The 144,179-nt window shown below is 40.4% G+C and overlaps 1 protein-coding gene across 2 annotated transcripts; it reads right to left on the bottom strand.

Annotated features, from left to right (window-relative positions):
- Positions 1–27,200: 27,200 nt before the first annotated feature.
- On the bottom strand, positions 27,201–118,109 carry FGF10 (fibroblast growth factor 10). Of its 2 annotated transcripts, XM_054031284.1 has the most exons (4): positions 117,923–118,109; positions 116,821–117,527; positions 33,765–33,868; positions 27,201–30,365 (listed from the first exon to the last, which is right to left on the bottom strand). In XM_054031284.1, the coding sequence occupies exons 2-4, from the start codon at positions 117,152–117,154 to the stop codon at positions 30,168–30,170; spliced, it is 636 nt and encodes a 211-aa protein (XP_053887259.1). In that variant the 5' UTR covers positions 117,155–117,527; positions 117,923–118,109; the 3' UTR covers positions 27,201–30,167. The 2 variants fall into 2 exon arrangements, with proteins under 2 accessions (XP_053887259.1, XP_053887258.1); XM_054031283.1 differs by lacking the exon at positions 117,923–118,109 and having other exon boundaries at positions 116,821–117,763.
- Between the last annotated feature and the right edge of the window lie 26,070 nt (positions 118,110–144,179).

The raw sequence follows: 144,179 nt of genomic DNA, 5'->3' as shown, positions 1-144,179 counted from the left end.
CAAAAAGCTTTCCCGATGCTGAACTGAGTTAACAAGCTGCTTATAACTTTAACAGATGTTCCTGCTCTTTTAGACTGTATAATGTTTGAAGGTAATTATCAGAAAATGGCCTATTACTGAAGACATCTAAACTAGTTATTTCCATCTATTTAAAATACAATGTTTGGGATATGTGGGATTGTTGTAAATTACTAGAGCTGCAGTGAGCTGCTTGTTAGAGACTCAGCCTCTCGTGAACCAATTCTGGTAGGAATACATGAAAAATATCAGTTTACCCTAACATCTTGCCTATTAGACTCATGTCCAACTCAGAAGAGACCACTGGCGTCGGAAGTGAATGCCTTGGTCTGGTGTGGCTCTGCAACCACAAGTTAAAACTGGAGAAACTATGTCTCTGCATCTATAGTTGATATCCTCTCAAGGGTCTGTATGAAAACCAGTCAAGCTGGCCAGTTTAGGTTCACCCTGACCTATTGGTTCATGAGGAACAATCCTATTAAATCTTTGCTCAAAGTGGAAATGGGAAGAGGGCAAAGAGAAAGGATTTTTAGTTTAAATGTGTTCTGGCTCTGAACAAGGATTAAGGGAACTTGGGAAAACATTTAGGTTTCTTAGAAAAAGATAAATAGCTAGAAAGTTATAGAAAAGTAACAAATAGTAGAAAAGTAGAAAATAGAAAGTTAATTGGTTTGTACACTTTTCCTGAAATTCATAAAATTCATCATTTGGCAGATTTTCTGGACATCCTGCAAAATTTTATATAAAGTTTTATTATTAATGATTTATGAACAAGGAAAACAGAATGGATGCTCTTTTTTAATAGTAAATTTGGGATATGTGAAACTGTTGTGACTAATTGCTTGGCCACCATACACAGGACCATTAAAAGCTAACTAATAGTTAGATCATCCAGGAACCATACATTAATATGTGACTAGGATGACCAGTCACACACATCAAATATGAAATTCTAAGTATAAGAGAGGAAAGTGGAATGACTGAGGTAATTTAACTGTAGGTTGGTTAGCCTGATATCTTTTCTGAGATGGGGTGACCACATCTGCACGCACTATTAAAAATGTGGGTGTACCATGGATTTATATAGAGGAAATATGATATTTTCTGTCTTATTATCTATCCCTTTCTTAATGAGTCCCAATATTCTGTTCGCTTTTTTGACTGCTGCTGCACATTGAGTGGATGTTTTCAGAGAACTATCCAAAATGACTCCAAGGTTGCTTCCTTGAGTGGTAACAGATAATTTAGACACCATCATTTTATATGTATAGTTGGGATTATGTTTTCCAATGTGCATTACTTTGCATTTATCAACATTGAATTTAAGCTGCCATTTTGTTGTCCAGTCACCCAGTTTTGTGAGAACCTTTTGTAGCTCTTCGCAGTCTGTTTGGGACTTAACTATCTTGAGTAGTTTTGTATCATCTGCAAATTTTGCCACTTCACTGTTTACCCCTTTTTCCAGATCATTTATGAATATGTTGAATAGGACTGGTCCCAGTACAGACCCTTGGAGGACACACTATTTACCTCTCTCCATTCTGAAAACTGATAATTTATTCTTACCCTTTGTTCCCTATCTTTTAACCAGTTACCAATCCATGAGAGGACCTTCTCTCTTAATCCTGACCTGCTTACTTTACTTAAGAGCCTTTGGTGAGGGACCTTGTCAAAGGCTTTCTGAAAAGCAATCCCCTTGTTCACATGCTTGTTCACACCCCCAAAGAATTTTTGTAGATTGGTGAGGCATGATTTCCCTTTACAAAAACCAGGTTGACTCTTCCCCAAGAAATTATGTTCATCTATGTGTCTGACAATTTTATTTTTTACTATAGTTTCAACCGTTTTGCCCAGTACTGAAGTCAGGTTTATTGGCCTGTAATTGCCGGGATCACCTCTGGAGCCTATTTTAAAAATTGGCGTTACATTAGCTATCCTCCAGTCATTTGGTACAGAGGATGATTTAAATGATAGGTTACAAACTACAGTTAGTAGTTCTGCAGTTTCACATTTGAGTTCCTTCAGAACTCTTGAGTGAATACCATCTAGTCCTGGTGACTTATTACTGTTTAGTTTATCAATTTGTTCTAAAACCTCCTCTAATGACACCTTAATCTGAGACAGTTCCTCAGATTTGTCACCTAAAAAGAATGGCTCAGGTTTGGGAATCTCCCTCACATCCTCAGCCATGAAGACCAATGCAAAGAATTAATTTAGTTTCTCTGCAGTGGCCTTATTGTCCTTGTGTGCTCCATTAGTGGTCCCCTGGTTATTTAGCAGGTTTCCTTAAAAATGTTTCTGCTATTACTTTTTGAGTCTTTGGCTTTTTTGGCCTTCTGAAAAGGCAACAGAAAAGGGCAACAAAAATGATTAGAGGTATGGAACTGCTGCCATATGAGGAGAGATTAATGAGACTCGGACTTTTCAGCTTGGAAAAGAGACGACTAAAGGGGGATATGATAGAGGCCTATAAAAGCATGACGTGTGGAGAAAGTAAATAAGGAAGTGTTATTTATTCCTTCTCATAACACAAGAACTAGGGGTTACCAAATGAAATTGGAAGGCAGTAGATTTAAAACAAACAAAAGGAAGTATTTTTTCACACAACACACAGTCAACCTGTAGAACTCCCTGCCAGAGGATGTTATGAAGGCCAAGATTATAACAGGGTTCAAAAAAGAACTAGATAAGTTCATGAAGGATAGGTCCATCAATAGCTATTAGCCACGATGGGCAGGGATGGTGTCCCTAGCCTCTGTTTGCCAGAAGCTGGGAATGGGTGACAGGGGATGGACCACTTGATGATTACCTGTTCTGTTCATTCCCTCTGGGGCACCTGGCATTGGCCACTGTCGGAAGACAGGATACTGGGCTAGATGGACCTTTGGTCTGACTCAGTATAGCTGTTCTTATGGTTTTATGATATCAGTCCCAGGCAAAGTAATGTAAAAGCTGATACAGGATTTAATTAATGAAGAATTAAAGTATAGAATTATAATTAATGCCAATTGACATAATTTTATGGAAAATTGTCAAATAAATCTGAGTTTATTCTTTGATGAGATAACAGTTTTGGTTGATAAGGTAATGGCACAGATGTAATACATTCAGACTTTTGTAAGGTGTTTGACTTTGTAGTGCATGATCTTGCTGTGAATAATAAAACCTTGAGCCCAAATTTTTCAAGCACTATTAATCAAATAATTACAAATGAACAAAGACCTACCAATCATGACTGGTGTGAGGATAATACTCGAGAAAGAAGTTGTTTGCAATGAAGAATTCAACCAAGTCTAGTGCTGATACAATTTTCTTGGACAGTATAGACAGTATCTTCAGTACTGAATAATCTAAAATTATATTATGATAGAGCTGCCTGGCCACTGTGCAACCTCCTTCCACCAATTCCAACCTTTGCCATTTCTCCTAGTCTGTCTCACCTGCCTTCATTAGTTTGTTCCTTCACTCTCCTTTTTTCTGATAATGAATATGAAGGAAATAGCATTCATACTATGAATTCTTGCTGAAACATGTCTCATAAGGCACATAAGATATCCCTGACCCTAATGTGCCATGCAAAATACCTTTATTCTATCTTGATGTGATCATTCTTCCAAAATAGCTATCATAATGTTAGCTTAGAAAAGGGAAAAGCTTTTTCCATGTGGATTTTCCAAAGTGTGCACAGCTATACGAATGAGAAGGAAAGGAGGAGGGTGAGAATTGTATCTCATTCAATTCTACCTAGGTGGCAAGAAATCTGTTATGTATTTCATGCTCAATAATAAAAAAACAGGAAACCTCACAAGATTTCTATGTATTGCAAGAGGACTGCCATCTGTGCTCTATTTAATTAGGGCAGCCCTAGTTATTCAGTGCAGTATTAAACATGATCTGGCTCAAGTTAAGAAAATTCTCCTTATTTACATAGAGTGCAACAATGTTACCAGTGAAATGTTAACAACATGGAGAATCTGGGAGGGACTGAAACAAAGACAACATAAATAATTGAAACCAAATAGGCACTTGCTTCTAGGGATGGGAGAAATGGTTTGGATAAAATAAGAACTCCTTCCCAACCTAAGGCTTTGCCCAAAACTTGAAAGAAATCGTCTTGTGTTTTTTGTTTTGTTTTTTGGGTGATTCAGCTAGGGTGATTTAACTCCTTCTCCACATGCTTCTGCACTTCTGCATTCTAGTCCAGGGTTAAGACAGGTATACTGTTATACTTCAAGAAAGGCTATTTTTGTGATATAAGTTATGTAATTATTATGCAAAGTTCCATGCAGAGACCATGGTGCATCAATGCACTGGTTCCTTAGTAGCTTCTTGGTGAAGTTTAGGTTCTGGTTTAGATCTATTAAACTAATTTAGGTCCTGGTTAGTTAGAAACTACCTCTTTCTCCCAGTGATATTCTAGCAATCAGGTCTCTGATCTCCAATATATTCTTGGAATGTGTTGGGGAGAAGTCTTATTTTAGAAAGTGGAGAAAGGTAACTGTGAGTGGTGTTGGGGGAAGGTATTTTAGACTTGATTCTAATTGGTTGTGACTCTGAAGATGGAAGGTAATACGGGTGAAAGTGATCATGAAATGATATATTTCATTATTCTAAGGAACAGGAGTGAGAACAGCAGAATAAGGAATAATACCAAAGGAGACTTTAACAAATTTAGAGAACTATTAGGTAAGGTAAGGTCCTGTGGAAAGAAAAATCAGGAAAAAAAAGAGCTCAGGAATGGTGGGCATTTCTCAAAAGCCCAACTGCAAACTATCTTAATGTGAAGGAAAGATAGGAAGAATGGTAAGAGACCAATATAACTGCATCAGGAGCTCTTTAATGACCTGAAAATCAAAAAGGAATCCTGTAATAAAAAGTGGGAACATGGACAACTAATTTATGAGAACAAAGGAATAATGCAAGTATACAAGGAAAAATTCAGAAAGGCTAAGGCACAAAATGAGTTACACCTAGCAAAGGACATAAAAGGTAATAATAATAAGTTCTGTAAATACATGAGGAGCAAAAGAAAGACAAAGGAAAGTGTAGGTCCACTACTTAGCCGGGCAGGAGAGCTAAGGAGGATACCAAGAAGGTTGAGTGTTTAATGTCTATTTTGTGTCAGTCATCACTAAAAAGGTTAATAGTGACAAGATGTTTAACCCAATTAATATTAACAAGTAGGGTGAAGGAACACACGCCAAAATAGGGAAACAACTGGCTAAAGAATATTTAGATAAATTAGATATGTTCAAGTCAGCAGTGCCTGATGAAAAAAATCTTAGGGTACTTGAGGAACCATTTGAAGCAATCTTGGCAACGGTTAGTGATTAACTTCAAGAATCCATGGAGATGGATGAGATCCCAGAGGACAGGAGAAGAGCAACATAATCCTTATCATTACAAAGGGGAACAAAGAGGACCTGGGGAATTACAGAACATTAAGTCTAACTTTGATACCTGGATAGATACTGGAACAAATCATTAAACTATCAATTTGTAAGCACCTAAAGGATAATAGGATAATAAGAAATAGTCAACATGGATTTGTCAAGAGCATATCATGTCAAACTAACCTTATTTCTTCTTGACACGGTTACTCTCCTAGTGGATGGGGAAAACATAGACATGATATATCTTCACTTTAGTTAGGCTTTTGGGATAGTCTGACACCACATTCTCATAAGTAAACTAGGGAAATATGGTCTAATATTTCCAAAGGGGTCCAAACCTCCATTTGATATTTTTATGGGTTCACAAATGAAAAAAGTTTGAAAACCTTTGGTCTAAATTAAATTACTATAAGGTAGGTGCACAACTAGTTGAAAAAACTGTATGCAGAGAGCAGTAATCAATGGTTTGCTGTCAAACTTGGAGCCTGTACCTAGTGGGGTGTTTCTGAGGTCTGTTCTGGATCTGGTACTATTCAATATTTTCCTTAATGACTTGGATAATGGAGTGGAGAGTGCTTATAGAAGTTGCAGATGACACCAAATTGGGAGAGGTTGCAAGCATTTTGGAAGATAGGATTGAAATTTAAAATGACCTTGATACATTGGAGAATTCATCTGAAATCAACAAGATGAAATTCAATAAAGTGTAAAGAACTACACATAGGGAAGAAAAATCAAATGCACACGTACAAAATTGGGAATAATTAACTAGGCAGTAGTACTGCTGAAAAATATCTGAGGGTTATAGTAGATCAATAGGATGATGCATTTGCAAAAAAAAAAGACAAATATCACTGGTCTACAATTTTTGAGAAGTCGTCTGTTTCAGAGATAAAATGTGCTATTTATTATGTATTTTGAGGTGCTGAATTCAAATATGACAATTAAAACAACTGGCTACTATTTCTAAGATATTTAAGTTTTTACATTTTATGTCTATGTATATTGTGTAGATAGTAGAGTTTTAATCATAAATTGTAAACCTAGGTCTTTTCATGAGTTTATGGTTGCTTTACACGATAATATTTCACCTGTCCTGTTTATGTAACACTTTAAAAATCAGCAAAAGGTTTATATATATATTTATCTTAGCTTCACTTAACCTTGGAAATTTTCCACGGAGGTACTTGAAAGTTGCTTGTGTTTTGTCAATGGCCTTGACAAAGTTCTTCATCAGACCCAGCTTGATGTGTAAGGGTGGTAACAAAATCTTCCTTGATTCAACAAGTAGTGGATGCTGAACACTTTTCCTCCTAGGCTCCAATGACTGTCGGAGTGGCCAATCTTTCTTGATGTAGTGGGAATCCCTTGCACGACTATCCCATTCGCAGAGAAAACAGCAGTACTTTGTGTATCCAGTCTGCAGACCAAGCAAGAGAGCAACAACCTTCAAATCGCCACAAAGCTGCCACTGATGTTGGTCATTGTTTATGCACCTCAAAAGTTGTTTCATGTTGTCATAGGTTTCCTTCATATGGACTGCATGACCAACTGGAATTGATGGCAAAACATTGCCATTATGCAGTAAAACAGCTTTAAGACTCGTCTTCGATGAATCAATGAACAGTCTCTACTCATCTGGATCGTGAACGATGTTGAGGGCTGCCATCACACCATCGATGTTGTTGCAGGCTACAAGATCACCTTCCATGAAGAAGAATGGGACAAGATCCTTTTGACGGTCAAGGAACATGGAAACCCTAACATCACCTGCCAGGAGATTCCACTGCTGTAGTCTGGAGCCCAACAGCTCTGCCTTACGCTTGGGTAGTTCCAAATCCCTGACAAGGTCATTCAGTTCACCTTGTGTTATGAGGTGTGATTCAGAAGAGGAGGATGGGAGAAAATGTGGGTCCTGTGACATTCATGGTTCAGGACCAGAAGTTTCATCCTCTTCCTCGTCTGACTCAAGTGAGAATGATTCTGGTGCATCAGGAACCGGCAGCCCTTCTCCGTGGGGTACTGGGCGTATAGCTGATGGAATGTTTGGATAATGCACAGTCCACTTTTTCTTCTTTGACACACCTTTCCCAACTGGAGGCACCATGCAGAAGTAACAATTGCTGGTATGATCTGTTGGCTCGCTCCAAATTATTGGCACTGCAAAAGGCATAGATTTCCTTTTCCTGTTCAATCACTGGCGAAGATTTGTTGCACAAGTGTTGCAGCATACGTGTGGGGCCCACCTGTTGTCCTGATCTCCAATTTTGCAGCCAAAATAAAGGTGATAGGCTTTCTTAACCATAGTGGTTATACTACGCTGTTGTGATGCAAAAGTCACTTCAGCACAAACATAGCAGAAGTTATCTGCACTGTTCACACAAGTAGGAGGCATCTCTGCTTACTTTGGCTAAACAGAAATGTGTCCCTTTGCAAAATCAAACACTGACAAATAAGAGAGCATGACACTGTATGATTTCTAGAGCTGATATAGGGCAATTTGTTCAGCAGAGTGATGTAAGCTTCGTTATGATTGCATCATCCATGACTTCTAGGAATAACATGATGTAATTCATATCATGTATGACGCAATACCAGCTTCAGATTGCATCATTCATTGTTTTGCCTAAAAAGCAAGTACTGTCCAAACCCAGTCATAGATTTATTCATAGATCCAGTCAAAGATGTATTTTAGTCATTTCTGGTTTAAATTGAGATCCCTTCCCTTTATAACTTACTTATCCTCCCCTATTCCCAAGTCAAGGGTCGTATATACTGACCCAATAGCATATCTTGAAAACTAGAGCCAACCAACAATTTTAAGCATCATTTTCATTCTCAGTGACTCAGAATTAGTAAAGTTTGACTACATTTATTTCAGAAGCATTTTGGCTGTAGAGCAGTGTATTCTGTGTGGTATTAATAGGTTGTCCTGTGTAAGACACAGAAGTGTTGTATATAAGACATTGTCCCGCTCTGCTTGGCTCTGGTAAGTCCATGACAGGAGAACTGTATCCCATTCTGGGTGTCACACATTAGGAAAAATGTGGACAAATTGGAAAGAGTCCAGAGGAGAGCAACAGAAATAATAAAAGGTTTAGAAAACCCAACCTGTGAGGAAGATTTAAAAAACTGGGCATGTTTAGTCCTGAGGAAAAAACCCAAGGGGGGACCTGATAACAGGCTTCAAATATGTTAACGGCTGTTATAAAGGGAATCAAGATCAATTGTTCTTCATGTGCACTGAAGTAATGGGCTTAATCTGCAGCTAGGAATATTTAGGGTAGATATTAGGAAAAAACTTTTTATCTGTAAAAATAGGTTAGTTAAGTATTGAAATTGGTTACCAAGAGAGGTTGTGGAATCCCTGTCACAGGAGGTTTTAAAGAACAGGTTAAACAAATACTTGTTAGGCATGGTCTAAATAGACTTGATTCTGCCTTAGTGTGAGGGGCTGGACTAGATGAACACTTAAAATCCATTCTAGCCCTACCTTTCTATGAGTCCATGGTCAATAGTATCTTCTTGTTTAAAAGGGAGAGAACTGGTGGCAGTGCATTTTCCAGGAAAGGTCCTTGACTCTGGAACTCACTTTCTCCCCCTCTATTTTGGTCTGAGAGAGCATAGATTTATTGTTCATTGGCACATTGCAAGGTTCATCTTATGCTTTTCTGGGAGGAGTAGCTTGAGGATTTGGTCTGACCAATTACTGGGTATTGTGATGAGTTTGTTCTTTATTGCTAAATGGTATATTCATGATATTGATTATTTATGTTATGCTTTGTTATATTTTTAAACATTTGTACAGACACCTAGGATTTGAATAATACTTTTGGAATAAATCAGAATAAATGCATACATCTTTCAACTATTCCAAAATCTTGTGAGTTCACTTTTGAAGAAAATGTTAAACATATTTCAGAAACACTACAACAATTGTGAAATATTGCTGAAATCCCTTAGGCTTGTATAATTAGTCTTTAGGAAGTCTGGACTGAACAAGATTTCAGCAATATTACCAATACTATGTTATCTGTGGTCATACATAAGTTTGGTGTTATTTCCCTACAAGCTAAGAAAAGGTCATTTTTGGACTGAACTGAATGATGTTTCTTGGAGAATGATAGGTTCCAAGTCATTAAGGAGTCATCAGAAATTAAAAGATTTTTCATCTTCCTCTTGATGATAAAGAGTCTTGGTTATTATATATTGGCTGCTTTAAGAATACTTGCCTGTGTCATGTCTGGACATGCCTATCTTCTAAGAGGGTGAACTCTGTTAGCAAGCATATTATTTGTAAAGTGAAAAAGAATAAAACAATGGACTCAGCTCTCTATTTAGACCTACACATCCAGGCTGTGTAAAAGCTTTTCCTACATAACATTTCAAAGACTCAGCCTTTCCTGTCTGTCCAGACTGCCAGTGCCTTCATAATTTTGTGCTTTGACCTACTGTAACCTTTTCCTCTCTTGCCTTGAGACCAGCCACATTGAGCCCCTCCTTAAAACTATCCAGAACACTGAGGTTAGGATTACACTTGTGGCTCAGATCCTATTACCCCATCTTTGCATCCCTCCACTGGCTCTCCCTCCTCAACCGCACCTGTATGTTGTTAAAGCTTTTTACCATGTTGCTCTATCCTATCTATCTGTCCTATATATCTAAGATACTAGCTTACTCCAATTATGCCAGCTCTGATTATCAGCTGCTCATTTAAGCACCTCCATGCTTTTCCCCATACAGCCCAGTCTGCGTGGGAAAAAAATTCCCAATCAAAAATGTTTAAGTCGCCACTTTATCCTCTTTTAAATCCCTCCATAAAACCTTCCTCTGCTATGATGCCACAGATCACCACTATCTGGCACTGATTGGGCAAGCAGAGACATTTTCTTTTATGCTAAACTCTGTTCATTTCATTTATAACCTTATCCCTCACTCCTCATTCTGTTGACTGTCTTGTCCACCCGTTGCATCCTGTCTGACATATATATTGTAATCTCAATGGGGCAAGGGCTTTTCTCACTTGTAACTTGTCTGTATGGTGCCTAACACGATGGAACCCTTATCCTTGATAGTGCCATTATCTGAGACTAAGCACTATCTTCTGCTACTACAACTACTAAGTAATAGAAGACCAGAGTAAAAGGAAATGTAATGTACTTTAAGGCACAAGTAGGAGTAATAGAAATGTATAAGAACTGTTAGCTTTAGAGTTGGCAATATCTTTCATGTGAGACAATGCTAGCTTTTCCTATCTAAGTCATATAAAAAGAAACAGCAGGATGTGACATTTATGCTTCCATTCTGTGATAAAACCCTGGAAATAATGTAACAAGTTTGATAGGAAATTTCAAGTAGGAGTTGTGTGTGTAAATTTATATATATATATATGCAAAATGTTAAAGTTGACTTCATTTAAGAAAGTGGGTTGTTAAAATATTCAGGGTAACATTTGTAGCCAACATACCGATGCATTGTATGGATAGACAATAATTAATCAGCAGAATAAAATGTGGTATCCATGGGGTCCTGGTATTGTGTCTCCATTTAAACCTCTCTCCTGAACCTTTGGCTTGTTGAGAATCTCAGCAATAATTGAATGGGCATAAAAATAAACTGCCCTTTCTCCTCTGTTAGTGGGTCTTTCAGGTCAGGGTTGATACATGTTGACAGTGTGGTATAGGGCAAACTTGTGTTGCCTCTGTTTTGTGGATCAATAGAAGACTTTACTATCCAAGGTCACTTTATCACCCTTACCAAGCATTGCACTCACTTTTAAAATGAACAAAACAAAAATAAGACATAAGCACAAGAGCTTATTAAACTGCCATCAGATCAAAGACTAGCTTTAATTGGAGTAAACTGATTTACTGGATAATTCATAATGTTGTTAGTAATAGTAGTTGAAATGAGTAAAGATTCTTGGATTGAATCCACTAGTCATCAGACACTAGGGGATAACACATTTTTGAGGGGGAGTAGGTTACTTGAGAAGTTTATTTGTTGTGACATTATCCATTTGAGGTCTCCTGAAGAAGATAACTATCCACGGAAATTATCTGTTGTTTTTCGTGCAAGCTACTAAATGTCACAAGGAGGTGGATATTGACCTTTCCATGTCATAACTGACTGGGTCATTCTTGTTTCCTGCAATCAGTGTGCAATAGCAGCTTGAATCAGATACAGATTTCATCTCTCTTATGTAGTTCACTGAAGTTTCCCAGCAGGGAATGTATTGTGCTGAAAAATCTGCACTTAGGCAGTGTCTTCTGTTTTAAGTTGCTTCAACTTCTTTTGGTTACTGAATTTTTAACCACTTATGTTTCCTTTCTGTCCTGCATGAATTTGTATACCTAATTCTTGGGGACTGGAGGGATTAGGGGATTTGTAATAGGATATGGGTGCACTGCCTCTATAGGTTCCTGGTTTGAATTTGACCCCAGTTGGTACTGATTAAAACTTATTAGTACAATTGACTGTATAGTATTCTATATAGAATAAGTTGGTGGTCTCAATCTAGTTCCCAGTGGGCAGGTATCCAAATCACCACCATCAGCCTTGACTGGCAGTCTCAACAGATGCCCAAGACTAAATGGGACTGGAAACTGAACTAGCCTCTCACGCCTAATGTTTGTACCTCTAGGTCAGCTGAGGTAGGTGAGCCAGGAAGAGTACAGAAAAGCTGCTACCTGCAATTTACATGTTCTGTGGCAAATGGGTACATTTCAGTTTCCAGGATTGTCATTCCAGGTTCATGTTTCAAGAATTCATTTAATGATTTACAAAAACGGACCTAATTCTTTTGAAGTTCAACTTGGTGAATTCATATAAATGTTTTCAGTCAAAAAGAATGTTATTGTTTGCAAAAAGATTTATAACATGTTGGATTAGTGTGTCATATCCCCCTGTAGAGTCTGGTGCAAATAAAGAATAAGAGGCTATTAGTGTGAGCTAATACATTTACGCCTTTAGCTCAAATGAGAGGCCTAAGCTTCTGATACAGATGGTCCCAGGTTCTATTTCCTGGGAGTTGGAGAGCTGATAGAGAAAAAATGTCACTTTTATTGAACTTTGCTTGACATTTTGTTTTTGTTTATTAAAGGGTCATACATGTATACTATGTTGTTGCAACCATGTTGGTCTCGGGATATTAGAGGACAAGGTGGGTGAGGTAATAACAATCTTGAAAGCTTTTCTCTTTCACCTACAGAAAACGGTCCTATAAAAGCTATTACTTTACTCTCTCTCATTGTTGTATATGGCATATAGGGCCCATAGATACGCCCTGTGGTTATGAGTCCAGGGGTAATAATGCTTTTTCCTTTCTTGAAGGAAACATATATTGTCCCTTCAGTTCTCTAGAAGATTGCTCTTTTAAAAAGTGAGATGCTATGCCAGAAACAACATTTTTATATTTGTGGCAACTAATGAGAGCCAAAGCTGGAATTTTCATGAAAGACTATGAGAGTTAGGGGCTCAGCTACCAAAGAAATTCCCCAAGACTCTTTGAAAATTCCAGCCTGAGATAGGAAAGAAGAGCAGGCTGCCCGATTCTGAACTGATTGTGAGGGCTAATGTGGAAGTATTTGAAAGCAGGAAGACAGAATATAATGAAAGAAACAGACACATTACTGCAGTGCTGGAGAAAGAAGGAACAATGTGGTTAACAAGGATCATGGAAGTACTTGAAGAATTGCATGCAGACTGTGCAATTGGCTATAAGAGGGTGCTTTTTTGTCAAACAACGTGAACTCAAGATGGAGAAAGATGAATGGGGCTCAAGAGCATGAAAAATGTCAGGACAGCAGGGAGAGCTGGAGAGATTTCCCTTAGATAGCAGAAACTCTGAGAACTGGAATGGTTCAATGGGATACTCTGTGTGGCAGATGTCAGAGAGTCAGGTTTTGAAGAAAACTGGCAAATATGAGTCACACTGCATAGGCATGGAAAAATTTTGTTTCAGTGGCAACAAAAAAGAGCACAAATTCTTTCATGGTCCACCTTCCAAAGCATGAGATTTTTCAGCGACATATGATTGCAGGCTTTGTAGCATCCAATCTCATTGCATACTCTTTTTACATGTGAAATTTAATCGGCATTACTAAAAGTGGGACCTGGAGTTAGTAATCTAAACATATATTCCATTTCAAATGTAATAATAGAAGAATGTGCTAGATAATGCTGTTTGAGCTTCCACACAAGAAGTTCAGGGGAAAATATAACAAGAGTAATGGAAAGAAACACACAGACGAGTGTCAATAGCTACTTTCAAAGGCCAATTGCTATTTGTTTTCAGCTCTGAATAAAGAGTTTACTTCATTCCCCTTCACTCTCTGAACCCTCTCTCACACAATAAATCATAAATAGTGATAATTATACGTTGTACTTTACACTTCACCTTTCATCTGAGAATGTCAAAGCATTTAAGGAACAATTAGTTAACTAGATGAGTTCATTAAGTTTCACACATCCTTGCCAGATAGAGGATATTGTACCCAGGGTGAAGGGAGGCATCTCTCTATCTCTTCACATCTACACCTGGATTCTTTTATGAACGCTCAGTCCATGCTTACTGAACACTCTATTCAGTACATTTTAATAAGCTACATCAACTGACCCTGAGGGAGAGGCTGCCACCTCTGCTGTTGTGATGGCGGGTCTCTAATGTCACTAGAACATTCACTAGCAAAAGAAAACTTCCTTAGAACAACATAATTCCAGTACTGGCTACCAGTTGAGAAAAGCAGTCAGGATCTTGCACAACAGCAAAAGCCTCATGTCCTTCCCTCCATCTGCCTTATATGAACCACTAAAAGGAGAAGCTGAGGTGTAACATGGGTGTCTGATGCTAAATAACCCCTAGCAAATCTTGTGGTTGTAACAACAGTATAATTGTCATTACAATCCAAATGTAGGCTTTGATCCTGCAAACACTTCTGCACATGTTTAACTTTAAGCATGTGAGTAGTCCCACTGGAACCCATGGGTTCTAAAGACTTTGGTTCATATAAACCATGTTTTGCTCGTCAATAGCATCCTATATGGAACTATAATGCTGACATTTGTATGTTAGTGGCACCATGCTGCCACTTGATGCAGCCATCACCAAACAAAAAGCACAAGCTAGGAAAGGCATGTCGTAAATAAATTCAGAGTTGTCATTAATCTCAATACACCCTTTTATTTCCCCATTCTGGTCTAAATTGTTCCATCAGGAAAATTTACATGTGATTCCCTCAAATATTAGCAAACCACTTGACTACAGCAAGACTACAGAGTTGATTCCAAATCCTCCTCTGCCTGGCAGGTGGGACAGACCATTATGGATCTAACTGTGGGTGGGCTTTGTTCAGGTCTACATTGTCTCAATACAAGTTAAGATAGCAATATTCAATCAGTAGCTAGTGTCATGCAATAATAGTAATACATAGTACTTTTCAAGTATAGAAATCACAGTGCTATTAAAGTTGGATAAGCATAGAATCATAGGACTGGAAGGGATCTCGAGAGGTCTTCTAGTCCAGTCCCTGCACTCAGGCAGGACTAAGTATTGTCTAGACCATCCCTGACAAGTGTTTGTCTAACCTGCTCTTAAAAACCTTCAATGATGAAGATTCCACAGTCTCTCTAGGCAATTTATTCCAGTGCTTAACCACCCTGACAGTTAGGAAGTTTTTCCTAAGGAACAACCTCAACCACCCTTGCTGCAATTTAAGCCCATTGCTTCTTGTCCTAGCCTCAGAGGTTAAGGAGAACAATTTTTCTCCCCCCTCCTTGTAACAACCTTTTAAATACTTGAAAACTGTTATCATGTCCTTTCTCAGTCTTCTCTTCTCCAGACTAAACAAACCCATTTTTTTCAATTTTCCCTCATAGATCATGTTTTCTAGACCTGTTGTTGCTCTTCTCTGAACTTTCTCAAATTTGTCCACATCTTTCCTGAAATGTGTCACCCAGAACTGGATACAATACTGCAGTTGAGGCCTAGTTGGAAGAATTACTTCTTGTGTCTTGCTTACAAAACTCCAGCTAATGCATACCAGAATGATGTTTGCTTTTTTTGCAACAATGTTACATTGTTGACTCATATTTAGCTTGTGATCCACTATGACCCCCAGATACCTTTCCACAGTGGAGTACTTTGTATTTGTCCTTATTGAATTTCATCCTACTTACTTCAGACCATTTCTCCATTTTGTCCAGATCATTTTGAGTTTTAATCCTATCCTCCAAAGCACTTGTAACCCCTTCTAACTTGCTATCGTCTGCAAACTTCATAAGTGAACTCCCTATGCCATGGTCTAAATTGTTGATGAAGATATTGAACAGAACCGGACCCAAACCTGATCCCTGCAGGACCCCTCTTGATATGTCCTTCCAGCATGACTGTGAACCACTGATAACTACTCTCTGGGAACGGTTTTCTAACCAGATATACACCCAGTTATTCACTTATACTAGCTCCATCTAGGTTGGATTTCCCTAGTTTGTTTATGAGGTCATGTAAGACCATATCAAAAGCCTTACTAAAGATATACCACAGATATACCACATCTACCACTTCCCTCCACTCCACAAGGCTTGATGCCTTGTCAAAAAAAGCTATCAGGTTGGCTTGACATGATTTGTTCTTGACTAATCCGTGCTACCTGTTACTTATCACCTTATTATCTTCTAGGTGTCTGCAAATTGATTGCTTAATTATTTGCTCCATTATCTTTCTGGATACTGAAGTTAAGCTGTCTGGTCTGTAATTCCCCAGGTTGTCCTTATTTCCCTTTTTATAGATGGGCACTATATTTGCACTTTTCCAGATCTCTGGAATCTCATCTGTCTTCCATGACTTTTTGAAGATAATCGCTAGGGGTCAGATAACTCTTTAGTCAGTTCCTTGAGAATTCTAGGATATATTTCATCTGGCCCTGGTGACTAAACGATAGCTAACTTGTCTAAATAATTTTTAACTTATTCTTTCCCTACTTTTGCATCTGATCCTACCTCATTTTCACTGACATTCACTATGTTAGATATCCAAGTGCAACTAAACTTTTTGGAGAAAACTGAAGCAAAAAAGTCATTTAGCACTTCTGCCACTTTCACATTTTCTGTTATTGTTTCCCCCCCTCATTGAGTAACAGGCCTACCCTGTCCTTGGTCTTCCTCTTGCTTGTAATGTACTTATACAATGTTTTTTTGTTACCCTTTATGTTTCTAGCTAGTTTAATCTGGTTTTGTGCCTTGGCCTTTCTAATTTTGTCCCTACATATTTGTGTTATTTGTTTATATTCATCCTTTGTAATTTGACCTAGTTTCCACTTTTTGTAGGACTCTTTTTTGAGTTTCAGATAATTGAAGATCTCCTGGTTAAACCAGGGTGGACAACACTATCTCTGTTTTACAAATAGGAGGAAACTGAAGTTCCAAGATGTTAAGATCCAAATTTTCAAAACTGGCCACTAATTTGGGGTACCTCTGCCTCTCATATATCTTGACTTTAGTAAGGCTCATTGAAGTCAAGTATGTCTACACTACGAAATTAGGTCGAATTAATAGAAGCCTGTTTTATAGAAATCGGTTGTATACAGCCGATTGTGCGTGTCCCCACATAAAATGCTCTAAGTGCTCTAGTCAACGGATCGCGTCCACAGTACCGAGGCTAGCGTCGACTTCCGGAGCATTGCACTATGGGTAGCTATCCCACAGTTCCCGCAGTCTCCGCCGCCCATTGGAATTCTGGGTTGAGATCCCAATCCCCGAATGATGCAAAACAGTGTCGCGGGAGGTTCTGGGTACATGTCGTCAGGCCCCTCCCCTTCCGTCAGAGCAACAGCAGACAATAGATTCACGCCTTTTTACCTGGGTTACCTGTGCAGACAACATACCACGGCAAGCATGGAGCCCGCTCAGCTCATTGTCACCATATGTCATCTGGGTGCCGGCAGACGTGGGACTACATTGCTATACAGCAGCAGCAGCTAACTGCCTTTTGGTGGTAGATGGTGCAGCATGACTGGTAGCCTTCATTGGCAATCTGGGTGCTGGCAGCCATGGGACTGGCAGCCGTAGGGCTGCATTGCACCAGCCCCTTGCCTTTTGGCAGTAGATGGTGTATTACGACCGGTAACCGTCCTATTACAAGTTGGATCATCGCACATTAGCAGAGTCTTCCCTGAGCAGCAGATCGTGCAATAGGCCCGAAGGCCATCGTCATCATACAGGAAAAATGTGGCTATCAGTCTTAGTACACTAACTGCCAAGCACCCAGAAGATGCCGAGGGCTATCAGTCATGCTGCACTGTCGTCTTAAGATGTAAAAAATAGATTTGTTCTGTATTCATTTGCTTCCCCTCCCTCCGTGAAATCAACGGCCTGCTAAACCCAGGGTTTTCAGTTTAATCTTTGGGGGGACCATTCTGTGTGACAGTTGTTTGTGTTTCTCCCTGATGCACAGCCACCTTTCTTGATTTTAATTCCCTGTACCTGTATGCCATGTCGTCACTCGGCCCACCCTCCCTCCTTCCCCTGGTCCGTCAGATACTAGTTTTGTGCCTTTTTTCAGATCAGGCGCAATAGCTAGCACTGGGATCATGGAGCCCGCTCAGATCACCACGGCAATTATGAGCACTATGAACACCACACGCATTGTCCAGGAGTATATGCAGAGCCAGGACATGCCAAGGCGAAACCCGGACCAGCCGAGGAGGCGATTGCAGCGCGGCGTCGAGAGTGATGAGGAAATTGACACGGACATAGACCTCTTAAAAGGCACAGGCCCCAGCAATGTGGAAATCATGGTGTTACTGGGGCAGGTTCATGCCATGGAACGCCGATTCTGGGCCCGGGAAACAAGCACAGATTGGTGGGACCGCATCGTGCTGCAGGTGTGGGACGATTCCCAGTGGCTGCGAAACTTTCGCATGCGTAAGGGCACTTTCATGGAACTTTGTGACTTGCTTTCCCCTACCCTGAAGCGCCAGAATACCAAGATGAGAGCAGCCCTCACAGTTGAGAAGCGAGTGGCGATAGCCCTGTGGAAGCTTGCAACGCCAGACAGCTACCGGTCAGTCGGGAATCAATTTGGAGTGGGCAAATCTACTGTGGGGGCTGCTGTGATCCAAGTTGCCAGGGCAATGAAAGACCTGGTGATATCAAGGGTAGTGACTCTGGGCAACGTGCAGGCAATAGTGGATGGTTTTGCTGAAATGGGATTCCCAAACTGTGGTGGAGCCATAGACGGAACCCATATCCCTATCTTGGCACCGGAGCACCAAGCCACCGAGTACATAAACCGCAAGGGGTACTTTTCAATGCTGCTGCAAGCCCTGGTGGATCACAAGGGACGTTTCACCAACATCAACGTGGGATGGCTAGGAAAGGTACATGGTGCTCGCGTCTTCAGGCACTCTGCTCTGTTTCGAAAGCTGGAGGAAGGGACTTTCTTCCCGGACCAGAAAGTAACCGTTGGGGATGTTGAAATGCCTATCGTGATCCTTGGGGACCCAGCCTACCCCTTAATGCCATGGCTCATGAAGCCGTACACAGGCAGCCTGGACAGGAGTCAGGACCTGTTCAACTACAGGCTGAGCAAGTGCTGAATGGTGGTGGAATGTGCATTTGAACGTTTAAAAGCGCGCTGGCGCAGCTTACTGACTCGCTCAGACCTCAGCGAAAAGAATATCCCCATTGTTATTGCTGCTTGCTGTGCGCTCCACAATATCTGTGAGAGTAAGGGGGAGACATTTATGGCGGGGTGGGAGGTTGAGGCAACTCACCTGGCCGCTGATTACGTGCAGCCAGACACCAGGGCAGTTAGAGGAGCACAGCAGGGCGCGGTGCGCATCAGAGAAGCTTTGAAAACGAGTTTTGTGACTGGCCAGGCTACGGTGTGAAACTTCTGTTTGTTTCTCCTTGATGAACCCTCCGCCCCCCCCCACCCGGTTCACTCTACTTCCCTGTAAACCAACCACCCCACCCCACCCTCCCCCCTTCGAGCACCGCTTGCAGAGGCAATATAGTCATTGTTATTTCACATTCATGCATTCTTTATTAATTCCTCACACAAGTAGGGGGATAATTGCCAAGGTAGCCTGGGATGGGTGGGGGAGGAGGGATGGAAAAGGACACACTGCATTTTAAAACTTTAACTCTTATTGAAGGCCAGCCTTCTGATGCTTGGGCAATCATCTGGGGTGGAGTGACTGGGTGGCCGGAGGCCCCCCCACCGTGTTCTTGGGCGTCTGGGTGAGGAGGCTATGGAACTTGGGGAGGAGGGCTGTTGGTTACACAGGGGCTGTAGTGGCGGTCTCTGCTCCTGCTGCCTTTCCTGCAGCTCAACCATACGCTGGAGCATATCAGTTTGATGCTCCAGCAGACGGAGCATTGACTCTTGCCTTCTGTCTGCAAGCTGACGCCACCTATCATCTTCAGCCCGCCACTTGCTCTGTTCATCCCGCGATTCAGCCCGCCACCTCTCCTCTCGTTCATATTGTGCTTTTCTCATGTCTGACATTGACTGCCTCCACGCATTCTGCTGTGCTCTATCAGCGTGGGAGGACATCTGGAGCTCCGTGAACATATCATCCCGCGTCCTCCGTTTTCTCTTTCTAATGTTCATTAGCCTCTGTGAAGGAGAAACATTTGCAGCTGGTGGAGGAGAAGGGAGAGGTGGTTAAAAAAGACACATTTTAGAGAACAATGGGTACACTCTTTCTTTACAAGGTCGCATTTTTCCTCTTATAGTGAGGGCCTGCCGGTTTGGTATGAGAGATCACTCACGCAGTGCCAGGCAACAGATTTCGGCTTGCAGGCAGCCATGGTAAGCCACAGTCTTTTGGCTTTTTTAACCTTCTTAACATGTGGGAATGGTTTCAAACAGCAGCGCCCTCATTTCCCATATCAAGGATGAATTGGGTTGGCCATTTAAAATGGGTTTTCAATGTAAAAGGAGAGGCTGCGGTTTCAGGGTTAACATGCAGCACAAACCCAACTAAACCACCCCCCACACACACCCCCAATTCTCTGGGATGATCACTTCATCCCTCCCCCCACCGCATGGCTAACAGCGGGGAACATTTCTGTTCAGAAGATCAGGAACGGGCACCTCTGAATGTCCCCTTAATAAAATCACCCCATTTCAACCAGGTGACCGTGAATGATATCACTCTCCTGAGGATAACAAAGAGAGATAAGGAATGGATGTTGTCTCCATGCCAGCAAACACTGGGACCATACGCTGCCATGCTTTGTTATGCAATGATTCCAGACTACGTGCTACTGGCCTGGCGTGGTAAAGTGTCCTACCATGGCGGACGGGATAAGGCAGCCCTCCCCAGAAACCTTTTGCAAAGGCTTTGGGAGTACATGAAGGAGAGCTTTCTGGAGATGTCCCTGGAGGATTTCCGCTCCATCCCCATACACGTTAACAGACTTTTCCAGTAGCTGTACTGGCTGTGATTGCCAGGGCAAATTAATCATTAATCATTAAACACGCTTGCTTTTAAACCATGTGTAATAAATATTTACAAAGGTACACTCACCAGAGGTCCCCTGTGTGCCCTCAGGGTCTTGGGTGAGTTCGGGGGTTACTGATTCCAGGTCCAGGGTGACAAACATATCCTGGTTGTTGGGGAAACCGGTTTCTCCGCTTCCTTGCTGCTGTGAGCTACCTCCATCCTGATTTTCCTCGTTCCCCGAACCCTCTTCCCTGTGTGTTTCTCCAGTGAGGGAGTCATAGCACACGGTTGGGGTAGTGGTGGCTGCACCCCCTAGAATGGCATGCAGCTCCACGTAGAAGCGGCAAGTTTGCGGCTCTGCCCCGGACCTTCCATTTGCTTCTCTGGCTTTGTGGTAGGCTTGCCGTAGCTCCTTAATTTTCACGTGGCACTGCTGTGTGTCCCTGTTATGGCCTCGGTCCTTCATGGCTTTGGAGACCTTTTCTAATACTTTGCCATTTCTTTTACTGCTACGGAGTTCAGCTAACACTGATTCATCTCCCCAGATGGCGAGCAGATCCCGTAACTCCCGTTCGGTCCATGCTGGAGCTCTTTTGCGATCCTGGGACTCCATCACGGTTACCTGTGCTGATGAGCTCTGCGTGGTTACCTGTGCTCTCCACGCTGGGCAAACAGGAAATGAAATTCAAACATTCGCGGGTCTTTTCCTGTCTACCTGGTCAGTGCATCTGAGTTGAGAGTGCTGTCCAGAGCGGTCACAATGAAGCACTGTGGGATAGCTCCCGGAGGCCAATAACGTCAAATTCCGTCCACACTACCCCAATTCCGACCCGCAAAGGCCGATTTTATCGCTAATCCCCTTGTCGAAGGTGGTGTAAAGAAACCGGTTTAAAGGGCCCTTTAAGTCGAAAGAAAGGGCTTCGTCGTGTGAACGTGTCCAAGCTTAATTCGATTTAACGCTGCTAAAGTCGACCTAAACTCGTAGTGTAGACCAGGCCTAAGAGAGTTTCCATTGACTTCAGTGAGCATTGGATGAGGTCTATGGATGATTGATGTTCAGACATGCTGGAATCGATAGAGCTGTGGGTGATCAGCAACTTTAAAAATCAGGCCACAATTGTCTAAACTTGAACACCAAAAATACAGGACCAAATTTTCAAAAGTAGCCTAAATGATGTCCAAGGTCACATGACTTGTGCCATTGGCAGAGCTGACAAAAATATACAGGACTCTCAACTCCCATTCTGGTGCCTTGTCCCCTGGACCAACCTTTATATATTTTGTATATTTACATCTACAAAAGAAAAAAAAAATAAAAATACCAGGCAACCAACACAAAAGAAATTTTTGAATATAAAGACTAGTGTAAAGGTAAATTGAAAACTACATTTTCAAAGTAGTGCTGAAGAATAATGTGCTTGGTAGAGTGGTCCAAAAATTATAAAATATTTTCATATTTTTTCCTCTCATAAATTCAAAATTTTCACTGAAATTTCCACACTGGCTGCTCTAAAAACTGCACAGAAAAACTTGTCAATTTTCCAGGGGTTTTTTAATTAAAATTTGAAATGTTGACAACTTTTTATAGCAATGTTGAATTTCCAAAAACTTTCAACAAGCCACAATGGCTAGATTTATGTGTGTGTTCTTGTTTCAAGATTCCACTGCTCTTACTCCATCCTTTCCTCTAACTGAGCATATGCAGATTAGTATTCTCAAGAGGCTAATAATATTTGTACACATTTATGTGTGTGCGGGAAGACCAAGGTCACAGCATTTAATTTGATTATCTGGAATGTATTATTCCGGTTGCAATTTGAAAAAAATGTCAAATTTTATGCAAAGGTCAACAATTATGTAACTTTTTCTGAACTCTGTCAAAGCTTATTTAAGAAATAAGGTTTAAAAAAAAAGCTGCAAGATTGCAGCAGTTTGTAGTTTGTAACATACACGTCAGCAAAGTGGAAATAATATGACACATCAAATATATGTTTGTAATAGATCAGTGTGCAAATTAGCTGGATATTGTTAAGCGAGTGGCTAGATGGATCAAAGAGAACATGTTTTGGGATTTGTATTTCTTTCCATTCACTGATATACATGCCTCTTAATACTATAGAATTCAGATCCAGATTTGGATCTGAATTTTGCCTTTGCTCCAAATTTGGGGATGTTCAGTGCTGGGGTTTTGGTTTGTCCGGTTATAAAGAAAAGTGTCAGCTGTAAAATTCATATCAAGTTCTAATTCCCCCTTCCTCCTAAAAGTTCAAAGTGTTTTGGGTCTGGGACTTTGGTTCAATCCCATATCTATTCACAGAGTTAGTCACATCAGGAGTAAGTGTGCAGGTCTATTCCATAATTTAGGTTTAATGCTTTTTAATGTGGTCTAGTAGTTCACAGAGCAGGTGTGAATATTTCAGTGATTTTTGATAGGTCTTTTCATCTTTGTTTTTAAGTACCTCCATGCTGAGAGGTGAGTTGTAGAACACATCTTAGGTCTCATGTGAGCAACTCCTATTACTTTTCCTTCTAATTAGTATGTAACATAAAGGTACAGGAATGCTTTCTCGGCAAACTATTATACACTCTCTTAGGATAGACCTTCCAAGGATTTTAATCAACTTGATACTCTTATAATAGCTAATACTTATTTTGTGACATTAACATTATTTAAGCAATATAGTTTTATAGATTCATGTGTGATGTTGCACTCCATATTCTTTTTGGAAATATGCTTATAATATGGATATGACATAACTGAGATATACTTTGTGCAAGATGGGTCTTGTAAGGTATCATTGGAAAGGATATAATTTACTGAATGTGATTATCCAATTGGTATGCATGTACCATTTCTGTATCTAAAGTTAGGAATATGGACTATGTAACAATTATAACTGGGTGTATATTGGGAAGATACCCGCCAGACGACAGGACATCAGATTTGATGGGCCACAAGGAAGGAACAACAAGACCATGAAGATACTAATCTCTCTCCCTCCTGGGAGGCATCAGTCTGGGGATGTAACTGTGACATAGTAGGTCAGGTGGTCTTGGCACCTGATACTGAACATTACCTGGGACTTCTTGTAACTTTCCACTGGAAGGAAAGGGTGTGTGTGGGTCAAGTTTTGAAAACAAAGGATTCCCGCCTTATGTAAATCCCTATTTAAGGGTGGGGAGGAAGGCAAACGGGACTCCTCCACTCCATGCCCTGTCTACCCAAGAAGAAAGACTACAAAAGCCACCTGAAGGGGAAGGGGGGGAGGGAGGAGGAGTCCAGACTGAGACAGGGGTCCAGTCTGAAAAGAAATATAATTAGAACTCTGAACCACAGAAACTTTGCAACCTGCCTAAAATAACATTTAGGATGAAAAATTACATTTTGAAACCTGTTTCTTAAGTATATTGAGCTTTACTTGCGTATTTTGTTTTATTTGCTCAGTAATCTGCTTTGTTCCGTCTATCTCTTATATTCACTGAAAATTCAGTAGTTAATAAACTTATTTCTTATTTATAATATAACCCAGTTTATGCAGTTTCTAACTGGGGGGCAAGAAGTGTGCACATCTCTCTTCACATTGAGGAAGAGGGTGGATTTTTATGAGCTTGTGCTGTGCCGATTTTTCTTTACAGCACAAGACAGTATTATTTTGGGTTTAAGCTCCCAAAAAGAGGTGTGCTCATGAGCACTGGGGGAGTCCTCTCACACAGAGCTGACTTCAGTCTATGTTTGCAGTGGGGTGTGGCCCTACCTAAGTGTGTGTGCGCTGCAAGAGACCAGAGAGCCTAATTCATCAAAGCAGGGAGAGGAAACCCAGGCTGATTGAGCAGTGGAGGCTCAGTGAAACACCAGTATATCAGATGGCATCCCAGAAGGTGGTCCAACCCGTCACAGCATGATCACTTAACTGCATAGTATCTCGACATCACTGGAAGGTGTTGAAGTCCAGTTAATCCACCTGAAGGCCTTCTCACATTGCTTTTCACCATTATGAGACAGTAGAATCTGTGTTAGTAGTTTGGTGAGATAAAAATATATCTTTTTGGCCAAACCACATCCCCTTTTGAAGATAGGTCAAAGCCAGTTTAGGCACTTTGTGCAGGCTGTGGAAATTTGTGGTATGGAAGTATCTTGAAAATCTGCATTTCTGCATTGTCGTGGATATAAATTGTCTTATCAGCAGTTTATCTTACATCCACCGCATGGATCTCATGGAAGAATATATAGTCCATTCAGAGTTTATTCTTCTTCCTCCTTTCATGTAATACTAGTTATGGCGATTACTGATAAATATGGTTGTTCATTTGGCCTTACTTCAGACCATCTTTGGGAGGGGTGAAAAATGAATCTGAATACTAAACATTCAACTCCCATGTTTGAGGAGCATGGTTAGTAACCTGGTAATCCTTGAGCATTTTTGTGATACTTGCCGATATTCTCCAGCCACTAGCTGTATGTTTAACTTTGGCTTCTCCTAAACTTAAAAGTTACAAATATTTGATGGAGAATATCTAAAATGGTAATAAATTAAGTCTGAGTGGAAATTAACAGACTGATTGCTCAACTTGCACTGGAAATGTTCCTCTTTCCTGAAAAAATCATTTTGTATAAAAGTTGAATAGTTTTTAAAAGGTTTCTCTTCCATACAAATGTATAGTATGTTGGATCTACTTCATGTAATGTGTAATGCTGGCATTAATTTTGTCTTCAGAGAAAGACCCTCTGTGCAGATTGCCAACAGGCAAAAGGACTACTGAAGTGATGGCTAAATGACTTCGAAATTAATAAAATGGTGAATTAGCCATCTAAAATTTATATAAGATAATTAAAACCAAGTAGAATGATTCAGACCATAAAATAGTATGTCTGCGGCTGAGGTCATGGGCTATGCTGCACAAATTCATATGTTCAGTTTACAACAGTAATGAAGAACATAGAATGTTTTGATTCTTCATGTATTAGTTTATCCCAAGAGAATCCTAGATTCTAAGATCTAATATGAACATAAGCTCTTCTATTTCCTTGCAACATGTTGTCTATGGTAATACATGCCATGTACCTTATACATTTAGGTATCTGATGTACTTTCCTTTAGGTAGTGCGATATTGATATCCTAGTAGTTTCACACTGAACCAAATGGCCAAACCTGTGCATTTTTATTTCACCAGCATATCAGTTTATTCATCACATGCAATATATTTCTCATGTGAAAGCAATGTGCAATTTCCATAAAAATACTGATGAGGAACTTCTGTAGTCCCATTTCCTTCTTATTAGTTATATTATAGTAGCCTGTAGAAGCCCCAATCAGGGATCTGGGCACCAATGTACTAAGTGCTGTAGTAACAAGTAGCAAATGATAGTCCCTGACCCCCAAAAGACAGTCCCAAAGAGCTTCCATGATGTTAAATACTAGGTTCAAACATCTCTTGGGTGGATATATGCAAATATAAAACCATAATTTCCTGGAATAAAAAACAATGCATTTTTCGTGTTGAACCTCTTGGCCATAATGTGGTACGAAACAGGTAGCTTCTTGTATATATTTAATGTTGTCATTGTCAACTGCTTTGAAATGGTTTCCACGAAGCAGTCTCCTTGACCACATTACAATTCCAGCGGGAAAATGTTTGTGCATGCGTGTGTGTGTGCTCTGCGTTGCTCTTTTCCTTCTAAAATTTAATAAAAAATTAGCAGTGGGGGAATAATCCCAGACAGTTAATTTAAGAAAGCTAAATAATGACACCTCGTACTTTAAGATATGGGGTACCCTCACCTCTGATTGACTTCAGAAACAGGTCCTAAATTTGCTGTGATTCATTTAATATAGACTTTTGCCTACATAACTGACATGAAGTTGGAGTCTACTTCCACGTACAAATGTTTTTGCACTACTGCATCTTACTAACCTTACTTGAACTTTAAAAGCTTTAGAGTCTTGGATGAAGACTACAAAATGTAGGGTATTTTTCTTTATCTAACATTTACTTATAAATGTGAGTTCATGCTCTTTCTCCTAAAGCCCTTCATTCTTTCATCAAACATGCTTGTTTTAAATTCATTGCTTTTTTCCACTGTATAAACTAGGTGGACCTAGACACTTACAGCAAGAATCTAAAGCATTTGGTTGTTATTAGAGTGATGATAGCTGACTCACACATGCAAAAAATTAAAGAAACCTTACAAATGTTCAAGTGATTTTTGTTTTGTTTTGTTTTGGGGCTATGGAGCACCAAACCACATCCTGTAGCATACATGGACCTTTTCCATTTTTTGTTTTTATTATGCAGTATCATTTAAGGCTAATAAAACAATCAAGGACAATATTTTTATTCTCTATTCCCAGCATTTTATTATTTTTTATTTAAATATAACATACTGTACATTGTTGATCAGCCTTTAAAAAAACAAAAACAAAAAACCCACCCTCTTTAACTTGATCAGGAGATCCCTCTTATGATAAAAGGAACTATAATACTCTGGGAAGACTGTCTGCAGCACAATTCTACCACAGTAAATACCAGAGCATGCCTATAGTGCAGGCCATCATTTTCCTTCAAGAATTTTTTATTTTTGTTAACCATCAGGAACCAACCATTCGTTCCACAGAATGGCTCCTGTCCCCATCTCTTCTCACTTCAGAAAAGTGATATTTTCTTTTCTTGGCCTCTGTGAGCAGCGATATGTTTTGCTAGAAGCTGTTTTAGTGTTTTGAAATCCTGTAATTATGAATGTTTACATATACACTCCCCTAAGTCATGTAAATGGCTCTGTGAAATGAGAACCTAGTTTGTACCATAGATGTTGTTAAAGTGGTTATCCAATACTATATTTGCTCAACCAAACATTTAATTTTTGTTGTGGGTGGTCCATTATACATTGTCATATGCAATTATTACTTTAAAAATTTAAATAAGAAAACCTCCCTCTTAATATGACAAGTTTTGCTATTCAGTCTCAATTACAAATTTAATTTTAACATCTGAAATTCTACTGTAGGTCGATTTTTTTTTAAATCTCATTCATCAACAAATAGGTTGGAAACCAAATACCATGAAATGCAATGTTAGCTACAAGCCAAAATGCTGTGCCTCAAATGCACTTTTTTTGTTATAAAACAGCCAACTTTTTTTGAGGAACAGGAAATACAATCTGACCGTTCTCTATGTTTTACATGTTATGGGAAAACTGCTGCTTTTTTTTTTTTTTTTTTTTAATACACAGCTAATACTTAAATAACGATTAACATTGGAAGTGCTGGTTAAGCATTGACTCAAATAAGTTATAGAAGATCACAATAACACCAGCCTTTCTACAGGTAAAACTTTAGTTAAAAAAAAAAAAAGACACATGTAGCAAAACTCTCCTTTGTATCAAAATACAGTTTCCAAACAATAAAAATAAAACCAACTTTTCCCCAACAATACTGAAGATAGAACTGCACATCAATATAATCTCATAGTTATCACTTAAAGTATTTAGAAAAAATATTATTATACTACTTCTTTTTCTCACTACGGACACTGCAGAGAGGTTTATGCATTTATTTAGTGGAATACAATGTGAAGACAGTGGTACATGTTGGCTGATGTACTGTTTTCTATTCATCTGCTCTAACAAAATGAATCTCAATACGGTTATATTGATGAGCTATCCATAGCTCTCTAAATTTACAGAAATAAGTAAAGCAAAAAACAAACCTTATATTCTTTTAGGTTGACCAGACTTCATAATAGGCTTAAACTCATTTGCTCAAATTAAGCCGTGGAAATAGTAACATTTCATAAAAAGTGCCTGATATTGTGTTTTTTGAGCATTCATTTATTGTGATGGATATGAAAGATATTCTAACTAGGGACACGGATGCTGTTCTTTAGCTGGCTCTCATAATGTTATATGCATTTGAACGTAGTCTCTGATAAATGCATGATCATGAATATCCTATTGTCTTTATTCAGGAAATGATCCCAATATATGTCTGCGACTCTTCAAGCTGTTAATGAGGACAATTTGGTTGAATTATGCAGGTTAACTGAATAAGGACTGCAGGACTATGCTCTTTTTGGACTCACTTTTCGGGAGCCAAATTCTGCTCTCAGGTGCTTCCAGCTCCACAGGATAATTCTGCTTGTATTTAAATGCATGCAATATTGCAATCTCATTAAAATCAATGGGCATGAGCCACATTTAGGAATTTTTCCAAAGACCACTAAAGGCAATGAAAAGATTCCCATTAACTGCAATGAATTTTGGATCAGACCCCTAAGTAAGACTATACATTAGTCCCAAATACAAATCAATGGGATCTGAATTACATACACATACACATCCCAAACACGAATACACCTGAGTACAGATGTGGCCCTCTCCATCCATTTCATACAAGCAACAAAACCCTCCTGACAATGTCTTTCTTGAAGTTTGTTCTTGAGTGATGGCAGGTAGGATTCACAAACATAAACATATCCAATGTGTGTGATAAATCTGAGCACTGCTCCAGGTCCTTTTGCTTCAGTGCAAAACAGTTTAGAAGAAAACAGATTGGACATATTCACTGCAATGCTGACTTGTCAGTTTCCTGTTCTCAGGCAGTCAGTAAGGTTTTGAAAGTTTACTCTATCAACCCCTGTGAGAAAAGCTGAAAAAAGGGGGAAAAATAAGGAAGCAACTGAGGAAATCATTTAAACCCAAAAAAGATATTTAACATCCTATTAAATAAATAACTTAGAGAGAAATAAAAAGGAATGAAGTTAGAATACACAGGCAAACCATACTATTCATTTTGTTAGAACAGTTTAACTCTAATATGCTTATATTTCTTAATCCTATCCATTCTTCCACGAGGCTACTCCAGAAACTTCTTTATTTGTGCATATGACCCAAGTGCTTCCAGTAAATGCTTGCGTGTTTAACTGTTCATTGGATCATTAGGCTTGAATGAGCAATGAAGGTCTTTGATATGAGTTAGTATTCCATAAATAACTTTCCCCGAAGATCATTCAACAGATTGTCTCACGTCCTGCAAGTTCTATCACAGAGATAAAAAAACATTATTCACACTGGGAATAGTTCCCATCCCATTTGATCCAGCTTGTATCTTGATTATAAGATATGACACAGAACTAATTAAAAGTCCTTCGTGTGCCAGCAATGAGCACAAAACCTTCAAAGGCTTCCCCCCCTTTTCAAACAAGCAGAGGTCTGCACTGTTTCTTTGCCTTTACTCTTCAAGAGGATTACCAAGTATACTTGACAAAAGAGCCTTTGGTTCAACTGCATCAATAAAACAGTTCCTTCATCTATGACATTACTACCATTGGAAGAAAGTGAGCTGAGGTGTTTTTCCTCCTTGTTTTCTGTCCTCTCTTTGTAGCTCCTCTTCCATTCAAGGCCACAAACATTTGTCTTCCATTGTGCTTCCAATTTAAGGATGCGTATGTGTTGTATCCATTTTCTTCTATTCTTTCCTTCAATTTACAATCGCTGTTAAACTCTTTCTGTAAAAAGAGAAAAATGAACTGGCCAGTTCAGAATGTAAAGACTTTTTAACAGTGTTGAGGATAAAATAATATCGTATACAATAATATCCTGAAGAATTTCAAAGTGCTTTACAAGTTTTCAACATAATCTAGATGATTATTATAAAATTATACAGTTTGCTTGTGGAAATATTTAACTGCATGCACATTATAACATGTCAGTTATGCTACAAAATAAAAATCTAACCGATTGGGCAATAAATAATTATATATAGTAATAAGAGTATATAATTCACCCACTAGTGACATGCAGCCACCTCTGGGACGGAACATGGCAGCAATACTACATCAGTTTCTTAGTTATAAGGTTTCTCTGTGTAGCAGTCATGGACTCATTCACCAAGTTGCACTTCTAAGCAAATGCAATCTTTGAAGTGTCTTGATCCAAGTTATTGGTAGCACATGTTAAATGAATCTATAAACTGTAAATTTTAAACAGTAAAGGCTCATTTAAACTAAAGTCCATTCATACCATTGTGGCATTGAAAAGGAGACTTTAAGTGGGTGCAAATCACTCTGGCAGTGTAAATGGATCTTAAAGTGGGTGTGAGGCCCCTTTAACATGCCAGAATGGTATAAAGGGCCTTACCATAAATAAGGATCAGGACCTGAAAGACTTCAGTGCCTGGCCCAATATCCATATTGTAAGAATGTTCACAGTGAACCTAACAAATTCTGCATACACACTTCCAAGGATGAATGGTTTCCATTTTTCAAGAAAATTGGTATCAGTTTGCTAGGAGAGGATGTAAAACATAAAAGGCAAGTATGTTGTCATGGGAGGCTAATTGTTTCTGTAATATTTACCATACACAGATCTGCTTTTCAGGAGTGATGACAAGAATGTCTTTAATAAACAAATAGCTTCCATATTGAAAAAAGGAAGCCATTTCAATAAAGCCACTTAAATACAAATTGGAAGTCTTTTGCAAGTAGGTCATTTGAAACCCTGCACATTGAAATGTGCAGTAAGACACAAAGCAGTATGTATTTCTGTAATTCCTACACTGCAGAAAGGAAGTTCTTATTTACAGGGAAGCCCACAAGAACCCTACAATGGAACATGTAAACATTGACAACCTGCCTACCTACCTACATATGGTAATTCTAAGGCACCTAGTCAAATGGCAAGACTAAAATTAAGAAGAAAGAATATGCTGAAATAATAAAGTGTTATTTATGGTACAAATAAGATTATTTTGAGATGCTTTAGACATTTTATTTCTGATTAATGTTGTTAGATACTTTGAGCATTTACAATGTAAAAACCAGCCCTGAATAAGCAGGAACATTTATATAGCAGATAGTTTAAGTGAGTCTTTAAAATAATTACATGGTTTCCAAGACATTTGAAGATACATAGAGGCAATATACGACAACTACTTTTTATACAATTCATATAAATCTTCATGACTTATTCCTGTAGATTTCCATTTTAAAAACTGATCAAGAGTTCATTATACTTAGATACAACTAAGAACTTTCAAACCCTGGCTTAATCTTTCACCTCTCCTCAGGTCTTTTCTACCCTTGAAGGGCTACAGCTGCATCGCTGCAGTACTTTAATGTACACACTACCTATGGGGACAGGAAGGGTTGTTCCACTAGTGTAGGTCATCCATCTTTCTGAGAGGTGGTAGCTAGGTTGATGGAAGAACTCTTCTGTAGACCTAGCGCTGTCTACACCAGGGGTTAGGTAGGCTTTACTACACTGCTCAAGGATATGGATTCTTCAGAGCCGTGAACGATGTAAGGATGATGGGTCAACCTAACCTTTTAGTGAAGACCAGGCCTCAGTTATAAACTACAGAAAACATACTTTTGTTTTCTTTGCACAGTTGACTGAATCAGTCACACTCAATTTGACTTTCAAAATGCTCTGAGTCGCAGTAGTAGTCCATTAGCAGAGTTATGTAAGCTTGGAAAAACATCTCCAGGGGATATACTCTCTCTTTCCCAAAATAGCTCTTTATATTCACCACATTTAGAAACCTAAAGACTGCTTGGATTTGCTTTAATATTCCATCATTTGCTTCAGTGGAGAAAAAAAGGCAAGTGGCCATTAACTTAAGCAACAGCTCTAAGCCACACTAATTCTCCTTCTGTCTGGTCAGTCCTGAATCCGATAAATAAATCAAATTAAAGAGCCCCGCCCCTTTGCCTGCTCATACTAGCTGTAAAAGACCAATCAAAAAGGCTGGCAAATATTTCTGATAAAAATAAAAATAACTCATTTGACTCCTTTTTCCCAGATGCAGAATTCTATTCTGATCCAAATTTTCATCCTAATTCACAGATGATAAAAAAGTTTTACTGGCATAAATTTGGCCATCAGACCCATTAGTGAATTATGCAGGCCATTCTAAACAAATGCCAGTGTCATGCTCTACCTGCAAGTTTATATATGGTCACTAGCCAATCAGGTCAAGATCATGTGGCCACTCAGGGAGCCACTCAGGCTGAGGAATCCTAGAAGATAGCCTACCCAAGTCTGAATTCCAAAGTAAGTCAAAGAGTTGGTGCAGTCGGATGCCCAGTGCTGCTTCCTGAGGACCCACCGGGCCTGGGTTCAAAACTGGAATTTGAGACCAGGGTCCTGACATGTACACTATAGATATATGTAGTATGTGTGTAAACTAGAGTTTAGTTCACCCATGGGGTTATATTACGTGTATCTGTGAAAATGATTGGTGATAATTCATATATTACCTATAAAAGATAGAATATGTGTTTGTAAGTACAGGTTTATCCAACTCTGATTAACCAAAGTTTGATTATGTTCCTGAGGATGTGATTATCCCCCTCTCTACTGTATTCTTGTGCGATAATTAGTGTTGCCCCTTTAAAGCTGGTGAATCTGAAAAGCTGACCAGTATGCTGTCCAGTGCACTCTAGAGTAGGGAACCTAGTGTACAGCCTTTAAATACCTTCCACGCTGCTGCTCCATCATCTGAAACCCCTGTTTATGAGGTTTCAGATGCTTCCCCCAAAATTATTGACAAACAGGATTGTACTGTAGACAGGAAAGAATAAAATACCTTTAAATTTTTAATTTTTTTTAGATTCTCCCCAAAGTGTCTGCAGTTTTCATGCTGTGTTGGCTGCTACTTAGTGGGAGACCTGACCGGACCAGACACCAGAATAGGCCATTTCAATGACGAATGCCAGCAGCCACTGCCAAACTTTAGCCTAATGAACAAACCATGGTGAGCTGGTTTATGAGAGCCTGAAATTTTGATGAAGAACTCCTTGAAGCTCTAATTACTAGAAAATTACAGATAACTGAGCTAGTCAGTAGGGGGGAACTATGGTTATGACTCCTGCAGTCCATTTTGAAAACAAACGCAACATACTTACAGAGCCATAGACTTTTCCTTTCTTGTTCATGGCTAAATAATAGTTGCTGTTAATCGATTTAACAGCCACAACTCCAATTTCCACAGATGTTATCTCCAATATGCCTAAAATACAAAAATGAAATAAAATAAATCAATAAATGAGAGGCTCAGCTCAAAGACTTTTAATCATTTCATTAAAGAAAGTGATCTGCCTATTATAGAAAAAAGAGATCAAATTTAAAATGAATCCCTTCAAATCCTGCTAAAATCCAGTTAATATTCAGAACCAACCAACAAGCTTTAGTAACATTCCTCTCCAAATCACTACAAGAGAATATACAAACATTGTTTCAATTATCATGTTTCCTTTGCTAACCCCGCATTTAAAACCCCCATAAAATACTTAAACAGTTCCACTCTTAGCATAGATTTCACTAAAAGTTATCAGAAGAGACATCTGAACCACAGCATTAAATTAAATCTATAGCATATGTCAATAGAATGTCAGATTTGCCCCAATCTTCAAAAACAGTGGTAAACTATTTATTCCTTGTAGGACATTTAGATAAACTAAATCTCTCAGCTGCATTGAGCTGATAAATTCATTTTTGGCAAGTGTGTTGACATTCTGGGATATAGTAAGACTAACCTTGACGTCCACATTATCTTGGGATGGCAGAGAAACACTCTGCTCTGTTTGTAATAAATGTGATTAGCATTTTTTTTGTTCAAGAAGAAAGCTTTCTGGGATACTGAATGGCTCAAAGGACCAGTAATGGGATACAGAGTCTTTTATCTTTAGGTTATTTTAATCCATATTGGGTTGTGAGTGTGACAAGTCACTGCCCCATGTGTGATGTTGGTGGTTCCTGTTAATATTAGGCAAGTCTCAATATCAACAAAACCACTACAAAAATGTCATTCTGCAGTGTCAGTAGCAGGCCAGAGGGGATGAAGATGGAGCTAAAACTGACCGTGTCCACATTGGGATTAATATCTTGTTTAGGAGCCATATTTAAATTCAGGTTAAATATAGCTCATGTTAAACTGGTTTTAACATGCTAAAATAGTGGCCTGCCTATACTAGTGCTCATCAAGTTGATACAACCAGAAAAACTGCATGAGTGGAGCAATGGTTGGAAATTTTAGGAATAACAAATCCTAGGCCTTCTACACTGGCCAAGCAACCTTAGGAACAAATTTAGTTGGAACCAGGTTTCAGCAAGTTTTCTACAGTGATGAGCTGCCAACATTTGAAGCAACGGGAACCCACAACAATTTCCCTCCAAGCTTGTGATAAACCTTGTGTGCAAGGGGTGCAAGTGCTCTCAGAAATAAGGGGTGGGGTGCTGGGGAATCCATTTGTTTTCCCAATCCCCTAAAAATTCCGTATTATAATCACAACTAGGGAAGAAAACATAACTAGGCATTCACTGCATTAGCTGGAAATGTTTATTTTTTTGTCCTTAAAAAACATATTGAGAACATTAAGACTATAGAACCTAATTTATCTCAGTCTGAAGTGGGGCTTGGCATGGAGACCTTATGTGAAGAGCATCCTTTCCTGGGCCTTTCTTTGATAATTGTGCTACATACAGGGAAAAGCCCATTGTGAGTGGGGTACATTGGTGGGGTGATACTAGGAAGCTTGCAGTAATGCTATTTGGTCTGTAGTAAAGGAATTCTGCCTCTAGCATGGAGGAAATCTGTTGTTTGGGCCATGCATATTAAAAGCATTATGAATCTATGTATGAGAGAACTATCAGGTAATTTTTAATGTTGAACAAGCTGGTGTTAATATTTATCAAAAATAAAGAAAAACAACAAATGGACCCAGTCAATATTATGGAATATTTTTTCTCACTGAAGGATAAGTGGCTTCACCGGTGTATCCAGCAGCCACAGAAGTGAGTGAGGGCTTTCCATTGACCTGTTAGGAGTTGGATTTTGTACTAACAACCTGCCACAACTAGCCTGATCCTGCTGTTCCTGAATGCACAAAAGTCTAATTGACTTTAATAATAGCCACAAGCAGGAAATAATGGTGGAATCAGGCCCTTCCAAATTTCCTTTCTGAAAATGAAAGGCCATTTTTGAAGCAGAAAGAAGAATTAGAAATTTTCCAGTTTCTCTGTCTTGTCCACGTTGAGAGTTACAAACTATCCTTTGGTCTCTGTTTTTTGTTTATTTAAATTACTCTGTTTATCAAATCTCTTATTACAAATTTGGGGTGATAACAGATATGTGTGACTCAAATCTATAACTATAATAAAATATAAACCCTGACAGGCATGAACAATTGAAGCGGTCCATATTATTGGAAACTTTGAAATAGCCCTCTTCCTTCTGCCATAAGTCTTGTGAGTTCACATTTTCCCCTGCAATAAGATAAATCATCGTGGTGCGGGATAATGTAGATTACAGAATTCTGTAATCTAAAAGAACTCCATTATGGTGAAATGAGCCTGATTATCTACTGAAGTCTACATTAATCTCCCCTGAGAACCTAAACACTTATAGTGTGAGTAAACACTGAATGAAGATGCAATGAATAGTGGTGCAGATCCACTGCCAGTGAGGAGCAGGGAAAGAGGTTTACAATAATATCCAGATCTCAACTCTCTCATCTCCAAAGGCAGGAAAAATAGTAAAAGTAGGGACCCATTGGGAATCTGGAGCTTCCTGACTAGTTCCAGTCAGGAAAAGACATGGGCAGTCAGATCAGTGAAAGCTTATGATATCTCAGTCAACATTAACATACACATGCTTTAGGGGATCCCTTGACTGTAAAGTCAGCTTGAGGTATAACTTGAGTGTTGCCCCCAACTGATTCCCATTCACATAGACAAATCTCTAGCTTGAATTAGGTGGTACTTTAAACTCAAACTAGCTGGCCTATCGGGGATGCTGCTGATGTTTGAGCTAGTGATGGCTACTCTGTGCTGGCAACCCAATCACTGAGTGTTGTTTTTGATGTGGCCACTCTCCCTCGAGCCAGGCTAATGAGAGGTGTTAAACCAAGGTCTGTTCTATACTTAAAACTTAGATTGACATGGCTGCAGCACTCACAGGTGTGAAAAATCCGCACCCCTAAATGCTATAGCTATGCAAACCTAACCCCAACTATAGATTCAGCTAAGTCAATGGAAGAATGCTTCCATCAGCCTAGCTACCATCGCTCGGGGAGGTGGAGTTCCTACAGCAATGGAAGAAACTCCTTCCACTGCTCTAGTCTGTGTCTTAACTACAGGATTGCCCTATGCCACTCTAGTGCCCATAGTGTAAACATGGCTTAACTCTATAGTGAAGATGTACCTTTTGGTAGCATAGCGAAAGGGAAATAAGGACAGGACAGGAGTGAGGAGCTCCCAAGTTCTAATTCTAACTCTGCTACTAAGTTACAGTGGAGGCTACATTGTGTCATTTCACCTTTCCATACCCTGGATTCCTCACCTGTAAAATGGGGCAATAATACTTATTTACTAACCACAGAGGAGAGTTTGAGAATTAATTAATTAGGGCCAGATCCTCAGATGACCTAACCCAGTGTAGCTCCATTGACTTAAGTGGAGTTAAAGCAATTTACACCAGCTGAGGATCTGGTCTTTAATGTTTACGCAGCTCTTTTGAGATTTATTGACATGTTCACCTGTCACACTCATATAGCTTCAGAGTTTCTCTTTGGCTTTCCTACAAGAGCATTCTACGAAGAACAGCAGCTTTCTAGTTTCACTCCCCTGTTGGCCATTCACCTCCCTGAAAGTACTCCAGCTCAGAAACAAGCATCACTAAATGGAGGGACTGTAGATGACAACCCTTGGGTGGGGTGAATATGTGGTGGGAGTACTCCCTTTGCCAGCTGCTCCCTTTTTCTGTGTGAAAGTTATGTTTTTGCTCTTTCCATGCCAGACAGTGATGGGGAGAACACAGACCATTATTTATAAGGAAATTTTAAACTGCTGTAATTCCTAGTGTGGTTCAAATAAAACCAGGTTGGATCCATTTCTAACAAAAAAAGAATCTACATTAGCATTTCAAGGGACTTTATTAATAAAGATATGTCAATATTGATTAAACTGAATTATATTTTGTCATATTATACTTGTAAGACTTGCAACATGTTAAAATAAAATGTCATTCTATTGACCAATATAGTATCACTTTTCAATATAACATATTTGTGAAATTTTCAAGTGCAGTTTGAAACTGGATAGTATATTGCTCAAGTACAAAATTGGAATTGAATTAGCCAGTCCTGTTTTGCACTTGAATGATGCACAATATATTGTACGTTGATACGGTGCTTTGATGCATACAGTGCAATAAACCATACTCAGTATAACATCAAATACAACAGATTTTTCTGGTAAACTGTGGTCATAATCTCACACTCCATTTTATCCTCATTGATAGAGCAGAAACTAACTCATCAGGATGAATGTTATTGCACTGGAATTAGTTTGACTGTACCCAGTAATGCTTGCCTAAAATGTGGCTGGGTACTTCTGAACTATTATCAGTTTCTTCTCATCACCATTGATACAGGATTTATTCTCACTGAGACAGTATGTTTGAAAAACTTGGAAGCATGGATAGAAAACATGATTTATGTCCCAAATGATAACTTCATAAATTCTCATCTGCACAGTCTTTCTGGAGATTTCAGCGGCGATTCATGTTTGAAATTAATCCTATGTTCTTAATTTACTCCCAGGTGGGTAACATCAACCAAATTCTGTGCTTACTTCCCGCCCCCCATTGCCAATACAACCCTGGAAACTACAATAGAGCTGCACACTAGGTCTGTTCAGAATTTGACTCTACTAGATCACACTGCCTCTTTCCCTATGCAATTTGGCCTAATTTATAGTCTCTTCTTTAGAGAAGTTATGTTTCAGGGCCCTGATTGAAAGTCCATATAAGGCAATGGAATCTTCCCATTTATTCTGTGATACAGCCATAGGCATAATAAAATTTAGATGAGACCACCAATTCGTTTGACATAGGTCACAAAACAGCCACATATTGACTTTCAGAAATGATGAGCCTGGAATGGATTCAAACCAATGGCCTTTGCTAAAAAGATGAAAATATCTACATACAAGTACTAGTCACTTAAGTCATTGTGTCATAAGCTGGCCTGGGTAAGAAAGAAACAGATTCTTACAGTAGAACATCCCAATTTAAAGTTCTTTTCACCATCTAATGAAAATAACTCTTTGTTTTGAGACTGAAAAGGGAAATATTTGTGGCAAAATACATTATGGATCAACTTCCCATTTGGGTCAACCATTATTCCATGCATTTATACAATGCCCAGCACAATGTCTGGGGCTTGTAGGCACTACTGCGATATAAATAATGATACTACATCCAGGGCTTGCAGGATTAGACCCTATATGGTGCAGAAGTTTCATATTCCACAAGTACAATAAGCTTCATCATGGCAGATAAACAGACTGTGGCATTTTCATGGCTTAGTCTTTTAATTTCTACAAAACATGTAAAGTGGAAATTATTTTGTGTATAATTTGCCTTCATAATAACCACTATGAAAAACTAATGAAGCTATTTTGGGGAATCTCAGTAGTAGTTGCTCAATTCAATTTTATGTCTTGTAGGAATTTGGAAAGAAAAAGAAAAAAATCTTTGTGGCCTCCATTATGGTTTTAAAACAGATATCAGACTATTATTTTACAGTCATAACTCTATAAACTGCAACAATTACAACTAATCCCATTTGACCACATCCACTGTAACAGCGTGGTTTTCAATACCCAAATCATTTCCAACTCGTTATAATTAGAAACATTCACAATATCAACTTGAGATGTGCCCTGTAGCCATGCATGTGCTCACTTTACAGTTCCCAAAGGCTAGAAACCTATTCTCCATAGGAACCAAATATATTTACCTTAAATAAACTGTATTTTTATAGTTTATACAAGTGTTCATTATACAAATGACAAGGCAAGAGAAGAATGGCTGGCCATCTCACACTACACAGAGGAATTGTAAAAAATAGCACTTATATGGTTTTGTATTGCTATTTGCAAACTTCTTGCATCTTATAAAAGTGCTGGGCATCTGAACTGAAAATATTTACAGAAAATCTTTGGGCGAGTGTGGAATTTAATCACACGATTCCTTAGGAAATAGTTCAGTATTTTTTGTGATTAATAAAGTATCTGATACTTTATCAAGACACTACTGCACTAATAATTGAATGCAGCTAAGAGAGTTCTGGATGTATCAGTCAAAAAGGATTATAAGACTCCAGGACGTCTTTCTTTGAGGTGTAGGATGCCAATCATTCTTCTGTTGCCTTGTCATTTGTATAATAAGCACCTGTAAAATCTCTAAAACTGCAGTTTGTGTGTCTGTAAACCTAGACTTCCAGAATAATTCCACCTTCCATTGCCTGCCCCCCAATTCTGAGCCCTCCACCTACTCTTTTGATGGTGATCTCTTATGTTTCCTATCTGTTCTCTCCCCATAGGTATTGCCTCCCTGTTCCTGTAATGATCTTGGGGTTCATTACACAACAGACCAGTGAATGAGACAGGAATAAAACTTCTATTCCCCCACTTCCAGGATGCATCTCAAAATTCCTGTATTCATAATACTGTCCCTTATGAGGGAGCCTCTATAAATTATAGTCTTGCACAAACAATCCTTACATCTTTCATCCTAAAAATCCAACTAGCTCACTATAAACAACTAACAACTGTTTAATAACACATACATTAAATTCTCAACCTGACTAGTACATTTCCGTAAACTACAATTCATATACCTAACGTGTCAACTATCTAGAGAGGAGAGGTTTACCAGCACAACTCTCTGGAGTGAGTCTTTACCACTCTCTTTCTTCAAATACCCCATTCTCCAGGCCGGTTAGAAAGTCCCTGAGTCTTTCAGGATACTTGATCTCCCTCTCTGATCTTCTCAGCATCAGCCTTTCATCAGAGTCTGAGTTGTTGTCTTGCTCCTTGCCAGTTTCTCCTTTGTCCATTGATAAATGATCAGTTGGTTAGTAAATGACAGAGTCCACATCTACTGTCAGTGTTTTGGAACTTTCTGGGATTACTCTTAGATATCTTCAATTACAGCTAAATGTATCCCCTTGGTCTGTCTGAACTCCATAAGACCTTGGATTCAGCTGTTCTTTAATGGTACCCCTTTGGCGCCAAGTTTTACAGGCATGATTCCTCAGGGACACTCTATCACCTGGGTTAAGAGATGGGAGATCACAGGCCCTTTTGTCAAAATAATATTTCTGCATCTATTTCTGATTTTTTTTCATCTTCCATATGGTTTTGTTGTCATTAGATTTCAGTAAATTATAGGGATTGATAAATTAGATCAGATCCTTCTTTCCATTAACAACTGAGCTGGAGAAAAGCCAATGCAGCTTTATAGAAATCACTTCTGCTGTCGAATGTCTTTTTCATAAGGTCCTTCACCACCAGGAAACTCCTTTCCACAAATCCATTTGATTGGGGGTAATTTGGACTTGATGTTTTGTGATGAAAACCAATCAATGGCAAAGTGCCTAAAATCTGTGCTGGAAAATTGTGGCCCATTATTGTTAAAGATTGCATCTGGAATTCCATGTCTGAAAAGTATTCCCTTCATGCTGGCTATTACTGACTTAGTACTAGTACTGTGTAGTGAGCAAATTGCTGGATACAGAGACTAATTTTCTGGGACTATTAAATAATCCTTTGATTGCCAGATAAATAAGTCGGTGCCTACCTTCTCATAAGCTTTTGTGGAACTGCATGAGGTCTCAGAGGCTCTGCCTGTTGACATGGCTTGTATTTCAAGCATTAAAAGCAGTTTCCTATCACAATAGCAATGTCATGATTGATCCGCAGCCAATATATCACTTCTCGTGTCCATTGTTTGCATTTCTCAATTCCTAAATGACACTTTTGAATATTCCACAGCATTTCTTTCCAGCGGCTTATTTGTATTACAACCTTGCTGAACCTGAAAATCATCCCATCTATCATAGTAAGTTCATGTTGCAGTTTCAATAGTCTCTTATTTTTGGATAGCAATTGCTTATTTCTTCAGGTCACCCTTGAATTATCTCTTCTTTAAGGATCCCCAGTGATTCATCTTTCTCTGTTTCTCCTCTTATTTGTTGCAGTTTTTCATTAGCTACAGGAATTGACTTACAATCAGATCTACGTAGGCTTGCATCTCTATCTCTACAGTCTTCTCTGGTTTTGTAGTGGAATCATTGCTCTGGAAAGTGCATCTGCAGGTGAATTTACCAGGCGTATAGGTTATAATCAAATCATACTTTTGCAGTTTTATCATCATTCTTCGAATCCTTAAGGTACAGTCATTTAGCAGTTTGCCAAATAATTCTAACAGGGGCTTGTGGTCCATTTCAATATCTACAGTCTAGCCATAAATACATTGATTAAATCTCTCATAGGCAAACAATATTCCTAAAAGCTCCTTCTCAACGTGTGCATATCTGGTTTCCTCATCAGTCAGTGATTTTGATGCATACTCCACTGGTTGCCAACAATCATTGTGTTTCTGTAAAATTACTGCACCTAACCCAGACTGTGAAGCATCTGCTAAAATTCCAATAGGCCTGCTTGGAGTGTAGAACTTCAACATGGGCTCTTGTATCAGTTGTTGTCTCAAAACTTCCCATGATTCCTCCTGTTCTGAATCCTAGTACTATTCATTTTTATTTTCTAGGAGTTTCCTCAAAGTTGCTGCTTTTGTAGATAGATTAGGTATGAATTTTCCAAGATAATTAACCATTCTCAGGAACTGCTGGACATCTTTGACTGGGATGTGGCTTCACATCTGTGATCCCCCCCTTCCACATGACCGTATGTACCCAGTCTCTTCACTAACAGTAATTTTCACAGTGGGTTCCACTTTTTGAGTTGACCTTTAGTGGCTATATTCTTTTGTACTTGTATGAGGATAACCCCTTCTAGTGAATTCAGCTCTTTGGCTTGTGCTTCCACTGTTTCTGCTGCCCTGCACATCTGGAATGCTTTTTCTAAAGTTAAATCTCCTTCACAGAGCAGTCTCTCTCTCTCTCTTGTTGTCTTTACAGCCACAACTGATTCTATCTCTGACCAGAGGCTCTGTCAGCTCAAAAGTCATGGGTTTCACTGAGTCTCCTTAATTCTGTGGCAACCTTTTTGATACCAGGGAGCAGCTTGCTGCCTTCCTAAACTGTGTCAGGGAGATCTCAAGAACCGGCACCAGCCCACAGACTGGTCGTTGAGAATTTTTTTGCATATATGTAAAAATTTGTCTCTTTCAAAGGCTTCATTCCTTTTTGGCATGCAACATTCCTCAAATTTAATTAGTATTTTACTTAACATCATGCTTTCATCTTCTTCAACTTAAAGTTGTTAAAATATCCAATGCTTTCTCCCCAACAACATGAAAAAAAGACTGATGATTTTACTTCATCATTTTTCTCCTCTGCCCCCATTGCTGCTAAATACAATTCAAATCTCTGTCAGAATTTTTTTCCAGTTTTCTGCAACATTGCCTGGCAATTGCAGACTGGGTGGAGGTTGCCGCACATCCATTTTTGGCTTTCTTCCCTTCTGAAGGTAGCCAAGCTGCCACTGTGTTCATAAAATACATACAAAAGCCTTTGTACCTCTCTGTTTGCTGCCCCACATGCTCCCCTTTCCTCTGCTTTCAGTTTTAAACAGGAGTTAACCTCAGAACAAATTCAGTCTTTCGCATTCAGCATTTCTGACACCATCTAAAGATCTGGGGGTTCGCAAAACAGCAAACCAGCAAATGAGAAAGGAATAAAACTTTTATTTCAAAAAGCCATAGAGGGCATCTGTGGTAAACTTCTGTACACTGCTACACTGTATTCTCCACACCCCCTGCTTCCACAGCACATCTCAAAATTCCTGTATTCATAATACTGCCCTTTGTGAGGGAGCCTCTCTAAACTATAATCTTGCACAAACATATCTCTGCAGTTCCCTCTTCTCTCCCGCAGAAGAATGAGCCCAACTGGATGGAATGTGATGATGTCAGATGGCTGTTGAAACAGTTGGTCAGCTGCCTGATGACAACAGCTTCGATGGTGGCAGCAGCTGCTGCTGTTGTTGGCTGGATGATGGGAGCCTTTCAGTAGGATTCTACCAGACTATGTTGTTGGAATTTTTGTTCCATGTTTATTATTCGCCGCTGGTGTCTGTTGCCCTGAAGGGTTCCCCTATAGGTCCAGGTTGCCTGGTTCTGGGTCTATAGGGGTGGTGGTGGGGAGCAGATTAAGCAATGACATGAGGCATTTGTCAGTTCAAGAGCGGGACCAATTCATGTTTGAGGGGTGGAGGTGTTATTATTGATGGGTCCCTCAGGGAAAGGGTGGTTTCAAGAGAGGTTGGACAATCAGTTATAAGTGTTTGGTTGGTGGATAATTAATTATCCACTTGCCCTGTTTGGTGGAGGAAGCCGGATTGATGGAAAGAAAAGGGGGAGGGAGTGAGGAAGATGAGGACACTGTGCCTGCTTCTCCACTTCCTTACAACTTGTGCAGTTGTTCACACCTGTGCAAAGTGAGTATACAATGACACCATATCAGAATGTGTGTAATTTATTTTCACTTTTGCATAAGTACAGATTACTGCACAAGGTGTACGGTGATGGAGAATTAGGTGCAATAAATGTAGGAAACAGAGTGAGTTGAGGAAGACATGCCTTTCAGAAGTGTTTTCATTAAAACAAACCTGTTTAACTGACTGTAATCATAATGATTTCAATGTAGTTGTCAGATGGCAAATTATGATACAAGGATCACAGCAAAAATATTTCCCTACAAATCCAGCAAAGACCACCATGTTATAATTAGGGGTAAAAGTCTCATCCTAAACCATATCCCAAATCTTGACCCAAGAACGAACCTTTGAGTTTGGAAAAAAATCAGAAGCTTTTTAAATTATTTTTAATATTCTCAAAGAACTTCCCTACTTTCCGCTCTAAATCATAAGTGGAAATACTGAAATACCACAAGGAAAGCTATTGATGAATCATGCCTAGCCCAACTCAAGCCAGAACATGCGGGATATCTTGTTAGAATCCTGATCATGTGAGATTTCCAATCCAATTTCCAGTTGCATGCATTTGGATAACTTGAGACTAGCATCCAAACTTTTGGAAGGTTATGGGAACAGAATCTCTGAACCTTTTATGTTATTACAATGTCAACATAGAGTTCAACAGTGTAAGAGCATAGAAAACTCATGAAGGGCTATCACAGCCCTTACTCAGACATGCAGAGGGATAAGGAGAAGTAAGTCCCTTCTCCCTTTAATTCTCAAGTGGTTTGGAAAGTGGGAGTCAGAGGAGCTTTGGCTCTACCCCCCTACTTACCAACCAGAGTAGTTGGCTAAAGTCCAGACATAGGGGAAAGTAAGCTCACTCACAAAAGGATAGTGGTAATGGAGGAACCATGGGAGGAATGGTGACTGTCAGTCACAATTTATCCTCTGTCCTGCTCCTGGGATGGCGAAGCTACACACCACCCCTTACTCAGGGCAGTATGTAGCTAGCCCAAGCATAACAGCAATGCAAGTTAGCATGCTACTGAAATAAACAACGGTACTGAGACACAAAAACAGTATTTTAAATTAGTCACAGACAAGCAAATTCTAATTTGTCTAGATGCTACAGCCCACATAGCCCTCTGTCTGAAAGCCCTGCTGCAATGATTCGGTTTAGAATTCAGGTACATTCGATTCAGATATATTACTTAGAAAATATTCAATATTTAAACATTTAGCCAAAATAGGCCACACACGAGAGTGGATGAACACCACATGCAACAATACTTACAAGGATTTTTAAAGTTGCTGTATCTACACAGTCACTAAAAAGATGATGTAATATGCTGTGTGCTTGTTTCTAAAAATGTCTCTGCACGTTTTTAAATGTCACTCATGTTTTCTTAGGCCCAGATGTGCATTACTATAAACTGCAGCATTACAATCTACCTGTAGCCAATAGAGCAGATTCATATTTCAATTTAAAATGTTTTCAAGCTTAAAAATAAAACCTTCAAATTTTTTTCAATGAAAATTCACCTAGGGGCTGATCCAAAGTCCCAATGACTTCAAAGGGATTTGGTTAAGGCCCATAGATTTCACTGATCTGGTGATAATTTTATAAGTTTCCCATCACTTAGCAGTTTTTTGATTTGTGAACCAAATCCTGATTTTGAATGTACATGCACCAGTCCCATTCCAGGCAACAGGAGTCAGAAATATGCACCAAAGGGAATAACACAACTATTTACAAACTAGCTAAGAGAAAGAAATGTTGTCAATCTTCTGGTGTTACACAAATGATAATCACAAGGATTCTTATTCTTGGATGTTCAGTAGTGGACCAGAGTATATATGGGCAAATGGCAGTGGAAAAAAACACCAGGAACATCAACTACAGGCAAAGACTAGTCAGGGATTTTGTGCACGTGCATCCCAAAGGATCATGATAGAGGCACTCTCTTAGGATACCACCTCAACAAAATTACATAGGAACAAATATGGAGGGCCTTTTCTACTGTATATGACCACATGTAATATCTCCAAATCCACAGAGCAAATGTGGCAACCTCTAATTTAGATTCAATGCTTTGGAAACGCTTTACAAATTAACATTAAAATGTTTGTACCAATATGTGCTAGCAAATGAAAATTCTAAAAGAATGATCTAAAATTAAGTCAAATAAAATATCAGAAGACAATTTGGTCACAAAGTAAAAATCTCACTGGTGAATCACAGTTCATCAGCCTGTGTCCGAGTGCTGAGGGCCAATAGCTGATCCAGTGCTCTGATCACTTAAGCATTAATTCGCGAGCTCTCCCTTCCCCAAAAAGGCCTGATGGAGGAGTTGAGTACTCAATTACTTAATCAGACTGGGTGAGGGAGTGATATGCTAAGGAGCTAATTAGTCCATTAGCTTCGAGAGGAAGTAAGAGCTCAGGGTGGTGAGACCTCTTTCTCTTCCTGGAAGAAGGACTGAGGACTAGAGAAAACTGCAGCAACAGTTGCTGCATGGGATTGTGATGGTGGTTTGGTGGCAGGAATACAACTAAAACTCATGGAGATGCTAGCAAACAGAAAGTGTCCAAGGCTGTTTGTGTGGGATCTCAGGACAGGAGGGGAGCCTGCCCTCTTATATCGTCCAAATTGAAGTGAACCCCCAAAATCCATTCAGCATGAATTTCACCTTTCTGCTAATGTGCAAGGTAAGTATCTAAAAAAATTCTTCTTCCTTTGCCTTATAATTTATACAGCCCCCTTGATGTATCCATGCTATATGGAATTGGGATCTCGAACAAGCTGAAGTTTGGAGGTTAAAGGAGGTTATTATTATGAGCATACATTTCTCCACTGAAGACATAATAGTGGAAGAAAAGATCATTATTTCATTTGAAACAAGACTGCTTCTACTGGATATAAAACAGGGCCCAATCCAACTCCCACTGAATTCAATTAAATGACTCTCACTAATTTCAGTGGGAGTTGGATCAGGCCCCGGATGAATAACTTTTTCTAGGGTTGTGATGAAGACTTTCTGAAGTTATTGGGAATCTCATAACATTTGGCTTAGAGTCTCTGTTTTTCAAAGATTTCAAGGCCAGAAAGGAACTTTGAGAGTATCTAGGCTTACTTTCTGAATAATTTATAATTTTTTAATTTATAATTTATAATAATTTATACTACAGCCCATCAATTTTCACCTAGTAATGCCTAATTGAGCAGTAGATTATACTCAAGAATAGGGTAGCATGAGTTTTGTAGGACTAATAAATCTTGGCATGCACTGCAAATGGTTTCCTTTGTGTGGGTCTTTACATCAGCTTTTTATAGCCTTTATCGAGTTGGGCCTGCAATCTTTTCCTGGCTTCTCTGACAGCACTTGATGTGGCTACTTGCCTTGGGCTGCTCTGCCCCACATTAAAATGAGAGAACAATTTTGTTTAGTTTTGGGCCAAGACTTTCAAAAATATGCACCTAAGGATGTAGAAATGAATTTGAAGCTTTTTTTTTTTTTTAGATTGGAAAATAGGGTCACTTACATTTGCAGCTCTCAAATACATACAAAGATTCAGCTAAATACAATTGTTATGTACTGAAATGAAACAAAGAAAAAACAATTAAAATTAGATGTGAAAAGTAGAGAGTTCTGAAATGATGGCTGGTTTATTTTTTGTGTTGTTTCTCTACTGGGCAGTACGGGGAGAAGAGCTTCATTGCAAAAATGTCAAAGATAACTGGATTCTGCTGCATTTCAAAATGGACTGATTTTTCATATTTTGAAGCTTTCAGCATGATATTTTATCTTTTTATCCATTTGTCAAACTGGAACTTCTGAAAATGTTTTTAAAATTTCATATTAGAAAAACTAATGACAATTGGCAATAGAAAACCTTCTGAAAACTCAAAATCAGAAACTGAAAAGGCAACTGAAAGGCAAGAAATAAAAACTGAAAATGATAAACAAAAAGCAGAAAAGTTTTCATAGAAAAACTGTTTGCAAAATTTTCCACTTTTGAAAAATGGCCAGATTTCATAGGAAAAAAACCCACAATTAAAATGTAGATTGGCTCTAATAGTTGTCTCCCTCAGGATCACAACTTACTGAAGTCAAATGGTGTCCAAGAAAAAGGCAGCATGTGTTCTCTCTGAAAATAAGACAATCACTGGCAGGCTTTCACCAATGAGCACATTAAGAAGTTGAAATTATTATTAGTCAGAGAGTTCCTTCATGTTACCTCCCTCTTCTAGCTGCATGCCTGGTGCTACTAGTCAGTTGCTCTCATGTGGGTGCCTATTCACTATAATGAAGGCCAACCTCTTCATATTATCTGCAGACAGGCACGTGGGTTATTCAGTGAATAGAGCACCTGTCATACCAAACAGCCACTCAGTAATGACTAGAGGGGGTACAGCTTACATATTGTGCAGCTACATGAAAAAGGCCCAGTTGCCGATACCTCTTGAGCTACAAATAGAGTCTGTACTAGCAGTCAAAACAGTGCTATTTCACCAGATAGCCATCAGCCATATATGTGGCCTTAGCTTCAGCTGAGTAGTTCAGCAGCTCAGGGCAGCACAGACAATTCCAATGCACTACAGGCTATCCTCAAAGGATCGTGGCCACTCAACTCCCACTGTTGCCCTGCTACTGCTGTGCTTTTCTCCAAGAGCCGTGACACAACTTAGCATGTGGATCGGGGCCCAGCCAAATGCACGAAGCCACTACATTAATTAGTTGTTGCTTCTAATAGTCTGTCTGTCTCTGCCTCATAATGGAAGAAGGAACCCATGGCATTTTAAAATCTGGGGGCCACATGTTCACAACACTTTCTACCACTGCACAACCACAGTAACTCTTGTTCATGTAATTATCTCAGGTAGCAGTTCCCATCAGCATACTCAGCCTTTTTTTCTGATAATGCTACACCTTCTTCAGCATTTTCCTGGTACAGCCAGGTACTTAGTGGTTATATGTTCCAATATTGGGAACTTCATAATGGATACAAGGGGCAGAATTAATTTTGCACCTCAGAGCCAGATGTAGTGTAGCGCTGCAGTAAGACAATCCGTGGAATGTTCTGTTTGGTCAAGAGGTACTACAAGGAAAACGACAAAAATGGCTGTTTAAATATACCCTAAAATTCCCTCTTCCTGCTTATCTTCTGGCTGCTCTCTTTCCTTAAAATGCTCCCTTTCTCTACCCACCCAGTCCCTGGCAGATTCAAAGCCACGTGTTTTTATTGAGAAACTCCTGCTTATGAAGGCTGGGTTATACAGCAAGGGAACAACAACAAAAAACAACTTGGGGACTAAGATTCAGGGGACTAATCATACAGTGAGAACAGCTACTACTCATAGTGGGCACTTCTCAAACAATCTATAGGATAACATCTGTTGACGCAAGTTGGCCAGCAATCATGCATAGCAAATGAATATTGTGACTTGTTATTGAATAAACTGAAAGCAGAGAAAGAGGCAAAATTAGGTGAACAAACTATTTAATTGCAAATTGTTCAACCAGCTTTTATGTTGTCTGGCTGGGATATCTCCAGTTATCAGCTCAAATCTGCCTCTCTCTATTCCTAACTCTCTCTTATACAAATTATTCTGTGTACTTATTGTGATGGGTTTGATCCCTTGGGAAGCCACTTGATGTGCTGAGATACCATAGAGTCTACCTGTTCTGCCAGCATGGGTCCCCTTTAGCCTGTCTTGCTGAGCCAGGCTCTTAAAACCTCCTCAAACACAGTGGTTCTCAAAGCCAGTCCGCTGCTTGTTCAGAGAAAGTCCCTGGCAGGCCGGGCTGGTTTGTTTACCTGCTGCGTCCACAGATTCAGCCGATCGTGGTTTCCACTGGCCGCGGTTCGCTGCTCCAGGCCAATGGGGGCTGTGGGAAGCGGCGTGGGCCAAGGGACGTGCTGGCCACCCTTCCCACAGTCCCCATTGGCCTGGAGTGGAGAACCATGGCCAGTGGGAGCCACGATCGGCTGAACCTGCGGATGCGGCAGGTAAACAAACCGGCCCGCCCCGCCAGGGGCTTTCCCTGAACAAGCAGCAGACTAGCTTTGAGAACCACTGCTCTAACACACACACACACAGGCAGGGCCACACCCAGCTGCAGATCAGCTCTGGAAAGACTCAGCTTAAGGGACTTGCTCCAGCACTCAGATATCCACCTCCCTTGGAGTGTAGAATATATTGAAATTTGCTCCCTCCTTCAATGTGGAGAGAGGTGTGCACACTCCTTGCCCCCCCACCCAGTTAGAAATTACAGAAACTGGGTTTAATAATAAACAAAACAAATTTTATTAACTACAAAAGGCAGATTTTAAGTGGTAAAAGGGGTAACAAACAGAACAAAGCAGTTTACTAAGAAAATAAAATTACACACACAAACTAAGCTAGTTTCACTCAAGAAATTGGTTACAAATAGTATTTCTCACCCTAGATATTGTTGCAGGCAGTTTGCAAAGTTTCTGTGGTTCAGAATTCCAGTTATATTCTTGTTCAGACCCACCCTTAAATAGGATTTACATAAGGCGGGAATCCTTTGTTTCCCAAACTTGACCCCCCTTCCCTTACAGTGGAAAGTTACAAGAAATCCCAGGTAATGTTTTAGTATCAGGTGACAAGACCACCTGACTCTGTAAATACAGATACACAGTCAATATTCCTAACTTCAGATACAGAAATGATACAGGTATATAAATTGGATAATCACATTCGGTAAATCATAACCTTTCCAATGATATCTCACATGAGCCATCTTGCATAAAGTATATCTCAGTTATACCATATTCATATCATACGCATATTTTCATAAAGAATATGGAATGACATATCACACTTATTTCAGCCTACAACTACAACTAATAAAAGTATGGCATTCTAGAATTGTATGGAATGTTTTCATTATATTGCTATTTATTAGAAAATCAAAAAAATTATAGAGATTTGTATCTTACTTCACATGTTCAATATGCTCTCTTCATCATCAAAGGTATGCAGCAATGTTAAAGCAAATAAGAAGGCCTGCACACTTGCACACAGATGTAAACAATTGCCTGGTATAATACAAGCACCTGACATATGTCTTTCACAGTGTTTTCATCTTTAATACTTGACTGCCTCCTAACCTGGCTGAATCTGCTATCTTCAGTCCCTTAGTACAAACACATTTTTTTTAAACTCTGATGAACAGTGATAAATGCTGTCTTCTTAAACATTCATTCAACACCTCATCAAAACATGGGATGACAAAGTCGTCAATCTTGACTGAAACTTAAAAGGCTGATCTGAAGAGCATGATCACTTGACACCCTTCTGTTCTCATTATCTGCTAGTCTACTTTTGTATTGTTTCCCCATCTTGCCTGCTGACATCCTCAGATAGCAGCCAGTTATTCTGTTCTGTGCACTGGACTACATGATCTAATTGCACAAGCTTGTGCTGCATGTCTTCTCAGTTTGTACAAATTCTGTTTCAGTAGCTAAGCTGCTGAAGACACTTTTCTTGACTTCGATTATCTACACTCCTGCACATACATTCACAGACCTGTGCCTGCAACCCAGTTAAATGGCAGCACTTGAACTGTGGTTTCATAAATTCTTTCCATCTCTTTCATTCAACCTACCAAAAATGTTGGCAGCCATATTCAGTGTGAGGGCTCTGCTCATTGAAATTTGATAGCAAAAAAGGCAACCAAGTAACAATTACAGTGGGCTAAATTCATGCAGTGCTGTTGAGGATGAGGACCGCACAGAATCACTGCATGGGAATGGGCAGATGTTGAGTGGCCATGAAAACAAACCCAACACCTGTCGCTGTACATTAAAGACAGGCTCAGTGATTTCTACACATAGGCAACCATGGTGGAGAGTGGCTGAGGTTAAGGCAGGAGTATGCCCATTGGGCCTGCAGTCATGTGACTTCAGAGGCCACAAACCCTGCATGGTGTGCCCAGAGATGGTATATAACCTGTGGAGCTGCCCTACTTTTAGCCTCCAGTTGTGAATTTAATTCTGTTCCCCCCTCAGAGCTCTTTTACTTGGCTGGCAGTCTATGCTTATAAATTGCACCTTATGTGATTAATCACATTAGGGCTTGGGCTGGTTTTATACATTTGAAATGGCTGGTACTTAACCTTCCCTTCCCCCCCCCCCAAACTAAGCAATACTCTACAAGGCCTGCTTTTCAGCTGGACAGAGACCTTGTAATTCCTACTGCAGGTATGGAGTGTCCAGTTCCTCTGAAAATCATGCTCTTGGGTGTCACAAGATGAACTTTGATAAATGAAGGCACCCAAAATCAGTAGCCATTTTATAAAATATGACCCACAATGCCCACATTTCCCCCCAACGCCCATTTTTGTGATTCATTATGTTCTTGCCACCCAGACATCTAAATGTCTGACGAGTCACTCCCTCTTTCCCTCAAGTCAACAATGCAGTCGCCTTTCTTCTTGTAGTAACCACCAACAAAATAGCTTGGAGTAAGTTAAAACATGTGACTAAAATTACAGCGGTTGCCTTTAAGCAGTAAAAGAATATTTATTTACTTTATTTATTTTGATGTTTTAAGACATACACGTGTCTGTCATGGAAGTCCCTTCCAATGTTTAAAAAAACACAATAATGAACAATTACAACACATTGTGAAAATCCACTGAAATGCATATGTACAATTGTACTTCACTTTTACTCCATTATACTGTAATTAACAAACTCCTTCATCACTCTGCCCCACACACACTCAGCTGGTTTCCTTATCAGGTGCCCATGAAAGAATGAGAGCATTACATTGTGTGCAAACAGGTAACAAGGACTAGAATGGGAAGGAAGGAAGACAAGGGACCCTTGTGAAGAATATACTACTGGCAGCTCTCTATGTATAATACAGGCCATAGAACTTCTCCTTAATAACCATTAGCAAATTCCTTTGTTTAGCTCTTCTCAAAACCTCTTACATACACTGAACAAGAGACCTTGCAAAATCCATCCTAAGATTGCCCTAGAGGCAGAGGTGAAAGTAAGCCGGTCCGATCCGATACGCCGTGCTGGACTGGACTGGCTTCTCCGGCGGTGATTTAAAGGGCCCAGGGCTCCAGCCGCTGCGAGGAGCTCCGGACCCTTTAAAGCGCCACCCAAGTCCCGCTGCCGGAGCTCCGGTGGCGCTTTAAAGGGTCCAGGGCTCCCTGCAGCAGCTAGAGCCTCTGGCCCTTTAAATTACTGCCAGAGCCCTGCCTCCACTACCCCAGCCCTAGCCCTGCTACCCTGGGGTAGTGGCGGCAGGGCTCCCGCGGTGATTTAAAGGGCCCAAAGCTCAGTGGCGGCCAGGAGCCCCGGGCCCTTTAATTCGCCCCTGAACCCCGGGGCTCCCAGCTGCCTCTGCAGCTGGTAGCTCCAGGGTGATTTAAAGACCCTGGGACTCCCAGCCACAGCTGGAGCCCCTGGACCTTTTAATCTTGAAAGGCCTCGCCTCTTCCCATTGAGGCCCCACCTCTTCTGGTTGAGGCCACGCCCCACTCAGGACTCCGGTGTACCGGTAAGTCCTTTAAACTACTTTCACCCCTGCCTAGAGGTAGACAAACATTCACCCAAAATCTCCCTCTGCGTTCTTCAGTATAAAAAGGAGAGAAGACACTTCCAAGCAGTTCCATCCACTCCTTCCAGGGACCTCAGACATATCAACACCACCTTTGAGGGAACTGTACAAAAGGCAGCTAACAGATCCAACAAACTCAGCTTGGCTATCTGTTGACCTCAACAAGAGTTAGAAGATCATAGAATATCAGGGTTGGAAGGGACCTCAGGAAGTCATCTAGTCCAACCCCCTGCTCAAAGCAGGACCAATCCCCAACAGATTTTGGCCCTAAATGGCCTCCTCAAGGATTGAATTTACAACCCTGGGTTTAGCAGGCCAATGCTCAAACCCTATATCTAGTGATATAGATCACTAATCAATATCCTTAGTGCAATTTCAGTCCCAAACCTAGATTTAAAATGAAACTGTCCAGAATCAAGAAAATCTGAAGACTTTAGATATTGATACCACTGTTTGGATACTGTCCTCTTCATGTATTCCCCCAAATGGGAGATGTGATACCGGTCTCTAATTGACAAGATCATCATTTTTGGTGGAGGCCCTCATCAATGCCTCCTTGAAAACACCTGACATACTACCCTCAGAAACAGAAGTGGTTACTACTTCCATTAACTATAGATCCTAACTCATTAAGGTTCAATTCTCCTCACCAGTTACTGAGTGGTATTTGCAAAGCTGGTAATCCTTTAGGTCCCAAAGTCTATTACAGGCATCAACTGTTTTATGGGATTATTGCTATGCTAAAGCACCTAACTATAATGACTGAATGGAGAAGGTCGCTACTGTACATGGTTCACAGCGTCTGAAACAGAGTAAAATCTCTATCCACAAAGCATCTCCACAGGGACATGATGATTAGGGTAAATCATAGCACCAGCTTGTAATGTCATTCTAAATCACTCAAACCTGGTCAATTAACACCTCAAGAGGTTGTTCTAAGACTGTTAAAAGAAAAATCACTGAGTATAGCGCATATAACAACATTCCCTGGAAGGGAGCAGGGAAGGGAAACTCCTGCTGGTTTCATTTTGGGAAGTGTACTTTTCAGAGCCTTTGTGACCAAAATTGCCTACCAGTAAATCCCAATGCTTTAGGAACTGAGAATTCTATAGTGGCTTACTACTACTACCTAACTCTTACATAGCACTTTTTGTCAGTAGATCTCAAAATACTTTACAAATGAGGTCAGTATAATTTCCCACATTTTACAGATGGGGGAAACTGAGGCACAGAGTGGTGAAGTGACATTCCTAAGGTCATCCAGTAGGATAGTGGCAAAGCTGGAAATATAAGCCAGAAGTCTAACCACTAGATCACACTGCTTCCTACGAATAGTGGTCTTTACTTATTTATACTTTAAACCAGCTAAAATTAATCTTTGATTTCCGTTTTAACAATTCCAGTGTTGCTGGTGTTTTATTAAAACCCATACTTCCAGATCTTGATTCTTTCCAGTATTCATTTGTCTTTCATTAAGCTGCCCCTGCAAGGTGCCAAGTGACTTCTGTGAGTGTTGAGGGTAATGAAAGTTAAGGATGCTCAATACCTTCCAAATATTGCGTTAATCGTGTTCTAAATTAACCTCGGGGGAATTTTGCAATTGACATCAGTGGAAGCAGGAACAGGCCCTGAATCTGTAAATGCATTAGAAGCATTTAACTCTTAGAAGATCACTGACTTTTGACAAGAAGGTGGTTAACAGGGCACCATAAACTATGTGTAAGGAGACAGTGGCAGCTGATTCTGATTTCTCTTCCAACATGTGGAATATGTTACATCTATACAAGCTCTAAGCTTTCATCTCAAGCAGCTGTGAAGGTGAAGGCTTGTGGAGGTCTGACTGGTTAATTAACTCTGACTTAAAATTCACCTAAGTTAGACTAACATGGATAGGAAGTCAGGTTCTGTTAGCTGTTCCACCTTTCACCTTGCCACACATCTGGGAAATATTCAGTTCAAGATCATAACCTTGCATTTTGGCATTAACTACCTAAAAGAAAAGAAAATTAAGATATCATCAACAATTTGCCTTTGACTGGGAAAATTAGAAGCATATTTGAGATGTAAAAACTGGTGTGCCACTAATATTGCTGGTAATGATTAAAGGCTGCTACTTTTATTATACTGGAATAAAGCAAAGTTGACAGTCTTAGTCCATGCACATTTTTAGCAAAAACAAGATAAGAAAATCCCAGTGGGTCTATCAAATTCAAAGGGAGAGAAAGAGAGAGAGAGAAAGGTGGGAATACTTAGAGAAGAGTATTTTCAATGAGATCTATACATTGAAAGCAGTATGTGTAAAGTACTGTAACAAATTTGTGGTAACTCTGCAAAAATGGGGATAGACACTAGATCCTTCTGTTCCACCAGCATAGCCCCCTATTATTCAAACTAAAGGAGAAGCTTCTTTAGGTGTAAACAGGTTAGAGACTATATGTACACTGGAGTCGGTCCAATAGAGGGTAGTAGTACACATTAGCCAATTCAGGAGATAATCAGCACCATCATTATTGTTTCACTTCATGGAAAATACTGTAGGTCAGTTAGTGATGTGCATCCCATTTATAATCATATTCCAGACAAAGGTACAGATGAATCTCTCATCACCATGAATAGGAGACCCCAAATCTCCCTCATCCCTCCTCTAGCCTTTAGAAAACACATCTTCGGACACTAGAAAGGGTATGCTGTTATAGCTATACTGGCAAAACCTCCTTATGTAGATGCAGCTTATATCAGCAAAAGCACTTTTTTGCCGGTATAACTGCCTCTAATAGAGCTTTTGCCAGTATAAATATGTTGAAAAAATAATCATGCTCCTAACCAACATTACTATCATGACAAAAGTTTCTAATGTAGACCGGGCCTTAGAAACCACCACAAGGGAAACCTCCTAGTGTTTTCTCCCACCCACCGATGACAGAGAGCTATCTGGGCCTTGTTTGTAGAAAAATTTCAAAATGAAGTTTGTACTGTTTGAACTGTCTGTCTGAAAAAGTCTGGCAATAATTGTCTACAATGAGAACTGGATTTTTTTAGACTGATGTAATTCCAGAGCAGGTAAGCTGTCTTCCCTCTCTCACGCACACATACACCACTTCAGCAGACATCAAGCACAGAACATTTCTGCAGAAAAGGAACATTTCTGGTAAAGCTGTGAGTGAATGAGTTCAAGGGTTATGATTGAAATTGTCTTATAACCATAGCTATAGTGTATTGAATTTATTGAATGCTATAATTCAACTAAGACATAGCTACAAATTAAACTATATAAAGCTGCTAAGTGAGGTTTTGTGGATGAATCCCCTTACATATTCAGAAAGGATGCATGGACTTTCTGATGTAGGACTCCATTCCCTTATTTGCGGAGTAGCCCGTGTGGTCAGGAAAGGTTTCTCTGCCATGAAAGAGATCAGGTGTTTCACCCTCCTCACCCCTGTGGCTTCTGGACACAGGACCTTTTGCATGGACCATATTGCCAGGGGCTTCCTCAATGGCTGATTGCCACCAAAAAACACTTGGGAAGGTTTTCCACACCATAAAAGGGAAAGTAGTAACATGCAAGGCTTTGCTTTGTGAGAGTGTGGTGGAATCCAAAGGAAACCTATTGCCCTTCTAACCCACCCCTTGCCTACCTTCAAAATCTAAACCACTTGTGGGGTCAAGAGGAAAAGGGGTGCATGGCAGGGAGGTGGCACTCCCCCTTTCTGCAACCCCTACTGTATAGAAGGATCTACAAACACAGGCTACCTTCTGCTAAAGTTGCTAATGTTACCTATTACATTACCTAGTCACATTTAATGTCACTACACCTGGAAAGTCATTAACTTTAACCTTAGCAACTGTACTCTGGACTGAACAATGGGTTGCCTAAGTGGGGAAGCCAGTTTGACCAAGTTTCTCTATGAGGGGCTGATAAAGTGGAGAGGGAAATTTCTTGAACAGGACAGAGGTACAGAGGTGACAATGCAGGGGTCTAAAAAGGACTCCCTGGAGGAACCAGGGAGAAGGCTTTTGGAGGAACAGCAAACTAAGGGCATGTGGGATTCTGCTTTTGGATCCCCTCAGGGCAGTCTGGTGACTGTTCATTCGATATGTGACAATGTCATACATCCATAGGCATGGCTTTATGTGTGTTGTTACCAAGTCACAGGTAGTATGTCATCGGCTATCTGTCAGCTTCTTGGAAGATCATTTATTAGAAAATGTTCATGTATCCCAGTTAGGAAACTTTGCAATGTACAATCAATTGATGACAATCGAACAGGTTCAATAAAAGGGAGAAAGATTAGTTCTGCACACATGGCAAGCTCTGCACATTTCTTCATCTTCTTCAGCAGTGACTTACTGTGTGACAACAAGAAAACTGGAAATAAGAATATTAGGGGAAGCACCATATTTTGCAGATGCAGCCACAGCTTTCTAGAAATAATTTTCATCAGAGGATCTCAAACCACTATACAAAAGAGGGTAAGAGCTTGGAAAAGAGGTGACTGAGGAGGATGTGTCTGAGGTCCATAAAATCATGACTGGTGTGAAGAAAGTAAATAAGGAAGTGCTATTTACTCCTTCTCAAAACACAAGAACTAGGGGTCACTACATGAAATTAATGGGCAGCAGGTTTAAAACAAACAAAAGGAAGTATTTCTTCACACAACGCACAGTCAACCTGTGGAACTCTTTGCCAAAGGATGTCGTGAAGGCCAAGACTATAACAGGGTTCAAAAAAGAACTAGATAAGTTCATGGAGGATAGGTCCACCAATGGCTATTAGCCAGGATGGGCAGGGATGATGTACCTAGCCTCTGTTTGCCAGATGCGGCAGGGGATGGATCACTTGGTGATTGCCTGTTCTGTTCAGTTCCTCTGGGGCACCTGGCATTGGCCACTGTTGGAAGACAAGATACTGGGCTAGATGGACCTTTGGTCTGACCCGGTATGGCCGTTCTTATGTAAGTATCCTCATCACCATATAACAGGAAAACAGAGACCAGAGAGGGTAAGTGATTCACTCAAGCTCACATAATGAGTTTGTGACAGAGTCATGGAACCCTCCTGTCCACCTACTCAGTACTGTGCCTTTACTGCAAGACTATTCTCCCTCTCTAATTAACCCACATTCTTTCAGGTAACAGAGGGACATATTAGTCAATTGGGACTTCTGACTACATGATGGGAGGGGAGCCCCACAAGAAAACCTAATAGAAACAGGCAGGACATACGTTTGATTGCTAGTCGGCTTCAAATAGGAATTGTACTTTGGAAAGAAAAGATGAGACATACTTTTAGTTGTGAAAACGATGAAAGAGACACCTAAAAGTGAGGGAGCAAGACAGGAATTTATTGTCAGAAATAGTAAGAATCAATCACTATCTAGTTGGGATATGTATCTTTGCCTGAATTTTTCTTTCAGACAAGATGACTATAGAGATTTTGTGAGATTTATTTATCTTTTTAAATCTTTTATTGATCAAAGGTGGAAGGAATTGGAAACAAAAGAATTTCATGAGAATCTAGGGAAACTTGATAGAGTTCCCCACAATACATGAACTTTTAGAAAGGACAATGCAATATGTAGTGTTAAAGATTGGGAAACCAGATACAGTTCAGGTTGACGAAAGCATCTGTCCTGCATGTTTAGTTTCTTAAGCCTTTGATGTGTTCAAAATATCACTATAGTCCTTTCCTCATCTTCCCCCATTGCGGTGTGAGTTCAAAGAAGCATATATTATGAAAAGGCTAAATTGTAACAAAAGCTTCCTAACAGCTTTGAACTGCAACATATAGCTTCAGTACAACTTTATTTATCAAAAATGCCCAAACATCTGAGTCTAAGTACCCTATTAATTTGTTAGTGGTTCAGTGATTAGTGTGTATTCCGTTTCATCTATTAGAGACAAAAGAAATGAGGATTTTATTTATTTATTTATTTTAAAGAGGGTGGAAAATATAACTTGGAAGTTTGATGTGCACATGGGAGGTATCTATACTGAGACTACCTACTCAGTTGCTTAAAAAAATAAAATGAAGTACTGTGGAAAATTCACCTGGATCTTTGTAAATGAAGTGAAACTAGCAAATTTAGCTGTGGGGAGAGGAGAAAAATCATCAAAATCCCCCTTTTTGTTGATGCAATTTCAAGAATTTTTGTAATAAGAGAAAAATAATTCTGCCTACTTAGGGCAAGATTCTGATACCACCACTTCTAGAGTAGTCATATTGACTCCAACTCAAGAATGAAGGTACTACTCATGTGAGTAAGGTCATCATATCAATCCCTTGGAGAGGGGAGAGACTAAAATTGAGAGACACTTGCAAAATATCTGAGAAATATAACCAAAGAGTCATATATGAACATGACTTGCAAAATTCAAGAAACAAGGAGAGTACCTCAACAATTTTTTTGACTATTTTATGGAAGGCTTGTATTGCTAATTTGCCAAATTTAACAACAAAATAGCTAGTTGTTTTGTTCACTTTAATTTTAAAAAGTTAATTATGTAGGCAAATGTGTTCAACTCTTTTGAGAGTGGGCCAGTTTTGTCATCTGTGCTCAGTCAAAATACCGCACTGAATTCAGCTGGGTAGTATGGGCTGAAACTATAGAATGAAATGGTGCTATACATTCAATTGGCAAAATAATTGGACTACAATTAGTGCTGGGCGAATAATGCCAAAAAGCAATCATAAATATTCAACTCAGACAATTCACTTTTGCAAAGTCATGCCACTTTAGTGTTGATTTTCTACAAACATAGAAGAGATCGTGTTTTACTGGCACAAATAAGGAAGTGTATTTCAAAACTGCATATGTTAGTCATGTTTGGAAACACAATCAAAATTTGCTCATGCATGTCTTAGTGCTAGAAGTGCTTACAGACTCATCCAACAAAAGAAGCAAAACCACCAGGGTGTAAATTAAGAACAACCCCATTGAAACTGTGACATTCATCAGTGTACATTTGAAGAGAAACTTTTCTTATGTGACTTATCTGACCAAGTGCAACTAAAGCAACACAGCTCAGATTTTGAACATTCATGATCAATGCACTTGGAGTAGAAGACCTGAAAAACTAGCTCTCAACTATATTAGAATAGCAAATACATTTGAGGAAATCACAATCTGTTTGTGGACAACCGATAAGCAGAAAAGGAGGCTCAATTAATTGAGTAAATCATCAGCTATGAATTTATTCACTCAGTTTTAACTGCTACTATGAAAATCAGATCAAAATACCTTCTGAAACTCCTCCCTCACAGTCTCTTCCTCTCATCCCCAATTCATGCCTTTCCCCACCATTTCTTTCTTCCCTCCTTCCCTCCCTTTCCCCCCTGCCCTGCCCCCTTGCCTCCTCTCTTCAATGTCTCCTCTTCCTTTCTTGGAGCAGGTCTACACTAGAAAATTAGGTCGACTCACCTCCATCACTCAAGGGTGTGAAAAATCCACACCTCCTAGCAACATAGCTAAGCCGTCCTAAATCCCTGTATAGACAGTGGTAGGCTGATGGAAGAATTCTTCTGACCTAGCTACCACCTCTCTGGGAGGTGGATTATCTATGCTGACAGAAAAACCCCTCCTGATGTGCTACAGCGGCTCAGCTGCAGTGCCGCAGCAGTGCTGCTGTAGCATTTTAAGTGTAGACAGTGGTCTTTCCATTTACCCAATCCCCTCTTAATTAAAGCCTATGTCCCAAAAAGTAAAAATCGAGGAACTAATATGACATTTGCTGCCAATTCTGCATGTGTGTTCCATCCCCTTCCACTACCTTTAGGCTGTCTTGCCTATTTAAACTGTAAGCTCTTCAGGGCAGGGACTGTCTTTTATTTTGTGTTTGTACAGTGCCTAGCACAATGGGACCCTGTTCTCAGTTGGTCTCTAGGCACTACAATACAATAAGTAGCAATATATATCCAAGTTATTTCTAGGACACATGATCACATTGGTATCTTAGCCCAGGTAAGCACTATTATCCGGTGTTATAGATGGGTTAAACGAGATATAAAGGATTTGACCAAAGCTGCACAGTGCATCAGTTGCACAACAAGGAGTTCTTGTCTCCCAATCCTGGATGAAAACTATTAGACTTCACTGCCTTTCAATATCCTCTGCTTTCTGGAGTCCTAAAAAACTTATACTCCCTCCCAAAATCACCATGAACCAATTCTACTCTGTGCTCAGCCATTCTCCCTGGCTATTTCATAGAATCATAGAATATCAGGGTTGGAAGGGACCTCAGGAGGTCATCTAGTCCAACCCCCTGCTCAAAGCAGGACCAATCCCCAACTAAATCATCCCAGCCAGGGCTTTGTTAAGCCTGACCTTAAAAACCTCTAAGGAAGGAGATTCCATAATCTCCATTCCAGTGCTTCACCACCCTCCTAGTGAAAAAGTTTTTCCTAATATCCAACCTAAACCTCCCCCATTTCAACTTGAGACCATTGCTCCTTGTTCTGTCATCTGCTACCACTGAGAACAGTCTAGATCCATCCTCTTTGGAACCCCCTTTCAGGTAGTTGAAAGCTATCAAATCCTCCCTCATTCTTCTTTTCTGCAGACTAAACAATCCCAGTTCCCTCAGCCTCTCCTCATAAGTCATGTAACTCCAGCTCCCTAATCATTTTTGTTGCCCTCTGCTGGACTCTTTCCAATTTTTCCACATCCTTCTTGTAGTGTGGGGCCCAAAACTGGACACAGTTCTCTGGATGAGGCCTCACCAATGCCAAATAGAGGGGAATGATCACATACCTTGATCTGCTGGCAATGCTCCTACTTATTAAGCCCAAAATGTTGTTAGTCTTCTTGGCAACAAGGGCACACTGTCGACTCATATCCAGCTTCTTGTCACTGTAACCCCTAGGTCCTTTTCTGCAGAACTGCTGCCTAGCCATTCGGTCCCTAGTCTGTAGCAGTGCATGGGATTCTTCCATCCTAAGTGCAGGACTCTGCACTTGTCCTTGTTGAACCTCATCAGGTTTCTTTTGGCCCAATCCTCTAATTTGTCTAGGTCCCTCTGTATCCTATCCCTACCCTCCAGCATATCTACCACTCCTCCCAGTTTAGTGTCATATGCAAACTTGTTGAGGCTGCAATCCACGCCATCCTCCAGATCATTAATGAAGATATTGAACCAAACCGGTCCCAGGACCGACCCTTGGGGCACTCTGCTTGATACCAGCCGCCAGCTGGACATGGAGCCATTGATCACTACCCATTGAGCCCGATGATCTAGACAGTTTTCTATTCACCTTATAGTCCATTCATCCAGCCCATACTTCTTTAACTTGCTGGCAAGAATACTGTGGGAGACTGTATCAATAGCTTTGCTAAAGTCAAGGAATAACATGTCCACTGCTTTCCCCTCATCCACAGAGCCAGTTATCTCCTCATAGAAGGCAATTAGATTAGTCAGGCATGACTTGCCCTTGGTGAATCCATGCTGACTGTTCCTGATCACTTTCCTCTCCTCTAAGTGCATCAGAATTGATTCCTTGAGGACCTGCTCCATTTCACCTATCTTTTATCGCTTCTACTTATAAATTGCTCAATATTTAACTGTACAGACTATCTGCTCTGAACAGCTCTGAGTGAATAAGGCAGAAAAATTGCAATTTGTTGCCCCTTTACTTAAAACAATGACAAAAAACCTTACTTTTAGGTTCAGCAATGGAACTGAATCACTAAAGGTTAAATTTTTATCCAGGTTCACATCTGCAAAAATATTCCCATACTTCTTGCTCATGACACTTCAATTGGAGCATAAAAATATAGGGGACTTTTGTGAAGAATAGGTAAGTGCATGTATATTTCTGCATCGGTACTCATTGTGCCTCTGGTTCTAGACATTTGTATGCTACCTACGGAATGACTTTATTATGGCAACTAAATAAAACAATTTATAATCTGAAACAAACCACACATATTAGATGTCTATTCCTAGGCTATAGATGTAAAAATAAAGCTAGAGGTGTGATCCCAAGTTTTTCATATGTCAAGAGCCAAATCATTAAATAGACTGGTTAAACTGTCTTGACTTGCAAGTTATTTCGAGTATTTAAAAGCTGCATTGTCTGTAGAATTTATTTTTATTTTGTTTTGTTTTGTATTTCCAGGTATATGTCCCACTCAGAAGGGTTTTTTTGAAGCACTGTACTTCTGGTACTGAACAGTGTCAAGAAACAGAAAAGTTATGATCATAGAATCATGCTACATGGGCAGAATAAGGGCAGGCTTTTTTAAATACTTCATGTGCTTCAGGGGTATAGGGTGAATATGCTTCGCCTAAAATTGCATGTAATTCAGCACAGACATGGAGCACTACTCATCTTCCCTTCTCATATTTCTGCCCACAAGACAGCTGTCAGTGCTGTCTAATAGACAGATCTGGCCTAAGCTTTTTTTCAACTGGTGACAGGAGCGGGTCAGGAGAAGCAAATAAGTGCTGTCAGTAGAAGTAAGTGACTAGTGAGAAAAAGTATGCGTATGTTTTCACTAATCATGAATACCTTTTCCATTCAGCCATGTTCACATCCCTTTTTCTTCTTTTTAGCAAACCTCCATGCAGGCAGGTTTTGTTTGCAAGAATGTTGGCTAATGGCTGTTTTGTGCACATACCCATACTCACCTGTTGATAAGGGTATCTACATATTAATACAGGTGTTCAGTCCACTATTGATGCCAGAAGACTTTGCACCAACACCCCCGTTTATAATTTTTCAGTCATCCAATCAGTGAGCAGAAACACATAAGAACATAAGAAAGGCTGTACCGGGTCAGACCAAAGGTCCATCTAGCTCAGTATCCTGTCTACCGACAGTGGCCAATGCCAGGTGCCCCAGAGGGAGTGAACCTAACAGGCAATGATCAAGTGATCTCTCTCCTGCCATCCATCTCCACCCTTTGACAGACAGAGGCTAGGGACACCATTCCTTACCCGTCCTGGCTAATAGCCATTAATGGACTTAACCACCATGAATTTATCCAGTTCTCTTTTAAACTCTGTTATAGTCCTAGCCTTCACAACCTTCTCAGTGTGAAGGCTAAAACACTACCATGTGATTTAGATAGTCAATGAATAATAACAACAACAAAAGGCTAGTTGACTATAGTTGACGCAAGCAAATTGCAAATAACCTTTGGGCTGAAATATGGTCATAGAGTAACTGCAGATCCATCATAGATACATTATCAAAAAGCAGTCTGCTCATGGATACTTCACAAACACGAACGGGGGCTAAATTTGTCAGATAATTTGTTCACTATAAATAGTTTGGCCAACTCTGCTCGAATGTAGTTCTGAAATTAAGTGCCTGAAAAGTGACTTTGTGAAGATGAAATAAAGGGCTTTCATAGCTATTCTCTCTCCGAGCCAAATTCAGTGCTGGCAAAAGTAGGGATGACTTAATTGACTTCCATGGAAATGTGCCAGCTGGTGCTCAGCCTCAGTTTGGCCCCCTACAAGACCTCCACATCATATGGATTCAGTTTACAAGTTGATTTTTTTTCTTAATTGACGGCACTGCAAACAACTTATGATCTGAAAAACAAGCTCAGTTCTCTTTAACCATCCTCAGTAATAAAGATCAGAGCTCAGCGGATGTTGATGGTATACAATTCCAACACACTCTTCCATAAGGGTATTGGTTTTGTAGTATGAACTGTAGTAATATCTTTTTTTGTCAGCAAAGCATGCAAAAACCACACACATTTTCAAAAGCAATCAGTAATGGCCTAACTCTGAAGAGCTTTACCATTCACTTCAATGGGAGAAAAGTTAGAGCAATGCTCGGTTCTTTTAAACATCCCACCCATGGATTACATCAATTTACACCCAGGGTTTACATCAGTGATGCCAATTTACACCCATTGAGGATTTAGCCCTGGCAGAGTGGTTGGATTCATGAACAAATCTCCCACTGACTTCAGTGGAGAGTATATACAAATACCAGAGGCCAATATTGGCTTTTGAACCATGTAAGCTGTGTAAATGAAAATGAAATAATTCTGTGGCTACCATAGATAAATAAGATAAATCAGCTTCCTCTTTAGAAAAAAATCAGCAGATGATCCTATGGCTCATTCTATTCTAGGCAGCTCTGGTAGCACTGCATATTAGGTTGCTCAACACAGCCCATTATAAGACCCTATTTTCAGTTGCCTATAACTTTGCCAATTTGGGCTGAAATTTTCCATGCAAAGTATTTGCCTCGGGTTGGATTTCTGGGGAAATTTCAGCCAACGTGGTTTAGCCATTTCTGAGAACAGAGCTAATGAAAAATATATTGTTTGTCCCCTTTAAACAATTTTAGTGACCTTTTATTTGAGAAGCTCTAGTACCACCATGCTATGAAGCAGGGCTTTTTACCTTTGGCCAAGAATGGTGGTGGTGGCCTTTGTGGCAGAGAGGTGCCTTTTGCCATCCCCATGAAAATTCACCCAAATTTGGCCAAGTTATAAGCCTTTCAAAAAAAAAATCACAGTTTAAAGATAGGCAGTAGAGATTTGCTAGAGCTTTGGAGCTAATTTCCCCAAAGAATCTGTCCATACTGAGCATGCTTCTGCCTGGGCTTGAGCAAGACTTTCCTTCCATTGCAGCTCTGGGCTGGTATGGGTGATGCTGGAACTGGGCATTAGAACTGATATCAGGGAAGCTCTCTTTCCTGTGCTGTCAGTAGCCCTATTGCTGGTCCATTCAAATGCAAAGGGGACAAATGCCAGAGTAGACTGGGACAAGGAGCCTGATGGTGGCATACAAAATTGGTACTGGAGGCTGCCACGTGGTAGGGAGAAGAAAATTGGGACTGGGAGATGGGTGGGGGGAGAATACTGGGACTGGGGGAATATTGGGACTGGGAGCTGAGGGGGGCAAAGGATTAATAAATATATAGATTTTTAAGGCCAGACAGGACCATTAGAACATCTAGTCTGACCTCAGAGGAGATTGGGACTTGGAGCTTGTAAGTGAAATAGGAGGTGGGGGGGAAGAAATGGGAGGGGGAACAGAAACTGGCTGGGCAAAGAAACTGGGGCAATGGGGGGTGGGGTAGGGGGATAGGAGACTGGAGGAGGATCTCGGGGAAGGAGACTGCCACTAGAAGTCAATGGTAATGGGGAAGGTAGGTGGGAAGAGGGGGAAGAGAGACAGATGGGAAGAGGAGCTGGGATGGAGGAAAATGGACTGACTAGGCAAGGAGACTGGGGCTGGGAATGGAGGGTTGGGAGAGAGGGTGAGTGGCAGGGACAGGTAGGCTCAAGAAGGGATCAAGCTTGAGGGGACTGGGCAGAAGAGTCTGTGCCCTGTAAAGCACATTCCTCTGCAGAGCCAGGAATGGAACACACTATTCCTGAGTCTCACCATTCCAGTGCTGTCAGCAAATATCTGTGAAACACATTGGCGAAGTGTCCCATCCCCATCTAATGCTAATCCACACTGAGGATGACAACCCGTTACTGCTACCAGTTACTCTGTTAGTTCAAGTGGCAGAGCTCTGTGCTGTGGATCCCAAAGGTGCTAATTCTGACGATGACCTACTGTGGCTGTCAGTAATGATGCCAAACGATGGCATTTCTATTTTTCCAGTTTGATTTTTAAAAACTAAGAAAATAACACACCACTGCCCCTCTATATTTTATAGATGAGAGAAATGGGCCACAAAGGATTTAGCCAATGCCACATCGTGAATCAGTGACACAGACAGATGTTCCTGTTTTACCAATCCTTTGGTATGCGTTGAGACATGCACACAAAAGTAGGGGGAATATACAAGGAACATGGGCACAAGAGCTGAGTAAAATCACAGTCCTTATTCTCTTCAAGCACTACTAGACATCCCAAAGTGTGCAGAAATGGATAATGCATCTATGGAAAAACACTACCAACACTACAAAATACTTTATTCTAAGCTGAGAAGTAGACTTAAAATAGAGCTTAATTTTGTTTTAGGTCTCATGAGGGCTTTATACACAGGAGTGAGTTTCACACAGTGGAAGGAGCAATCTGAAGTACTGTTGAAAGGTACTGATAGGTGATAGTGGAGAGTAAAGTAGACATTGGTTTGGAAAAAAATGTAACGTAACTGCAAAATTTGGGCTGCATATTCTTGCATACTTGCCAACAAGCTCAGTAAATGTGCACACGTTTTCATATATTTGCATAAATTCTGGCATGTTCTTTTCTGTTTTACAGTTATGGTCTACTACACCCCTGTGTGGAGAGCTAATTGCATGCATGCTAGGGAGCTGAAAGCACCACCCATTTTTTAAAATAAAAAATATAAATTAAAGCCAAAACCATTGAAAACATTTCTGTTAAAAATAGATTATAATTATTAATAATATTTTTGTATTGTGGTAGCATCTAATCTCACTCAGAGATTACGGTCCCATTATGCTAGGTTCTTTACACACACCTTGCTTCCAAGGGTTTATAATCAAAGTGTATGATGAGACGCAACAGGTGGAAACAAGAAATAGACAGGGTGAGCAAGCACAAGGTAAACAGTGTGGCTATTACGATTAGCCTGATCAGTGGCTATCACAGACAGCAGCGTTTTATAGGCACCATGACAGGTGAGTTTTAAGTAGTGATTTGAAAGAGGACAACATGGTGGCTTTGCAGATTTTTTACACAGAACTCCTTCCATGTATAAGAGGCAGAAGAAGACAAGATGCAAAGGCATTTGCAAGAAAATTGGACTCATGGGCAATAAAGACTGACGTTGCTGGCAGAGCACAGGCAGGACTCTATGGACCTAGTGCTTGCAGAATTCAGATTGTTGGACTTGTGTTATATAAACAATAGCGTTGTGCTAAGAAGCATTGTGTTCAGGCACCACCTAGTGTTTCTCTGAGCAGACAACAAATGCTACCTCCGGATGAATTGTGGCCATAATTTATTGGTGTCTGTGTGCAAGATGAGTAGGAAGTTGTTTTGTGAGTGGGGATTGTTGGGAGACGAGAGGAAAGAGGCATCATGATGAAATCATCTCCAGATGTCAGTGAGACCAGAATCTTAGATGCCATCCATGTCGCCAATATGGGCTTTTGAGACAGAGTTGTGTTCAGTGCACAGTATTGTCAAGGACAAGTTCAAAGTCATGCTGAAATCACATGCAGGATTATTTTTCAGGAGGAAAATTGGAAAGTTAGGATGGGAATCCTCTAGTGTGCTTTGGGAAACAGATAAAGCAGGCTGGATAAGTAAAAGGTTACATTCCTAAGCTAAAACACATTTTTTTTTAACAATAACTCACATTTTAACAAACAGTCATAACCAGTGTGAACAACTATGTTAGAAACTGATTTAGCTGGTAATGTGTTTAAATATGGCTCACAAACACCACTGAAAGGCAAGTGAGATAGAAGTTCTGGCTATGAAATGCTTTCTTTAAATATCTTTGAAGGCCTTTCTTGTACTGTTCTACAGTCTATAGCCAGGCACAGAGAAGGCCCAGTCCTTCCCCCCTTCAATTCAAGAGGAGTTGTTCATTGACTTGAATAGGAGCAGTATCAAATCCACTGTCTCAGCAAGCTAACACACTGACCTGCTTCCCATTGCACTCCACTGTTATTTACCTTTCCTGGATCTAATTAATGGAGCGGGGCTTTGTCCTGTGGAAAATGGAGAAATGGCCCCAAGAGTGAAACCATCAATGTTTACTTCAAACCAGACTTTATCACATAGGGTGACCAGACAGCAAATGTGAAAAATCGGGACAGGGACTGGGGGGGTAATAGGAGCCTATATAAGAAAAAGACCCAAAAATCGGGACTCTCCCTATAAAATCAGGACATCTGGTCACCCTATTATCACAGGTCTTTAGAGGGGGGAAAAGCCAATGAATTAACCCATTGTGCCATTTAGTTCTCAGGTGATTTTTTAAAAAAAATATAAATGTGTAAATTTCCTTGACTGGAGCTATATTACTTCACAGTCACTGAGGTGGTAGAGATGGTCATTGGTATCTGTAAAACATTTAGCAGTATAGTTATATTTCACTGTAACAATCTTTTGGATTAACAATATACCAATAATGAAAATCATATCACCATTTTAAATGCTACATTATTATAATTTAGTGCCCAATTTATCCCCTATGAAGGAGTAACTTGCATATGGAAATTGAAACTCTTGAGCTGAAATTCATTGGAGTTACCCTACAGCCATAAATCAAAGGTGCAAGCTACTCTTCATGGGTAAATTCAAGAAAGCAGGGGGCCTTATTTGCCATTCCTTTGGGGCCTGATTCAAAGCTCATTGAAGTCAATGGAAACCCTAATATTAAATTATATGAACTTTGGACGAGGCCTTTAATTGCATTTATTCCAGTAAACTGAATTTCATCACTGCACAAACCCAACTCTGACTCAGAATAAATAATATTTCATCATACTCAAATTATACACACAAAACACAAAATCTTCTGGGAAGTAAAACACACCAAAATTATACATTAGTGACTTTTTCTGATCAGTCACCTATATGCCATATGTTGTTTTACCATGAATCAACAATTTTATTCACTTTTCCTGTTAATATACAATACAGAACATTATTCTCTAAAAGTAATTATAAGTACCTTACCAAAAGAATCTCATTTGATAAATATATTTAGATGATATTTCTCAATTGGCAGTAACCCTTAAAAGGAAATATTTAGACACCACAACTGAGCCAAGAAAAACACATAAAACAAAAACCAGACAAGCAAAAGCCAGGGGTCAGAGTTAAGTGTGTTGTGATGAATTATGCATTTATTTGCACTTGATAAGAATACTGGTCCAGATCCTCAGCTGCATACATCTGAGCAGCTCTCCCGCAATCAATAGAGATATGCTGATTGACACCAGTGGAGGACCCAGCCCAACATATTTATGTTTATTATTTGGGCAGGGTACAATTTTTTCATTCCTTTCCTCGTTATTAAATGTGTGGGTTTTGTAACTAACATGATAGGTAAGTTCACTGTTGTCACTTAGCAACCCTACCTGGTGTTTGAAATGAATTTGTTTGTTTCTGGAATTCTATTAGATTATTGGTTATCAAACTGGGATCCACAGATTGCTGGTGGTTTGCAGAGAACTGGCCAGTCATATGCTGCTAGCTTCTTCTCCTTATTTCCAGCTGTGAAACTGCATTAAAAGGCTATTAAAATACATAAAGGCTAGATCCACTGGAGCTATTCAAATTTATACCAGCTGAGGTCTGGCCTAAATACTTTCTAGTGGTATGTCTACACTTGGAGCTGTAGGTGTGAGTCCCAGGTCAAGGAGACATACTCGCATTAGCTCTCATCTGCTAAAAATTGAACGTAAAGCAGTGGGATGGGCTAGCTACCTGAGTACATGCAGAGACTCTAGGCACACACTTGGGGCAACTAGCCAATCCTCCTGCTCACGCTGCTGCAGCTATAGTCTATTTTGAGTGCTCTAGCTTGATGAGAGCTAGCACAAGTATGTCTCCTCGAGTTGGGAACCATACCCGCAGTTCCAAATGTAGACAATCCTTAGTAATACTTTTCCATGTAGCTACTGTGGTTGCCGCAGCATCCGTATGAGTGGGAGGTTTGCATGGTTGTGAATGTGAGGGGAGAGGATCCATGGGACACTTGTTCTATTAACATGTGCTCCACAGTATGAAAATCTTTGAGAATCTCAGTATAAGTGAACTCTAGGAAAGCACTTTTTCAACAGTTTTTTTTTTAAATAGAGAAACAATTTCGATGAAATCTGGGTGTCATTTATAACTCTTAAGGATTGTGAAAACACTTCAGTGGCTTCTTTAGAAATGTCCTTTATCTTAAAAAGCAGAGGGTTATATTCCAGTGAAATATAACCCATATTCCTGGCCCTACTCCCAGGGAAGTCAATGGCAAAACTACCATTGACTTCAAGGACAACATCAGGTCCTATAATTCCAGCTCCTATTTTCTTACTATGGTGTAACACGCTAAACAGATGCACAAAATCCCTTGAGGACATGATGCTGATTTTATCTCAGGAAAATTAGCTTTAGCTGCTGCCCAGTTGCTGGAAAGAAAATGAAAAGTAACATTTTGTTACCATACACCTGTCACTGATAAGCGATTGTGACAAGATGCCATGTGCTTGATGAAGGTCAGGCAGTTAATGTTGACTTACTGCATTAAGAGCCCATTTACCTTGGTTTTAGGCAAGGGTAGTTTACTGCTTTCCAATGAAAAAGGAAACATTAGAAGAATGTAGGTTGTCTAAAGTAAAGTCAAGGAAGCCTTTTCTCCTTTAAGGTTAACTTTTCTAACGTCTCTCTAATTACTAAGGTACAGATCTCATAATTTTCCTCTTAAAAGGTTAGGTAAATAGACATACAGATTTTACCTTTTAAAATGGGGAGAAGCACTTGTTTTATCTCCTAAATGACCTTATTTTTAGCAGACACTATCATTAAGCTATACTTGTAACTGGAAGGGCAGAGGGATAGTTCTTTCTAGAGCCAACACAAATGCAGCTCAATGTGGTCTAATTCCATGAGACTAAGGTGATCTGCATCCTCCTAATCAGCAAATACGCCCAGGATGAAATTCACTTCACAGTGCCTATGTACTAAATCCCCATTCAAGTTAAGGGCATATGTGGTACACAGAACTTTTTGTAGGCCCTTTGGCCTCGAGTGAATTTCACCCTTTGTGATTTTAGGGTGTGTGTACTATTCACATTGTGTTCTGCAAATCCAAATCTTATTGTTAGTTGCCTCTTTTCTCTCATTGCTTGTTACAGTCTTGTCTTGTCTCTAAATTATAACATAAACTCTTTGTAGCTGCGAGGGGCAGTGCCGTCCAATGTGTTTGCACAGCAAGTAGCATAATGGGGCCTTTTGGGCATTACTGTAATGCAAATCATCAATACAGAGAAAATGTAAGTAAACAGTAGATGGAGTCTTCAAGGTATTAACACCCGATCAGCTGTTTTTATGAGGGTGACCACCTCAGGTTAATAAAAGAGGACATACTTGGGGAGCCCTTAACTTACAAAAACAAAAGAAAATGTACAGAGACAAATCTGCCCTACAATTTCACCAGTGCAACCTCAAGTGACTTTAATGGAAGCGTTCCTAGTAGAGGGAGGATTTCATTCAGGATGGGCTTGTCTACATACAAACTTGCATCAAAATAGCTAAATTTGTCTTAATTTACACCTTTTGTTATTCCACTGCAATTCTTTGTGTGGCAGTCTTATAGACTTGCACTGAAATAACAGGAAGTGTGAATTTAATTATTTTGCTGCTCCTTTGTGATTGGCCCCATTTTTTGCTTGTTTTTTTTTTGTCCAGTGGTGCTGCTATAAGAAAGAGATGAATAATTCAGTGTAGTGTGGCATATTTCTATTGTAAACTATTTGGATTCACTTAATATTTCCTCCTGGTTTTCACGACAGCGACGCATGGCAAAAGCACTGGTACTACTTACATCATAGTATATGGTTAGATGCCAATTCTGCACCTCCCCAGAGTTTAGGTCCTCCTAAAGGTGATGCCCACATCTGCAGCAACGTTTTTAAAGATTGAAAAGAAAAAGCCATTTAAGAGCGGTTATAAAATTTATCAGGCTGAGTCAGAACATATGGACAGACTGCAGTTCTAGTCTGAGGCTGTTGAATAGACAGATACACATCTGTGTTTTAAGTTGAGGGTATAATTAACACACAGCCCTGTGTTAGGAGCTGCAATGACCCCAGGCATGTCTGAGCCCTGGGAGGGATTGTGTCTCAGAAGACACAACCCTCATCAAGGTCTTTGGATTGCAAGGGGAGCGTGCACATAGCACCATCTTTTTGGATGGTGCAGCTGGCTCCCCTCACTGTCCTTGTTTCTCCTTGCTCCTGTCCCACCCCATTTTCTATCACATGCACCAAAGGGGAAACATTGCTCATGCACCCAATCATAGGAATTGCAATTGTGCTCTGTCCCTTCATGGAAGGGGATGAAGTTCCTTATACACCCAACTCTGAGCTCCAGGTTGGGATAGGCTCCAGCCCTTAATGTTTTCCAAACATGCCAAATACCGTCTTAGAAAACCTTTTCAAACTACATTTATCAGCGCCAATATGACTCAGCTACTATCACTCTTTTGGGCCATGTATTCGTCAGGAGAGTAGAGATGGATTTAGCAGGTGAAGTTGGCAAATGTTGACTGTTATGCATCACTGCAACATTCTGATCTACAAAGTCATCCGGGCAATCCTGCTTTCGCTGGCTCTTCCCCTCCTCCCACTAGACTGAGGTTTGCAAACCTCAGAGATGCACTCAATTTGCCTCAAGTTTGGGGTTTGTAATTTAAGTTTCATTCAATCGAGTCTGGCTCTAGTCAGGATGATAAAACTGACAAAACAATTAGTAACAGACGGCACCCGATGAGCTATGAGGTTCAGTCTATGTTATTTTTGTTCAAAAAGTTAATATTGGCCTGTACATTTCAGGCCTAATTTTAGTAGTGATTAAGAATGAAAATATTGCAGAGTGAAAAAGAAATAAATCAGCACTGATGAAAACTGCTGTCGTGGTTACAGGCTAAGAGGATGGCTACCCTAAGTATTATCACCCACTCAGTTATATGGGGATTCTATGGATATGTGACTGCTAATCTGATCAACATTAACTCACACACTATTGCCCACTATGCAGTGAACACCTCTTGCCCTCAAGAGGGGTAGAGCAAAAGGACACTGGCAGTCACAAAAGTGGCTCCCCCAAGACTGGGTGCACTCAGGAGCTGGAGTGGGTACTTGGTTTGGAAGGCAGCGTGGAAGCATGCTGTTAAATACTGGTTTTGCATATATGTGTGAGTGAATGATGTGAATTCTACTGTCTGACCCACAGAGAGGGCATGGGACCTACTGTTTGCAGCAACTACAGGAACTCTCTTTCAGCTTGCAGTAGGCCTGTGTTCTTGAGCACAACCCTCAGGGTGCTGGGTCTAGCTATGTGTGTAGGTGAGTGATTTACATAGGAATGGTTGTCGTCAGACATAGCTTTGTTACAGCAGGTTTTGTGCAGAACACCTTGGTCTCTGAGACATCTCAGCATCCCAGGATGTAGGGGACTGAACCCTCTGCTAGTTTGAGAGACCAGGGCTTTTCTCTGGAATTATGAGGAGACACCGTGAGTCCAAAGTACACATATCACATTACAACATATAGGCTAAATTCAGCTCTGACATTTGCAGACACAGATATCATAGCCTTCAGTGCTGGCATTAGGGCCAGACCCTAGCCTGTCAGAGTGGCACAAAGGGGCAAGAAAGACTAGCTAAAAAGATGTATTGGAGCATAAGTTTTCGTGGGTGAATGCCCACTTCGTCGGATGCATATGACATGCATCCAACGAAGTGGGCATTCACCCACGAAAGCTTATGCTCCTATACATCTGTTAGTCTTAAAGGTGCCCCAGGACTCTCTGTTGCTTTTTACAGCTCCAGACTAACACGGCTACCCCTATGATACTAGCTAAAAAGGACAATTAAGGGCTCACCTTTCATAAGGAATGCTTGGCTTGCATAGCCGGCTCTACACCATCCACGGTTGGCCAACTGTGGCAGGGTCTATGGCATGGGGTGGGTGGGAGCTAACCTTGTAGAATGGCCTTTTGGGGGTTGTTCCACTGAGGGTGGAGCGTGGACTAACCCACTGTTACCATCTGAATCAAGTGGGTGGGTATATATGACCAAATGAAAATATGTTATATAACACCACACATAGGGGATGATTTGCCCCCAAACCAATAGGATTTCTTGATTATCTTCCAGCCCTGCACACCACTGGAGGCTGGTGACATCTGAAAGTGAGTCACAAAACTGAATCCGAGCCAATTTGTGGTAGCATGTAATAGTGATGCTCAGGACCGGCTCTAGGTTTTTTGCCGCCCCAAGCAAAAAAAGAAAAAAAAACTTCCGGGAGTGCAATTGCCGAAGCAAAAAAAAATGGTGTCTGGAATGCTGCCCCTGAAATTGTGCTGCCCCAAGCACATGCTTGGTTTGCTGGTGCCTAGAGCCGGCCCTGGTGAGGCTGTATCTAACTCAAAGCAGGATGAGCAAAACCTGTGTACCACTGAAGAGCTCCACCACTCTTCTCCTTTTAAGGCAAATTCTATGGTGCATTGGATGCTGCCATTGCACCGTTTAAGCCTATATTGCCTGGACAGCAGCAAACCTGTGATACTGCATCCTAGTGACTGCTCTTCATGGAACAATTTCATAGGTTAAATTAGAGAAATAAAAAAAAAGAAAACATAAAAATTGGAGAGCACTGAAAGGCACTCAAAATGTTTCTCTTCCCTAAGGTAGAGACAGCACATTTCTCAAGTAAATCTGAATGCTGTGTTTAACTGCCACCTCCCAACTCCAGGATTATTATTCTATCTACTCAACTATTTAGTATTTGTATCACCGTAATAACTAGGAGTCCCAGTCATGGACCGGGATGCCACTGTGCTAGAGGCCATACAAACACAGAACAAAAAGACAGTCCCAGCCCTAAAAAGCTTACAGAATATATATCACTAGGTTTTTATTCTACACCTCTCACTGATACTTGGGGATCTAGATCCCGTAAGCAACTGAGCTGTATCCCAAGACATTTTTGTTGCTGTTGGTGGTAGTGGAGGTGGTGGAATTTAGTACCTGTGTGTTCTCCATTCCATACCAAACTCTTCTCCCTTTGCTCTCACATACACAGAAAACAGAGGCTGTTTGGATTTATAAACATAGGCCAATTCTGAGTGATGTGTTTCCTTTGCTTTCATTAGAGTGTCTAGAAGTCTATGACCACGTTCACTGAGAGTACATGTTATAGTTTCACAGGAATTTTTCCTCAAACTGATTACTAATGCACTAAGGACACAGTCTCCTTTCAGTTATCAGGTGTAATCCCAAGGACTTCCTTGGAGTAAACGAGATAATTTTACCCTAAGCAATCCTGGTGGAAGAACAAAATATGAGAATGGTGCAAACTATAATAACCCTATTTAGGTGAATTTTCTTCTGTGCTTTTAAAGCAGTCAAGTGACTGGTGACTGCAGAAACTTGAGTCAAGGAATTTTCCATAGGAAAAGTGACCAATTCACTTAGTACACCATTACTGGAACTAATCTTCAAGCTTATGTCTCATCCATACATATAAACTGATTAAAGTTATATTGCTTAACAACATGGTAAGCCCTACTAAAATTTTATTGCTTTCTGTGCTTCTGGAACATTATTTAGTTTGTTTCTGCAATTTGTGAAAATATAAAGTGCAAGTGCTAAATATTATACTGTTCAACAGGCTGGGTTAGTATGACATTTAGTCTTACAGATGGGTGCTTAGAATAATGATATATTTGTAAGAAGGAGAGAACAGTCCAGGGTGAAGAGTGCTTTTTCTTCAGGCAAATGTACTTGCTCCTGATAGCATTCAGGCCCACCAACGGGGGGTGGGGGGCAATTGTCCAGAGACCCCTGCGGCAGCGCAGTGGGGCTAAAGTAGGCTTCCTGCCCACCCTCGCTCTGCACTGCTCCCGGAAGCGGCCGGCTTGTCCCTGTGGCCCCTGGGGAGGGAGTTTCCGCATGCTGCCCCCTCCCTGAGCACCAATTCTGCAGCTTCCATTGGCTTAGAACTGCAGCCAATAGGAGCTACGAGGGCAGTGCCTGCGGGCAGCGGAGACTCCCTTGGTCCCCCACCTATGAGCTGCTGCCAGAGGGGATGTGCCGGTTGCTTTCAGGAGCTGCCCGAGGTAAGCGCTGACCCCTGACCCCCTCCTTCACCCCAATCTCCTGACCCAGTCTAGAGCCCACACCCCACACCCCCTCCTGCACCCAAGCTCCCCACAGAGCCTACACCCCACACCCTCTCCCACACCCAAACTCCCTCCCAGAGTCCAACCCTGCACCCCCTCCTGCACCCAAACTCCCTCCCAGGGCCCGCACCCCCTCCCACACCCCAACCTCCTGCCCCAGCCTGGTGAAAGTGAGTGATGGTGGGGGAGACCAAGTGACGGAGGGAGTGGGGATGGAGTGAGCAGGGGGAGTGTCTTGGATAAAGGGTGGGATGGGGAGGGCCTCGGAGAAGGGGTGGGGCAAGGGTCTTTGGGTTTGCATGATTAGACAGTTGGCAACCTACTGGGTGGGCATGTGGAAGCCTGGGCCGTGCTGGAAGAGTGTGCCCAGCAGCGCAGCTGGTAGCTCGCTGGGCACCAGCCTGCACAGGCGCAGCACCGCCCAGACAGCGTCCGGGCGGGCGTGGGGGCCCATTGACAGTTCTACCCTGGGGCTGCCAGCGGGCCTGAGCATCGACTGACCGTTTTATTCAGGGCCAAAAGAAGGCAATGCAGCAACATCACTTCAACAAAATATCCTTCCTAGGTACATAGGAACAAGGCCATCAAAACGCACCAATGAACTTGAGTTCCCCACAGTCTAAGATGTGCAAATATTTTATTAGCAGGAAAACAGTGTCCAGCTGTCTCATTTAAGCTCTCCATCCTCCTCTGCAGGAAGCCAAATGGTTCTAGGCACTTACATAAATTTGGTGACATCTGAAAGAAGTGTTGGGCTTTGTCCCGCAGACAGGTTTTGCATGGGAATATGTTGTATTAGAAAAGTTATAAAGCAGCTGGAGATTTAATACAGAATCTGTGATGGATAAAATCCAGGGCTACTGGCTCTGCTACTGCCTGCCCTTAGTCACACCAATCTCCTCTCAACCGACACATGTAACATATTAACAGTCCAATAATTAGTACACATTCCTGTCTGCTACTTAAAACTTCACTCCCAGATGCTGCTTTGGTCTAATCTCCATTTTATTACCTTTGATGATTCACTGCACTTTGGAATACAGTCTCCATTGCTATTCATTAGACCCAACAGTGGTTAGGCAGACACTAGCTGAAGTCAGGTTTCTAACAGGAATGCCCTTGCTCCTAATTCATGTGGCCAAGTTCTATAAATTAGTCTGAGTCTTTGTTCCAAAATCACAGCAGCCCGTGTGGGTGTACATAACCAAAATAACTGTTAATGCTGGAGCAAACTATGCAGCTAGATAACACAAGTCAAATGGACGTTAGGCAAAGTAAACAAAGGTATTCAGCAGCAATGCCACCTTGGCTAAGAAGGTCATGTCTATCAGTTTACCTATTATTTTTCTAATGAGCACACCCACTGATCTCCCAACACCAGGGCTCTCATCTTATCTGTGCCATTCTCTGTGTATCTAAGAGTAACAACCTTCCAGAACTAGTCTGCCAGGCTTCTACTCTCTCCTAACTCAAATTCTGCTTCTATTGAGGTACTCATGAGAAGCGAGTCAACCATGCCATTTAATTTTGTTTACTGTTATTAAACAATAACTAGTTTCATTGGTTTGTGCACATGCCTTATTTTACTGCTATAGCCCTGGTCCTTCCTATCACATTTGCTCCCTACTGTTTTGTTGTGTCTGAAATTAGATTGTGGGTTCTTCAGGGCAGGGATCAGGTCTTCTTTTTTTTTATGTGGAGATACCTACCCATGTTTGAACACTGTAAAAATAATATGGGACATTAAAAAGGTTGGTTTTCTCCATGAAGGATTTTAAAAGTCCTTTCTATTAAAAAATAATAGAAATAAGATGTCAGACAAGTACTATAGTAAGGATCTGGTCTGAATTGTTCAAAGCCAGGGAATACATTTAAGGCAAGGTTGCTGTTCTTCACCTGCCTTCTTGTCTGTGGATACAGCAGAATGCTTGCAACAATCAATAACAGAAAAAGAAATTAATCCACTGTTTGGAGTTAGAGCTGTTGGAAATATTCAGAATAAAACAAGAAACTGTATGAAATTTGCCTGACTTTGGGTTTTGTTACAAACTCAAACCAAATTTGTCAAAAGTTCACAAAACTGTCAGGTGAACCCAGGCTGACATTTTTGCTTTGGATGGGAATCATGCCAAATTCTTGGTTTTGGCACAAAATCTCGACTGAGTTTGGCTTTAAGGGGTTGGATACAATCAAAACCCAAGGTAAAAACCAAAATTTGGAGGAAGGAGAGGCATACATCCTGACAGAACGATAGCACAGAAAATGCTTACATGAACCACTGATGACTACAACTGGCAAATTTTACAGAGCTCTATTTAAAAAACAGCATCTCTTTCCTTGACTTGCTGGAGTTTAGATCATATCTTTAAGACACTGATCTAGGTTTTTTTTCTAGACATCATTCTGACTTGCAAAGTATAAGTTCAGAGAGATTCCCGTTTGTGATAATGAAATAAACAAATAAATATAACAAGCCACTCAATTTCCTGAATTCAAACAATGAGTGATTGAGTGCTAGCATCCAACAAGATGTCATACCAATGAGAGAAGGAATGGAGTTTGTTTGCCACATTCTTAATCAAAATGTACTTATGAAACACTTGCCTGGCCATCTTGATAATGGGAAAATCGACAACACACATATCATGAAAGTTGGGGTGTCCAGACTGTTCAACTGAGGGTGTCACTTGACAGCTTGCAAAGAGCCCAGATCTGATCCTGCAAACTCTTAGTCATGCAAATGCTGTGTAGTCTGTACTCACAAGGACTATCCCATTGACTGGAATGACATTATTATTAGTGGAAGTAGGGACTACTTACTTAAATTAGGGTTTGCAGAACAGGGCCCCCAATATGCACAACATGGAACAGATAGCAACCACTCTCAGGGCCAAAGCCTTGGTCGGTATGAATCACTCCACTGACTTCAACGGAGCTACGCCAACATATGCCACTGAATATCCGGCCCTCAAACTTAAATATGTAGTGTGGTCTCCAAGTCCCTAATCTCAGTATGCACCCATCTGGATTTGAGCTGTCTTTGTATACTGGGGCCAGTATTTGCCAGAGTCCTCCCCACTATACTAAAATAAGGGTGATCAAGAGTAATATTTCAGGCAGCTGCACTTTTGGACACCTCTGTTATAAAGCAAATGATTTGCAAGTTGTCTTCTTAGCAAATTATTATTAAAACTAATAATTGTTCATCCTGGGCATTATAATATCAACAACATTTGGAGTCTATTTCAATTAATATGAAATAAGATCTTTTCCATGAGAGCAGTATTAAACTCAATTTAACACCACGCTGCCAAGTCATTAAGATTAATAATTTCATTAGCTGCACTACCTAACACTCCTTTATTACACAACATATTAGATGTTGTAAACATCATTTTTTGGCATTCATGGTTTTTAATTCAGGAACCAAAGTTGGACAGCACAGTACAACATTTGGCTAATAACTATCTTATCTTGGTTTTTGTAGTAATAACGTATAAACAGAAGTAGACATTTACTGGCAGCGGTGCATAGCAGAACTTGCGCCTTTTCCTTTTCATAATTCACAGTATCACGCTGGCATTTGTTATACATTTCTAAGCACATTTTGACAGCTAAAAATGTCCCACATCATATCTCAGCATAATGAGCATTTTACATTATATTGTTATTTCTAATTCATTTTTTTTAACTCAATGGATCCATTATTTTTAGTGTAAAGGAATTCTTTGGAAATTCTATTAGTTAATTATCCAAAAGCTGGAGAATTGTTGAGTGTTCTGTGATTCTTTTCACTGTGCTCTTATGCAGGCTAATTCAAGGTGGCTTCCATGCAAACAATGTCCAAGTTGGTTCAAGCATGTGAGCCAAATCAAACAGATTTAAAAGATTATTGTGCTGCTGCTCTGAAGGAGCAGGAATGAGGTGAGACAGAAGTGAATTGCCACACTTTAAACTCCCTGGCTGACCTTCCAAGCCCTTCCCCAACTTGTTCTTCTGCTCTCAGAAGTGTAAAACTGCCCCCACTCCATTAAAAAAAAGAAAACTGTGTTAGTTTGCAAGAAAATGAGTGATAAAAGAGATGGGGTAATGTCTGCGAAAGGGGGATTAATACACATTTCTCTCTGTATTAAACAGAGATAATAATGGATTTCAATGCAGTTTGGAACTCAAATTAAACAGCCTTAAAGGGATACCATCATTTTAAAAACTGCTCTTCTATCTGAAAATGTTGTACCTTCTGTTGTTACAACTAACTTCTAGCATAATTATAACTGAAAGATCAGTGAAAACATTTTATGTGATTTATCAGTTTGTTTACTGTTCACACTAATAACACTTTTTGTATAGTCACTTGGACTATTTCCACCGATATAGTCAGTTTCCTTGTTTGTGTGGATCTTTCACACAGCATCAAAGGAGAGAAAATAACTTTTGTAAAATAGAAAAATGTGATTATTTAACCTCAAAAATTGTCAAGAAAACTCTAGTGCAGGTGTAGTACACAAAATTACTTTGACCTATTTTTATTAAATTTGCCAATTTGTAATCTAGTCATGTCCCTTTAATTCAAGCCAGGGGCTGATAGAGTGGAACTTTAAACGTATTAAATGTTTTGATGGATGTTTGAGATTCTTATTACATGTGCATACAAAAGAGATGCTGTTACAATGCCACAGAGAGTTCATAGCTGACTGACATACTTGTTTGAATACACACTAACTCATCTGTAGTAGAGGGCCATGTGAGAAAGAAGCTTCAAAAACCAAAGAGATAGTGCAGGGTACAGACAACTGGCTGCTTTCTTGCTTTGCTAATGATAGCTTCCCCCAGATTGTTTATGTAGTAAACTAGGAGTGTCAACTGATGTGGATAGTATTGGAAACTTTCAGGCATAATTAACCTCTGTAGCCTCTTAATGCAGTTTCACCTATAATCCACAGTCCCATTCTGTGGAAGAGTGTAACAGCTCTCTCAAACAACAATTGCAACATTTCATGTAGAAGTTAATGATTAAAGCCAGACATATAGACAGTAGAAACCCTCCCCCCCGAACCCCTGCCCAAAAAAACATATGTTGTCCATTATCTCCACACATCAGTTGTAATGGTCCTCACTCTACCCATGACATCTTTAAAAGTCAGCATGCTGAGAATATCTCCTGTTGATATATCTATATCAAAAGTCATGAACAAATCAAATTGTGCCTATTGGCCTCAGGAAATTCTATATGGAAAAGATCTGTCACAACAGGAAAAAAAGCATTTATTAACTAGGTGTTGTCTTCCTCTCTCTCCTTCCTCCCCTCCCAACAGAAATTATATACTTGTGTAGATCATATCAAATGCAAATAGGTGGCAACATGCAGAACACGTTCCTGCAAAGATTAATTAACATTGTTGCTCTTGGTAAAAATGTGTTATGTTCTTTATTCTCCATGAAAAATATGCAGTTTTATAAAATTAAAGGCTAGCTCATCAGTTTGCAATCTGCCCAGAGTAAGGGGCAGTGTGTTGTTGTGTGGTCCCTGAAGCAACCCTGGAGTTGCTCTGCTCCTCTTGGGAGGGAATAAACCATAACAAGTCTATACCTGGTGGTAGATACATTCCTCAGTGCACCAATGTAACTTCACCATTGGGCATGTTGGGGGTATGGAGCAAGCCACTCTGTGGAGCTTGTTTGCCCCATGCATTGGAAGTAGAGGAATGAGCAGCTGCCTTATGCTCCTTTACTCCCTTGTGTTGCACACAGGGCAGGCCACAACCTGACCTTAAATTGGTTGGAAAGAAATTAGTTACATTGCAGAAGGTAGGCATTTTATGGTAAGGATTCTCCCGTTTAAATTATTTTATAAATAAAAGAAAGAAAACATATCAATCATATACAAAATAGATATAATGGCCCACATTTTAATAAGCATGGTTACTTTTGCACATGCCTGAGTTGTAGGTGTAAAGAAGCCAAATGTACAAATCCAAGCCAAGGATTTAAGTTTGTGCAGATATTGCTGCATGGACACACTTTAACATTTTTAAGCCTAAACTTGCAACCAAATCCATAGCACAAATGGAATATCAGTGCTTGTGAAACATGATGATTGGACAGTACTAGAAACTGACGTCTTGAGGCCACAGGCTATATACAGTCTGAGAAAGGGTAATACAAGCTTCCCCAAAATGCCCTTCCAATGTGCCTCATCCCAGCTCTCGAGGACTGAGCGTACTTCAATCACTGTGCCAATGCATTCCTTGAATTCTTCAATAAGGCTGCCAACAAGGGCACGGAGCTGCCGGTTAGTGCCAATTCTGGTGTTCACTTCAGCACTCGGTACGGTAATCCATTAGGAGCCTGATTATGCTTGGGACAAATACCATATACTACTGATCAGAGTTGCATCTGCTCACTCTCCAATTTCCTTCGTACTTTGAATTTAAATGAAGCTGGCTAGCAATTTTCTACCAAAATGTTTTTTCATTGGAAAATGCTGTTTCATCGAAAACAAAACTGTTTGGGGAAAATGATCCATTTCAACCAATATTTTTACTCCAAAATTGTTTGGAAAACACTTTTAAGATAATCAAATGTTTTGTTTCAACATTTTCTAAACAAAAAAATTATGCCTTTCTGGTTCAAAACACCTTTTCATTTCAAAATTTAAACTCATTTTGAAAAATGTTTCAAAATTACTAAAATTAAACATTTCAACCAACCCAAAACAATATTTTTCTCCAAATTTGGGGTTTACAATTTTTTTTTGAGATTTTGGCTTTTCATCCCCATTTGGGATAGGAAAAATTTCACTATCTCAAATTTCTGTGGGATAGGGAAATCATTTTCCACCCAACTCTAGCCATAAAATGAAAAAAACAAACCAAAGCAAACAAACAAACAAACACCTTCCAGTGCTGTGATTTCAAGATTAGGGGACAGCATGTACAAAAATATTTGTGCCACATTTATGATGTGGGTGATATCCATGTGATACATTGCAGAGCCATGATAAATTAGTTTTTCACACACTTTTGACTCACTCACTTGCTCCCTAATCATTTCTGCCTGGACTACATCTACCATTGCAACACGCTCAGCAATTAACCTCTCCCCACCATCCATTAATTAATTTAGTATTGTACGTGAGCTACTGGAAAAATGTTTCTTTCTAAATCCCATATATTGCATCTTCCACCTCAATATTACATTAATCTGAGTTGGGTAATACTCAGTTCTTGACCAGTGATATGGTTAAGGTCTGATTTTTTTGATGAACCATGAGGACTAGTAATGAATGACAGCAGTATATCGTCAGATAGGGTCCATTCCCAACTTCCCAAAAGGATACGTAGCACTTGCTTCTATCCCTAGATAGTCCCAAGTTTTTTGGACTTCACAATTATATCATTTTTTTATCTGCAAAAGTAATTCCATGTAACTTTAAGAGATTTTTAAAATTCATTAGTTATAATTTTCCTCTTCCTCCCAGAGTCCAGTACAGTTGCACACTGAGCCCGCTTGGCTTTATTAAAAAAGAGATTTGCAAAATAGCTCCAATACAATTTGTAAAGACTCCATCACACTTTATAAATAGTCTTTGTGTAAAATATGTGGCATATACAAAATACATGATGGTATTCTGTGGAGTAAGCTTATCAGAGGTGTGTGGGAAATGGGTTTCTCATCCTGGGAAAGATTTTGAGATTTTGAAAAATTTCCCATCTCTAATCAGGATGAAAAGTTGAACTCTTAATTTTTTTTTCACAAATTGACCATCTGGAGGGGGAGGAGAGATAGTTTGGATCAACTGAAACATTTTGTTTCAATAATTTCAAAAAGTTCCAACAATAGGGCTTTAGGAATTCTTGTGGGCTGTATTAGTCCAATATTAGGGTTCGTGCAAAGAAGGAGGAGATAGTGATGGTGCTAAGATAGCTACCTGGACAGAGCTCAGGAGATGGGGAGTGCTCCCCCTACCTGTAGTGCTCCCCCTACCACCAAGCTGCTCTGCAGCTCCCAGAACAAAGTTGGGGTTTTTTGTACTTGATTTAGTTTTTTATGTCCTCTTTCTCTCCATCCCAAGCTGATCTTTTCCCTTGGCCACTTTAGCCTGCTGCAAAGCTGGCATCTTTTCAGGGTTTGCACAGCCCACAAATCAATGAGTATTTTCTCCTTGGTTGGCCCCAAAGAGTATTTTTATAAGGTAGCGAAAAGATATATCTGGCAGAAACTGAAATCACAGCATGAGCAATTTGGCTACTTTGGTTTCCCAAATTCAAGAAAAAAAGAAATACAATTGATAAAGAACTGAGATTATGGGATGTATAATTTATATATAGAGCCACTGCCTCTCTGTTCAAAGTCTCAGTAAATCTATGATTTTCAACCTATAGTGCCCCTTTTAATACAGTTCTTATTTTCCCCTCACAAGGAAGTCTTGGTCCCTGTTCTGAGCCATGGTTAGGAAACATAGAAATTGCCATATCAAATCAAACCAGTCATCTGTATAGCCTGGCATCCTGCCTCTGACAGTGGTCAATACCAGCTGTTTCGGAGGAAAGTGCAAGAAGTAAAGTTATAGAACTATTAAATCATAGAAATGTAGGGTCGTAAGGGACCTCAAGAAGCCATCAAATCCAGCCCCTTGTGCTGAGGACAGACAAAATAAACCTAGACCATCCCTGACAGGTGTTCGTCTAACCTATTCTTAAAACCTTCAAGGATGGGGATTCCACAACCTCCCTTGAAAGCTTATTCCAGAGCTTACTCATCCTTATAGTTATAAAGTTTTCCTCGTATGTAACCTAAATCACCCTTGCTGCAGATTAAGCCCATTACTTCTTGTCCTACCTTCACTAGACATGGAGAACATTTGATCACCATTCTCTTTATAACAGATCTTAATTTATTTGAGAATTGTTATCAGGTTCTTCCCTCAGTCTTCTTTTCTCAAGACTAACCATGCACATTTTTTTAACCTTTTTTCATACGTCAGGTTTTCTAAACCCTTTATAATTTTTATTTCTCTCCTCACAACTCTCTTCAATTTGTCCATATCGTTGCTAAAGTGTGGTGCCCAGAAATGAAAACAGTACTCCAGCTGAGGACTCACCAGTGGTCAGTATATGGGACAACTACTTCCTGTGTCTTACATATGACATTCTTGTTAACAAACCCGCAAAATTATATTAGCCTTTTTCATAACTGCATCACATTGTTGACGCATATTCAATTTGTGATCCACTATAACCCCCAGATCCTTTTCCGCAGTACTACAATCTCACCTGTTATTCCCCATTTTGTAGTTTTACAATTGATTTTTCCTTCCTTGTATAGTACTTTGCAGTCGTCTTTACTGAATTTCATCCAGTTCATTTCAGACAAATTCTCCAATTTGTCGAGGTTGTTTTGAATTCTAATCCTGTTCTCCGAAGTATTTGCAACCCCTCCCAGCTTAGTGTCAATTGCAAATTTATAAGCATATGATCCACTCCATTATCCAACTCATTAATAAAAATATTGACCAGTCCTGGAACCAGGACCGAGACTTGCAGGGCCCCACTAGATATCTCCTTCTAGTTTGACAGCGAACCATTGATAACTGCTCTTTGAGTGCAGTCTTTCAACCAGTTGTGTACCCACCGTACAGTAATGGCATCTAAACCACATTCATGCAGACAGTTGCAGCGGCACAGGAGCCAACAAACAGAGCTGTAAACAGCGAAGTTTAAGTGGGAGTTTACAAGGGGAGTTTGGGGAAAGACTAAGAGGCAGGCAGAGGAACAGACAGGCTAGTGAAGGGAGTGTGTGGTGTTCTGGCAGTGTCTTGGTGCTCGTTGGGGGTTAGTTTTGCTCTGGTGGTGGTGTTTTGCTTTGGTTTGTGTTTCCCAGATTAACAGGACTTAGGTGAGAAGGCTATGACAGATACAGAAGCAGCAGTGATAGTGACCCAAGCAGTGGAAGACACAGTGAAGATGACTGGATGTGGAAGCTGGGACATGTACATGATCCTGGAGGGGGTACCTGAAAAGAGTTTCGTCTGTATGAAGTGCTGCCTGGTAGAGCTGATGGAAGAAAAGATCCGGGGATTAGAGATGCAGGTGGAAACTCTGGTTGAGTTTAGAAGGGGGTTCCAGTGGATGATGGAGCACAGACATGAGGAGGCTGAAGGGAAAAGCTCAGACTTGCAGATGGAAGCAGGACCAAAGAACTCTGAGGGGAGACTGCTGGGTGAGGAAAGTGGACATTGGAGGCATGTGACTAAGAGAGCCAGGCAGAGGAAAAGACAGGCTAGTGAAGGAGAAATAGAGCTCAGGAACGGGTTTGCGGAGTTGGAAAATGAAGAAGGGGCACAGCAGGTGGTCACTGAAGGTGGGAGGGCAATGAAGAAGAGAAAAGCCACTAATCCTATAGGAAGAGGGGAAGAGTCAATGGAGATAACAACACCAAATATGAGCCCCAGATGGATATGGGATGGGTTGCAGAGGATTGCAAGGGAGACTAGGAATCGAGAGGACTTGCAGCCAGAGGGAACAGGGGATAGACCGGAGAATCGTACCATCACCAGGAAAAGGCAAGTCTACATGATTGGGGACTCCTTACTGAGAAGAACAGACAGGCCTGTAACCAGAGCTGACCCACAGAACAGAAGGGTGTACTGTCTGCCAGGTGCTAAGATACGGGATGTGGACCTGAGGCTGAAGAGGATCCTAATGGGAGTGGGAAAGAATCCACTGATTGTCCTTCCTGTGGGAACAAATAATATGGCTAGATTCTCACTGGAACGTATCAAGGGAGACTATGCCAGGCTGGGGAAGACGCTTAAGGAAATCGAGGCTCAGGTGATCTTCAGTGGGATTCTACCTGTTCCTAGAGAAGGGCAACAAAGGTGTGACAAGATTATGATGATCAACAGATGGTTCAGGCAGCGGTGCTATAAGGAGGGCTTTGGGATGTATGGCCACTGGGAAGCATTCATTGACAGAGGACTGTTCTTTTGGGATGGACTTCACTTGGGTAGGGAGGGAAATAGACTTCTAGGATGGACTGGCACAACTGATTAAGAGAGCTTTAAACTAGGAATTTGGGGGAGATGGTTGGGAGATGTCCAGGTAATCTCCACGCCAGCTTTTAACATTGAGAGGGAAGAAAATGAAGTAAGAAAAGATACAGTCGTGGGTAGGAGAATGGACATAAGGAGAAAGGGTAGTGTAGATACCAGTCTAATAGGTGATAATGGCACTAGAATGTCTGTGCCTAATTGGGTAAACAATGTGAGCGAAGCCAAACAGCAAAAATTAAGATATTTGTACACTAATGCGAGGAGCCTAGGTAACAAAATGGAGGAACTAGAGCTACTGGTGCAGGAAGTGAAGATATTATAGGGATAACAGAAACATGGTTGAATAGTAGTCATGACTGGAGTACAGGTATTGAAGGCTATGTGCTGTTTAGGAAAGACAGAAATAAAGGCAAAGGTGGTGGAGTAGCATTGTATATCAATGATGAGGTAGACTGTAAAGAAATAAGAAGTAATGGAATGGATAAGACAGAGTCTGTCTGGGCAAAAATCACACTGGGGAAGAAAGCTACTAGAGCCTCCCCTGGAATAGTGCTTGGGGTGTGCTATAGACCGCCGGGATCCGATTTGGATATGGATAGAGACCTCTTAATATTTTTAATGAAGTAAATACTAATGGGAATTGTGTGACCATGGGAGACTTTAACTTCCCAGATATAAACTGGAGGACCAGTGCTAGTAATAATAATAGGGCTCAGATTTTCCTGGATGCGATAGCAGATGGATTCTTTCACCAAGTAGTTGCTGAATCAACAAGAGGGGATTCCATTTTAGATTTCATTTTGGTGAGTAGTGAGGACCTCATAGAAGAAATGGTTGTAAGGGACAACCTTGGTTCGAGCAATCATGAGCTAATTCATTTCAAACTAAATGGAAGGATAAACAAAAACAGATCTGTGACTAGGGTTTTTTTTTTTTTTTCAAAAGGGCTAACTTAAAAAAGTTAAGGAAATTAGTTAGTGAAGTGGATTGGACTGAAAAACCTGTGGATCTAAAGGTGGAGGAGGCCTGGAATTACTTCAAGTCAAAGTTGTAGAAACTATCAGAAGCCTGGATCCTAAGAAAGGGAAAAAAATTCAGAGGCAGGAGTTGTAGACCAAGCTGGATGAGCAAGCTGTAGTAAGAGGAGGCCCTGAGATATAAACCTTGGTATCAGAGGCCCGGTGTGAGGCCTAAGGCCTGAACTAAAGTAATGGTCATGACTTTGCTAACATAAAGCAAAGTTAAGCTGTGAGCCAGAGGCAGGCCCTGCTCACAGAAGCTGGCAAGGAAAGGGCTGATGCTGCAAAAAGAGACATACCTAAAAGGTACTGAACACCAGATATCAGAACATTCACATACTTGTACATTCCACACACAAGGAACAGGCTGACCCATCCCAATGACGGGGCAAAAGGGTAAAATGATGGATAGAGTTGTTTTGATCGAACCAACATGTACAAGGTGAGAGGCGGCACCTTACTATGTAGAGGGGTTGTACCTTGCTGCGTAGAGGGGTTGCACCTCAATACATCAGTAGTGATGTGTAACTTGTTTGTACCTGTGTATAAGAATGTATCCCTGGGATGGTGTCTTTGTCCAGCCAAGGGGGCAGTGGAAAGTCCCGCCACTGACTGAGCTGAATCCATTGCCGAGCGGCACTTTCTTGTAGTATGCCCCTTAGACTGAGTAATCTGCGGGGAACTGCAATTGTGTCAGGGTCGCAATAAACCTGGCCGAGGTGCCTTCATACCTTACTAGAGTCTGTGGTCATTGGGGGTTCTCGTCGAGTTTGCGGTGTCAGCTATCTGCAGAGCTGGGACCGCACACAGGGAACACACGCACGCAGCCGAGTGATATCAACATAGGAGAAAGCAGAGCACCACACCGGTAGCATCTGACAACACATGCGTCTCAGAGAGGTGATTAAGAAAAAGCAGAAAGCCTACAAGGATTGGAAGATGGATCAGCAAGGAAAGCTACCTTATTGAGGTCAGAATATGTAGGGATAAAGTGAGAAAGGACAAAAGCCATGTAGAGTTGGACCTTGCAAAAGGAATTAAAACCAACAGTAAAAGGATCTATAGCCATATAAATAAGAAGAAAACAAAGAAAGAAGAAGTGGGACCACTAAACACTGAGGATGGAGTGGAGGTTAAGGATAATCTAGGCATGGCCCAATATCTAAACAAATACTTTGCCTCAGTCTTTAATTAAGCTAATGAGGAGCTTAGGGATAATGTTAGGATGACAAATGGGAATGAGGATATGGAGGCAGCTATTACCACACCGGAGGTAGAAGCCAAACTCGAACCGCTTAATGGGACTAAATCAGGTGGCCCAGATAATCTTCATCCAAGAATATTAAAGGAACTGGCACATGAAACCTACTGACCGCTACACTTACCTACATGCCTCCAGCTTCCATCCAGGACACACCACACGATCCATTGTCTACAGCCAAGCTCTAAGATATAACCGCATTTGCTCCAATCTCTCGGATAGAGACAAGCACCTACAAGATCTCTATCAAGCATTCTTAAAACTACAATACCCACCTGCTGAAGTGAAAAAACAGATTGACAGAGCCAGACGAGTACCCAGAAGTCACCTCCTACAAGACAGGCCCAACAAAGAAAATAACAGAACACCACTAGCTGTCACCTTCAGCCCCCAACTAAAACCTCTCCAGCGCATCATCAGAGATCTACAACCTATCCTGAAAGATGATCCTTTACTCTCACAGATCTTGGGAGACAGACCTGTCCTCGCTTACAGACAACCCCCCAACCTAAAGCAAATACTCACCAGCAACCACACATCACTGAACAAAACCACTAACCCAGGAACCTATCCTTGTAACAAACCCCGATGTCAACTCTGTCCACATATCTATTCAAGTGACATCATCATAGGACCTAATCACATCAGCCATACCATCAGGGGCTCGTTCACCTGCACATCTACCAATGTGATATATGCCATCATGTGCCAGCAATGCCCCTCTGCCATGTACATTGGCCAAACCGGACAGTCTCTACGCAAAAGAATTAATGGACACAAATCTGACATCAGGAATCAAAATACTCAAAAACCAGTGGGAGAACACTTTAACCTGTCTGGTCATTCAGTGACAGACCTGCGGGTGGCTATATTACAACAGAAAAACTTCAAAAACAGACTCCAAAGAGAGACTGCAGAGCTAGAATTGATATGCAAACTAGACACAATCAACTCCGGTTTGAATAAGGACTGGGAATGGCTGAGCCATTACAAACATTGACTCTATCTCCCCTTGTAAGTACTCTCACACTTCTTATCAAACTGTCTGTACTCGGCTAGCTTGATTATCACTTCAAAAGTTTTTTTTCTCTTAATTAATTGGCCTCTCAGAGTTGGTAAGACAACTCCCACCTGTTTATGCTCTCTGTATGTGTGTATATATATCTCCTCAATATATGTTCCATTCTATATGCATCCGAAGAAGTGGGCTGTAGTCCACGAAAGCTTATGCTCTAATAAATTTGTTAGTCTCTAAGGTGCCACAAGTACTCCTGTTCTTCTTTTTGCGGATACAGACTAACACGGCTGTTACTCTGAAACCTGTCATAAGGGATTATGGGCAAACACTTTCTAGCAAGGGAATGCTTATGTTAGCAATGTCACAGTTGTCCTAGTTGAAGCTGTCAGAAGAAAGTCATCTTCGAAGCACTATACAAATGCTCTCCAATCTAAATCTTGGATATCATCTTATATGAGGTTTCCCTCTAGCCCTTTACTTTCCTGGCCTCAATACCCTCTTTATTTCTTTCATTTTCAAACCTTCTTTCATGCTGCTTCCCTCAATGCAAGCAATGACCTTTTTACCCCACTGTGACCTCACCTTCTCCCTTGTTTAAATCCCTCCTAAGAACTCACTCTTCTTGCAAAAAAAAATCAACAAACAACTGCAAAAAGGGATAAAAATAATGTAGCTAAGGTAACTGCTTCTTCTGGATTTCCCAATTCATCTTGTAGTCTATGCCTGTCTTCTGGAGTGTGCGGTAACTGGGGCATGGGCTGTCTTGAAATCTATCTACTGACCAGTGCTAAGCACACTGTCAGCACTTAAAAATAATAAATTGGAATACATTTTATCTTATTCTGTGCTTTCATGCTAAAACAAACTCTGATCTACCATGGACTTCCCCAGGACATCTGATGGACTGATATTTGCTCCCCTCCTTCCTTCTCCCCCTAGCTAGCACTGATCTACTCTCACTACTCTCATACAGCCTTGCCACCATTAGTTCAAGACACTCTCTTCAGCTCCCTCTATCTGGAACATCATTCCACTACTTCTTTCTGGTATTGACTCTTCATCTGTTTTCAAAATCTTCTGAACACATTTCCTTCTCTCCTCATTTCTCTTTCCCTCTACTTATGTGTTTCTATATTTCAACTTTGTACATGTAGTATTTAATTCTGTAAGGTGTTATAGGACAATGTCAATATGAAAGACAAACCAAATGTACTACATAAAGCATTGGGAAGTTATAATCATTTGAATAACCAGTCATCAACATTCATTTTGTTAATGGAAAAAGGGAAAGGAAGAGCACATTTTATCCAGAGACATCCAAGCCCTAATCATTGGGAGTTCTTGTGAAATAAGGTACTACATAGAAGGAAAATGAGTGGCAGGCTCTACTCTTTAAACACCCTGCCTCAGTTTCCCTCTCTGTAAAATAAGAGAAATAATACAGGGCTGTCGTGAGGATTAAATACTTAATGTTTCCAGAGCACTTTGAAAGTGAAAGGAACTATAACATTTTCCAGTCTGGGTGCCTAAATCTATAGTTTGGCACCTATTTATTTACTTTAAGCACCCAGATTGGAACTTTCGGATTTGAACATTTTGATCTGTGTTTTTTTTTTTTTTTTTTTTTACTGTTGCTTGGGATCCTGCTGGCCCTTCCATCTCACGAAAACTAAACATGGAGTATTCTAACATAATAGCTCAAAGTACAACAGTATCACTATTATAAAATGTAGAATTTTGGACCGTTAGTATAGGATACTGCAATACTTTCTTTTTTTAATAAAGGACTCTAATCCAGTTGAAAAGTTTATTTTACCATCAGTTATTTTTGTTTAGAGCTATTTCAACTTCTTTTTCTCCTAATGGAGGCCAATTAGAATAACGAGGGCAAAAGGTTAGACATACATCTGGTCTCTCCATTTAACATCCAGGTTTATCTTTTACATCATGCTGACAATAATTTAGGGTGGGAAAAACCTCCCAAAACATTTGTATATTTTTCCATTACAAAAACTGTATCCTCCATTTTTCACATATTTGACATCTGAAATAGCTCAAACAAAAAGAAAAAACCATGCTTCTTAGCTTAATGTTTAATTGCTGGAGCCAAAAAAGGTGATGAAATAAGGCAGGTCTTGTATAGCTGACACTGTTTAGAAAGTAGGGTATACCAGGCATGGCTCTCATTATATTTAAGTGAATTAGTCTGTTTCCTTTAAAAAGGAGAGATTAACAAGCCACCAAGGGCCTGGTATGGGGTTCTGACACTTTTAGTGGCTTGTGACATATGACTTGTGAATATCAGCTCTCCTTCAAAACCAGAAAACAAATCTACCCTTAGTATAAGGAATGCCAAAAAACTGATACCAGGTTATGTTAGCTAGAATTCATTACTGGGATGCAAAAAGGAGGAAAATCCTTTATCTGACTAAATGCTGGGATTATTATTAGACATCCTGTAATCATTGAAACATTTGTCAGCCTTTATCTGACAGCAAACAGCTCCATCTGAAAGCAGAAGTACCCTATGGCAAGAGAATATGTACAATAAATTGTCCTTTGAAGGAATTCAGTCATGGGCTCAAATAATGGAATGATAACATATAGCACTTTTTATTCTGAGTTTTACAGACTGAGCCTGATTCTGCAAGGCCTTGAAGTTGATCCTATATCAGCAGTGCAAGGACCTCTTGTGAAATATGCAAGAACATACTTAAATAGCTATGCCCTTAAGGATTTCTTTGGAAAAACTCATCCCTGCAGGCCTTCTATTAGCCATGTGTTATCACTGCATATTTGCCAGTATGTGATAGGAGTTCCGCGTACAGAAGACTTGCAGCGTCAGTCTTGGAATTTATACAATGCCACTGAGATTTAGTCACCGTGGTGGAGAGTGCAGCCAACCAGTGGGGGAAGAGAAGGACATAATTTTGGCCAAGAACACCGAGGCAAACACCAATACTTTCATGAAAAGTGTCATGGGATCTTGAAAATTCATATACAGGTGACTGGACCTTGTTCTTCTCTGAAATCTGCAAGAAACTCAATGTATCTACATATGAAGATGAAGAATTTTGTAAAGAGATATGCTCTAGTTCAAATGGGAATTAATTCAGGGAAGTCCTATGGCCTGTGTTACACAGGAGGTCAGGCTTGATGATCACAGTGGTCCTTTTTAGCCTCATAATCTATGAACGTGTGAAGGGTTGAATTAAGCTTCACAGGATCAGGGCCGCCCGAGGGGGGGGGGCAAATGGGGCAATTTGCCCCAGGCCCCGCAGGGGCCCCCGGCCCCGCCTCCGCCTTCCCCCATCCCCCGACGCCTCAGCGCGCTGCGTCAGGAGCAGCCCTGGACAGCGCTGCAGCGGCCTGGCTCTGGCGGGGCCTGAGCTCCTCCCGCTGAGTCAGAGCCGCGTGGTAAGGGGGCGGGGCTGCGAGCTCCGGTCCCACTGGAACCACGCCACTGCAGCGCTGTCCAGGGGCCAGGGCAGCTCCTGACGTGGCACGCTGAGGCTCCAAGAGAGGGGAGAGGAGGCAGTAACCCAGGAGCGGCCCTGGACAGCACTGCTGGGGGGGCGGTCAGGTGACGGGAAACCAGGGGTGTTGGATCGTGGGGGTGGATAAGGGTCAGGGCAGTAAGGGGACGGGGAGGTTGATGGGGGGTGGGGTCCCGGGGTGGTGGTTGGGGGGCAGTGAGGGGACAAGGAGCAGGATGGGTCGGGGACTCTGAGGGGGGTAGTCAGGGGGCAGGAAGTGGGTGGGTGTCGGATAGGGGCCAGGCTCTTTAGGGAGGCACAGCCTTCCCTACCCTAACTGCTCATTCAGCAGTTTGAGGCTTGCAGACAGCTATTTAACACAATGAGCCAAGCTGTTATCTTTTCCCTTAGAGCTACCATCCTTTTCACTTCTCAAATGCCAAATTATAACACCATTTTAAATGCTAGAGGCAAAGCGGGGTTTGAAGTGGAGACTGACAGCTCGCGACCCCCAATAATAACCTCGTGACCTCCTGAGGGGTCCCGACCCCCAGTTTGAGAGCCCCTGGGTTAATTTAATTTTAGCACCCCGTGTCCATTCATATGCATGTGCTATTTTGAGCATTTCAGTTTTCACCACATAGGCTCATCCCAGATTCTGGAACAAGCTCAAATGCTCAATTCATGGAGTATGTACATAAGCTATACTAAAGACAAACCCACAGTAACTGTCTCCAGTTTGTGAGGGACCCCATGGAGCCAGTCTCTAGGAAACAGATAAATTCATGGAGGTTAAGTCCATTAATGGCTATTAGCCAGGATGGGTAAGGAATAATGTCCCTAGCCTCTGTTTGTCAGAGGGTGGAGATGGACGGCAGGAGAGACATCACTTGATCATTACCTGTTAGGTTCACTCCCTCTGGGGCACTTGGCATTGGCCACTGTCGGTAGACAGGATACTGGGCTGGATGGACCTTTGGTCTGACCCAGTATGGCCATTCTTATATTCTTATGTTCTAATCTAAATGAACCCAAAGTTATGGAGACAGATATGACTCAAGGAAGCCAGCAGAGAATCTGAAACCTGGAAGAATCTCTGACTGGATGGACTCAGGCATTTGGTCACAAGCTGAGGTGGTTCAAAAGTTTTGGATTTTTTTTTAAGCAGAATTTTTTTATTGTTTCTTTAAACAATCAATCAATCAAACACAGCAAGCAGCAAATATTTGGCCACACACTTCTGAAACCCCAAACCATGTTCAAGTTTTGGCAGACTAATTTCAGCTTTTCAATTAAAAAAAACCACAACAAATTTTGAAGGAAAGCAGACATTGTCCATGATTTTTTCTGCTTTTTAAAAACCCCTAGTTTTTGATCCAAAAAAAGTTTTCCAAAAATATTTGTCCAACCCTTTTAATGAGCTTTAGTGCCTTTTAGCACTAGCTGATGCTGAGAACCAGTGATACCTTGTAAAGGTGACTTGGAAAGAAGTTTTCTCAAAACTGGGTTTGTGCCGAGATGTGGAAAGTTTTTAAATGTTTATTTTTCCCAGGGCCGCCTGGGGGAGAGGGGGAGGGGGGCAAGTGGGGCAATTTGCCCCAGGGCCGCAGGGGCCCCCACGAGAATATAGTATTCTATAGTATTGCAACTTTTTTTTATGGAAGGGGCCCCCAAAATTCCTTTGCCCCAGGCCCCCTGAATCCTCTGGGCAGCCCTGCACAGGATACAAAACTTACAGTTCCAGGGAATTTTAGAAATGTAAAAGCTAGTGCTTAGACTATCTCTCTGGCTTTTGCTGGTTGCATACAAGTAGGACAGATATACTGAATCATCAAAAAAAGTGAGGTGAAAATTAGCTTCCCGTGAAAATTAGCCTACTTTTTAGCAGTGCTAGAAAACTTTATTGGCATCTAATAAATAACCTATAATTTTAAAAAATGAAACCAATATATTTTACTTAATAGGGTAGACAAATTAATTTATATGTTTGTAATACTTAATAGGTAGATAATTCTTCCTTACTACACTAATATTATATTTCAAATGTTTTTTATGAGAAGTATGTTTCAGAAGAAAAACTATGTTCACTCAGACCATGACTTCCCATTCAAGGGAGTCCAATTCCCTTACAAATAATATTGAGTATACAGTATAACCCCGATTTTATGAACTAATTGGGGATTGAATACTTCATAAAATCAAAATGTTCATAAAATTGAACATCTCAGAATTACAGTAGGTAGAGTGTATAAGTTAGTCATTCAAGGATAATGTATATAATGAATGGTAACAGATATAACTCCATCTCTCCTTTCCTGACAAATCTCTGTCTTTTCAAACCTGTTCAGCTGTGTGAACATTGGTTGAAGGACTGAAGTCATGACAGAAAGAAGAAATTGGCATCAGGAAAATGGTTCATATAATCGGCTGTGCATCAGATCAATATTAATAAAATTGGGGCTTTACAGTATGATCAGGTTGCACTAGAAAGCTAGAAAAAACATTTTAAAGTTTGTCAAATCTCATGTCTCAGGGCATAAAAATTGTTAGTTGGGGTCATTGTCCCTGGTGTTATAGCTTTGCACAGTTTGATCCATTATTCATTCTACACTTACGTGGCATTAGTCACTATCAGTGACACTATATCAGATTAGATGAATCATTGGTCTATTCTAGTCTGGTAATTCTGATGTTCTTGCATCAAATTCAATGAAAGAAAAAGAATTACTTTGGCAGTTAGTATGGCATTTAATAAGCTTTTACATGAAAATAAATTCTGTGGTGGAAAATTCCAGTCTCTTATGAGCATTTGATACCAGGAAAGAGCATAAAATGGCAGCATGTAAAGGAACTAAGCCAAATACAGGCTGAGATGTAGCTCAGCAGGATATAACAAATTGTTATCTCAAACCCTATGTAGACATTTTGATTTTTTTAACCCCAGGCATATTGCTTTAGAACGATCAGTTCAACGAGCCTGCCACATTGCTAATATGCTGCAGATTGTGGTTAGTGTCAATTGTTACATACTGCCAAGTTCAACTGAACACATTTTGATTAATGCTTGTTGCATGGCTGTGGCATCCTGATTACAGGGAAAGCACTCTTAAGACCAAACGTTGCCTTTCTTAGTCATATAAAACCTCCTCTGAGATCAGTGGGCATTTTGTGTGTGTAAGGCAAGCAGGATTAGGCCCATAAAGTACAGTAGCTTGTGTTACTGTTGTTAAGTGTTGGTTAACAGTATAGACTATAACTTGAACAGAAATCATCCCTATTCATGTACACGTGTGACTACAGCAGGTAGGAAGATTTTGCAAAAAATGAAATTTCAATGAAAAAGCAGATATGGAATGGCATATACATTTTCTGAGGGGTTTTTTTGTGAACAGGTCCACAAATGACATATTAGAAAACAGTATGGATAGCAGCTGATAATGCTTATGCTGTAGTTGTGAGGCTTTATCCTAATTTAATTAGAAAAGCAATTTTCATCAGTTAGCAGAGGTAACATGGTACTTAGTATATTGACTGTGGATGACTGTTTACTATGGAAAGGCAGAAAACATGTGGATCAAAGTCCTGTTGGTGCTGTAATGTATTGTAACAAGTGATAGAGCTGTTTCTAAGGGCGTTTCCATCTATTAAATAAAAAACCCATTAAAAGAACATTTAGGTTGCAAAGTCAAGCACTCTGAAGTTAAGAAATACCAGACTTAAGGTTCCTTGTACCTCAGTTCAGCCCCCTTGCGCATCTAATGGGAAACATTGGGCCACCTTAACCATAGGCATCACTTGCTACATTGCCTATAATGTAATAGCAAGTTACAGGATGTTCCTGTGTACTGATCTTCTTGCTTGTCAATATCGTTCAAGACTTTCCTGGTGTGAGTATGGGCCTTACACCGGCAGCTTCCCTTCAAGAAAGCCTACAAATGACACAAACTGGCAATACGGATGGGATTCTGGGATAAGCGATCGCTGTTGACACTTCCTTAGTCAGTGAAGCAGCAATTTTGTAATATTTTATTTCAAGCAGCACTAAATATCTTTCTGAGCCTATGCAGGGTGGCTTGGTTTATTGGACATATGGATCCCTATGATGAATTATATGTTGAAAGACTAGAGCAGATTTTATTATGCTAATAGCACAGCAGATACAAAAGCTAACACCCCTGTTTACCTGTATGATCTATTATTGCGTACACTCACAACACCAATGAAGTCAATAGAGCAGAGTTTCACAGAGATTATTATAGGTATTTTACAAGGTCTTTGTCTCCAAATCCTCTTATCATAGCAAAACATTTCCTGTTGCTTAAGCAGAATCAGCAACATGTGGAGTCCACAAGTGACTGTGTGGTAGAACTGTAGAAATTAAGCAAGCATGATATATTTTGAGCAAATCTGGATGGATTGTTTGGTGTGTGGTCTGAGGCATGAAGACACAGAGAAACGGAAGTTGATCTTCCGTGTTTTCCAGCTGCAGATGTGTCTATTTTAATGAAGACTGCAGCAAGAGAAGTAGAAGAAATGACCAAGAGTGATGTACACCAGATTAATGTTACATTAGCCAAGTGTCAGACTGAATAATCTTATTGTGTTTTCACTGCAGTCAAATAGATTATAAACTAGAGGACTGTCATTTCAAAGAAGAGTTATACCGTAAGTGCCATAAGAGAAGGCAAGTAGAGGGTGTGTGTGTAAAAGTAAATTCAATTGTGGCAAATTCAGCCAAAAGAATAAAGCCCTAGGATGCCAAAGGCATGATGACAATAATGAAAAAAAGGGAGACCCCAACTCTAAGATATATTTAGCACTTCAAGGAGGTGTAGACTGATTTGGAATAGCCTAACATTGTCAAAAATTGATATCATGATCAAATTCCTGTGACTAAAACATATAGGAGTATATAGGGAAGGGGAACAGACAGAAGCTGTGCTCATGGCATATTTTCTAAAGCGTCTACATTTATGTTTTTATAGAAATGTTTTATAATAATTACAGAGAGGCCCAACCCACAGAATTAAGATCTAGTCTTGAAACATCCCAAATGTAGGTCTTTAAGATACAACCATTTCTGATGTTTAGCACACCTTGTCTGTCATGAATGTAACACTGTTGTACTGTATAATCAGATTTGGGCTCACCTTGTTATAAAGACAAGACCCATTTGCATCTGTAGCTATACTGTTTGGTCACTGGCTATTATATTGTTGATGTTTGTATTTATGTCCAGCTAATACAAGAAGCTGATCCTATAACACTGGTCTACAGTTTTTGAGAAGTCGTCTGCTTCAGAGATAAAATGTGCTATTTATTATGTATTTTGATGTGCTGAATTCAAATATGACAATTAAAACAACTGATTGGCTACTGTTTCTAAGATATTGAAGTTTTTACATTTTACGTCTATGTATATTGTGTAGATAGTAGAGTTTTAATCATAAATTGTAAACCTAGGTCTTTTCATGTGTTTATGGTTGCTTTACATGATAATATTTCACCTCTCCTGTTTATGTAACACTTTAAAAATCAGCAAAAGGGTTATATAAATAAAATTTATTATGAAACAAAAGGCAAAAAACTATTATGTACATAGTTTAATCCTATTCAGTGTCTACTCGGCGCTTCTTGGCTTGTCTCTTGTATTCATTAAATGGAGCATCTCTTGTCACTGTCCAGCAATAGTCTGCAAGCATTGATGGGCTCCATTTGCCCTGATAGTGTTTCTCCAATGTTGCAATGTCCTGGTGAAATCGCTCGCCGTGCTCGTCGCTCACTGCTCCACAGTTCGGTGGAAAAAAATCTAGATGAGAGTGCAAAAAATGTATCTTTAGTGACATGTTGCAACCAAGGCTTTTGTATGCCTTTAGGAGGTTTTCCACCAACAACCTGTAGTTGTCTGCCTTGTTGTTTCCGAGAAAATGTATTGCCACTAACTGGAAGGCTTTCCATGCCGTCTTTTCCTTGCCACGCAGTGCATGGTCAAATGCATCATCTCGAAGAAATTCACGAATCTGAGGACCAACAAAGACACCTTCCTTTATCTTAGTTTCACTTAACCTTGGAAATTTTCCACAGAGGTACTTGAAAGCTGCTTGTGTTTTGTCAATGGCCTTGACAAGTTCTTCATCAGACCCAGCTTGATGTGTAAGGGTGGTCACAAAATCTTCCTTGATTCAACAAGTGGTGGATGCTGAACACTTTTCCTCCCAGGCTCCAATGACTGTCGGAGTGGCCAATCTTTCTTCATGTAGTGGGAATCTCTTGCACGACTATCCCATTCACACAGAAAACAGCAGTACTTTGTGTATCCAGTCTGCAGACCAAGCAAGAGAGCAACAACCTTCAAATTGCCACAAAGCTGCCATTGATGTTGGTCATAGTTTATGCACCTCAAAAGTTGTTTCATGTTGTCATAGGTTTCCTTCATATGGACTGCATGACCAACTGGAATTGATGGCAAAACATTGCCATTATGCAGTAAAACAGCTTTAAGACTGGGTTCAATGAATCAATGAACAGTCTCCACTCATCTGAATCGTGAATGATGTTGAGGGCTGCCATCACACCATCGATGTTGTTGCAGGCTACAAGATCACCTTCCATGAAGAAGGATGGGACAAGATCGTTTGACGGTCACGGAACATGGAAACCCTAACATCACCTGCCAGGAGATTCCACTGCTGTAGTTTGGAGCCCAACAGCTCTGCCTTACTCTTGGGTAGTTCCAAATCCCTGACAAGGTCATTCAGTTCACCTTGTGTTATGAGGTGTGGTTCAGAGGAGGAGGATGGGAGAAATTGTGGGTCCTGTGACATTGATGGTTCAGGACCAGAAGTTTCATCCTCTTCCTCTTCCTCGTCTGACTCAAGTGAGAATGATTCTGGTGCATCAGGAACCGGCAGTCCTTCTCCGGGGGGTACTGGGTGTATAGCTGATGGAATGTTTGGATAATACAGTCCACTTTTTCTTGTTTGACACATCTTTCCCAACTGGAGGCACCATGCAGAAGTAACAATTGCTGGTATGATCTGTTGGCTCTCTCCAAATCATTGGCACTGCAAAAGGCATAGATTTCCTTTTCCTGTTCAACCACTGGCAAAGATTTGTTGCACAAGTGTTGCAGCATACGTGTGGGGCCCACGTGTTGTCCTGATCTCCAATTTTGCAGCCAAAATAAAGGTAATAGGCTTTCTTAACCATAGTGGTTATACTGCGCTTTTGTGATGCAAAAGTCACTTCACCACAAACATAGCAGAAGTTATCTGCACTGTTCACACAAGTAGGAGGCATCTCTGCTCACTTTGGCTAAACAGAAATGTGTCCCTTTGCAAAATCAAACACTGACAAATAAGAGAGCACGACACTGGATGATTTCTAGAGCTGATATAGGGCAATTTGTTCAGCAGAGTGATGTAAGCTTCGTTATGATTGCATCATCCATGACTTCTAGGAATAAATAACATGATGCAATTCATATCATGTATGACACAATACCAGCTTCAGATTGCATCATTCATTGTTTTGCCTAAAAAGCAAGTACTGTCCAAACCCAGTCATAGATTTATTCATAGATCCAGTCAAAGATGTATTTTAGTCATTTCTGATTTAAATTGAGATCCCTTCCCTTTATAACTCACTTATCCTCTGCCATTCCCAAGTCAAGGGTTGTATATACTGACCCAATAGCATATCTTGAAAACTAGAGCCAATCAACAGTTTTAAGCATCATTTTCGTTCTCAGTGACCCAGAATTAGTAAAGTTTGACTACATTTATTTCAGAAGCATTTTGGCTGTAGAGTAGTGTAATCAATAAATCAACGTATTGCATAATTTTGACTAAAGAGAGTGCATGTATTGTTAGTTTGTGCTATGCAATGTAACTGAATGATCTGCACAGTGCATTGAATGAGTGAAGCTGTGAAGCAGAAGCAGTTAGAGAGGTTACCAAGTTTTATTTGATACTTTAGGGCAATTTCCCTCACTTTCAGAGATCTTTGTTTCCCTTTCCCCAACATCATTTTAATATCCCTAAACTACTTGTCTGAAAACATAAATCATACCATGAAAAAAAATCATCCGTATGGTTATATACAAAAAGAAAATCTTGGCTCAGGATTGCCTAAAAATGGTCATTTGATGAGACAGTAAATCCCTTGTTGTTTACTTCCTCAGAAGTCAATGATATTGAAGTCTGCAAATTGCATTGAAAGCTATTATTCACCTCTTGTGACCTCTAACTTCATCTCATCTTTAGAATAATCTGAAAAGAAATAAACCTCCTGGCAGTTTGTGTACTTAGATGGGAATCTTGATTAACTGTTTGCAGGACTGAAATAATAAATGCACATAATGTAATAAAACAGTATATTGAAGTCTTCACCTCGGTCTCTCTCTATACTACACACACAAAAACTATGTTAAAAGAACATCATTAAGGTTGCAAAGTCAAGCAGTGAAAAGTTAGGAAATGCCCAAATTAAGACTGCCTAAGCAACCTTAATTCTACCCCCTTGTGCACATGCAGTATGACACAGTCTCTAATTACATCATCACATACAATTTTTTTCCACAGGATCCTGCCTCAGTCAGTGCAGAGGAGGAACCGCTCTGGGGATGAAGCTTGGTTATATAGTGAAGGAGACTGGTATTTGTAAGCCCACTGGTTCATTTGTTGCAGAACCTGGAAGGTTGTAGTAAATGGGGCAGGGGATTGGAGGAAGAGAAAGGATGGTCTCCCAGCTAACTAGTTCCCAGTCCCAATTTCCTTGCCCAGCTTCTCATCCAATCTGTTTCTCCCATACATGCTCACTCATTCTCAGTCCCTCCCATTTCTCTCCCAGTCTCTTTGCTCAGCCTGTCCAAGTCTCCCCGTACCCGCTCCCAGTCCCAGTCTCCTTGCTCAATCAGCTCTAGTCTCCTCTGTCCCCTGGTTCCCAGTTTCAATCTTCTTCAGTGGCCTCCAGTCAGCCTCTCTCACCCCCAAGCTCTTTGTCCAAATCTATGCTGTCCCTCCTCCCCAGGTCTGGCTCTTCTGCTCTCTGCATTTGAATCAGACAGCTACCTGCTCCATGCTGCTTGGACCCAGAGGGGGAAAGGGGATGTCACTGAAAGCATAGGAAACAAAAGGCTCCGTGCACTCAGTTCTGGAATCCATTCCTGGCACTTCCAGCAGCCTAGAATTGCAGGTAAAGTCTCCCCTCCTTAGGGCCTTAAACTTCCATTTCCTATTAAACTGATCCATTTCCCATACATTGGAAGACTAACATATACTTCATTACTCGCTACAAATATATATCATAGTTGATACACATGTAGTTAAAATACCTGAATATACAAACTAGTAAGGCTTACACAATAAAGATATTTCATAACACTAGACAGATCATTTATAAAAAAAGATTCTTCTATTCCACCATCATATTAACTAGTCAGAAACTTTGCAGAACTCTGACATAACTTAGTATACTGAAGGATTGTGCTTCTTTTGAAAACTTTACTACACTTTAACAAACAATACACAATCGCAACAGTGTAGAGAATATTTCCATTACAGACAAAAACAATGGGACAATGTTAAAGTTGTGTGTATGGGTTGATAGTGAATGAAACGGGTTCTGTGGCAGTGGGGAACAGGCTTTACTCTTCATTTTCACACAGTATTTCCAAGTTTGTTAATTTTTCTAAAATTTAATAGATTGTTGTAAACAAAGATATTAAACTTAGGAGTGCTGGCTATATTGCACTGAAAAAAAAATTCAACCTTAACTCTTCTAGCAACAATTTTTGATTGTGAATGCTCTACATAGCTAATAACTTCTAGGGCAGTGTATTTAAAGCAAGGTGTTTTCTTTCAGTTTGTGTATTTCATCTCACCAGTACTCATAATACTGAAGTTGTGACATCAGCTACAGGTAGAAGGACATAGCAATAGTGCATATTGTCACAGATTCTGGGGAAAAGGAACAATCCAATTCCCCATTGTGTGTGGATGGACCAGAGCCTACATAAATACTGGCTATCACTGCGTGGCATGTACAGAAGCTGCAGTGAATACAATTTCAGCCACATTACTCTAAGACAGGGGTCGGCAACGTTTGGCATGCGGCTCACCAGGGTAAGCACCCTAGCGGGCCGGGCCAGTTTATTTACCTGCTGACGCAGCAGGTTCGGCCGATCGCAGCCCCCACTGGCCATGGTTCGCCGTCCTGGGCCAATGGGGGCAGCGGGAAGCAGCGTGGGATGTGCTGGCCGTGGCTTCTCACCGCCCCCATTGGCCCGGGACAGCGAACCGCGGCCAGTGGGGGTTGCGATCGGCCGAACCTGCTGCGTCAGTAGGTAAATAAACTGGCCCAGCCCGCTAGGGTGCTTATCCTGGTGAGCCGCGTTGCCGACCCCTGCTCTAAGAAATTGTACACATCCGTTATGGGTTTGTGACTTCACACGTTCAGGGTGAGGGTGGTGTCTAATTAGCACAGTAGCTCACATACTTTTAATTTATAAAAACAGTTATGTTAGAATAATCTGAGTGACTGTGCTAATGTAACCCATACCTGCTTGGTGTGGCACTCTGTCCCCCTCTAGTGGCAACCAAACCAGCTAGAGATGGATGATTCTACTAGAGCCTTGGCTAAACAATATTAATTTGTTGGCTCATCCATTAAGTTCCAGAGGTCCTAGGTTTGATCCCAGCCAACATCGACTGGGGTCTGTCGGTGTTGAGCCTCAGATCATTCTGAGTGTATATCAAAATGTTTCCAGAATCCTTCTCAAACCTCAGCCTTGTCTACACCCAAAAATTGAACCAGTTTAACTAAAATAATTTTTTACATCAATTCAGTTAAACCTGTCCAAACCCCAATGTGGACACACTTAAACTGGTTTACACCTGTCTTATAATGACTTAGCTCAATTCAGTTAGTATGAAACTGACTGTACCAATACCTGTGTTAATTCTTTGAGCATGTCCAGTATGCACTAGATGTTTCCAGAAGCCTTAGGAGACTCAGACTGAGCTGAGTATTTGTGCAATTAAAAAAGTGACATGCCTTATCTGCAACAAACCTGCCTCGTGACTGCATATGAAACATTCCATGCCCTACCTTGCTGGCTATACGTCCCTCGCCCTCCACACACGCAGACAGCACATGCAGCTGCAAAATTTGCGGGGTTGGGTGGGGAGCCTACAAAAATATTACATTTCCCCAGGTTCTACACTGTTTTCTTGAGACCGTTTGATCATTCCATGGCAACATCCCTCTGAGCCCCCGGTGGGATGATGTGTAGGGAACAATATGTTTCAACAGGGGTGCTGGAACAATTTGTATAATGGGAGTGCTGAGAGCCACTGCACCTAACTGCATATAATAGAAACCACTTCAAGCCACAGAGTGTGGCAGCACCCCTAGTTCCAGCACCTCTGCATTTAAACGAAGAGCAACTCCAGTCCCTTAAGTAGGATTTCACACAATGGAAGATTTTCAACATTGCTAAGTCAAGGCAAAAGAGAAAATCACTCATTAGAGTAGATACTCGTAAATAGGAACGTATTTGTGCTCTTTTCCTATATTGCTGTGAAGAGGCTGCTGCTGTTATGGGGAGTGTCATCTGACCAAAGGCAATCTGCTTTTTTTGATATGTAAAACAGCTACAGTACATGCTAACAATCTATAATGGCAACAATGCGATGTATGTTTATTATTATTATTGCTACAGTATTACATTAATATATATTCTGCATTTGTAGCCTACTACCATATTGTATTAAAAAGTGGTATTAATTGAGTTAACTTATTAAAGTATCAAGTTTTATTTTTATGTTTTAAGATCAAACATCAACCATGACAACAAACACAGCCTCTTGCTCTTACTTGTAAACATATTTTGTACTCGCACTTAACTGTAATACTTTGTATGCACTGTAAGTCACCCTGGATGAGGATGTCTGCTATGCAAATAAGTACTAATACTGTAATAACCTAAATTAAAGTATATTCCACATCAAAGTGTATTCTATTTATACAGTGAGTATCAAATTGTAAATTAAGAATGGAGCAACTCACTCATTTCTGGTGCCAGAACTCTGTTAATTTGCCCTGCTTCTTCTCAGTCACAATTTTGTTTTGAAGATGTGATTCAATGTCCCAAAAGAGACCTGTAGACCCTATCACCAAGTCCTTCTAGCTGTGAAAAGTGCCAACGTGTGTGCAAAGCCTCCAATAGTTTGGAGTTTGTCAGCGGTGGACCGTCATCAAAATCATCCTCACTCTCTTGATTATTGCCTCGATTATGATATGTTTCATCAACCCAAGCTTATTTCTCTGGCCTTGCAGCAGCGCTCAGTACTTCTTCATTGGTTAGCTCTCTGAACATGAGCAAATCCTCATCCACAGCAGCTACTAAGTCCTCTTTTTCCATGTTGACCGGCAGTGGAACATCGTTCAGGGTGTTGTCAAACTCTTCAATAGCCTTGTCTAGCACACCTTCCGCTAGCACAACAAATTTGCCTTTCCTGAAAGAGTCGGAAATTGTTGTCAGCTTTACATCTTGCCATGCCTCAGCAACAAGATGAATGCAAGCTAGCAAATTTAGTTTTCAGGACTGTTGGGGTCCGCATCAAGAGCAACAATAATCCGGTTTGTGATTTTTGATCAGTAATGTCACTTCATGTTGTTAATCACATCTTGATCCATAGGTTGCATCAAAGATGTAGTGTTAGGGGGTAAGAATTCCAGCTGAATGTTCGTGAGAACTACTCCTTGGGGTGTGCAGAGCAGTTATCCAATAAGAGGCATCTCTTAGGGCTCTGCGAGCGAAGCTAACGATCCCACTTTTTTAGCCAGCTGATGAAAATCTCACCTGTGACCCAGCCAGTTCCTGAACTGACATAACTGAGGGGAAGTTTCCTGAAATCCTTCAGAAAGCATCTAGGTCATTTTACCTTCCCAATCATGAACAGCGGTCATTTGTCATTCCCATCCGTGTTGGCACAGACAAGCACAGTTACCCTGTCCTTTGAAGCTTTCCCTCCTTCTTGCTTTTAATTTTTTTCCCTACATGTCCTCTGTCACAGAGCCTTTCAGATAAAGTCCTGTTTCATCAGCACTGTAGATGTCAGCAGGGAAAACTTTTCAAGAATGTGAGGAAGTTTTTCATACTGTCACTGCTAAGCTGCTGGTTTGTCCGCCCACAGCTTTTTGACATGCTCTTCTTTGAAAGTGACATTGAAGCGTTTCTTCCATCTGGTAAACCAACTGTCATTTGCCTTAAAATCGTTTAATCCAAGTGAAGCAGCAAGCTGAAGGGCTTTTTCCTTGATTGTGGGTCCAGCAAGCTGTGATCCCTGTGCCCTCTTCTCCTTGAACCATATAAAGAGAGCTGGTCGACATCAGGGGCTTTTCCTTCACACCCACTCTTACAGCAGCTATTCAGCTGTCCGACTTCGTATTTAGCCAAAAATTATCCTTCTGCTTCCATATTCTGCATGCAACTGACCTGTGCAACTCCCACTTGACTGCAACTTGTTTTTGAGTAGCCCCTGGAATTGGATAGTCTTGAATAATCTGTACTTTTTCTTTCAGTTAGAAACTTCTTGGCATTTTGTCTTGGCATTTACCACACACAAAAATGATGCATGTAAGCGGAGTATGTAACGTCACAATGTCACAAATGTTGCTCTTATGTGGTGGCTATGTTGCTGAGTGGACACTTCACATTAGGGAAAGTGTTCCCAGAGGCAATGTTGCTGGTAAGCAGCAGTTGCTCTTACAAATTGTTGCTGCAAACAAGTATCAAGAGAAACACTATGTGGAAAGTTAGGGAAAAATTAAACAGCTTTTTGTTTCAGCATAGTTTAATTTTTGAAGTTTGCCCCAGTGTGTGAAAATTCCTCCTTAATCACAGAAGATATACAATACTGACAGATTATTTAGAGCTAAACATGTAAGGAGATAGGCTAAAGAATTATTAGCCTAACTATAAAATAAGGTAATGCTTTACTACTTACACTATGAATCTATCAAGCAATAATTGGATGCACGTGTTAGTAGCAGTAAAAAGGTATTGTCCAGTTCTCCACCTTACATGGGAATATACTTTAAGTGTTTTCTTTGATTTACTGTTCCAATTAGAACAGAATGTTCAAAGAAAGAACAAAAGTGACCTGATTTAAAAGCAAAGAGTGCCTTTAAAGCTATTGTTTTGCATGTGACCTGGCTCACATTTAAATTAATTGAAACTCACATTTGTGTAAAACTGTACCCCCTCAAATAATTAATTCAGTTTTAATAATCCATTCAATGATGAAAGTGTACACACTTTTTTCCTTGAAGATTTTGGTGTTTATAGACAGAGACGGCTTTCCAGGAAACAGGTTGATTTCTTCTTAAAGCTTTGGATGGCATGTTTTCTGTCTGATTTCTTCTTTATTCCATATTGTAAAGCCTCTTTGTTCATTACAATGAGTTGGCACTAGCAACAAAGGCAACTAGTACTGTGAGAAAATGATTTTCCCAGTCCACAAAACCAAGTAATAAAAACCATTGATTCAACAGAAAAAATAAAGCATCTAAATAATAAGAAGCCATAGACATTAAAATACTGGAGAGTTTTTTTTCAATTAAACAAAGCTTTGGGGTAAGAGAAGGATAATCTCTTTGTTAGCCATGCATGGTCTGACTAGTAATAATAGTGCATATGCCAACATAGAAATTAAAGTATATTGGTATAGAGTCCATTTGTAAATCCTCCCTCCATTACACATCAAAGAAGTTGTGTTTCATATCCTGGAGTGAGTGATGCCAATTTTTCATTTAATTCCAACAAGATAATATCCACTATTAATGTTGACAAATTTTGGAATTATACAACTATAAGGAACATTTGTACTATTTTAAAGGCAAACGAGATCATAAAAGTCTTTAGAAATAAGATTTAAAAAAATACCCTGGAACAATGCACTTTAACACTCCACTTCTTGCTGCAGCTGCACAGAATATTGATGACATTAGATTTGTGTGTGAACTGTAATTTTAATTCAATACATTTTTTTGAGTAATTAAAGTCTCTGAGTCAAGCTTAGGAGAAAAATGGATAGACTCTAGAACTACTCCCATAGTGGCTGCTTAATCTCTCTATTGACTTTGTTGACACCATTTCCACCTCCTCAGCTGGAAAACTTTTGAGAAAAAACACAATATTTTTTTTCCATTAGCACTCACATGAAGGAGGTTCTACCTTGTTTGTGTTTAACATTCACGAATCTTCAATGTGATAAAAATAATTGGGAACCACCAATAGCTTATCTTGAGAAGACACAAAGGGTGGAAAGACCTGGCTTGCAAATATAAGTTTTCCTTCAACAGATAAGGCTCTGTAGACGAGCGAAAATTTTATTCCTACAGGACCTGATCCAACTCCCACTGAAATCAGTGGCAAGACCCCCACTGACTTTAATGGGAGCTGGATTGGGCACATAAAATTGGAGACTCAAGAAGGGCACTTGAAAACATTTTAAAATGCCTTGTTTCAAGACAGAGGTTCTTACACTATAGTGGAACATGTTTGAGAAATTTCATACTGCCCTGAGCCACATATTACAGTCCTTACCAAGTTAAGACTGAAATAGCAGTGTGGAATATGTAAGCTTACTTGTCCTTGGTCTCATATTCTTCTTAGGTTGTCAGGGTGATCCCCACCTAATGCTGTCTTAGTCTTCTTTCGCAAGTGGTTATAAATCAGATTTATGAAGACAAAAAGAAAAAAAAAAGACTCCTTACAACTGTAAATGTTAAGAAATTTATGATAAGGCTACACTATCGGTGTGGAGGGTCCACATGGTGGGAATGCAATCAAGGTAACAGGAGAGTGTCATGTAGACATTAAATAATACAATTCCTTCCATATACATAAATCCCAAGTGTCTGTGCTTGTATTCTGATGGTTATAAATTATGTAACTGAACTCCAGGAACAACCTAGACTTAAATGAGATACCAGTTAAGTAATAAAAATATATAGATTTCCTTCCCAGGAAACAAAAGTATTTATTAGGAAGCAGTATATGATTTCCTGAGGTCAATTTTTTAAAAAGTTTTTTGAACTGTCAACAACATGTAGTAACTCTTTGCAAAAAGTGATACCAGGGAAATACATGATCCTGGAAAGCAGTCTTTCATTTAAAAAAATATTGTTTAATATACTAAACTAACTCTGAAAGAATTAAAGTGATCTCATACAGTCTGTTTTAATAATATCCAGTATTAAGACAGCACTGTTTGCTCAATGTTCTAGTCTTCTATTTAAAGTTGTGCATCTGATCTTATTGCAGCTATCTCACTGTTATTTACAATCAAATTAAATGGTTTTATTACACCTGGGAACAGTTAAACATTGGCTTGTCAGCTGTAAACAATTACAAGAGACAATGAAATTAGTAGATTTTTCTTAAATAGTCATGTATCCTTAATCTAATGTGCCACTGTTAACATAGGTGACATTGATGTAGATTTTCTTTGTGCATTATATATCGGATCCAAAGTTCACTGAAGTCAATGCAAAGACTACAAGGGCCCACTGAAGTCAATAAGTAGGTATACTATAAGATACAATCTCATCTGCTGTAAATCAGTGTGATTCCACTGATTTAAATATAGCTGAATCCGTTCATACTAGCTCACAAACCCCTATGGTGCCAGCCTAATTTGAGTGTAAGTTCCTTGTGGTGGTCACTGTGCCACCTTCTACAGTATGTTTTGTACAGCACTGTGCACATTGAGCCTTACTGAAAGTGAAAGCCCACGGGAGTGAATGGGAAATCTTCCATTGATTTCAATGAACTTTGGACTAGGCCCATAGATTTAATTCAACAAATAAATAACTAAATAAATAAGCAAGCCCAGTTCTGCAATTTCTATTAGGCTGCAGGACTTAATAACTATGCAGTTCATATTTTACCCTCTTCCCTAGTTACTGCTATCCCTATTAACATTCATATCTTGCATACTTCAAGGCCTTCAGACAGTTGACTCTTTAGTCAATGTTTTATTGTTTTGGACAGTGTAATACTAAAAAGACTTAATGTATGTTTACCTTAGCCAACTCATCATATGTTATATGGGCCAAAATTCACTCTCCATTAGCCCTGCACAATCCCACTAATTCCAGTAAGGTGCAACTGGGCCATATGTCTACACACAGCAATGCCTCTATCTTTACATATGCTAAAAGCTCAAAACTCTTCTTAGCCATCTCAGGCCTTGGCTACACTTACCAGCTAGTTCGACGGCTGGAAATCGAAGTTCTGGGTTCGACTTATCGCGTCTAGTCTGGACGCGATAAGTCGAACCCGGAAGTGCTTGCCGTCGACTGCGGTACTCCAGCTCGGCGAGAGGAGTACCGCGGAGTCGACGGGGGAGCCTGCCTGCCGCGTGTGGACCAAGGTAAGTTCGAACTAAGGTACTTCGACTTCAGCTACGTTATTCACGTAGCTGAAGTTGCGTACCTTAGTTCGAATTAGGGGGGGTAGTGTAGACCAAGCCTCAGATGTCAAGTTATAGGCAATACTTTTGTAATTACTCAGGGCTTTTGTTTCACACATGCTCACAGTCACTGGAGAGCACTACAGCTGTTTTATTCACTTCTAGAAATGAACTTATCAGGAGCTGTAGCAAGAGGACCTTGCAGCTGCAACACTGAGGTAAGAAGAACTAGTGCTGAGTGGTAGAGTTTCAAGGGCAAAGCTCTAGATGTAAAGAATAATAAAACAAAACCTAAACTATACTATGTATATCTAGTGACAGATATACTCCAGCTATGATAAATTATGCAAGCTCCCCCAGACTTCTTACAGAATAGTCATCATTCACCCGTTCCGTTATCCTGGAGGTATGTAAAGGCTGAGGTAACAGTTCTGGTGTAATCAAGTTGGAAAACAGCTGCCAAAGTAAACCTTTATTTAGTGCATACTATATAATATTTATAGAGCAAAGCTATGAATGCTTCTTAAGCCATTTTAGGAACTGGAAACTAAATTGTACTTTCTGAAGGTTTATCCTGACTTTCTCCGACTGTTTCTTTTACTTCATAGCATTTCACTGGCAAGCAGCCATTAAAACTGTTGTCTAATTACGCAGCATATCAGAAGCTTGCAGCCCCGTAGATAACATTTTTTGTAGTATAACTGGATTTTAAATATTATCATCTGAGTGAAAGAAGTTAATCCCCAAATTAACATATTTAAAAAATAAAGCCATGTGTGTCAATAGTAATCATTATTTGTCTAGGGAAATGTGATTTTGGATGAGGAACTTATTTCAGAGGTTAAACACCCTAATATTTAACAGACTACAATTTGATGGGCTGGCTAGATGGCTTACCCCTTAGGTATGGCAGAGGTTTAGTCACATGTAATTACACATTTAGACAATATTTTAATGATGATACAAAATACTGCCACTGACTCAGTCCGTCTGGAGATCATGGTGGTGTTCTGATTACATAGCCAGATGTTAAATTATGATTCACAGAACCTATGCTTTTCACTTACAATGTTTTGAAATGCATGTTCTTGAAATTCAAGGCAACATAGGTGGGGATCATTTAACACAGTTGTGCACTTTCATGAAGACATTTTAATTTGCATTGGTATGTAGTTAAAGAGCAGTGTAGATGTTTGACTCTTTTTTGATCTGATAGCAAAAACTTAAATATTTACTAAAATATTATATATCTAGATGGGTTTGCTTTTTAAAGGTATTCCAGTACTGTGCTTCATTTACAACAAAGAGTCTGGTGGCACCTTAAAGACTAACAGATTTATTTGGGCATAAGCTTTCGTGAGTATAAACCTCACTTCTTCGGATGCAACATTTAAGCACTCTCAAGTTATTCATTTTGAAGAAACTGTGCCCTTCATTTACTTTATGTAAACTTTGCTGATAACAAGCTATAATTATTTTGTAGTTCTGAATTAATGCTTGACTTATGTCACTTGATGATTACCTGTTTTGTTCATTCCCTCTGAAGCACCTGGCATTGGCCACTGTCAGAAGACAGGATACTGAGCTAGATGGACCATTGGTCTGACCCAGTATGGCTGTTCTTATGTGCATGGGGGGGGGGGGGGGGGAAACAGGTAAACAAATCTATGTTTTATTTAATTTTTGGCACTGTGGACAAACATTCTGCAAATCTGAAAATATCTATGACGTGCCAACAAGAATATCAACTACCTTCTAATTTTATTATGTGTTAGATGAAAAACAAAAAGTCCTAGGCATAATGCCAGATAGATTAAGGGGAGTTGCTCCTACCTAAGGACTGTAAGATTGGGGCTCTGATCATGTGTGTGTTTGTGTTTCCTTTTATTCTCTTTCCTCAGTTAGGGACTCATCCTGTAGGCACTTACACATGTAGGTAACTTTATACAAATGAATAGCTGTACTGATTAAAATAGGACTACTCACCTGAATAAAGTTACTTACCTGCATTAATGTCTGCAGAATCAGACATTAATTCCCATTCCCTTCCTGAAGCAATATGCTCACACAAAACCTATTTATTTTACAAGTAGAGGAGTACACATTTAGAAACATTTCTGAGAAGCACAGTACTCTGCACTATTAAGAAACATGGTACAACAATGGTAACAGTTAGATGTACAGGCTAACCTACCAAAATGAAGTCTTCAGCATACAATTGTATCTCATAAAACTATTTTCTATGAAAATTAAAAGACTACATGGTAAAGCCAATCTGCTTTGACCCCTAAAGCATTACAACATAGGTCTAACACTGCAGAATTAACACTTGTGATAATATAAAATATGAAAATAAGTTGCTAGCTGTAGCAAGTGGAAGCAATGACACAAGAACTCAAATGAAAAAAAATGCATATTATGGAGGTGTAAAGAAAGAATACAAGTACCAGAGAATTAACTGTAATCTTTTTTTTTAAACATATAACATGGCATCCTGCCAAACCACACTCTGTACTTTACTTACTGTTTCAAGCAGCTCTCATTTAGCTACCCATTTATTTTTAGTTTAGCAGGGCATATATCCCTAGGTATATTTGGATTTACAAAAACAACCTAAGCCCAACCAGCTGCTCTTCACCGGTAGGATCAAATAAAGTAGCTTTCTCAAACATTGGTATAGCACAGACTACCTTTCCAACACACGGGTGTTGGCATTTAAGATTACATTACAATGTACTGTACATTGGTATTTACTACAGTTCCCCACCCCACTCCACTTGAGATTATTCATTTTCTTGCCTGCACAAAAATTACATTTCTCAAGACTGACTACCAGAAATATATTACCAGAGACATAATATTACTAGAAGCCTAATTAGTATTAGAGAAACGTTCACTCTACGGGGTAAAACTACAGCCACTGAAACTGCCTTGTGACTTTTACTTTGAAAATATTTCTTCTTTAAGAAACGATGACAATGAAATGTGTGTGAGGTCCGTATGAGTACAGCCCCAGATGTTTACGATGCAATAGTAGTATAGCAGTGCTGCAATATGAGAGCTTTCCGAAGAAAAGAGTACAACAGGACACCACAAAGCAGCACATATGCTATTGACAACGCAGACATGAGCATCATGTTACCAGAGAGAAGGCAGGGCAAAGACAAATAGCAGCAGTGGTGCCTTAAAAGTTAACTTCATGGGCTGCAATCGCTCAAAACCCAACAACATGCAGGGACAGAAATCAAAACCAGAAAAACACTTTTCATGGGATGGGGAGTGGAAGGATGGGGGGCGGGGAAGAGAGAAGTAGATAAATCTTGTGGGGCTTAAAGGGAGGCGGGGAATCAATGTATTGTTTTAAACTAGAGTTCACATCAAACCATTCTAATGACAGGGGATAATTGTTTTCAGACTCAGTAGAAAATACCCTCCCTCCCCCCTTTACAAATCTTTCTAAGTTGCTTTTCTGCCAGCCCAGGAAACCAATTGTGTTCACTCAAACCATTTGCAAAACAAATTTCTGGAGAGAGATGAGATGTGCAGATAGGAGAAGGATGCAGCGAGCAGAGTCCAAAGAGACACCACCCCACCTCTCCCTGTCACCTTCCCAAGCAAGTGCTCTTGAGAACTAAAAGTTTGGATGGCAGGGTGGGGGGTGGCATGTGAGCAAACGAGATGCACTAGTAGTGGGGTGACTGTCCTGGTTGTGTAGGGCTTTTCTGGGGGGGGGGGTGATATTGATTAGGCTCCCTCTGGGCGCTCAGTTCTCGGGGGCTGCGGGGAATCAGTACTTACTGTACGGGCAGTTCTCCTTCTTGGTCCCGCTGACCTTGCCGTTCTTCTCAATCTTGAGAAAGTACTTGTTGTAAGAGTAGAGCTTCCTCCAGCGCACATCTCCCTGGAGGTGATTGTAGCTCCGCACGTGCCTCCCCGCACTGGCAGGAGAGGAGAAGGATGAAGAGGAGGAGGAGGATGAAGAAGACGCGTTGGTGGCCTCCGGGGACCGCATGTCCTGGCAGATGACAGACCCAGAAGACACCAAGAAGAGCAGCAGGAATAGGCAGCAGCACCAGCAGCAAGGCAGGTGGGAAAAGGCTGAGGCACCATTTGTCAGTATCCATTTGCACATTGTACTGAAACGCTGGGCGCTGGAAAATGTCTCATCAGAAGAAACATACTGGAAGGGTAAAACCTGGTAAAAGGCAAGTGGAGAGCTGGTGGCTGCTGCTTCTGGTTAGAGCCCTCTGAGCTCTGATCTGGCCTGAAGTGAGTGCACCAACATCCATAACTCGGGACAAATCGCCTCAGAAGTTGCTGCCTTTTTAATCCTTCGAGTCCTCCCTCACAGAAGAAAGTTGGTGGGGTTTTTGTGTGGTGGTGGTGGTGGTTAATCCTCTCTCCTTTTATTCTCACCCCCCCTCCCCAACCTGGTCTGAGGCTTCCCCGTGGTTATTTCGTTCTCTTCCTCCCTCCTTTCTTTACCATCTTAGATGCAGAAAGGTCTGAAAAATAGATGACAGCAGAGTGAACAAACGATAGCAAAAATAAATAACGACTAGAACCCAAGGGGGTACTGGAAGGGGTTTCTTGCCCCAAGCCCACCCCCTACACACACACACACACACACACACACACTTGATGGCTTTTGCACCTTCTTCTGATTTCCCCACCCCCTTTCCTTGGCAAAGCGCAAGCCAGTTGTACAACTCGTCCCTTCTCACTGACAGCCCAGAGGAGGCAGTTTCTTTGTTTTGCTTTGAATCCTTCAGAAAGTACCCAAAAAAAAAAAAAAAAAAAAAAGAAAGCTCCAAAGAGAGAGAGAGAAATCCCAACTTCTCTCCCCCGTCTGGTTGTAAACAGGTTGGAAGCTGTAGCCTCAGTGTATGTCAGTGATTACAAGCAAGAGGTGGGATGTGCCTCTGGTGGTCAACCCTTGTTTGCAGGGGGTCAAGCAGCGGTGGGACATCTGAAACCCTTTTGCAGCTGGAGTGAGCAAATGCCTGCTGTGGAGGGAGCCTCCGGACGGAACTGCCCTTGCTTCCTCCCGGTCTGCAGCAGAAGCAGCAGTCTTCAGCTCTTTGCTAATTGCTCCTAAAGAGTTCTTCTCCTCCGAGTGCTGGCCACCAGCATGGCTTGGAGACTCATGCTTTACTAATTTCCCTGTCTTCCAGGCTGAACCAATCCACTCTAGGGAAACCCCCCTTCTTTCCTTTCTTCCTTTTTTTTTTAATGCTTGTTTTCTAGCGCAGGGTTTTATTTTATTTTTTTGGCAGTGAAGTGCTTGAGAGAACCACCTGGAGCTTGTGCTGTGCTGACTTCCCCCACCCCCCTTCCTGGGTTAGAGAAGGGATCGGGGGCGAGACTGGTTAGAAGAATATAGTGCAGACAAGCCCTGAAAAGTAAGATTATATGTTGGTCAAGGAGAGTAAAAGGGAAGAGACATAATTAGCTCCCTTTCCTTCCCCTTTGCCAGCTTCCATGGAGGTCTCTCCCCCCCCCCCCCCTTTAATGTACCATTGATTTCTCGCTTCCGTTGCTGAAATAAAAAGTTCACACTTTAGCCTGCTCTTCCTTTTAAGCCTCTCAAGATTTATCTCCCCTCACCCTCCTGGTCTCAAATGAAATCGGGGATCTAAATGACCTATAATTTCTAATTACTAACATGAGTCATTGACTGAATCACGCGTCGGACTTCAAAGCAAAATGGGCTTTTATGGGGATTGCAATGTTTTCCCCATAAAATCTGTCTGAATGGTTTTCTGTGGGGTTTTTTTTAACCAACAATTAACAGGCATCCCTGTGTGATGCACTATGTTTTTATACCTTAATAAGGGACCAGGGAGTGTCCCTGCTCGTGATTAAGGACAGTCGGTACACAAGACATTAAACTGTGCATGAGCATTCACTAATGTCAAACAATCCGTATAAAATGCAAGATAACGAAAGACTATTAAGTAAGAGAATAGATTACAGAGGGAAACTGACATTGTGGAAACAAAATGGGTTATCCTGTGCATAAACATAGAACTTGTCTGAAACAGGCATAGTCAAAGGGAAATAATGCTGATCAATAGAATGCAGTAGAAAAACAGCCTCTGCCATTATATTGTGCATTTGGAATCAATTTTACCTTGAAAAGCAGAAAATACATAAAAGACAAATAGGTATAAAATTAGACTGATTCATTAGGCTGGGCTCTTTAGTATATTAACTTCACTGTAAAAAATTAGAAATGATTTTCTCCAATTTTGATGTTTACTCAGTGGCAAAAGAGTCAGCTCTTAAATTTATGTGCTTAGATTCTGCGGGTGACATTTAAACAACCTTAAAAATGGAACCATTTAATGCTGGAATCAATATGTTTTATGGTGTTCTTTATGTTACTTCAGAATATTTATTCTTCATATTTTCACTGTGGTAAAGGCTTCAGAAAATGTTGGGGCTTAATTTGATTTAGGATTTATTTTTGTAGTTACTAATCTTAAAGAGAAAAGAAAAAGAAAAAGTTTATTCTATCATGAATGGCTGACAACTTTAATGTGGTCACAATGTTAATTTCAATGTTCTAGCTCATAGTTTTATACCTGGGTTACCCACAATGTCTGAAATATACGGTATAGGGTTTCTGCGGGATTTGTGTTTCAGCCAAAAGTTCAGCTGATTCAAAAAATTTAAAATGACAAGTAACTAAAAATACATGTCTTTTAAATTGTACATTTGATGACACCATCATATTATAGCCCTTTGGGCTAACAAATGTTACAAAATGCAGCAATTTTTTTTAGAGTTTCTCTGTACTGGGAAGAGAAAATATCACTGGAAGCTAAAAAGGCTTTACTTAAAATATTATTTAAAGCCTCACAGCTGAATTTTCTGCTCAGGTGAGAAATTCTGCTTAGACCTATTTATAACTTCTGCTTGGTTGCATGAATCAAAAATAAAAATTGCAACTTTAGAAGTTTCATATTAAATCTGGTTCTGGCAGGTGCAATACTTAGTGCAGTACTTAAAACCACTACAACAGATAGAGTCCTTTTCTATGCTGTGTGATGACAGGGAGGGCATTTACAAAACAGAGCCCAAATGAAAAGCTGACATAGCTTTTTAGATTATATCTCATTCCTTTTTCTACTTTCTGTATAGCCTTTCTTTTATAGCACAGTTGAATCCCTAAATACCCCACTACTTTGTATTGTTAGGTCACCTCTTAGGTTAGCCTGAGAAAGCCTGAGAAAAGTTCCACAGGAAAGATGCACTATTTAACGGAATTCAATCTGTCCCAATAGATTTGAATCACTAACATAAATGTATGAATGTAGATTATATCTCTGTAATGAGGCCTGAATCATTCTCAGTTACTTCAAAGGACTGAAATTCAACCTTCCTTTTTAGCAGCAACAATCAGACCTTAATGGGTTCCTTTATTAATTGTTTCACTGCTAAATTTGAAAAGGAGCTAACTTCAGTACAGGTCCTACACTAGAAGTGGTACCTACTACCTCTAAAACTGTTTCTTTTTTGCCTCCAAGCTCTTTACGATTTTCACATAGCTTATTTAGTGGCATTCTGATAAACATTCAGTAACATTGACTCATCCACATTGAAACACTGCAACCCCCCTTTTCAAAAATGTATGCAATGAGTAGAAAACATTTTTCAGAGTGTTGTTTCGGCAGATCAACTTTCCTAAGAATGTTGGGGGAAATGAAGTAAACACAGGAATTTTAATTGGAAATATTCATAACAATCTACTAGCTTCCGATGGTTGTATCACATTTTTTTTTTGATCAGTAGAGATCTTTTTCTACAGTAAGAACTGCAAGTGTTCCTGCAGTTTGACAAAATTTCATTCTTGAATTTCTGAAGTATCTCACAGGTGGACACACTAGGCTCTGCCTACTTTTGATTTCCCTCAAACTATCATCTTTACTTGGTGTTGTATGTAACTTCTATGTCTTTAAGTTTGCAGTGTTGTTGCCGCCATCTTGGTCCCAGGATATGAGACAAGGTGGGTGAGGTAATATCTGTCATTAGCTCAACTTCTGTTGGTGAAAGAGACAAGCTTTCACAGAGCTCTTCTTCGGGTAACCCTGAAAGGTTGTTTTAGGTAATAAACTTGTCTGAGGAAGAGCTCTGTGGATCTTGAAAGCTTGTCTCTTTCACCAACAGAAGTTGAGCCAATAACACATATTACCTCACCCATCTTGTCTCTCTTAAATCTTTAGATGTTATTTTAGTCAGCTCACTCTGAAATACCACCAGCCTCCTGTGCAGACTTTGGACTGCTGGATAGTAATCATGACCATTTGCTTCTGACAGTGTAATTAGAGATGTGTCTTCACCTTATTGGATCCAATCCTGCTCCCATTCTAGTCCATAGGAATTTTGCCAGCTACTGCAATAAGAGCAGATTTGGGCAAGTGATGTCATTTGTAGTGAGAGTGCTGCCAGAAATGATGCAAAGAATGCTATATGACAGTGATAATGCAAACAATGCAGTCTCTAGGCAAATGCAAGCTGCAGAGTTCTGCAATGTGGTCTATGATCAATCCCACCTGTACAAAAGTGGTATGACAAGTAGAATCCACAAGTCCCAGCATGCAATACTCTGTCTTAATGTGAGGCAGGCCAGTCAGACAGAGCACTGCATACTGAAACCTTTACACCATATGATGTACTCCCATAAATGAGGGCAGATGCAATCTGTGGCATTTTATGCAAATTAAGGTTTATGACAAGTCACCATTATGGTCCTCCTGTGAATAATCTGCAACATAACAAAAATTCTCTCTGTCCTTCTATAGTGCTTTTCCACATATCTCAAAGTGCTTTACAAGGGTGAGCAAACATTATTATTCCCATTTTCCATATAGAGTGAGGTACAGTAGAACCTCAGAGATACAAACACCTCAGGAATGGCGGTTGTTTGTAACTCCAAAATGTTCATAACTCTGAACAAAATATTATGGTTGTTCTTTCATGAACACTGACTTAATACAGCTTTGAAACTTTACTACGCAGAAGAAAAATGCTACTTTTAACTATCTTAATTTAAATGAAACAAACACAGAAACAGTTTCCTTACCTTGTCAACTTTTTGTTTTGAAACTTTCCCTTTATTTTTTAGTAGTTTACATTTAAAACAGTACTGTACTTGCTTTTGTGTGTGTGTGTGTGTGTGTATTACTGCCTGATTGCCTACTTCCAGTTCCAAATGAGGTGTGTGGTTCACGGCTCAGTCCGTAACTCTGGTGTTCATAACTCTGAGGTTCTACTGTATAAAGAAACTAAGTGACTTGCTCAGGTTCACACAGGGTGAAACTCATTCCTATGCATAAGACCAGCACAATGCACCCTTTAAGACCCACTTAATTGGGTTTTAAGTGATACATAGACCTTGGACACCAGCCCTCTGCACATGGGTGAATTTAATCCACAGTGAGTAAGTGGCAGAGATGGGAAAAAAACCTAGGTATTTTCATTTCTAGACCAATTCGCAATCCAGTAGATTGTAGTTGCACATTGCTGTATACATTGCCTATTGCAATATAGATGACTGCATGGGTAATATTACCTTTTGTAACACTTGAGCAACCCTTGAGTTGTTGTACACTCTTAGAATCTTCAGCTGAGTAACTGACACAATTCCTTGTGTACGAGCAAGGACTATATTAAGAGTTTTAACAGAGCTCAACTCATGTTTGCATTCATCTTCCAAAAAGAGCTTGAATTTCTAATTCAGTCATAACCATGAAAACACACGCAAACAGCAAGTCTGAAATAAACAAAATTGAATTAATCCAGGCCTGACTCTGCCCTAGATCCATACTGCGATATTGTAATGAAAACATAGAGGGTTAAAGGGAGACTGTCAGCTTAAAAATCATGTATATTGCGTAACTGTATTACTAGGAGCACCTTCGATGGATAAAACTGAAAGAATTTTAAATATCCAAGATTCTGTTTGCAATTCACTCAGCAAGGGCAATGAAAACAGATGACTCACTTTTCCTTTTATTTCTATTCAGCCCTCTGGACCAGTGATGATCCTACTGGAGTCAATAGTAAAACTCCCATTAGTTTCTGTGGGAGTAGGATTTGGCCAGTTGGCAATTTTGCTTTTCAGTTCTCATGCACTAGCACAGTGCTGCAATGTGGGAGATGCAAACACTGCAAGGGGATATTTAAATTCAAACAAAAATTGTTTTACTGAAATGAAAAATAGTTTCCTTAAAACAGTTCTAGGACATTTAGATTTTGTAAAAGCTCTCTCCACTCTTCCAATTCACTTACATTTTCAGCTAAAGTCCCTGATAGTATTCTTAAGTATTTCAGGAACTGATAGCAGTCTCTGACTTTACATCATCATCCACCAATATTGTACCATCTTCCAAAAAGTGCAGGTTACCAGATCCACGGGTCTTCTGAATTTGCAATGACAGATATCCAAAAGGGACATGGTTTGGACAGAAAGTTAAAGTTTTCTTTGCTGCTGTCTGAGATAGAACCAATTTTAAACGGTCTATTCTCTCAATATGCAGGCAAAACTGCCATTGATGGCAGCTGGCTGCACATACTGAGAAGGTAATAGATCTCAAAAAGTGTGAATAAATAATTGATTTTTTGTTCTAGAGGGGAGCTGGGGAGGAGAGTGGAGAATAAGTCCTGGACCTTCCTATATGGTAATTATCTGGTTCATGTTAGTGTTTTATACATGTTTTTAAAGAGACAAATGTAAACTGTAGTACTTAAATTGGTGTGACCTAAGGGATAGAGCACTGGACTAGGACTCAAGATACCTGAGTTCTATTCCTGGCTGCTACTAGCCTGCTGGATGACCTTGGGCAAGTGACTTCACCTCTCTGTTCCTCAATTTTCCCATCTTTAAAATTGGGATAATGATTACTGACCTTCTTTGAAAGTGGTTTGAGATCTACTGATGAAAAGCTGAGAGATATATGCAGCTAAAGCCACCTGGATTTGGCACATCCTGTAGATTTGTGAAATTCCCTCATGAACTTCTGGTGCAAAAATCAATGAATGGATTGTTGTTATCCATAAAAATAGTTTTTCAAATGCGGCAGACAAAATAGCATTAAACTCCATATGCTTTATTCCTTCCAGGCTCCAACTGTTAGAGAATGCAATAGAATAGATGTAAGGATCCAAAGGGAAGAACCTGCAACTGCTGGTTCCTCACTAACAACCTCTCTGTTGCCAGCCACAGCAGACCAGCAACTGACAGGCTGTGATGCTTGTGAAGCCAAATGCCACAGGATTTGTGACAGCCATGGAGGGCCTGATTGGTAGTGCTTCCAGGGTCCCTGACTGGTCGAGGTGCACTACTTAACTTCTTGGTGTCCCCTCCAGACTTATCTGGGCAATTAGGTGGATCCTCAGCTGGCTGCTATGACAGATTCTGCTCTTACGCCTGCACCTTGGCTTTGGTTCCTGGCTTTCAATTCTGTCTCTGGCCCTACCCACTAGGCCTGACTGGTTCCACCCACTAGGCATGACTGCCACACTCTATCTGTGACAATAGAATTGCTTAAACAACATGTGAGAGGTGTGCACATGGCAGCATTTCATGGCACACCTGTTAGTGAACATGATGCATGGGCTGTCACACCATTTTTTAGCCTCTTGCTTTACTCATGCTACAAGCTCCATTATGGAATAATATATAATAATTACTGGACCTCTGTATTGTATCTAGTGTGTTTCTTTGTCACAAATGTATTGGCTAAGATGCTTGGACTCTGCACATTAAGCAGATGATTTAGAAGATTGTTTATTCTTCATAAGATGCTAATTATGGTTATTTTCCCAGTCTATGTTTATGGTTATTTTATGTCTGGTAAAGAAAGTATGGTAAACTTTGTAAAATAATATATGTATGCCACATAGAGATGATATCCATGTAATTTTTGTTTGATAAATAATGCTATTTTTAAAAAAGAAATGAGTAGGAAATTCATTCTACTGGGGTCCGGTGGAACAGACTGCAGAGCAGCCCCCAAAACACTTAACTAGAGTCCCATAAATAGCCATGCACATGGGTTGAACACTGACCATGTTTGGTAATATTTGTCTGACTCTAGAAATGCATGCCCACAGCCAGATCCGTATACTCCAATCTTCAAAATCTACTTTAAAGGACAGAATCTGCAGGGAGTTCTACCACCCTCAGAGAGTATATTTTCTTTTCTCTCTGCATACAGAACTCCCTCAAATACAGGCTGCTGAAGTCTTCCACTAAAATGAACAAATGGAAGCAAAATTAACAGACCCTGGACAGGATGGGCAGAAGAGGATAGTAATGGCTCTGCAAGATGCTCCCTTCTGTCACCCAATTCCATCTAAATCCATCCACTCCAAGTCTGCAGAGCTTGGGATCTGAGGGTCTGCGCATACACGTTAGGGGTGGGTGATGGCTGCACCTTGTGGCATCACACACACACACATTTCCAGATGAGCGTTAAAGCTGATCGTCTCAGATACCGAGCCTTTTGTGTGAATTCCCACTCTCTCCATGGATATCTCAAGATTTATGGAATTTTCTCACAGATCTTGGGATACCCACTGGGTTGGTGGGTCTTACTCCCAACCATTCCCAGAAGCCAGACCCATCAAATGGAACATTGTGATGGAAATTTGGTGTAATGAAAACCCTGGAGTTTCCTAGTCCCTGTGCAAGTTTTTCCTTGCATAGGGATAATCTGGTCCTTCAGTATATAAAATCATATTCATTACTTTGAATCCAACATATAGTAAGCTGGGCTAACTCCCTGCTGTAGAATATAACTCAAGGAAGATTAAAAATAAAAGTAGACGGTTACATGAATAAGAAGAATACCTGTAGTTTCACAAGCTTTTATACAAAAAAGTCCTGGTCCCTGAAGGATGCTGACCATCTACAATTTCCTTTGAACCAAATCCAGATCCTCTTACACAGAGGGCACATTGCTTGGCCAAAGATCAACATCTTGGCTAGGCTCCGTGCCTGCTGAGTGCTATCGGAATTCAGGGAAGGAGTTCCTTCTAGCTGGTGCTAGTGGCACTGTCTGAAATGGAGTTGAGAGGTGGAAACAGCAGCTGAACACACTCCCCTCACCATAGATGACTGGGGTAGCAAACCAGGCTCCCTCTTTGTTATTTCACAACTGCAGGGGCATCCCACTTATTGACTATGGCAATGAGTAGCACTCAATGGGATTACTCCTGAGAGTAAGCACTGCTCAGTGTGAGTAAGGGTTGCAGAACTGAGTCCTGTGTTAATTGGGAAATGTGTAAAATAATAGGTAAGCAATGGACAGCCCCAAGTTTAATGTGTATCTATATCCTGCTCATACACCAGTGGGTGCAAGATCTGGCCCCTAAAGAGGTTCTATGGTCTTTAAAGGACATAGAACATAGTATGCTCTTGATACACTAGATTCTAATGGGGTGTGTATGAAAGTGCTGAGCTGAAAACCCTTCCCCCATCCCCAAACTTCTGATCAAATCTTTTCACAGGTGTAGAACACATATATATCTCACCTACTATAATTTGAAGGATACTGGCATCCCCGCACAGCACCAAGTTTTTGTGGAGTCTACTCAGACATGTTTTCTGGTTTTGGGTACTCTATATATCTGAAGACAGCATCACACTCTTGAAGCTATTTACCTAAAAAAGTCATGACTAAGACCCTACTTAATCTGTGATATTGCGGAAATTGTAAATCCCACAATATTAGGCTTCCACTGCAATTTTGTCAGCTGGCTGACTGACAGCAGGAGTCCTGCCATACGCTGTCATCCTTGTGTGGCTGATGGGCGGGGTCCCACTGTCAGCCCTGTGCATGATGGGGCTCCCGCTGTCAGCCCTGCGCATTAATAATTGTAATATAGTTGCAGCAAAATGTCTGGTTATCAAAAAAAATGAGCAGGCATAACATAATACTTGAGTGTTTATATTGTTCCAGCAAATTTTTCTTAAACAAATTCATATTCTCTGGCTTTTCCAAATTACTGCAATTAATAAAGGCCCATTATTACTTTTCGTCCATTTTCCATGTCTTGTCCGCAACTCAGCTGCAATTATTTGACAATGACCCCACGATTCAAGTAGGGCCTTAGTCATGACGAAATATGACCACTCAAATATATACACTCTTATTATTATTATTGTATACTTATATTTTGATAGTGTGCAGAAGCTCTGATAAGTCCCCTGTTGTGCAATGTGCTGTACAGACACAAAACTACTCATGGTCCCTGCCTCAAAGAGAGCCAATAGTTTAACTATGACCTTTCCTTAAGACGTTTTTGTTCTTACAGAAGGTATGTTCCAGTTGTGAGCTAGTTATGTCTCGTTAAATGTAAGTTAAAATAAAATCTCAGAAATTCAATTTAGTCATGATTTATGTTTATTAGCAAATTGTTTAGGTTTCTATTAAGATCAAAATACATAAGCAAAGGATAATGATACGGTATCCTCTTTCTAAGATTATTTAAAATGTATACAACATGTTAAAGATTTAGGAAACTCTCTGAAGTGAAGTCATCCATCCTGCTAGCCTTAGAGACATAATTTTTCTTTATAGTATAGCTAACAACTGGCCACACAGATCCACGCAGATCCACATTACTAAAGTTTTTATCCACATTGCAAGTCACTGATGATAATTAGCCCTAAATGCAAAATTCCCTAAATTTGACATTTTATGTAGCCTTCATTCAATTGCAAAAGAAGGCATTTGCATACTAAAAATAACTTATGTTGCCTCTTGCATGTTAAAAATGGACACAAATGTCTTCCCTGGGTATTCACTAAATATTAGGCATTTCTGCAGGCATTTTTCCAACCTCCACTATACTGCTCAGGGATGCATAGCCTTTAAAGCCAGCAGAGTCTGCCAACACTAGGGTTACCATTCGTCCAGATTCCCCCAGACCTGTCCGGCTTTTTTGAGTTAAAAATAGCGTCTGGGGGGAATTTGTAAATGTCCGGATTTCCCCCCCATGCAGAGCGTGCGCGGCTTACAGGGCAGCCGGCCGGATCGTGCCACTCGCACGGGGCTCTGGAAGCCAGAGCCCTTCCTCCACTTCCCCCTCCACTCCCCTGCAACTTGAGACCACTCCCCTCCTCTCTCTCCCTCCCTCCCCCCCGTCTCTGCATTTGCAGATCGCCGGCCGGCTGTTCGCCTCGGGCCTCCAGCAGTCTGGAGCTCCGACCCTGCTCCCCTCCCCCTGCTGCCGAGCGCGCTGCTCTGCAGCACTCTGTTCTGAGCGGCACGGTAAGGGGGCCAGGGGGTCAGAGAAGCGGCAGGGAGGTTCTGGAGGGGGTAGTCAAGAGACAGGGAGCAGGGGGAGGGTTGGATGGGTCAGGAGTTCGGGGGTGGGGGCTGTCTGGGGGTTGGGGGTGTAAGGTTTTGGGCAGTCAGAGTACAGGTAGGGGAGTCTCAGGAGGGGGCAGTTAGGGCAGGGCTAGGGTGGGGGCGGGGGTCCTCCCGTCCTCTTTTTTGATTGTTGAAATATGGTAACCCTAGCCAACACAAGAGGTATTTCTGACCATAACAAGCACTTGAGGCCTATGCATACAATGCAGGCTAATTCTAACCATTTTCCAGAAAACTGGAGGAACAGATCACACTCAAACAGGCAGGCCGCAGAAGAAAAGAAAAAGAGAAATCTCAGTTTCCTTCTCCCTGACTGCTCTTGTGAGGCTGCCCAGTCTCATTACATTTTAACCCTATTATTTTCATGATAAAGGGTTAATCCTGCCAACCCTAGCTCTCCTGAGTTGTTCTACTCACACAACTCACCCTGGTAAGGGTTTCTAAGACTGGGCCATTTATGCTTTATGCATCTGAATATTCAAAGTTAATACGACTGTGACAGGATGTGTTCCCCTGAAAGGGTTAATGTGGGCCCCCTGAGAGGCCAGTTAGGCTACCTTGCTGCACCTGGAGTGACAAGCAGGCTTGAGGCTGAAGCCCAGCTGGGCAGGAGCTGGGTGGTTAGTTTAAAGAGAGGAAGTACAGCTTAGAAAGGGACTGTATGGTGAAACTCTGCAGTTGTTCTCTGTGATCAGAGACTAGAGAGAACAGAGTGGGAGGGTCAAGAAAGAAGGCCAGGGCCAGAGTGTAAGTTCTGGGAGTCTCACCTAAGTAGAGGAAGAGTGGCATGGACCAGGGTCTGGTGACAAGCCCTGACAAAAGGGCAGAACCTGGACTTCCAAGGAGAGAGCCCTGAGAGGCATTTAACTGAGAGAGATGTAAGGTTAAGCCAAAGAAGGATGGAAGTGAATTTTTGTTTATACTTTTTATGTTGGGGGTTGTGTTAGGGGATCCCAGGGGTGGGCTCTGAGAGTCCCAGCCCTATAAGAGGGCTTAATCTAGTGAGGTAATGGGAAAGAAGGCCTGAGAGAGGCTCATAGGAAAATGCTCAGGGAGGAAGCAGCAAATAGCTATGTGGACCAGACCTTGGCTGCTGGTTATAGGGTCCCTTGGCTGGAACCTGGTGTAGTGAGAAGGTCCAGGTTTTCCCTACTAGCCACCAGAAAAGGTGTGGGGAAGCCTCTGAGAAGGAGACCCTAAGAGATGAGTATAAGGACCACGGAAGCCCAGATTTGAGGCTGGAGATCTGATACAAAGTTTTGGACATTGGTTTGTTGGCTACCCTTGAAGGGGTGGATTTAAATCGTGTCCTGACTGTAGGGCTGAGGACCAGAGTGGCTGTTGGTGGGGGCTACTATACAGGAAAAGAGCTGCTATGCCCCATCCAGATATGAGGAGGTGCTTCAGTGATGAGTCCACTCCTTCACAAGGACTTTGAAATATGAATATCAAACAGCAACCATTTCATTCACTCGTAATGCTCACAGCCCATGCTGTAGGGCACTAACTTGTAAAGAGTAGACTTAGAAAGGAGAATGTAGAAAAACTAAATAATTAAGTTGCATCTGCCAGTAGCATTTTGGGGTGTATTAACGGGTGAGTTGTATGTAAGACAGAGCATTTAATCGTCCCATTTTATGTGGCACTGCTGATGCCTCAGTGGGTGTACTGTATCCAGTTCTAGTTGGCAGACTCTAGGAAAGATGTGGACAAATTGGCAAGCGTCCAAAGGAGAACAACAGGAATGATTAAAGGTTTAGAAAATCTGATCTATGAAGAAAGGATAAAAAAACTAGGCATGTTTAGACTTGAGAAAAGACTGAGGGGAGAACCTGGTAACAGTCTTTAAATATGTTAAGAGCTATTACAAAGAGGATGGTGGTCACTTATTCTCCATGCCCACTGAAGTTAGGACAAGAAGTAATGGTCTTAATCATCAGCAAGAGAAATTTAGGTTAGATAGTAGGAAGAGATTTCTAATTATAAGGGTATTTAAGCTCTGAAATAGAATTCTAAGGGAGGTTGTAGAATTTGCATCATTGGAGGCTGTTAAGAACAGGTTGGACAAATACTAGTCAGGGATGGTGTAGGTTTATTTGTCCATGTCTCAGCACAGGGGGCTGAACTTGATGACTGTTTGAGATCCCGTCCAGCCCTACGTGTCTATGGTTCTATTAATTCCACAGAGAATGCTGGGATATGGGCTTGATTTTCTGAGAGGCTGAACACTTGCATCTTCTAGTTTAGTTATTAAATGGCTGAACTTGTAAAGGCCTTATACTCAACCCAACAGAATTTCTCTGTCTGTATGTAATGCAATAAAATTTGAATGCTGCATCTGATCAATTCCAAAATTTCAGAGAATGTTTTAGGTATCAATAGCCAAAACTCTACAGATTGTTTGGGGAAAACCAAAAATGGGAAACATATGGAACCCCTGCCATCTGATTAGCATAGCCTCAAGTACCTCTGCAATTGTCTTTAGATCAAACAGGTGGTTGGTGGCACCTGTGGAAACCTTCTAGTAAAAAATGCTCTATTTCATCTCTGGTCATCTCCCCTAATAGAGCTGAATATGTTGACATTCTAAATGACTTATCTTCCAGAAAGAATGAAGACAATTAGGTCAGGGTGTGTGTGAAGGGGAGAATGGGCCAGGGGGAAGGCAAGGGGGATAAGGGGCATTCCCATAACCCTGGCATGGTTTGCAGGGGAGGACCCGGGTATGGAGAGAGAGAGGAAATGGGGGACACACAGATCCTTGGTAGGGGGAAGATTGGGAGATCCAGGTATGGTGGAGGGTAGAATGGGAGCTCACAGAGCCCCCACTGAGAGGGAGATTAGGGGACCCTGTGTGGGGAGAGAGGGAGAGGGCAGTGAAAAGTGATTGCAGGAGCTGTAGGCATGAACAGTAGTAAGAAACAATTGAGATAATCCAGTCAATTTCAAGTATCAGAGGGGTAGCCGTGTTAGTCTGGATCCACAAAAACAACGAGGAGTCCGGTGGCATCTTAAAGACTAACTGTTGTAGCATCGCCTGACTGCCTCTTATGTCTCTTGTGCCCTCCTTCCTCCAGCACAGCACTCCACCATCTCTGTGCATCTTGAGCAGAGAGAATACATATGCACCAGCAGCAGACACAATTTTCTACACTCTGGGTCCTAGTGGCATCCCCCCCCCCCCACAGTCTGGCACCTGAGGCGGCTGCCTCAGTTCGTCTCATGGTAAGGCCAACCCTGGTTGTTATCCTCTATGTAAATGCTAAATTTTAAAGGTTTATGTAATTCTGGAATACAAATTCGTTCCTGTATTAAAAATGTTTTTTGTAAGTGATGACATTTTTCCATAATTTTTGTTGGGTGAATTTGATTTAGAGGGGAACACAAACAAAATTGTAAATTTTTAAGACTCAATATTGCATTAATATCACTTTCACTTTTAAAATGAAAATTTGCAACCAATTAGTTTGTATTGAGGATTTTCTTTTTAAAATGCATATAAAATGTCTTATAACAGCACTTCAGCTATTGTTTAAAAAGTGATAAAACCGATACAGGTATCCATGTGATAACCCTGGATCATGAAAAAGTTAATGATGGATTTTAGCATCTGCATCTGCAATGGCCACCTTTTTAACCTATTTCTCCTCACTAATCTACTGTGCAAACAGACCTGTACATTGCATTCAATCCATTGATATCAATGACAGTTCTAAATACTGAGCTAACTGTTCCCATCTCCTTCTATGACCAGACAAGAGCCTGAACCCACAGATCCTAACTGGGGAGGCGTAGAAGGCAGAGCACCATCGTTGTGGCACACTGCCCACGGAAGCTATGGGTTCTGGTACTACAGGCTCTCAGGACATGGGATGAAAATGGGAGCGACAACATGGTGAACTGGATGCTGTGGAATCTCTCCTACAACTCAGTGCAAAACCTTGAAAGCCTGAATGGCAGTAACATAAATTCTTCATATTGTGGAACTGCCACTGAATACATTCCAGAGTATCTGGCAACCAGGGAAACCAGTGACAGTATGTCTCCTGCATGGCTTCCCAAGACAGAACAGGAAGGTCAGCCACTCAGTGGAAAAAACTCGGAGGGACTTTTGTGACTTCCAGCACAGGGAACTGAAATGTGCTCTTCCCTTTCCTCTGCAGCTGAGCTAGTGTGGAGGTTGTCTAACTTTCTAACTGGCATATAGACCACCTGCAAATTTTTACTTCACTGTCTTGTCATCGGAACATTCAGAATAAAGCTAAAAAGACAGACAACAAGAAAAGAGATGGTATTTTATGTAAGAACAATGCCTGTCCCAGGAATTAGGAGGGATTTTAAAATCCAGCTCTGAGTTCAAGAGGGGGTCACACCTCTCCCCGCCCAAGGCCCCGTACCCTGGCCAGGCCAGAAGCTGGAGCCGGGCTGTGGAAAGAGCTGCCCAAGCAGCCTGGGCTGCTGTAGGGAGTCCCAGACCCTCCACCTGCCCTGGGTGGTGCATCCAGGGGGTGGGGACACAGACTGGGGGGCTGTGTCCCCCCACTCAGGACAGGTGGAGGGTCTGGGGCTCCCCACAGCAGCCCAGGCTCCCTGGGTGGCTCTTATTGCTGTCTGGCTCTGGCTTCCAGCCTGGCCACAAAGCAGGGCTTCTTCTTCCCCCTCTCATTGCCCCCCAACTTCCATTAAGGTTCCGGCGCTCCTGTTACATACCATATACCATTGCTATAAACAGAGAGTGGGGAAGATCACTACTGGATACATGATATTCTATAAGTGCTCATGTAGGAAGAGGCAGGAAGGAAGTGCCAAGGAGGAGTGAGGGGATTAGGGCTGGGTGAGACCAGTTATTCAGAAGCCTTAAGCCTGGGGTCCTGGGGAGAGGCCAAAACGTGTCGTTGGTGCTGTAAATAGACTGCTGCATGGGAATTGTGGAAATGGGGGAGGGACCTTAAGATAAAAGGATATGGTGAAGGCACAACCACTGGAGTCTGTGCAGTTTCTGCAGGGAGAAGGCACGAAAGGAGTTGTGCTCCGTGACAAGCTGTTAGAATATTTTGTTTCAGGTGATAAGATCCCTCATGAGTTTGGTCGACCACCATCATCTTTCCATTCAAATTCAGTTATTGTCAACTCAGTGATTTCCTTCTGCCTGGCTAATTGAGATGGACTTTTGTATTTGGGTTGTTTCAATAACTAACTTTGTAATAACTATAAACTTCATAATATAGTTTTGGGGGAAAGAACTCTGCCCAGAGAATTGTAAGAAAGGTGTGATCTATAAATTAATAAAGAGGCAACCAGCTGGTGTGTGATAACTGGCAAGGAATAACATTACTTTCAGTATCTGGAAAAGTGCCCTGCAGTATACTGTTGAACAGAATCAAACTGGTCATAGCTGGAAAAACTGTGTAATGAGCAAGCAGGCTCCAGACCAAAAGGATCATATGAATGCCAAATCTTTTTATTCTGAGACAGTAGATTGAGAGAGGGCTCATCTTCCAGAAAGATTAGTCTTGAACTTCATAGATTTCACCAACACTTTCAACTGTATTAGTAGTTACTATGGAAGATGTTACATCAATTTGGGCTTCCTAGAAAGATGGTGTCACTGGTGAAATTGCTGTCAGAGGGCTCAAAATGCTTTGTAAGGACAGAGTGGAGAGACTGGTTCGATATCATCACTGAAGTGCAGTGGGGTTGTATCTTACCACCCTATCTTTTCTGCATTATGACAGATTTTATGATTTAAAGAGCAAAATCAAAGTAAAATTCAGGAGTTGTGCAGTAGAGGAAAACTTCAAGATCTTGACTTTGCAGATGACATTGTTCTGTTGGACACAGATGACAGTGCCATTAAAAAGACCATTATCAATATCAAACATGAGATTGCCAAAGTAGGATTAAGAATCAGCCAAAAGGAAGTCAATAAGGTTTAACTCAATTCAGTAAAATTCATTCAAAATATTGGAGAAAATTGTCCGTCTGCCACATCTGGGTCTGTAACCCTCTTCATCAGTAGATCATAATGTGCTTCCCAACGGAGATGTATCATCTTCCCGATTTTATAGAGGTGAAGTGACTTGCCCACAGTAACCCTGCAAGCCAGTGGCCGAGCTGAGAATATAAAGTAGGTCTGAGTCCCAGTCTAGTGCTCTATTCACGAGATAAAACTGGTTCAACTCTCCATTTCTTGCTGCTATTCATTTGTAGAATATTGCTTGCACCTCCCTCTGTAATGTTCACCTACATCACACTATAAAACATTTTTTAAAATATTACCTGTTTTGCTATATTATGCAGCTAAAGATCAAAAACAATTTCAAAATTGAATATATTTCTCAGTTATCTTGTGCTGAGACGTACTTGTCTTTTGAAATGTCAGATGGCTAGTGTGAGGAAAGTGGGTGTGGTTTTCCTGTTCAATGCATATTCAAAGCTTCTTCAATGCAGAAGCAAAATTATATAAATTGTGCACAAAAATAGCTTTTTTCCTCTTAATCCTTTCATAGAATTTAACACCAGAAGAATCATTATGATGCTCTAGGTTAGGGGTTCTCAAACTTCATTACACCATGACCCCGTTCTGATAACAAAAATTACTACATGACCCCAGGAAGGAGGACCAAAGCTGAGCCTGCCCGAACCATGGTGCCCTGGGCGGGGGCGGAGGGGTGAGGGGAGGGAGAGAGGGAGGGACTTGAACTTGGGCTTTGGCCCCAGGCTCCAGCAAATCTAATGCCAGCCCTGGTGAGCCCATTAAAATGAGGTCACGACCCACAGTTTGAGAACTGCTGATCTAGGCTGAACTTCCTGAGTAACACAGGCCATAGAATTTCACCTAGTGATTGCTACATCTAGCCCAGTAATTTGTGGTTGAAAAAGCTTTCAGGATTCCCCCAAAACAGACTTCAAGCAGAGTTGCCAGGGATGCTAACAAGATCAGAGGAAGACATCCATTGATTTATGAACCTCAAAATGTCCCAAACCCATACAACATCCTTGCTGTAATAATTCAAAACTGAAATAATGTAAACATGTTTCAATTACAGTAAGTTAAAAGTGAAGCTGTTGGATTACAGTTAATATACTTAGCTATTTTCATTTTTTATCCAAAAATATGTTTTATTTGCTAATCTCATTAGATTTTTTTTTGGGGGGGGCAGGACTTAAAACTCTTCCAACTATAGGAAAAAAGCTATAAATTGGCTTAGTACATGTTCTTAAAACAGATGCATTCAAAATTAAGAGTTATCTTTCCTTTCCTGTTCAATTTGTCTCACAACAAATTAACTCTTAGCTATGAAGAAAAGGAAATGAGTTTCCATGTATTTTATTTCATACTAACAAGTTTTGCTCCCTTTGGCTAAACTGGCAGAACTGATTAATATTTGAAAAAAACCCCATAATTTATTAAACAAAGTTGTATAACCGAGGACTGAAATTTCTACAGAAGTCTGGATTACTCAGCATATTCCTCTCTCCATTTGGAATTGAGGAAGGAAACTGTAAAGTAAATCTGGTGTTGTGGTGCCAAATTTATTCATGTGCTATTTCCTTTAGAAAGAAAATTGAACTTCTAATGTTTTATTTTTTTTTTCGTAGAGAGGCCTAAAAACCGTGTAGGTTTTACCAAATTTTTAGAACCTTGTTCAAAAGTTTGAGATGGTTGAACACTTTTGGAAAGCCCTATTTTTTTCTGCTTCAAAGAAAGATTTAAAAATGCTTAAGCCACTCCAAAGGGCCAAGACAAAACCCAACATCCAGATTACCTTGGTTTGAATTTAATGGCATAAAATAAACAAATACTAGTCTTACAAACAGATAGCCTTGCTACATAAAAAAGTTAGTAGTTCAACATCCTTTTGGTATGTTGACTGTCTGATCCCAACATATCTTGAGTTGCTGCTGCCATCTTAGGTTCCAATCCTGCAACAACACGTATACACGATTAGGTTTATAGACTGCAAATAGTCCTATTGAAGTCAATGGAGCTACTCCCTGGGCTTGATCCAAAGCCCACTGAAGTCTATGGAAAGACTCCCATAACTCCCATGGTCTTTAGAACAGGCTCACAGGATGTAAACTTAAGCACACACACAAGTCTTCACAGGACAGGTGCCTTAGACTTCATTATCCCTGTATGCGGTATTCTTGGAATGATGTAATTCCGTGGGCCAACCTAACTTACTGACATCTTTCTGCACAGATCTCAAGATGTCCACAGAGGCCCATGCAAAAGTAAAGCTGCCCCAGGACTACTGTTGGCTGGGGCTTCCTTCTACTGCTGTAGAACAGCATCCACGGAGAAGGGATTGCTGGGAAATGTGCACGATTAGCATCCTCCTCTTTTTGCAGAAGCAGATGAAAGAATCTAGTCCTAATTTTAAATTTTTATTTGTAAGAAAATAACTCTATGTTTTGTAAATGACTGACTGCATTTCAAAGTGCAATTACCATGAATACCTACAATTTAGACAATAGAGACAAACCTTTTAATGGGAATATTTATAAATATTTTATTACTCTACACCAGTGTTTCCCAAACTTGGGACACCGCTTGTGTAGGGAAAGCTCCTGGCGGGCCGGGCCACTTTGTTTACCTGCCCCGTCCGCAGGTCCGGCCTATCGTGGCTCCCACTGGCTGCGGTTCGCTGCTCCAGGCCAATGGGAGCTGCTGGAAGTGGCGTGGGCTGAGGGAAGTACTGGCTGCCGCTTCTAGCAGCTCCCATTGGCCTGCAGCAGCGAACCGCGGCCAGTGGGAGCCGCGATCGGCCGGACCTGCAGATGGGGCAGGTAAACAAACCGGCCCGGCCCGCCAGGGGCTTTCCCTACACAAGCGGCGTCCCAAGTTTGGGAAACACTGCTCTACACTAATATTGGGGAAGTGTCTATATTCAGCTTGGAGCCCCAGTGTGCTAGACATCATACAAACATATTTAAATGTCAGTTTCTACTCTGAAAAGCAAGACAGGTGGGTCCAATCACCTCCTCCAATTGCCCTCCCCCACCACCATGGCTTTTGGAATGTATGCAAAACTAAAATGTTAAGGTCAAATTCATCCCTGCACCACCATCGGGGACAAATCTGCCTTAGTGTGGGTCCTGTTACAATAGCTCTTATGGGTCAGTGCAGAGGTGCAAAATCACCAGTGTGTAAGGACACCCTAGACGTGGTATCTTGGCCAAAATTCCATCTCCTCTCTGATATTCTGTGTCCCCACTGGCTGCCATCCTCTGTCTCAGAGACAAACATCTTCCAGTGATACTGAAATACACCTAGGTACCTGAAATACCACCCTTCTCCCTGTGCCATACACCCACAGTTGGGATCAGAAGAGATACCTAACCCTGGTCTCACTATAAGAGAAAGAAGTGGTTAGGGTTCTCCATGAAAGCCCCTAGCCTGTGGAACTCATATTTCTTCTGGCCTGAAATAGCTTGAATTTGAAAGATAAAGTGGGTGTGGTAATATCTTTTACTGGATCAACTTCAAGCTCTGAAGCTTGTCTCTCTCACCAAGAGAAGTTGGTTCAATAAAAGATATTACTTCATCGCCCTTGTCTCTCTCATATCCGGGAACCAGCAGGGCTCCAACAACACTGAATGTGATAGGCCATCAGACCTGCCATGAAAACCATCTATTTGAGAGGGCTTCTGTGGAAGGGTATACCTTGCTGCTATACTTTCTAGTTTGTGTGTTAACTTTTCATTTTTCATTCTGCCTCAGGAATTGCAAATGTAATTACTGTCTGAGCACCTAGAGCTGAGGTATAGGTTTTTAAAAGTACTGTATTTTAAATCTAAATAAAAATAAAACATTTTAAGATGCAAACCATCATCAGCAAGATTCTGATTCTCATATTCATGCTTAGTAGCACCTTACTTCATGAGTAATTAAAATTAAAAGGGCTATTCATAGAATAGGGTGCTTTTCAACATGAATAAGGGTATCCAAATCTGGTCATACTTAGGTATAAAGTATTACTATATCTTGTCAGAACACTATAGTATAAGATGCATTAGTTTGTTTAAAACTGTTTTTTAAATTGGTTTAGTTAAACTAGTGCAAACCCCTTAAATCAATTTAAACATGGCTTATATCATTTTATTTTAAACCAGTAAGGAATTGACAAACTAAATTAACCTAAAACAGGTTTAAATTGATTTTAAGAGTCCACACAGCAGTTTGCACCAGTTTGAACTAAATCAGTTCTAGAAAGACCTCTCTAGTTGAATTAGTGCAACTTGTTATATGGACAAGGATTCATTTCAAGTGCATGTCCCTTGAGAATCTACCACTATAGTGAAGAGGCAGCCAGACTTCTATATGGTAGCAGTCTTGCTTTTTTAAAGAGACAGTTTTTTCAAAGAATGAACAAATCCATAGTATCAACACACAAAACAGTTTAAAAAACAGCATATGCGTGAAATATACTAAACTTTCTGAATGGTTGAAAGCCCTTGTTGATCTTTCAACAAAGACTTCTGAGCCCAGCAGAATAAACAACCCAGATTCTGTCCTAATTGCTCCTAGTCAGCAGAGCTGCCACACCTAGGTGTGTGGTTTCCCTTTATAAATTAAAAGGTCAGCGTATCCCCTCCTCCCTTAAGGAAAACATCCTGTTCTTGTGCTTTTGCTGGCCTTAGGAAGCTAATCAGGTTTATGCCAGTGGGTTTGTTGTGCAAGGGAGTGCAGTTTTGAATTTTTTATTTTTTTACCCCTCCTTTTGATAGGAAATTTTACCCTCTGCCTTCACTGTCTGTTTTAGCATCCCTGTTCTTTAAGCATAAAAAGAGAGGACATATTCAACAAATGAGAGAACTCCCTAATCAGGCACAAGAACCACTGCAGGCAAGGCCTTAACTGTATTACAAAACTCCTTAATTGGATTGATGGGACTCATGTAAATGTAATAGCTATGTTAGTGCTGCAGAGGCACCCATGTTCGTCTATAGGCTGGGTCTCTTTCACTGGGGATTGTCCTCCATCTCCACTGACTTGTCACAATAGAAGGAAAATGAAAGAGGGGAAAAGAAGAGGAATTCATTGAGCAACTGGAACATAAAGAAAAGGAAAAAAGTAAGCTGCACATTCACCTTGGGATATAAGGTATACAAAACCTAAGCACCCTACAGTACTGGAAATGAAAAGACTCATGTCCACCCATCTCATGGGAGTTTCCCTTCCATGGACTGTGACATAAGCAATTATAAGAAAAAAAGAAACTACCTAGAAAATACCCACTCCCACCATCTTCAAGATTTTCCTATAGAAGCATGTCAATAAGATATCTTAATTTCTAGCACAAAAACAGGGACTCCATCACACTTTAAAATGTGCAGCGAGCCACCAAAATTTGTCATTTGTGTGTATTCGGCCTCGTCTACACTAAAGGGAAAAGTTGATTTAAGCTACGCAATTTGAGTTACATGAATAGCGTAACTCAAATCGATATAGCTTAGATCTACTTACCCCAGGGCTCACACTACACGATGTTGAAGGGAGATGCTCTCCTGTTGACTCCCCTTACTGTTCTCAATCAGGTGGAGTACAGGAGTCAATGGGACAGCAATCAGCGGCCAATTTAGTGGGTCTTCATTAGACCCGCTAAATCAACCACCCATGCATTGACTGCCACAGCGTCGATCCTCTGGTAAGTGTAGACAAGCCCTCTAAAGTCTCTAAAGGTAGAAATAAATCCTCAGAATAAAATGCTATAAAAGTTCTCTTTTCAACAGTGACTTTTTTGTATGTTAACATACAGCTCAAATTGAAAATATTGCATATTTGCAGTATTTTTGAAATAACTGGTACAGATACTAGGGGAGTAGCATTTTGCAGTGTGCGAAAGATGGTTTGAGAGAAACAGAAGTGCATTTGCCTGTTGCTATATCAACAAATGGCCCAAGCATTCACACTGGGCAATCAGAATTTTTAACAACGTGTTTGTACGTTGTTAGCACAATGGGGTCCTGGTCCAGCACTGGGATTAGGCACAACAGTACAATAACAAAAAATAAAATAATAAAGTGAATTTCATACTTGTGAAAGATTAACTTATTTGAGGGGGCAATCTCTAGGTATGTGAAGGCAGGATAGTTTCCATATAATTGTTTGCTTCTCTCTCATGCTGCCAGCATGCTGACAATTTTGTCATATCAACACCTGCTCACTGGGAATTAGGCCAATCCCAATAACTCATTTCACATTGGTCACCACCCAGCTATCTGAAAACTTTAGGTAACTGACCTGGGCTAGATTCAAACCAGGATGAGCACTTGCATTCTCCACAGGCTGCAGTTTTTTATAGACTATTTGCTGGGAGTATTCCATATTGGAACTACTTCACTGCTCTCCCAAATGACCTTATTCCTTGATTATCTGACCTAAACATACACTATTTCTGCTTCTGCCCCAAGAGAATATCTTTTATTGAGAAAATGAAAGATTTATTTGTTTATGCAAAATGTATCTTCCATGGATAGTCATGTTAACAATTTTTGCTTCATGAGAGTGTATGCAAAAGTGAACAAAAAAGTGGGGCAAACATTGTTGAAACAAAAATCTGTTTAGATGTCACCAACAGAATCCATATTTTTTTCTTACTGTTATTCCATCTCCAACAGCAACCCAGAAGTGAAAGATGCAGGATTTCATTAGCATTTTTTTGAGCCATCCAACCCGTCTCCACACTTCAAAACAGGTTTTGGCTGCATGACTACTGGTATATAGTTATGTGCAAGAGACTCTCAAAGGGATGTTTTTGGGAATTGCTATGTCATCTTCTCTCACTTCTATCTCTCTGCCTCTTTTCCATGTGATTCCTTATGCTTGGAATACCTACCCCATCCTGGTTTGCCAAACCACCCTTCTCTGCATTCAGGGCTCCCCTAAGGACTCACTTCTTCCCTGACAACCACAAGAACAGAGCCAACAATGATGATTAGTAAACATATCTCATGTGACATCCCAGTACATCCTGCCTTTTCTGTGCCTGTCTTCTTGACTCTAAGATCTTCAAAGCAGGGACTGGCTTCACGCTCACGCTTTGTCTTATGTAACACTAAGCAATGCTAGTGCCTAACAAACAATAATATTATGGGTGAAATTCTACTTGTTCATATATTCCTATAAATCTGGTGTCACTTTACAAGAGTATATGTATGTATGCAAAGGATTTGGATCTTTGCCAAAATATGTGTAAAATGAACATAAACCCCTTATATTTCTGAATGGGGCAGTAAAGCATGGGAATTTCAGTCATCAAACCATATAAAGCAGATGTTTACCATTACTGTACATGCAAAACTTCTAATTTTTTCTGTTAATCTGATGCATTATATTTTTATTCATGCTCTCTATATTCAAAGTAAAGAAATTCCTTGAGGAGATAAACTCTTGCTGTCCCTTCCTCCCCATTTTTAACACAGCTTCATTCTGTTTCTAATCTATTATGACACAACATGAAACTACTAAATGCAACCCTTTCCCCCCACTCTCTAATCTCAGCTCTCTTAAAGGATACATCAAAGTTCTGCCTGTGACACTTTTATTGTCCAGATGGTTTGTGACGTGTACAGATGTTATATTATCAAAACATGTGCTATTGTTCACTTGACTACAACTTGCTACACAGATTTGTTACATAGATTGATAGTTTTCATAAATACTAACCTACCAATTTTCTAGCTGCATGGTGGTAGCAGTGTTTTTTTTTGTTTTTTGTTTTTTTTGAGATGCTAGATGGCACTGCTAGTCAAGACTTTATTTTAAACAGCTGGATTTCATAAAGTTAATTCTACAAGTTACAAAAGGGCATGTAAGATATTATTTAAATTTGACAGCTAATGCATTCTGAGAAAAATATATTCTGATGAGCTCATAATAATGTTTCCACTATAAGAGGACTCAAATTCAGGCCTATAAATGCTAGTGAATTGTGCTTCAGTTGTACACATTATTCCACATGAATTTCTTATGACAAGTCCTATGATAGAAAGAGCATTTTGATCAAGGTATTTTTAAATGCTGCATTTTTGTTTCAGTTTAGGAAGTTGAGACCTAGTGGTACAAAAATAGTACCAGTTTCTCATGGGAATCTTCAGTTTTGCAAACATGGACTATGTTATTGAAGAACATAAATACAGGTGTCCTGCAAAATATTTTCTTCTCCCTTATTAATTATAGGAACTTTTTATACAAAATTTATCTCCTCGTCCTTTTTTATTTAATTTAATCCACAAAATACATTTCTTCTATGTAATTTATGGAATAATCCAATTCTTTATTATTAGGTGTGGCTTAAGGTCTAGAAAAATAAACCTTACACCTAAAAGATGGAAAGAAAAACCAAACCAAACCATAAAATAACAACAACAACAACAACAAAAGCCTTGCAGTAAAGAACTCTAGGAATATGCAAAGCCCCTCTTGCCACATAATGATTTGTGACTTCAAAAACTTTATACAATGTTATTGACTGTTCATTCTTTGTTTAGTTAGTATCAGATTCCCTTCTTTTGTTTATTGTGCAGTAGGCTTACAAAGAAACTGCAAATTCTCAGCCTTTTGTGCAGACAGTTGGATACCATGTCTAGGCGTTTGGAGCAACCAAACGGAACCTGCATCATTCTGACCATTGGCTGGGTCACTGGTGGGGGCTTAAAGACTCACCTGAGTAACTCGAGAAATCCCTTCAATCTCCCCTTTTGATTTGGCTTTCACAGGCCAGTACTTTTTATTTCTACTCATCTGTCTGCTATCATGTTAACAAGCAAAGGAGAATCTCAGCAGTTCATTGGCATCATAATAAAATGGGATTTGGATTTCAGTGTCCAAAGAATGGCTTGCTTTTAGGGCTTTCAGTCTCGTACAGTGATCAAAAAAACAACAGCTGACCACAAGAACGGCTTATCTATGTTGCCTAACTATGAGTGATAAAATGCATAAGGTATAATAAACTCTACGCAAAACAAGAAAAATATCTGTCTTGTTAATGTTATAGCATTAACAATGGGCATTCTTTTGTGTGCATTTATGCAGGTAATTATTTCCATCTAAATTAAGTTTGGGGATACACCTAATTCCTTACAATTCAATGAAGAATAGGCCAAATTCATTCCAGATGTAACTCCATTAAATTGATGGGATGAATTTGGCCTGTTTGCATTGGAAAACTCCTGCTTCCTATCAGAAATCCAATGCAAATGTAACCAAATATTATTGCTTAGAAAATCCATGCTAAGTGATTCTCTCAGGTGAATATTGAACTAAATATTTCATTACTACCGAGACATGTGTCCCTTGACTACATCTAAGGAATTCCTTCACTAAAATAAACACAGTTTTGTACAAACAGAAGGGGAATGTGTGCATGGTAGCAAAATAGTGTTTATTGTGGACAGAACAATCCAGTACAGTATAATGCAATGTTGTGACACAGCTCTATAAGTTAATATCCATTCTGAAATGCATGTTAAATTTTCAACTTTCTAACAAGGCTGACTAAAGACTAAATTAAATTGCATTTATGCTTTCAAACTACACTTTCCATATATATATTTAAGTTAATTAAAATGTCCCTTTTATCTAAGCAAAGGATTTGTTTTTAATACTAAGACTTGTGTTTATTTGATTAAAGTTAGATTTCTGCCTAGACAGATGTTTAATATTAGTTTTTAATTAACAAAATTACATTAGCTTTGCTGTGATAGCAGCATCTACCAATTTATGCTTTAATCTAAATTATGGGCCATCAAGTACCCTGACAA

This window comes from Malaclemys terrapin, chromosome 6, assembly GCF_027887155.1.
Source record: "Malaclemys terrapin pileata isolate rMalTer1 chromosome 6, rMalTer1.hap1, whole genome shotgun sequence".
Taxonomy (NCBI): Eukaryota; Metazoa; Chordata; order Testudines; family Emydidae; genus Malaclemys; species Malaclemys terrapin.
The sequence above is the reverse complement of the archived record's forward strand: the minus strand, read 5'-3'. Positions and strand labels throughout refer to the sequence as shown.

Bases quoted from the DNA above. Each gene is read 5' to 3' on its own strand.
- FGF10 (XM_054031284.1), bottom strand. From the start codon at position 117,154: ATGTGCAAATGGATACTGACAAATGGTGCCTCAGCCTTTTCCCACCTG. The intron at 33,869-116,820 runs GTAAGTACTGAT...TTTGTATTTTAG, and splicing joins GAAGGAGAACTGCCCGTACA to GCATATTGGAGATAACATCT. The intron at 30,366-33,764 runs GTAAGTATGTTG...CTCTTTTTACAG, and splicing joins AAGGAAAAGTCTATGGCTCT to AAAGAGTTTAACAGCGATTG.